The 144,179-nt window shown below is 30.6% G+C and overlaps 1 protein-coding gene across 1 annotated transcript; it reads left to right on the top strand.

Moving 5' to 3' along the window:
* Nucleotides 1-15,553: 15,553 nt before the first annotated feature.
* LOC135960291 (uncharacterized) lies at nt 15,554-113,076 on the top strand. The gene is made up of 8 exons (XM_065511543.1): nt 15,554-16,034; nt 21,761-21,873; nt 55,269-55,946; nt 92,843-93,148; nt 93,224-93,404; nt 93,608-93,711; nt 112,638-112,715; nt 112,927-113,076. The coding sequence occupies exons 3-8, from the start codon at nt 55,575-55,577 to the stop codon at nt 113,053-113,055; spliced, it is 1,170 nt and encodes a 389-aa protein (XP_065367615.1). The 5' UTR covers nt 15,554-16,034; nt 21,761-21,873; nt 55,269-55,574; the 3' UTR covers nt 113,056-113,076.
* Nucleotides 113,077-144,179: the final 31,103 nt, after the last annotated feature.

Here is a 144,179-nt window from a genome sequence, read left to right on the forward strand (position 1 = left end):
TTTAAGAACATATAACAATTTTTCGTTTTTCTGTAAGGTATTTACGGAGAACATTTTGGTATAAGAAACACGTCCTATTTTTCGAATATTTCGCCCCTGCACCTTTCGGAATTTGACCTATTTTTTTATCAAAACTTAAATTTTAGGCCACATGTTCTAAAATTCCAAAGCTGGGATCAGAAAACGGAATGCAGCCTTGGAAACCTTTATGTGTTCCCTATTTACGCCCAAAGTATTTTCCCAGTCCCGAAGGAAATGTGAACCCTATAAGCAAAATTGTGAAAAAGAATGACAAATTTAAAAAACGTTGAAAATTGCATTGAATTTTGTTATTAAATAAAGATTGTATTACATATTTATTGAGTTTTAAAAACTAAAATTTGTATGAAAAAACTATTAAAATAGGATTGCAAATATTAGAAACAATTTGATCCACATTTATTGCGAACTAATTTTTTTTGTACAGATAAATTAACTTTTGGTCATACAAAAAAAATTTCAAGTCAATATCTCAACTTTAAAACTCCGTCCTTCAAAAATATTGAACTTCGGTCTAAAATTTGTATTATTTTTATTTTTATAAAAGCGAACCAAACCAAGGTATGGCAAAATTTTAGAATTTCAATTTTGAAATGCCTAAAACTCGGAAATTATATGAGATAAATAGCTCAGACATGCATGCTTTCCAAAAATATAAAAATTTTTGAAATCGGATTGGAAACAAAACAAGTAAGAAAGTATGGTCGGTCAAGCCCGACACTAAATAAAAGAGCAAAAAAAAATTTACTTTTAAAATTTCAATAATTTATATTTTTGAGTGATTTTTGGAAGTGGGCCTTATATGGGGGCTATGACCAATTATGGACCGATCACCATGAAATTAGGTCGTGTGATTTATGTCTATATTAAAGTTAACTATGTTGAATTTTGTGTGTTTACTAACACTTTTAAGCGATTTATGCACGTTAAAGTGATTTTCGGAAGCGGGTCTATATGGGAGCTATGACTAATTATGGACCGATCGTAACAAAATTTGGTGACATGAATTTTGTGTATATATTTGGTACTTATTTGGAGCGGAATTTGTGTAGATACATATATAAATTAAACATTTATGACCGATTAAGTCCAATTTCGGGAGGACATTTGTATGGGGGCTAGGTGAAATAATGGACCGATTTCAGCCAGTTTCAATAGGCTTGGTCCGGAAAAAATAATATGTACCAAATTTGATCGAAATATCTTCAAAATTGCAACCTGTACTCTGCGCACAAGGTTTACATGGACAGCCAGCCAGCCAGCCAGCTGACCAGACTATGGTGGCGTAGGGTATAAAAATGTCACGTGTTTGAAATTTGTGTCTGTCGAAAGAGCCCCCATAGCACCACCCTTGGAGAATTTGTTGGGTCTATTTTAATAACTTAAACTCGAATACTCCTTGTTTACGCCCAAGTCAAATTTTATCTCGATCGGACTAGCCGTTTAGAAATGCCAGATTTATTTCCAAACAATTTTGATTCTGGTGGAATAATAACAAGTAAGAGAGCTATATTCGGCTGTGCTGAATCTTATATACCCTTCACCAAATTATACTTTAAAATAAAAATTTTAAATATTTTTAGGTAAACAAAATTTACATTTTTTTCCAGTTGTTTTTTCGACATTGTTTTTTTTTAAAAAAAAATTATAAAATTTTTTAAAAAAATTTTATAATTTTTTTTTAATTGTAAAAAAAATTTTTTTTTAGTTTTTATTTTTTTTTTTTTAATATGAAAAACAAAAATTCGGGTTAAAAAATATCCCAACTTACTATGGTCTTATATACGTCGTTGCACAGGTCTTTGAAATATCTATCATTAGATATCCATATTGTCTATAATAATGATTTAGTAATCCAGATATGGGTCAAAAATAGGTAAAAAATCGAGGTTGTCTGGTTTTTTCCTTATATCTCAGCCATTTGTGGACCGAATTTCTCGATTTTAAATAGCAACCGAGCCGGAAGAATTTCTGAGATATTGATGTATCATTCGTGTATGTAAGTTATTTGGGGGCTTCAGAAAGTTGATTTCAACACACAGACGGACATGGCTATATCGACTCCGCTATCTATAACGATTCAGAATATACAGTGGTGGCCAGGAATTTAAGAAAAATTGTTTCCACGTGATTGTCAATTATTTTTACAAATATTTAAACAAATATGTGTGCATGAGGACTTTTTTAACACACAAGTGTGTTTTATTCGACTGGGTCAATTCATACATAATCACCACGAACACATCAAATTTTTCTACAACTTGACCAAAAAAATTAGTTTTTAAATAAACATATTTTCTCACATTTATTTCATTATATTTTTATTATTATAAAATATTCGGACCAAATTTCGTATTTTTAGTTCCATTAGTTTCGGTCATATCAGCGGATGTTCGCTGAGGTGGGTCAACGTATTTCCACATATCTTTGTCCATATATGTTTTACCGATTTTTCCAAACATTTTTCAGAAACTAGAAACATTAATAATAAATTTCATACCCTTAGAGGTCCTTTTATTTTGGCTCTATCGCACTTAAAATTCAGTTGATGAAAAAAATTTTAAGTATTTGTCTTAAATTGGTGGACACCACTGTATATACTTTGTAGGGTCGCAAATGCAAAAAGGTAGAAATTTCAAACGGAATGACAAACTTATATATACCCTTGCCACTCATGATGAAGGGTATAAAAAAGGCTACAAAGAGTCGTAGTTTATAAAAATTAGTGTCATGGGTTAGAAAATAGACTATGGAGAGTCATATCGAAAGACTTGATTTATAAAAAAAAGTGTTGGGATTAGTTAGAAATAAGTCTAGGTCAAGACTATAGGAAGCCGTCATGTACATTGTTCAATTTTGATAAAATAGGCACATTTATAAATCCTTAATTATTCTAAATGAAACTATTTGGAAACTTATTTCCAAATATTTACTCTTTGGACAACTTTTGTTAGCTTCATTGCAACTCAGACAGCCCTCCTCGAGGACTTAGTTATATATACGACAAGTTTCTGTGTATGCATCTAAGTTTAGATTTATATATATATCTGTTTTAGTTTGTATAAGTGTTTGTGAAAAGTTTGTCTGAACCCCTTTAACCAGGTCTGGCCCGACCGACCACTCGTCATGTTTCCTTGTTATTGTCATTAATTGTTTTCTTGTTTACTTGAGTACAGGAGGGGTTTTAAGCCAAATTCTTTGGTTTAATTTTTCATCTATTTTGTAGTTTCTTCTGGCATGTACAAATGTACACGTTGCATAGTTTAATTTAGTTTTAGATACACAGGGTGCAGCAACAAATAAATAAACAGATACATAGTTTTGTAGTAATGGAAAATTTTACAACTTACGTATCTTGCTGAAAAACTGATAAAGAAACGAGAACATAATATAATTCGTTTTTAGAGCTTGAAATAAAATGTTGCAGCTTTGAATGCAGCATCCTGTTTTGAAGTTGAAATAAGCGAGCTTGTGTTGTACGTGTGTGTGTGTGTGTATGTTTATCTGTGCAACATACAACATATTTGTGGTTTTGTTTAGTCTTAATTCTTGTGCATGTTGTGTAATTTGAAACCAATTCGGGATTGATTGACTTGCTTACATGCATGAGTATGTGATACTTCTTTTCCATATTTGTTGTACTCATTTGCTTGTAGTTTTTTTTTTTGTTGGCTTTTTTGGTTTTTGTATTGTTGTTGTAAGATTTCTTTAGATCCAGAGATTATGGATAAAGTATTAGGGCAGTATTGTTTTTATTTTCTTTTGTTTGCGACCATTTTTTCTCTTTCTTGTTTTCTTTTTTTATTTTTATTGTAGGGTTTTTGTGTACATTCCTTTGTTTGGTGTATTGATAAGATTAACAAACTTTCTCTGAAAGTATTTATATGGCTGTATGCATGTGTTTGTATCCTCAGTTGCATAATTAGTTTTATCCTTGTACACACCCCATGTCATTTCAATATTGTTAATTTGTAAGTAAAACAAGCTATAGTTGTTTAATAATGTTTTACTGAACTTTAGACCCTGCAGTCGTTCAATTCGAATCTCAATCAATTTAAAAACACATTTTATGAAATGTTGGGTATTGAGATGGAGATCATGCAAATGTCGGGTCATCAGTGGATGCCGAGATCGGGTAATAATGTAGAATTGAATGTGTTGCCTTATCTCTGGACCTCATATATGGTATCTACGACTATGGACCGATCAAGTAATATTTTACAAACCTCAGCACTATGGTGGTGTAGGGTATACAAATACAGATATATGTACATACAAATATTGCAGTAAAAAAAAGACAAGACTTTAAAAGGATCCAAAACATTTAATCATTGATAACATAGAAGACATATTATTTTCATGGAAAAGTTGCGCTCTATTGAAAATTCCCTAACTGAATTTGGATGAGTTCGAACGTATTTTGACATCGAACAATTTTTCCTATTAGAAGCTGAATGAAAAATATTTCAATCTGGCAGCTTATAATGTCTGGCCTATATTAAATTTGATAAATATTTATTATCATCCTTATGACTTTCTGATTCATTAAAATATAAAAGTTCATGGCGGGAAAATGAATTCCTTTTAGAAGGCATAACTGAATATCTGTCGGGTTTTCAACTCCAAACTTTGTGTTTAGTGCTGATATTTCTTTCTGCAATTTAATTCTAAAATCTTCAAAGCTAATCTTAATTATGTTTCGCCTTTTAATTGAATAATAAGAAACATTGATAAGCATCAGCTTCATGTTAAAAAAATGTCCATTTGGTTTCTGTATACATATTGATATGAAAACATATTCTTCCACGAACATTAGTCCAATAAATAGTCCATAATACTTTATATAACAATCATTATTCCAATGATTGCTTTCAACATATGTTCTCCTTTTAAATTTATAACTAAAATTGTTTTACCGTGCGATTAATTATTTTCAAGAGCGTTGCTCTCGAACGCATATCTTATGTATTGTCGAGTCAGTGTTCCGGAATAAAACGATGAAAAGATGATTTCAACCAATATACAAACAGACTCTATCGCTATAGCAACCTCCTTACATAACAGGATCTATAATATATTAAAGATGTTGCAGCAACATGTTTGAATTAAAAAGGTAAAGAAACAAGTTTAAAGTAAAAATGTTTATACTATAAATGTTTCAGCAACATGTTTACAGTAAAAATGTTGCAGCAACATGTTTCAATAAAAATGTTGCAGCAACATGTTTACAGTAAAAATGTTGCAGCAACATGTTTACAGTAAAAATGTTGCAGCAACATGTTTACAGTAAAAATGTTGCAGCAACATGTTTACAGTAAAAATGTTGCAGCAACATGTTTCAATAAAAATGTTGCAGCAACATGTTTACTGTAAAAATATTGCAGCAACATGTTTACTGTAAAAATATTGCAGCAACATGTTTACTGTAAAAATATTGCAGCAACATGTTGACTGTAAAAATGTTGCAGCAACATGTTTACTGTAAAAATGTTGCAGCAACATGTTTATAGTAAAAATGTTGCAGCAACATGTTTATAGTAAAAATGTTGCAGCAACATGTTTATAGTAAAAATGTTGCAGCAACATGTTTATAGTAAAAATGTTGCAGCAACATGTTCATAATAAAAATGTTGCAGCAACATGTTCATAGTAAAAATGTTGCAGCAACATGTTCATAGTAAAAATGTTGCAGCAACATGTTCATAGTAAAAATGTTGCAGCAACATGTTTAAAGTAAAAATGTTGCAGCAACATGTGTATAGTAAAAATGTTGCAGCAACATGTGTATAGTAAAAATGTTGCAGCAACATGTTTATAGTAAAAATCTTGCAGCAACATGTTTAAAGTAAAAATGTTGCAGCAACATGTGTATAGTAAAAATGTTGCAGCAACATGTGTATAGTAAAAATGTTGCAGCAACATGTTTATAGTAAAAATCTTGCAGCAACATGTTTATGGTAAAAATATTGCAGCAACATGTTTATGGTAAAAATATTGCAGCAACATGTTTATGGTAAAAATATTGCAGCAACATATTTATAGCAAAAATGTAGCAGCAACATGTTTTTAGTAAAAATATGAAATTTGGATGAACATGTTTATAGTATTAATGTTGCGGCAATATCTTTGTAGCAAAAACTGTAGAAACATGATGTTTACAACATGTGTTTAGTTAAAATGTTGCTGAAACATGTTTATAGCAAAAATGTTTCAAAAACATGATGTTTACAGCTAAATTATTGGAGAAACAAGCTTACAGTAAAATGTTTTAGCAACATATTTACATTTTGCTGTATCATGTTTATAGTAGAAATATTGGAGTAACATGTTGCAGCAACATGTATATATAAAAATGTTGTAGACACTCGTTTATTATAATAAAATTTTATTCTGCAACATTATTTATATAAAATTGAATGCAGCTAAATCTATTTAAACAAGTCTAAGACAAAATAGAACTTATAATTTTAAAGTAATCTTTAACATTTTCAAAAATGTATCACTCACTACCTTTTATCACTTGAAACACGTTTCAACAAAACTCACTTAATTCGTTTTATTTTTCTGCTGCCTACATTTTGTTGTAGGGTTTTGAAAGGACTACGAATACATCACTGGCCAACAGTACAAATATCACCTTGACCTCTTCAATCCAATTGAAAAATAAGAGCTTAAATTGCAAGTGACAGAAAATCATTCAAATGTGTATTAAACTAGATGGAGATTTATGTTGAACAATGTTTTTGAAAAATTTATCATGAAAAATTTACACAGTCACTCACACAAGTACATAAACACACATACTCTTTTCTTTCTTTTTTTTTTTTTGTTGAAACAACACAATGTATTGAGTATAAATGTTTGTACTCGTACGTATGAGCAGATGATACGAATACAAACACTGGTTTAATGGTTTTGACTTTTATTTGTGGTCTCGTTGCATACGTGTGGAGTTTTTTTTTTGGATTCTACTTTTATTTTTTGCATCTAGTCTTATTTTTCTCATCCTAGTGTTGTTATGCCCATATCTTTGTGTCTAGTTAGTAGTGCAACAAAAAAGAAAATAAAAAAAAAACAAATCATAACAACAAAGACCAACCAACCAACAGGAAAAAAACTAAAAAATCCTTAAACGGAACATCTTCATGGATTTTTGTATTTTTGTTTTGATACGTTCAGTTCAGTTCGGTTGAGCTGAGTTTTGTATGCCATCATCTCACAAATCCTGCCTGTGTATTGCTGTCTTAGTTGCAGTTGTTTTTGTTGCTGTTGCATTGTTAACTGAGCCTAAAAATAATTTTGCTTTATTTGTTGTTGTTGTTCTCTCCATAATCTCTATTTGCTGCTTGTTTCGAACAGCAACTCCAAGTGCATGTTGTTGAGCAACAACACGGCAAATACGACTACAACAAAAATAAATATTTTTGTGTTGCATATAGAGTGTTGGATTTGCTTAGTGAGCATCCACAATACCAACAACAACAATAACAGCAGCAGTAGCAGTAGCAAAGTGTGCATCTACAACATCGAAAAATGGAGTTTTTTTTCTCAAAAAAAAAAAATGAATGAATGGAGTTTATTCGTCTGTCAGTGATTTTTTTCAATTTTGCTCACAACTGAATACTTATGTGTAGGTGAGCTGAATGCAGCAGCCGCAGCAACGTTGCATATTTGTAAAAGCGAAAAAATTAAAAAAAAACAAATAGAAACAAATATAAAACGCTGACTGCAGACGTTATTTAAGGATGTTGCATACTCAAATATGTGCTGCATATAATAATAAAAACAACAACAACTAGAACTGCTAAAGCACAGATGATGTTGTTGTTGCTGGTGATGATGATGATGATGAGGACGACGATGATGATGATGGTCTATTTTTTGTTTTCGTGTTGTGTTAATGTTTTAATATTTTTTAATCGTTGTTTTTAGTCTGTTTTTTGTTGTTGTTTGTAACGTTATCCTTGTTATTTTATATGACTGTGTGTGTCTGTGATTTAGTGTATTTTTATTTACACTGCGGGAAATGTTTATATGATAAGCTTTTCATAATTATATTAATGTTTCTATTCAAATTATTAATGTAAAAAAATAAAATTTTTTTTAGATTTTACACCCTAACCATAACAGATGCTTTAAAGTTTATTTTTGTTAAAGTCGACTTTATTTTAAAATAGAACTTTTGTTTTTATTTAAAAAAAGCTTCAAAACTTTTTCCAACATACATTCAAATAATTGAAAAAATTTTCAAAAAATTAAAAAAACAAAATGTATATAAAAGTTCAAAACAAAAAGCTTTTTTTTTAAATAATAAAACAACATTTTAAATTATATTTAAAATTTGTTTTATGGTACGAAATTTAAAATAATAGTCAACTTTATGGACTTAAAATCGTCTTTAGGCTTTTGTAGTTAGGCTGTACATTTGTATTTTAAAATTGGCCAAGTTGGGATAGGTCTGGGGGAATCATGTCCGCTTAAGTGTTCCAAAGTTTACTTTACACGCTATTGAATTAAGTTCTCTTTCCGGATCATATAGAAATTGTATATAGTCCCGAAGAATATTTTTTTCTAAAAAGAAAAAAATATAGGGAATTTTTTGGGAAAAAACTAAAAAATACTGCCCTTTTACCTGTTCAAAATTTGGATGCGTGTAACTTTTTTTATGGACGAGACAACTGTTAGCAAGTCACGAGCAACGCCTCCGAGCCAAAGTTCTTGCTGCTCCTCGGGGCAGTAACGACTTCTCTCGATTTATATCGAGCTTTCTCAGAGATCGCACTATACGAGTTGTTGTAGATGGGATCTCATCAAATGAGTTCAAGTTTAATTCAGGGGTACCGCAAGGCTCTTTCTCCTACTCTATTCCTTATTTTTCTAAATGACTTTCTAAGTCAAACTTCCAACCCTATCTAATCTTTTGCAGATGACAGCAACATTTTCCATTCATATCCATTCAACTATAGGCCAAGCCTTTTGGAGATTGGGGCAATGAGGCAAAACATGAGTGATACACTTAACCAAGATCTTGTGACAATCTCCGAATTTGGTCATGCAAACAGAGTCGATTTTAATGCACGTAAGACTCAATGTTGTATGTTAACACACAAACGCACGACATATCATGTTGCTTCATCTGTTTCTATGGGTGGTGTAAATATTAAGGAATCAGAAGCTCTCGATATTCTAGCCATGAGAATTCAGTGTGATGTTCGCTGGACAAAACATATTTTTCAAGTGTCGAAAGAAGCATTCAAGTGTCTCGGTTTTCTAAGACGGTGTAAGAAATGCTTCGGCGCTTCGAAGTCTATTTTGGAGTTACTCGACCACGTACAGGAGAGGGCGAAGGTGCTTATCGGCGACAGTAGGGTATCCAGCTCTATTGATTCTCTAGAGCATCGTCGCAATGTGGGTTGTGTTTCACTGTTCCATCGATACTACAATGGAATGTGTTCTGATGGAATTAGGGAACTTGTTCTCGATACCCGTAGTTTCTTACGAAATACGCGTTCATCAGCGGGGGCTTATCCATTCGTAGTCGATTGGTCAGTGGATCGCACAACACACTACAGAGAAAATTCGTTTTTTAGCCGTACCGTCCGTATGTGGAATAAGCTTCCTGTCGAAGTCTTTCCTGTCCCTTTCAATGTAGGAAAATTCAAATCAAATGTCCACAAACACTACTCCCTCTATCCTCCTTCCCATAACCTATTTTCCTAGTTCCAACACAATGCATTGCATGAGTAGGGGTCATCCCCTGAGTGCTGGTCCAAGCAAAAAAAAAATGGATATTTGGCTTTTTAAATTCAGGCTGAGATATAAGGAAAAAACCGGGACAACATAGATTTTTGGCCTATTTTTGATCTATATCTGGATTACTAAAAGATTAATATAGACAATATGAATATCTTATGATAGATATTTCAAAGTTCATTGCAACGAAGTATATAAGGCTATAGTTAGTTGGACCTATAATGGGTCAAAATCGGGAAAAATATTTTTTAATCCGAATTTTTTTTTCATAAAAAAATTTTTTTGTCATAAATAATTTTTCCAAAAAAAATTTTTTTAAATTAAACAAATTTGGAAAAAACTGTTTTCAAAAAAATTAAAAAAACAATTCCGAAAAATACCTAAAAACATTTAAACAAATTTATTTTAAAGTATAAACTTTATACTATAAAGTTATAAGATTCGGCACAGCCGAATATAGATTTCTTACATGTTTTTTATTGTCTTTGATAATTGTACTAAAATTAGTCTTATGGTTGTGAAAGGGTTAAAGAATTGTTTTTTAGAGTGGAGGTTGTTTTGTTCATATAAATAAAGGAATTAGATATTCATAGTATTTGAGACTTTTTGGTAAAATTTCCGAGGATTGTGAAAACTAAAACAAGAATAAAGATTTGTAACTCAAAGGAAATAATACGTAAATATAATAAATTAATTTAAAAATAAATAATTTTAAATACAGGGTGTATAAGAATTGCTCAATTAAAATGTACCACATGACATGTTTTCTTGTAAAAGTAGTAATACAACTTCTATATTGATTAGCACAATACTTATGTATGAATATAAATTCATTGCATTTTTATTATTAAAGCTGCACTACCTTTATAATCATTTCACATGCTGTATGTTCATTCAAAAAAATAATGATGAGTACTTCATTTGCTGTAACTTTTTTTCTGCTTCTCTTGATATTTTTTTCTTTTTTTTTTTGAAGCTCATACTTTTTCTTGTGTTATTTGCCACTAGATCCTAAAAAACCAGTTGTGTGGCATGACTGACTGGTTGATTGCAAAAAAAAAAAAACAAAAATGAAAAAAACTTGTTAGTGACAGTGCCGTGCGAAGGTGAATACGTATGTATGTAGTTATTTCTTCTGTCTGTATGTCTGTCTATCATATTTGTAAGGATTCCCAAAATGTCTGTCCTTGCTATGAAAAAAAAAGAAGCAAATCCTCCTCTCTTACTGTCTCTCTTTCCAACTCTTTAAAATATGCATATATGTTTGTATAGTTGAGTTTTTTTTTTATAAAGTTTGCCTTGTAATATCTAAAATACTTAGACGGTTTTGTGTGTGGTTTATATGATTTGCTTAGGCTTATGTACGAGTAGTCAGTCATACGCTCTCCTCATATATTGGTTTAGGTTGGCTCTTCTTCATGTATTTGTTGGTGTTGTTGACGACAACGTTTCTTCTTTTTATGCAGTTGTTGTTGTTGTTGCTGTTGGTTTTGTATGCCACATAGTCTGTTTGTTGTAAGCCTTGTGGTATCATTTACACTTGCAGTTAGCTGCGTCGTAATCATTACTATACACCACCACCATTAAAATGCATGCATGAATGTTGTTAAAAGTAAAGTGTGTCCACAAGATAAGTTTTATAACTCTAATATAACACTTTATCATGTACTAAGTACAGAAAAAGTTTACTAAATTTGCACACTTTCAAAGTAAAAGAATCAAACAAACGAAAAAATGTTGCAGCAACATGTTTATTGTAAAAATGTTGCAGATACTTGTTTGTTTGAAAAAAGTCTCGGCAGCATGTTTAAATGTAGTACTCATTTTGTGGTAAGATGTTTGTGGCAAAAACATGTTTATAGGAAAATGTTTGTGCCATCACTTTTTTATTGTTTACATATTTATAGTAAAAATGTTGCGGTGTTTGATTACAGAAAAAGATGTTGCATCTAAATTTTTTATTGTAATCAATGCTGCACAACATGTTTATGGAAATCGATGTTGCTTTAATATGTTTATATTAAAAATGTTATGGTACCTTGATTATAGAAACATATATAACAGCAATATATTTATGGACATTGAACAACACGTTCAATCAATGCATTTAGGTCTGCCGAAACACTTTTTTTGGCCAAAACTAAAATATTCACTTATATACATGAATTCAAACAAAAGATACATTAATAACAAAAAAACATAAATTTTATTAAATTTTTAATAATTTAATTTTTTTCTTGTTTTTGACTTCTTGAAATTATGTAAGTTATATACTATTTTTTTTTATAAAAAGTTCAAATCACTGATTATTAGGTTATGAAAGTTTTTTATGTAATTTCTTATTACCATAATTTTTATTGAATATTTCTCTATTAAAAATTTAAATACTTACCATCGTCATTAATATCCATAACTAACTGATTTAAAAATTTTTATATTTTCGTGTAATATGTGACTAAAAGAAAACAAAAAATTACACCACGTGTTTCAGTTTACCACTGCACTTAAAACATTGAACTTTCTCACTTCATAGAATAACGGTTAATTGAAGTTTGCAAAAACAAATTATTTTTTTTGTTTATCTGAAGTGTTTGCTACAATATTAAAACAACAAATGTAGGAAAAAAAGTTTTGAGTTTTGGCCAAAAAAATGGGTCTGCAGACCTATGTGCAATGTTGCTATAACATATTTAAGAAATCGATGTTGCAGTAACAAATTTATATATAAATCGATGATTCATAATTATCTTAATCGAATTTGCAGCAACATATTTATATAACCTGATGTAGTATCAATCAACATGTTTTTATAAAAAATGTTTTCATCAACACGTTTGTAGAAACTGTAGCCTTTTCGAAATTAGCTTTAGTTTCATTTATATATAGGTTCAAAGTTTATATTTTTCAATAGATGTGAAGTAAAACTGTTAATCACTTTAGCAATAAAGCTATTGATCGTAGTTTTTAAAGTTTTTTCTATAAATCCGTTACTCATTAAAACAGGATATTATATAGAAAATCGTCCTTAAACAAAGTATAACTATAAAAAGCCATCATCCAAAGATTTTCCATAGATATATGCCATGTCACGATTAAAAACATATATAAAATTCTGAATGATAGCACGAGGATTTCTCGAGATAATTGAAATTAAGTTATATTTTTATTTAAAAATATGCAGCCAGACATGAAACCGTAATATTCAATCATGACAACGCTCAGCCACATGTTGCAATACTCGTTAAAAACTATGTAGAATAAAGTGGTTGGGTATTTTTGCCCCATACAAATGTCCTTCCGAAATTGGACTTTATCGGTCTTAAATGTTTAATTTATATATGTATCTTAGGGTGGCCCTTAATAAACGAAAGTTGGATTTTGGCCATTCTCACCCCGCAGTTTGGTGAACATTAGTAAAAAAATCATCCTGAAAAAATTTTAGGTAAATCGGTTGGGGTTAAGACGTGCCGCAAGCCATCTGAAGTTTTGAGATAACCCCAAGTGCCATTTAGGGGTTAATTTCCATTTTTGTTCTATTACTATAAATACTAGACTTCATGTTATATTTCTCTTAAGTTTCATCAAAATCGACCCAAAAATAAATAACATTCCGCTATCTTAAAATTAGAAATTCCAAATATTGAAAAATTTGACCTTTGACCTTTGACCTTCACGACTTATGGTTTAATGTTTTCCAAATTTTAATAAAACTTTCAGAGTCTATTTACAATTATTTGGGCTATAATATTCTGAATAGATTTTACTTAAAATTCATAACAGTAATGAAATAGAGCACATTCGCCAAAAAATGGTCATATAATTGGTTTTTCTAGAAAATTACAAAATTTAAGTCGCAGGTACGGCAAAACTATAAGAGATATTTTAATAATAAATCAATAAATCCCAATGAGATGATCAAAAAATTCTGAAATTTGTTTAACAAAATTTTTAAAAATTTGAAAATGGAGTTTTGAAATTGCCGTTTAAACATTTTTATTTTTTTGGCCAGATCTGCGAATAGTTAACGGTATCCTACGAAGATAAAAACTCATATACAAGTAAATATGTACATATTTTAAGTAAAAATGAGCTTTTATTTTAATATTTATCAAAATATGTTAACTTTGTTATTACATTTCTGGTTCTAGTTGCCTGAGACACGTTAATGGCGTGGCGAATTTTTAATAACTTTAACATTTTTTGACCAATTTCGGTTTTTTATATCTCATTAGAACGACAATTACTTACACATTTCTATTCTTTTAAATTAAATTGCAAAAGTAATTTTTTAATGGAAAATTTTTACAAAAACTGAAAAAATGCATTTTTTCCCCTTGTAGATGCATCTCAAAACTTCAGAGGGCTCTTAACCCCAACCGATTTACCTAAAATTTTTTCAGGATGATTTTTTTACCAATGTTCACCAAACTAGGGGGTGAGAATGGCCAAAATCCATTTTTCGTTTATTAAGGGCCACCCTAATGTATCTCCACAAATTCCGCTCCAAATTAGTTTTAATATATGGGGGATTTCATGTCAAGTGAACCAATTTTTAAAATCGATGTCTGATTTTAATAGTAATTCAATTTTTCAACAAAATCGGTCAAGAACTCTCGGAGTTAGAGGAGGTCAAAATTTGACATTTTGGCCAAACATGTGATTTTTCTCATCCATGTAACTTATTACCTATTGTTCTTAGCAAAATGTATCCCAAATAGTTTAGATAGCTATTTCTTCAATCTTTCGAAAAAAAATATTAAAAAAAAATAAAAAATTTTTAATATTTTTTTTCCGAAATCAAAAACTTTTTTTTTTCAAAATGGGGCCTTTTTTTAAATAAAGCTTAGATATTTTCCTTGAGGACCTATTTGGTCGCTTAGTGGGATGCGAGTTCGATATCTATTAAAAAAAATGTTTTGTAACTCAAAACATGCAATTTTTGACTTTTTTTGAAAAATCAAAAACTTTGTTGACTTTTTTTTTTTGCTCAACAGAAAGCTCAAATATTTTCCTTGAAGACCTATTTAGTCGCTTAGTGGGATGCGAATGGGATATCTATCAAAATAAATGTTTTGTAATTCAAAATATGCATTTTTTGCTCTTTTTTAATCCTTAAGAATCAGTGTACCAAGTTTTAGCAAATTTGGAACGGGTAAGGTCCGATGCCTTGTCGAAATTTTTTGTTTCCTCCCAGTAATAAAATGTTTTGAGCTATATGTTTACAATAAATATTTTCCATGTTTACAAAAAAAAAATGTTGTAGCAACATGTTTACGGATAATACATTTGTATAGCAACATGTTAATGATTCATACATCAGTCTTAACTACTCTATATTCTTTCTGGTGCATAAAACAGGCTTAAGAAATAGACACTGTCAGTCCAATGCTTATACTGTTAAGTAGTCTGTAGCTCATCTTCAGTTCTTTCCTGCAATTCTCGCTAATATATCGAAATGTAAGTAATTTATATTATGGTCACTTAATTTAATTGGAAAATCTTCTCCGTCACCATCCATTTTGCACGTCATATTCGTATGGTAGTAGTAGCCCTATAGAAGAGCTGTAAGTGATGTATATGATTGTATGGGTGATGTATTTTGTTCTTCATGGTGTTGGTGTGTGTGTGTCGGTGTTTTGGATATTTTTTTTCCTGGTTTTTGTTGTTGTTTTTTATGCTTCTCCTCAGCATTTTATGCATTTACAGCAGTAGGTTCGAGCTGGTGTTTGTCAGCCTGCTGCACAGTTTGCTGGCGTGCATTGCATACTTTGGTTGGGTTTTTTGGTTTGTGCGGAAAGTATTAACAATTCGTGTTTCAAGTTGTTCTTCTTGTTTGCTGTGTGTTTCGTTTTTTCTTTTTATGTTTGCTTCTTGCTAAATAAACGTGCTAAAAGTCTCGAAAAAACAAAACCGAAAACGCAAAAAAGTCCGGTATAAATACAATAACACAAACGTGCAAAAAATTAAAGGAAGAAGAATAGAAGGACTGTTTTTTGGTCGTTGTTGTTATAATAGTGTGTACACGTAGCCCCAGAAAAGGATAACAAGCGTATAACGGGCCGTGTAACCGTGCGACCAGGTTAGCAAGCCTGCCTTACCCTCACCGTAGAGTACCGTGCCGTGACGTGCCTTACCTATAGCCTGGCAGTTTGGTTGGACTATGCAATCAGGCTCTAAGTTGTCTTTGGAAAGAGTTTTGCATTATTTGTGGAGTCAGTCGTCGTGTGATTGCAGGTGAAACGGTTCGTTTGTTTGCCCACTTGTGGCCTAACATTTGTGCTCCAATTTCATTTTATACATTTTTTTTTTCGTTTTTTGTTCGTTGTTTGTTTTTACTCGTTTTATATTTAAGTGTGTTTGTGTGTGTGCATTAGATTTGAAAATTGTGTTCAAACATTAAGGGGCCGTTTAGTTTTGAAAAAAGTTCTATTTTAAATTTTTTTGGTTATATTTGTTCGTTTGTTTTCAATTGCTTAGTTCTGCCTCCCACCCAATGGCCATTGTTATAATCGAGTAAGAAGAGGTAATGGATGAGAGCAAAAAAGACTAGAGTAACAAATCAAATATTCAAATCTAACGTAAACTAGTTTTGTTTTTTGGCGCGTCGTGTGTACACTTCCGTTTCCGTTTGACACCTGAACTAAAAGTGTTTATCATGGTTTTTTTGTTTGTTTCTTTATATGTACAAGTAATCCATCAATTTTACCGCTAATAATGTCATGTGTGTGTTTCTAATTGTCTTTTTTTTTGCACACGGTTTGTAAATCAAAAGGATTAAATACGCATAATGATTTTTGGCGCACATTTTCTTCTATCCAGCCTTTTCTAATGAACTGTTGGATGTTGCTGCTGCTGCTGATTGTTGTTGTTACCAACACGCACCGGTTTTATTTTATTTAAGTAACTCAATAGTTGCGTGCTTTAGTTTCCAGTTTTATAAACTTCTTCTCACTCCTTTCATTGCCTTCTGCCTCTGCGCTTCATTGGGCTTTCCTAACTTCAAATGAGTTGTAATCCTTTTGGTATTATTTTTAGTAAAATAGTACTTGAAAGTTTTTATTAGTTAGAATTTGTTTTTCCTGGTTATTTGTTCGGGGAGCTTGAGTTTATGAGCATGTTTTATATGTTAAACAAACTGTAAAAAAAATAACAAGAACAACGCCAACAACAACTACAACATAAAACATCACCAACAGCAGCAGCAGCATCAGCAACATCAATAACTAATACATACAACTACTAAAACTACAATCGCCTATAAATATTTGTAACTAATAAACTATGTATGGTGGTGATGATGATTTTAAAATTCATATACAAAACCCTATATATGTATGTAAGTGGTCAAATTGTGAAGGTATTTAATTTGATGGATTGAAATGACAGTGAAATGTAATTGATTGTCAAATCCTTTTTGAACATTATCTATAAATTAGTCAGTGAAAAGATCAATACATTTTGAAGATCATCTATAAAGAAGCAATACGCTCAGTTGGATATACAGTAGGATATAAATGCCCGTAATTCACTTTAACGAAAATCCAACCGAAAACTTTTAACATTACCTACCTTATATAACGAATGTTTAAACGAAATTTGTGTTCGTTATAACGAATGTTGAGAAAACTAAATCAAAATCAAATGAAGGATTACAATTTTAACATTGCAAATTGTTATAGCTATCAAGAATGGCTTAAAAACTCGACAATCTCTAAGAATGAGAATTCAGTGATGTGTTGATTTCTCGGCCAGAAAAAAATATAAACCAGAGATATAAAAATACAAAAGGTGGATTTCATTGAGAGTGTGGTTATAATCCCAAGCTCAACTAGAGTAGCCCTCCCAAAAAAATTGGGAACAATTACAGCCCAGCAAAATCTAACTCCTGATGCTATTCTCCATGCGAATGAAACTGGCCTCTATTGGAAAATGCTACCAGATTAAACGTTTCATCATGATAGAGAAACTAGTGCTCCAGGAAGAAAGTTTTAGATGGACTAACAATATTAGTTTGCGCTTATGGATCTGAAAAAAGGAAGACTAAATATTTTTCTATTTGAAAAGGCAAATAAACGTAGCTATTTTCATAACAAAGTGTGGTTGTAAATTACATTTAATTCAAATAATGTACCGAAACCGAAATCCATTCCAATTAATGCTTTATTAATTATTGCCAAGCTAATCTCCCGAAAAACAATTAATATTGAACAAGTTTGGACGATAGTCAGCTTCCTAATGTCACACCGCCTAAAAATTATTCAAAAAATATTGTTTTTGTGATTTTAAAAATTCAGGGTCATTTTGACCCCAAGATCTCTCAAGGGTTATTTTCTATTTTTGTACTGTTATTGTATATACTAGACTTCATGTTATATTTTTCCTAAGTTTCATCAAAATCGGCCAAAAAATATATAACATTTTGTTATCTTTCCATTAGAAATTCCAAATATTGAAAAATTTGAACTTTGACCTTCACCGTTGATATTTGACTTTTTTGTGATTTTAAAAGTTCAAGGTCATTTTGTCCCCAAGTGCTCTTAAGGGTTAATTTCCATTTTTGTACTGTTATTCTTCATGTTATATTTTTCTTAAGTTTCATCAAAATCGGCCAAAAAATATATAGAAATTAGAAATTCCAAATATTTAAAAATTTGAACTTTGACTATCACGATTTAAGGGTTAACGTTTTCCGATTTTATATATATTTAAAATTATCTGGACTATAATATTCTGAACAGATTTTACAAAACAGTAAGGAAATTGGGCTCACTCGGCAAAATATGGCCAAAAAATTAGTTTTTATGGAAAATTACAAAATTTATATCGCAGGTACGAAAAAACTATAGGAGGTATTGACATATTTTTTTCACATTTTTATTCCCTATTATGTTGCAAATAAATCCCCATGTGATGATCAAAAAATTCTGAAATTTGTTTAACAACATTTTTAAAAAATTGAAAATGGAGTTTTGGAACTGCCGTTAAAAAAAATATTTTTTTATGATATTTTAACTGTATCCTATGAAGATAAAAACTGATATACAAGTGAATATGAATATATTTTAAGTAAGAATAAACTTTTGATTTAATATTTCTCAAAATATGTTAATTTTGTTCCTTCATTTCTTGTCCTAGTGGCCTGAGACACGTTAATGGTCTGTCGATTTTTTAATAACTTTAACATTTTTTAACCAATTTTTGTGTTTTATATCTTATAAGAAAGACAATTACGTACACATTTCGATTCTTTTAAATTAAATTTGCAAAAGTATTTACTTAATAGCTAAATTTTTTAAAAAACTGAAAAAATGCATTTTTTCCCTTGTAAATGCACCCCAAAACTAAATCGAAAGTCGGCACGGGTTGCCCTTCTTAGAACAGGCTAAACATTTTTTTGGTGGTATATTAGGTCATTACGAAAGTTTTCAGGGGGTACAGTTTCAACATTTCAAAAAATTTAATTCTAAGGAACACTCTAACATATACCCTTTTGTGCACCCCATTGTGAGTGAACGCGGCAGCCATCATGCAGAAAGCTTTTTTATACGCAAGTGGTAATTAAATTATAACTTGACATTGAGCCATGTGAGACGCATATGACTTTCACAATCTCTCGCACTTTCAACGTCTGATCGGACAACACCATATGGTGATTTCTTCCAATTGTTTCTGTTGTAGAGTTATCAAGTGGTGGCCCAGAACTTTGGTAATTCAGTAAACCACTTTTTACCATTGAAATTGGCGGTGTAGTATTTCAAACGTCAAAACGTACCTACATTTTCAGTTTTAAAATTCGTTATGAAGTATTTTTTCAAAACTGCCTAAAATCTACTTAAATTAACCGTTGATATGTTATCCTTTAATATACTTGCAAATTTGAAATAAATTTTTCCAAATAACATCTATTTAAGGATAATATTAAGTACATCATGATATCGATGTATTCTATTATCATATCTCTTGATATTTTTGTAGAATAATTTATAGAAAAATCGCAAGGATATTTCAGGATGGCATTTTTTAAGAAAATTTATTCCACTATTAGTTTCTAAAAGGTTAAATCAAATAATGATACCCAAATTAATTGGGTACCAAGTAAAATATTATAATGAAAGACAAAAGATTATAATGAAAGATATAAAAAATATTATGCCTGAAATTTTAAAGTCCTCTTAAAGTTCATGTGTTAAAAATGCCGTTGTACGGTGTTATCTTAGTTACACGCCCGATTAACAATTCAACCTAAAAAGTTCTAATCATTAACAAATACTGTTCCCAAATTAAATGGGATCAATAACAACTTCTATATTAATTAATTTACTTAATTTGTTATTATATTCAAGAACAATTATTTTTGATAACAAAGACTTAATAAACAAAATGTGTATAATATATTAAGCTAGATTTGTATTATAAAATCTAAAAAATTCGCAACGCAAAATCTCATGTAAACAATGCAATTTCAAGTTTGTTGGTTTCAATTGGGCATTTAAAAAATATTGCAAAATTATAACAACGCAAATCTATTTTTTTTAATGCGTTTTTTAATAAATATTTAAAAGCTGCTTAACAACATTGTAAATTGTACATGTACGACGAGTAATATATTCGTTCGTGGTTGATCATTTTAAATGAAATTATCATTATGATCATTTTCATTAGTTTGTAGTTTTCAAGTGGTGTTTAACCCTTCACAACTTTTTTGAAATTTTAGCAGTTTGGAAGACAGAGTATAAAAAATAGAGGGAAATAAGTCTGTAACTTCTAAACGCTTAGTCCAATTTGAATGAAATGAGCAAAAGGGAAGTCTTGTCGAGTTTAAGTTTTGAGTTCGCACCTCATGGACCCACCAGGGGATCCCAAAGTAGGTCACCTCGGGTATGTTAAATTATTAAAACGATTCTATTTCTTCGTTTCGATTCCGATTTAACAAAAAATTACATATAAAGAATCTCCTCGTCCATCACTATCAATTATATCTTATACCCAGGAGATATTCGTATTTGAAAATTAAATTTTCAACATTTTTACAGTATTTTTTTGTTTTGTTACCTCTTCTAAACTTTTGTAGCCACAACTGTGAAATTAGTTCACTGAGGTAGAATAATTCGATTGGTAACAAATTCGGTTGCTATTATGAAACTGTTTTCTCTGTGCATCAAGAACACTGATTGGGATTATATGTCCCAGGATAAAAAGACGATTTCAGGATTTCTGAGAATGCAGAATATAATATTTTTTCCACATCTTTTAGAATATTCAAAAATTGCTACCATATTTTATTTTATTCCCAAAATAAAATTCTTTGATATATTCTCAAAAATATTTAAATAAAGATGAAGCTAGGAGTTATTCATACACACAGAATTTTGAATTTTGTCGGTTGTTTGGAAACTCTACTGTCTACTTTCAAAACTACTTCAATATACATTGTTCTTCTCATTTCCGACGCGAACAACCTAATATTTATTAGCAAATAAATGTTTCCTTCCGGTGGTTGTACTATTAACTACAAATTTACTTATCAATTAACCCACAATGCACTAAAATATTTAATAGAGAAAAAAACACGAATCAAAAACAAATATAAACACACTAATAATAACAGCATGTGTACTAGTAAAATTGCAAACACACGGACACCCAAAATACAAGACCATTTAATACATTAGACCTGCCCTTAAAAAGTAGGTTTGATATGATTTGGAAGTTGTTATTTGGATGTGAAAAATTGCACTTTTTTTAATTTCTTAAAATATTTTTTTATTTAAAAAAACCTATTTGCTTCGAAATTTAATTTTTTTTTGAAGGGCAGATCTAATGTTCAAACAAACATAGAACTACATGCAAATATATTTTCTCATTCTGATTCTATCTCATTCTCTTTCACTTGCCCGTTGTTTTTACAAATCGCATTAGTTGTAATTAATACTGCATGTTGTTTGTTGTTCTTCTCATTTGTTATTAGAGTGTTTCAATAATTTATACAATAATTTACGCATGCCATCGCATACTATAACGGATTACGACCGAAAGGATTGTCTACCAAACGGATTAAAACACAAATTACCATTTTATACGGTATGTATTCTATGTATTGTATTTATATAAGTATGTATGTATGTTTGTATCTATGTTTGGGTGCGTATGAGTGTAAATGGATATTTTCCATCGAGAAAACGATGTAGTAAGCAGGCCTTTCTAAAGGCCTTATTCGTTTAGATCGTTTAAATTTTACACGGCGCACAGTAGGTTCCAAATTGGTACCCAAAGTGGCGATTAATTCATAGTAGCGGTAGTTTTAAAAAATAATATTTGTTTATTGATAAGTTATTATAAGAACATAAAAACACAGCATTTTAGAAAAAAAATTAACAAAAAAATTTAGTTTTACCCTTTATTATTGTTTTTTTTTTTTTAAAAAAAAAAGACTTTTGTTCACAATTTATTCTGTAACTTTGGAATGGAAAGCGATTTATATTGGAGAATAGTTTGTTTAAAAGAAATTGGACTGAGGTCAATTTTCATCTGTACATGTTAACATAACTATGTAACTGGAATCAAAGACAATCTCATTATAAGGTGATAGGATAGGTGAAATCACTAGTTTGGGACTGCTGGAGTTGTTAGAACTTATTTTGCAATGTAATTTTGTATGGGTATGACATTTTTTGGAAGCGCATTGCTTCGCCTTTCTAGAACATCTTCAGCGAGAAGACAAAGTATAATTGGTAAACATGTCTTTTAGAAGGCCTACAAAGTGAAGACCTAGCATTTTATGCCGCTCGACTTAGCCGGCTGGGGTCCTTGTTGCTGTTTATGTTTTTATAACTGTATTGATGTTTATTTTATAGAAAGTTATGTTTGTTGTTATTTGCAGACATGTGTTTTAAACTCACTTTTATTGTTTTTGTTGCTGCTTTACGGTCAGCATTCATTTTTGTATTTGGGTTTGAGTAATTGTATTTTTGTTTCGGAGATTTTGTATATTTTTTTTTGTTTTGTAAATTTTTTTTTAAACATTTATAACGACATTGTAAGTTGGCAATATACAAACTCATTTATTATCTATAGCATTTTATTATTTGCATACATATATTGACCTCCAACTAAGTTTTAACATTTTTTTTGGGTTTAAAATTGATTGATTTGCTGTTATTTTTGCAACATTTATAGAGATTTGTTTAATAAAATAAACATTTATTTATTTAAGAGAGATTTTAAAGTTAAAATAAATATTTATGCATATTAAATGGCAAATTATTTATAGAGATTTATATGTTAATTTTAAATTAAACAAAAATTTTAATTAAACCAAATTTCTCACGGTTATTAAAATATATAGATATTTGTTAAATATGTATATTACAATATATTTAATGAAAGTTATGTTAAATTTATTGGAAATAGAAACTGAATTTTATAAATTTTAAAACTGGACATTTTTATGAACACAATTTTTGTTATATTTGTACAATATAACGCACTGGTTCCTCTAAAGAGAGTCAACTCAAAATTTAAAAATTTTCAGTAGAGGCAAAAAACTGTTTTTTTAATAAATTACAATGGAAGTTGAAGACGGATACAACTGTATTTTTTTGGTGAAAAAAAAACTGTAGAGGAACCAGTGCGATATATTGTGTGTGCAAACTTTGGCTATAGTTTCTTTTAAATTATAATCTAGATGGCAGGAGTATGCGACTAACAAAATGTTAATGGCAACGCTCACTAAGTAGCTCGTTTCAAGAGATGGTAATGTTTGTGAGTCTCCTGAGGGGTAGATTTGGAATTATTATTAAAGAAACAATTTTCCATAAAAACCTGAAATTCTATGATTTTGGAATTTTTAGTGAAGAAAAATTTTAAATTCGATATTGTAAAATTCGAACGGATTAAGTTATCGGAATAAAATTTGGAATATATATTGATCAAAAGATCTTTAAGTCAAAATATTCATAATTTTTGCCATTATTTTCAATTAAATACTGAAATTCGGTGGAATTATGATACAAGAATATAGTTTTTTCATAAACCAGTCCGCTCTGCCTTTAAAAAATATGCCCTATTTTGCGTGTATCTTTTTATAATGACCATATAACTGTATGCAACTTTTTGCTATAGAGTGTATGACTTAAAATTGCGGTATTTAAAAAAGATATCGTATCTTTAGAACGAGGTTTTTAATCTGTCATTTATTCTCACTTAGTTTGTTCGCCAAAGCTTATGGTGAATATGTTCCATCGGTTTCAAAGAGCAAGAGATTTTTTTTTCGGTTCAGAAGTGGTGATTTTCACATGTAAAATATTGATCGCAAAGGCCAGTCAAAAAGGTATGAAGACCAAGAATTGGTGGCATTACTCTATTAAGATTGCTGTCAAACTCAAAAAGAGCATACAAAATCATTAGGAACTACTAACTTTCAAAACGTTTGCGAGCAACAGGACTCATCCAAAAGCAGGGAAATTTAAATACGATTTAGCATAAAAGACCGTATGTGAAGCCCGGTTAATCAGCCAAATATTCATGGCGCTAAGTTAATGTTCTTTCCTATCTATTCCATCACAGGGACATTGGTTGGGAAGTTTTGCCTTACCCGCTTCATAGTCCAGATCTTGTCCCGTCTGACTAATATTTGTTCGACCAAAGAACGCTCACTCTCCGATAGGTTTCACTTTGTAACAGAGTATCCGATTTGTTTATGACCTTAAAAGATGAGCAGTTCTTTTGGTTCGGAATCCATATGCTGCCAGAAATATGGGAAATGGTCGTAGCTTACAATGACCAATAGTTTGAATAAATTTCAGAGACCGTAAATAACTGTTATCCAGAAAACGTGAAATCAAAAATCACTATGTTATAGTCAACGGATTATCAATAGATTCGTATTGACGTGCTCTTTCAGAATCTATGGTGATATTAAAAAAATTATCTCAACTGCACAGTTGACAGTTATTTTTCAATGTAAACTAAAAAGTTCGCTTGGAACTCTTAAAAAAAGAGTTTTAAATAGTCCGTCCGTCTGTCTGGTCGGCTGGCTGGCTGTCCATGTAAACCTTGTGCGCAGAGTACAGGTCGCAATTTCTAAGATATTTCGATGAAATTTGGTACATATTATTTTTTCGGCTCAGGGACTGGCTGAAATCGGTCCATTATTTCACCTAGCCCCCATACAAATGTCCTCCCGAAATTGGACTTTATCGGTCATAAATGTTTAATTTATATACGTATCTACACAAATTCCGCTCCAAATAAGTTTTATATACACAAAATTCATGTCACCAAATTTTGTTACGATCGGTCCATAATTAGTCATAGCTCCCATATAGACCCGCTTTCGAAAATCACTATAACGTGCATAAATCGCTTAAAAATGTTGGTATACACACAAAATTCAACATAGTTAACTTTAATATAGACATAAATCACACGACCTAATTACATGGTGATCGGTCCATAATTGGTCATAGACCCCATATAAGGCCCACTTCCGAAAATCACTAAAAAATTTAAATTATTGAAATTTTAAAAGAAAAATTTTTTTGCTCTTTTACTTAGTGTAGGGTATTATATAGTCGGGCTTGACCGACCATACTTCCTTACTTGTTTTAATTACAATTTATTCAATTGCAATGCAAGGTGCTTAACACATTGTAATGATCTGATCAGCGACAAGCTTTAGGTGTCAATTTACATAAAATGACCTTTATTTTCTGACGGGAAAAATAAAACTGCTCAAATGACATTTATGACAAAAAAAAAATAAAACTCCTCAAATGAGTTTTTTTATGGCGGGAAAAATAAAACTCCTCAAATGAGTTTTTTTTTATGACGGCCATTTTAAACTTTTTCTTTAAGAGTTTAATACGAACTTTTATTTTTACGTTGATTAATAACTATTTTAGATGGATTTTTATTTTTAATGTCACAAAATAACTGTTATAAAATAACTTTTTCATCACATATAACCGTTACGGCTCTGATAAATTTACATTGTACAAATGTTTCAAAACAAAAGCTAAATATTTAAAAAAAAATCTCGCATTTGTAATTCATACACCCAATAATTATTTCAAGAGTTTCAAGCTCATTTTAAGTATCCTGATGCATTGTAATGCAACTATTCGGTCCTACTCTATTAATATTTAATACACAAAAAATAACATGCATTGTCTCGCTTGTAAATACTGATATCACAAATATGTCAGATGTTTTATTTCCTCCTTTTATTTCAATCGCAAGCAACAACATCATTTTCCAAAGTGATGCCAACTTTTTATTTTGTTTTTATCAAATGTCTTTTAACTCTGTCATTTAAAAATGAAATGGCCTTAAAAATCTGCATGTCAAAAGTATGAGTAAAATGCTTTCTAGCAAAATATGTATATGCACAAGTGTAAGTGCGTGTTCATCATGCTTTCCAGAACATAAATATTATGCAATTTTATCAAAAAAAAAAAAAAACACAAAGGAAAAACATTAAAAATATTATCAACATTTCTTGTGACAAATTAACAATGCATCTGTTTTGCTGCTTCTCATTTTGCTTTTCATAAGAATCATACTAATTTAAACACACAAAATTAGTATTTTACTTTTTCTTTTTAACATTAAAAAAGTTTGAAATAGAAACAACATCAAAAAGCTTTTTGCCGCAATGCTTTTTGAAGCAAAAAAAAAAGAAATAAAAATATAAAATGAAACAAATTATTAAATAATAAATTAAATTATTTCTTTAATTAAAAACTCTATTAATTTTAATGCAACTCTTAAGTACAAAAAACTTTAATGTAAATGACATTCAATGAATGACAGACATACAGACAGACAGCCAGCCAGGCAACCTTGGCCAAAAGGAATTGTGTGTAGGAATGTGTGCAAGTGTATGCGTCTGTAAGGAGCAAATGTCTGAATGGTTGTGAATGTGCTGGTAAGTGTGTGTTAGTTAAATGTGAAATGTCTCAACAAGTACGAATGAGTACTTTGTACTTGTTATTTAATGTTGTTGTTTCCATTTGTAACGGTAATGACGTTACAAAAGCAACTACTGACGACGACGACGATGTCGACATTGGAAATGCGTGCCGATGGCAAATCGTCGTCATAATAACAACGACTTGCAATAGTTGTAGAGCGTAGTCGTAGAGTCATAGTCTGTTTTAGTTAACAAATACAAATAAAACTATGTACGAACACATTAACGAGCTGATATACACACTCTCGCATGAACTCAAACATACACAAATAAAGTTAAATATTGTATTCTTTGCTAAGGAATCTGATTGACTGGGTGAATGTCTGCTTTTTCCAGAGATGGAAAATTAGATTTGAGAAAACTAAATGTCTTAAATTAAAGTTCTTTTTTTATAAAATTTTTATTTATCACATTGCTGAGTAAAGTTAAAGTTACTTACGGTCGTTCATGCACGAAATATTTATAACAAACGTTCTTGACGCCCATTTGAAGTCTCTACACCATATCGTAGAAAAAACTACGAAATGGTTTTGGTCGATCAGAGATTGAAAGTGCGAGAGATTGTGGAAGCCATGGTAATCTTACATGGATCAGTTGTTTAAATGATCGCTTGGATATGAGAAAGCTTTCTGCAATATGGCTGATCCCTCTTCCGCCCTATTCTCCGTATTTAGCACCGAGTAACTATTTCTTGTTTCCAAACCTGAAACAAGTAAGAAAGTATGGTCGGTCAAGCCCGACCATATAATACCCTAAACTAAGTAAATGTTTTTCCAAAAAAATGTTTCTTTAAAATATCAATAATTTATATTCGTGACTGATTTTCGGAAGTGGGCCTTATATGGGAGCTATGATCAGTTATGGACCGATCTCCATGAAATTAGGTCGTGTGATTTATGTCTATATGAAAGTTATTTATGTTGAATTCTGTGTGTATACCAACATTTTTTAAAGATATTTATGCCCGTTAAAGTGATTTTCGGAAGCGGGTCTATATGGGAGCTATGACTAATTATGGACCGATCGTAACAAAATTTGGTGACATGAATTTCGTATATATAAAACTTATTTGGAGCGAAATTTGTGTAGATTCCTATATAAATTACACATTTATGACCGATAAAGTCCAATTTCGGGAGGACATTTGTATTGGGGCTAGGTGAAATAACGGTTAGATTTCAGCCATTTTCAATAGGCTTGTTCCTTTAGCCGAAAAAATTATATGTACCAAATTTTATCGAAATATCTTCAAAATTGCAAACTGTAAATTTCGCACAATGTTTACATGGACAGACGGACGGACGTACATCGTTTAATCGAATCATAAAGAGATTACAAGTCGACCGGTATACTTTAAGGATTTATATTTTTGGGCGTTACAAACATCTGCACAAACGCATTATACCCTCCCCACTATGGTGGTGTAGGGTATAAAAATGTCTGTTCAAAAAGAGATTTGAATCCAACGATGAAATCATTTCACAAACAAATCTCTATTTTGATGGCCTCCTTTGGAGGAATAAACAAAAATTTGGAGGAACGTTGGACAAAGTGTAAGGAGCTCAAAGAAGACTAATTTATAAAATAAATAAAAATTTCCGAGCCTATAGGTGCAAAAACAGATTTATTTTCAAAGCAATGAAACCGATTTTTTACCACAAATTTCATCGTATAGATTTAGAGTTGCATGAATGAATTAATAAGCTGATATAGACTGGCAATATTGCAATATACTTTATTGTTCAATCACCATCCGGTAAAAAGTAATAAGATAATAAATTTTGATGAACTAGATCAATTTGTAATAGTTTTTTGAACAAGATATGTTAGTCCCTTAACAAATTCAGACGCAAATTTCATGGTTTAAGAATGATATAATTGTTCTTCGTTTACGGCTTCTGCTACCGATGTACGTCATTAACAACAGAGTTTAACCGTTTTAAAAACTGATAGAATTTTTGTGAATTAAAAAAAAAAGTTTTTCACACATGACTATATAGAAAAAACTATTCTATTGCGGAAATTGTGATGAAATCAAGGTATTTTGATTTTAATTCTTAAAACTAACGTTTTATCCTAAAATATCACAGAATTAATTAACACCAATTAAAAAAAAATTGACTCTAATTTGTGTTTCTGATAATTCTGTAATCTTGTAGATGGGGACATCGAATAATAGATGTTCATCAGTTCATGGGTTGGCTGAAATAGGCTTTATGAAGCACCTAGATAACACACCAACATGATCACAATATTTTAGGCATAAAAATAATTTTATCTTCATAAAAATTTTTTTTTTAAAACAAAAAATTTATCTAAAAAAAGATTTTTTTTCAACAAAAACTCTTTTTTTACTTTTTTCGAGCAAAAAAAAAACAGTTTTGACCTTCAACAAAAAACTGTTTTCCCAAAAAGCTATTTTCAGCAAAAAAAAAAATTTTTTTTATTAAAAAAGCTTTTTTCAGAAAAAATTTTTTTTTTACTAAAAAAGCTCTTTTCAGACAAACATTTTTTTTAACAAAAACGTTTTTTCTTCTTTCTTTAAAAAAACATTTTGCACCAAAAATATTGTTCAACAAAAACCTTTTTTTCGGCAGAAAACATCTCTTGACAATTTTTTAAAATATTGAAAAAAACGATTTAACTTTTTATCAAAAAGCTTTTTTCAACAAAAAGCATTTTTCAGCAAACAAAAATGTTTCCACTAAAAAAGGTTTTTGATTAGAAAATCAATATTATAAAATTTTGTTGAAAAATATGTCTTGATCAATAAAAACACGAGTTTATAGATCGCTCCTGAATATTTATTTCTCAGCCACAATACAAACTGTTACCAAATGCGAATTCAATCCTCCTATCACCAACATCTCCAATAAATATCTATAGTCTGTATTGTTTGTCATCGCTTTTAGCAGTACAAAGGCCTTTGGATAATAAGAACAGAGTAATGAAATCCTTTTGGGTCGTATCAGTGGTATTCTAATTCTAAGAATGGAATATACATATATTTCATATTAGTGTTTGTATTTAAATGTTCCTTGATTTAATCCACAAAACCTTCAACAAAATTGCTGTAAATTGTGTATTGTTTTCACTACAGAGAAAATATTTACTATAGAATTGTCAGTCTAAGTGCTGGAGGGGGTTTGGTGGTAGCGTTGGTGGCACTGCTGCTTTGCATTGTGTGCATATAAAATGCACTTTGTATGGCACTTGCATTAAACAGCCCGACCGACAGACGGACGGACGGACGATATTGGAGCAGCAGGCAACAAGCAAAACGAGTCAGCAGGAAGGTAATTCACAACATATTCAAATGTCTTTGTTTTCATTTTATGATGATGACGACAAAAGCAACAACAACAGCAGCAAATATAAAATTCAGAAAGCACTAAGGCTCTACTCTCTTTCCATCGCTCTCAGTCTCTTACTGAGTGTAATGATATTCTTCATGTTGTTGTTGAATATTATGACGACATAATGCCTGCAAAGCATTCCTTCTGTCTCAGGCACCATGTGCAATTGTAACAGTTGTTATTTATGCAAAACTACAGTCAAACGTCAATAATTGCAATTTGCGTTTATGACGAACAAATGCCACTGGGAAGACATATTGTTCTAGAACTAGGCTGTGATAAATCAAAATTTGAAACATTTGTTAGTTGCTGGAACATTTTTGATTTATGAGTGCTAAGTACCTAGGGTTGCCAGTTTTATTTTGACAAAAAGCGGAACAATTTTCAAAATTGCCAAACTACATTTTTTACACTCCGTGTCAATGATTTTTTTTAATTTGTAGCTTTTGTTTTGAAACATTTGTACAATATAAATTTATTCAAAGTATTGGCCATTATCAGCTATGATCTTTTCCCATCTTTCTGAGGCCAAGAACGAATCAAGCCAATATCGGATACTCTTTTTATAATTGAAGCTTATCCCAGAGTGAGCGTTCTGTATCGATCGAAACAAATAGTTGTCGGACGGGGCATGGTCTGGATTATAAAGCGGGTGAGGCAAAACTTCCCAACCACTTCATTCTAAATACTTTTTAACAGGTATTGCGTTGTCATGATGGAATATTACGGTTTCATGTCTGGCCGCATATTCTAACTAACAATATGGCATATAACTTACTAACAGCAAAAACCGCGTTTAAAAGATACGCCATCCATTGTAGATCCCACAGTTTTAAGTTATACGCCCAATAAAATACTCTATTCGTTATGTTTATTGTAATTTTTAAAACACAATTTCTACATTTCATCATTATTATTAATTCCATTTAAAACCATCAAAGTGACTGGTGCATTCACAGCATGTTCCACTGTAGCTGAATCGTAAAGGGTTGCACTTGGTTTCATTGCCGTTTGTGAAAAACAACAACAACAAGAACAATAACATCAACTACAGCTACAATGGCAGCAGCAACAAAAACAAGCTGCTGCAACAAACATGGTCGCCTAAAAATACAAAGTTAATTGAAAATACTAAATTTTCCATGTCTAGACAGAAAATTATGTGACAATTGTTTTTGTTTCGAAATTTTTCATTAATTTTTTTTATAATTAATTACTCTCGTAGCTCTCGTTGTTGTTTTAAAATGAGTTTTTTTTTTATTAAAAATTAATTAACTCTAATAGAGTTAATCTTTGTATGCGGTTTGTTGGATTAAACATATATACATATATAAATGAAGTGCTGCACATTTTTATATTTTTTTTTCGTTATTGTCATTTAATGTTTGCTCTTGCAACATGAGTTATCGCACGGCAACACTCTTACTCTCACAAATGCATTTGTGCAATAAAATAAAACCCAGGTACTTATCAAATTGCAACAGCAAATAAAAACATTTATTATTATCAATTTAATTATACTTATTTGTGTAATACGAGTGTATAGTACTTACAGAGTTAAGTGGCACAGTGTGATGGGGGATTGTTTGAAAAAATAATTTTTTTCATTCCGTGTTGAGAAAAAGAAACAGGTGGAAAATGTTCTCCCTGAAGCTCAATTCAGATTTGCGGGAGTTTAAACCAATATTAAAAATTCTTAACAAGTTGGAATTTCGATGCATATATTAAAGTTGATCCATAAATACTCACTTGATGTTGGGTTGCTATATCTTTAAATAGAATCCACTTCATTTCATAATGTGTATGCTCTTTACCACGTCTAAGTTGTTATAGAAAAACTATCATTGGAATTCCAAATAGTAATTTTCACATAACATTTATAATTCAATCTATTTTGTGTAAAAACGTTTTCGAGATATCCAGGGATAAAGGACAATTTGCAATTTTTAAGGTTCTTTATTACAATACAATATTTATTCAGAATCCTTTCAAAAGATATCACCATTGTTAGAATCGTATGATACGTTCCAAAATGGCTGTAGCACAGCGATTGCTCACTGAAACTTATGGTGCGAGAGATGGTTTGTTCGGTTTAGAAGTAATGATTTTGAGACGCAAGACAAAAATTGCACAGGGATACAAAAAATTTCAAGTCCATGAATTGGAGGCATTACTCCATGAAGATTATTGTAAAACTCTACAAGAGCTTGTAAAATGAGTGGGAGCGACTCAATTAGCAATTTCAAAACGTGTGCAAGCAGCAGGATTCATCCAAAAGCGGGTATATTTGAAGGGCGAATATGTAAGTCGACAATGCTGCGTGAACGCTATAAAAAAATCAGTTTTGCACCGAATCATTACTTGCGATGAAAAATGGATCCACTACAATAGCCAAAAGCGTAAGAGATCATATGTGAAACCCGACAAACCAGTCGAATCGACACCAAGGCCAAATATCCATGGCGCTAAGTATTTTGTGCGACCAAAAGGGTCCTATCTATTATGAGCACAGGGAACTTGTACGGAACGCCAATGATTCGTTTGAAGCGAGCATTTGCCGATAAACGTCCAGAATATGCGGCCAGACATGAAACCATTTAGAGTGAAGTGGTTGGGAAGTTTAGCCACACTCGCTTTATAGTCCAGACCGTTCCCCGTCCGACTACTATTTGTTTTGTTCGATGCAGAACACTCTTTTCCACTCCAATTTTTACAGGAGAATGTTTCTTTTAAATATTTTTTTTTGCTTGGACCAGCACTCAGGGGATGACCCCTATTCATGCAATGCATTGTGTTGGAACTAGGAAAATAGGTTATGGGAAGGAGGATAGTGGGAGTAGTGTTTGTGCACATTTGATTTGATTTTTCCTATATTGAAAGGGACAGGAAATACTTCGACAGGAAGCTTATTCCACATACGGACAGTACGGCTAAAAAACGAATTTTCTCTTTAGTGTGTTGTGCCATCCACTGACCAATCGACCACGAATGGATGAGCCCCCGCTGATGAACACGTATTTCGTAAGAAACTACGGGTATCGGGAACAAGTTCCCTAATTTCATCAGAACACATTCCATTGTAGTATCGATAGAACAGTGAAACATAACCCACATTACGACGATGCTCAATAGAGCTGGATACCCTACTGTCGCCGTTAAACACCTTCGCCCTCTCCTCTACTCGGTCGAGTAACTCCAAAATTGTCACTGTTACTTTTTAACTATACATTGCATTTATTTTATTTCATATATTTCCAAGATAACGGGTATTTATGTCGCTTACGTCCTTTTTGCTGGCAGTTACACCCTTCCAATTTTATTGAAAACAAAACTTAATGTTTAAATTTTTTTATTTTGTTCAAATTATAGTCGTGTACAAAAATTCAAATTAACGTTCTTAACCTTAAAAGACTAATATTAATTATGTACAAAAAACAATAAATTGTACAAGGTGGCGCAAAAGTAATCCTCCTATCAGAAAATGCTATAAATTTTGCGATTGGCCCCTAATGTCAGTTCTGTTTTGACATTTGTGTAGTAAACACATGCGAAATACACATTAATAAACAATGTTACGTTACACTGCTCCAGAACGCGGAATATTGCTGACTATTTATTTGACCAATAATCGGTCGGTGACTTTGGCACAACGTGAATTTCGTCGCAGATGAGTGATGAGGTCCATTTCCATCTTAGCGGCTACGTAAATAAGCAAAATTTACGCTTCTGGGGCACTGAAAATCCGCGTTTAACCCACGAAGAGCCATTACACCCGCTCAAAGTCACTGTATGGTCTGCTGTTTTCGCTGGACGGGCCAAACGGTTACTGTGAATGGTAAGCGCTACAGAGCAATGATTAACGAGTTCTTTTTGCCGCAACTTGATGAATTGGGATTGGAAAACATGTGGTTCCAACAGGACGGTGCAACGGCGCACACTGCACGTGCCACAACCGATATGCTGAAGGATACATTTCCCGGGCGCATAATCTCACGTTTTGGCGATTTGCACTATCCAGCAAGATCGCCTGATTTGACCGCTCCAGACTTCTTTTTGTGGGGCTTTTTGAAGTCGCGGGTTTATGTCAACAAGCCTCAGACTCTTGCAGCTCTTAAAGACAATATCCGTCAAGAATGTGAGGACCCATCGCCGGAAGTTTTGGCCAAAGTGATGGAAAATGTCATAAAAAAGGCTCAAATGACAATCAACTATGGCGGCGGCCATTTACATGACATCATTATCGACTTGATGTAAAAAAAATTAAAAGACCAAATAAAAATAATCCACAAGAAGAATCAAAGTTTTTCATTTTTTTTTTTAATTACAGCCAAAAAACATCGGAAGTTTACTTTTGCGCCACCTTGTGCATACGTCTAAATTTTTTTGCTGTAAAATCATAACGGTACATTATACAGCGATGGTATTTTGCGAGATGATGCGGATGATCGAGAACTATCGATGTTTATCAAAAAACGATAAACCTTTTTTGCAAAATTCTTTTATGATGAATTTTTGAATGAATTTTGGTTGAGGCAAAGTTGTAGCCCTTGTCATAAAGAACAAAAATTGTGAACATAGATAATCAAAAAAACTTCAACTTCAAGATCAAAATCGAAAAAAACTTTAAAAAATACGAATTAAATTTAGAAATAATTTTTTTAAGTTGCCTAAAAGTATGCTTTAGTTAATAATAATTTAATAGTTTATGGCCCAAAACACTATTCCTTTTTTTCTTACTAACTTATATCGACCTACTAAAAGGTGTTAAAGATCATTTATAGGAAGTTCATATGTTCTAGAAAAATGTTTATTGAGATCGTGGGAAATTTTTTGTAGCTGATTACTTCTTTCAGTTTTGAACGGTTTGCTACCAATGGACTTAAACAGGGGAAAAATCGATATGAGCCTGAGAAAATGAACACTTTTTTGTAAAAATTACACCGAAGTCCCAAATTTTTGGTCTCCGTATATGGTTATTTTTTCGTGTTGCACTGTGTAGTATAGTAGAGTATAAATAACAAACTAACTAAATTTATATTTTTTAAAATACGCAACCAACTTATATTCATTTAAATGTGCAACTTTTCTGTAAACTGTTTATTTATTTGTCGGAAAACTTCTTTTTTAAACTTACTTCAAAAGAAGTCGGAAAATGTAAAGAATAATGTTGGCCTAGAAAAGAATTGTTGAGAAATGCTACAAAAGGCGCCGGAAAATAATAAAGCAAATACTTGGCCCAGAAAAACAGAAGCAACAACATTTAATAAGGCCAAAAAAACAAGCAGAAAAGAACAGCAGCAGCAGTCTGCCAAAAAAAAAAACCAGCCATCACTCTTGAGAAAAATATCTCATATAGATAGACATAATACTAAATATAACAACTACTATTTTTTATAAAGCCAGCCAGCAGTATTTCTTAAGTAAAAATAATGATTTTCAAACTTTAATAAGAAGCCTTAATTTAGTTTATACTTAAAGAGTAATGCACAACATTTTCAACATTTAAATACAATCTATTTAAATTATTATTACATTTTATTACAATGCTATTTAAATAAATTATTTAAATTCTCCTTATTATGCATATCAAATGTAATTACAGTCCTTTAACCAAATATTTACATTTTATAGTTTCATTTATTTATCACGGTATTCATACTTTCATATTTACATTTTATAAGATGGTTTTATAAGTAGTACTTAGTTAGTTATATGAGGTTTTTACTTATATTACACTCTTACATGTTTAAACTATGCTAAATGTTTTATTATTTCCATTATAAATCTCTTAAATATGTCCAGGTTAAAATATGAAGAATAATATTCAACAATCCCTTGTTACTTTTGTCTTTTCACAAATCTGAGGAATTCAAATTAGTTTTTAAACTTTGCCTAATGTGGCATAAAACCTCAAAAAAACATTAGGCATAAATGTATACAAACACACACATATAACCATACTCTTATACATATATTCATATTTAAACTCATACATATTTAAATACTTACATTTACATGCATACGAGTACAAACATAAATACTAACAGTTGTATGTACAGTTAAAGGTAAAAGTGTTCTAACACAAGGAATATTTATATTGGGTGGTTTTCGTGATAGTTCACTACGTTCGAACAATCAAGTAGAGTCGAAGGTACCCCGTGTTGATAAGACTACACCACTCGTCAGATGTAATGTCGTTTGCATCGCAATGTAACTAAAATGTGCACAAAAAAGAAAGAAAGAAAGAGTCGTGCTCAGTAGGTCATTGAGTTTAGACCTGGCTGCCTCCCCAAGGTTGGTCAATGTATAGTTGCCCATGAATTTAAGTCTCTTGACACTCAGGTCTGGGCATTCGCAGAGAAGGTGAAAAATCGTTTCCTATTTTTCCCTATCTTTACAACTACGACAATTGTCGTTAAAAGGGAGTTCCAGGCGATTTGCGTGCTTGCCTAATGCCCAGTGTCCCGTTAATACTGTCAGCAACCTTGATATATCCCTTCTATTCCGGGTTATCAGTTGCATAGTACGTTTCTCGTTAAAAGATGGCCACATCAACTATTCTCAATCTTTGTAAGAAAATGTCTGAGGATGATACCTTTATTAATTAAAAGTTCCGCCTGGAAAACACTACACTCATTCGGAAGACGATACGGTTATACAAATGCAGGCTGATCTCTGGACTTTGTATAGTTGGTCTACGACATACTTCCTTCTAGTAGCAGTCCACCATATAAGAGATCCGTAAGTAAGGATAGGCCACCGTTGCATTTTTTACTATGTGTTGAGTATTTAGCTTCCATTATAATTTAGAGTCCAGTATAATACCTAGATATTTTGCATTATTTGAAAGGGGGATTTCGCAGTTTTTCAACCGTGGAAGTTTGAAGCTTGGAATCTTGGTCTTTGTTGTGAAAAGTAAAAGTTCCGTTTTGCTTGAATTAACCCCTAAGACCACTTTCCGTGGCCCAGTTGTCGAGCAACCCTAAAGCAACCCTAAAGTAATATCACTTATCATGTCCGGAAGCAGACCTGATACGAGTATCACCACATCGTCCTCATAAGCGACAACTTTTATCCCATTTCTGTCTAGATCAATGAGAATCGAGTTAATAACCATAAGCCACAGTAGTGGAGAGATTACCCCACCCTGTGGTGTGCCTCTGCCAACTTGCTTGGACATAACGCTATTACCAAGATGTGCTGTAACTATTCTTGATTTCAGCATGGTTACTAACCAATTATTGATATATTCTTCAATGTCTAGGTTAGTAAGAGCTTGCTGAATTGCAAGAGTAGTTACATTATTGAAAGCTCCCTCTATATCCAGAAAGCTGCCATTGTATATTGTTTAAATTCGAGAGATCTCTCTATAACTCATAGGACCTCATGCAGAGCTGTCTCTGTAGAGCGACCCTTGAGGCAGGCATGCTGACTATTAGAGATCCGTGCCGTACCCTCTAGGCGATGCCTAATGTGAGCGTCAATGAGTCATTCCAACGTTTTAAGCTGGAAAGATGAAAGACTAATTGGACAAAAGTCCTTCGCCTTCTCATGACTTCTTTTGCCAATTTTGGGAATAAGAACGAACTTAACTCTCCTCCAGTTAACCGGAACATGGTTGAGGGAGAGACAGAGCGTAACAATCACTCAGAACCATATAAATGTTGGGTGTATGACTGCGGGATTTACAATAGATGGCGTATCGTTTGCTTCAAAATGTCTTATTTTGTACCAACAAAACCTCACAAGCGGGAAGTTTTGCTATACTTCTTTAATTTGAAAAAAAAGTGGAGCTGACGCAATCCGATTGCACATCAAAGCTTATGGTGAATGCGTTTCAGTGGTTTCAACATGAGAGATGGTTTGTGCGGTTCAGAAATGGTGATTTTAATACGGATGACAAAGATAGTCCAGGCCATGCTTAAAAATGATACTTGAACGCTATAAACGAAAATAATTTTTGCTCCGAATCATTACATGCGATTAAAGATCGAAATCAAATCCATATTTTAGTATACAAAATGTCAGAACCATTGACTTTTTGTTGAATAAGAAAATTTATTAAACAAATTAAAAGTGGCATATTTTCAATAGAGATATTTACTTGGAATTTTTTTGTAAGACCAAAAATTAACATACCTAAACAAAAAAAAAATAGTTCGGAATAAATGTGGATCAAATTGGTCCTAATATTTGTAATCCTATTCAAATTTTGATAGAAATTTTAGGTTTATGAACTCGATAAATATGTAATATGTATTAGATTTTATTACATATTATGCAATAAAAATCTATATTTATTAAGAAAACTCAATGAAATTTTCAAAGTTTTTTAAATTTGTCATTCTTAAAAAATCCCGCAGGTAATCCCGCAATTAATAAAAATTGGAGCGAAAATCCCAAAAATTGTATTTGTTACAATTTTGCTCATACGATCCAGATTTCCTACAGGCCTGGGAAAATACTTTGGGGATAAATAGGCAACACATTCTTTCATCCTAAAATAATACTATTCTGTATGTTATGTTTATTGCTAAACCACGGTTAAGCCGAGCCGCCAGGTCGTGATATATTAGGACATTATGACAATATGACTGAATGACAATATTATGGAAATTTATGGGGATAATTTTTGTGGAAGATCTTAACCCTCTAGCTTCTGTCTTTAGGGATCAATTAGACCCTTTGTTCGAGAACATCAAAAATGTCCTTTCAAAAAGGACATTTAAGGATTAATTTCAGTGGGGATCACCAAAGTTTTAAATAAAGCTTTTTATGCTTAATTAGCAACATTAAACCGCACATCGGGTCTCACATTTTTTAAAAAAATCACCAAAAATCCTAGTATGATCCAAATGAGCTGAAAGATCTACAAAAACATGCATATATACATATGTAATTTTTTTTTAGTTCAAAAGATATTCAGGTTTATTTATTTATTTATTTAATAAATTTTAAAATCAGATATATTTTTCAGCAAACATTTTCGTGGAATATTTTAATCCTTAAATGTTCTTTTTTAAAGGATTTTTTTATTTTCTCGAAAGAGGGTCAAATTGACCTCTAAAGAGAGGAGCTAGAGGCTTAAGATATTCCATAAAAATAAGCCCCACAAAATTCCGCAATATAACTCTGACAATAAGAATTCTCTCAGACATTAACATACAACATTTTTTTCATATAGTACAGTGCTCCCTTCGACCAAAAAATTAAAACACTGTAAAACAAAAATTCAGACCAGCTGAACTATAAGTTTATTCTATAAAAATTATCTACTCAACAACCCCTTTCAGAATTATAGGGTCGCTATTATGTTCCATAAAAGCTGTTGGACAGTGTAATTGAACATTTTGCTGTTTCATTATATTTAAATCATTAAAAAATTCATATTCATTGTAAGAATACTTTTCTCCTCTACTGTTTATTTTTCTAATATGCCTACATATTTGTTATTTAATGTCTATTAACCGTATAAACATACACTCGCTCACAAACATATGTACATAGAAACAAATGTTTTTAGTATAATTTACATAATATTTCAAAACCTTAAATACATACTAAATCTTTTATAATGTTTACAAGCTAAAATTGTTTACTCCTTAAGAATGTTTGTGTATGAGTACATCAATACATACATTTACATAACATTTACAACTACATACAACAAATTGAGTTCATACACATACGTACATACATATGTTTATATATAGAATTTGTTGGTCTAATGTCATTTGGTTTTTGCTGTTTATATATTTTTTTTTTGTTCTTGTGATTATTTGTAATTTTGTGTCTTAAAAGTGTTTAAGAATTTCTTTGACCTCAGTAAGTCAATTTTAGTTAAATTTACATGGATGTATGTAATGTAACTATGCTCATGTAAATACTGAAATACATATATAATGTATATGTGTACAATAGGATGGCCCTTATTTCATAATTTTCGACATTCCTAAAGTCTAAAATTGTTCGCAATTTGAAAACCAAAAACTTATAAACTTTCATGCAAAACCCAAATTTTAAACTTTTTTAAACGATATTTTAAAAAATTAAAAAAAATTGTATTTGATTTAACAACCACTATATGAGGATTCAAAATGCAAAATTTAACAGGTTAGCATAGGGACTGATTTGAATATGGGAGATTTGGAGGAAATTTTGTTTCAAAAGTACCATTGGAAGAATGTAAAAGTAACATTAGTTCCCCCTTTGTTTAATTCTAATTTCACTCGGAAGCACATCAGCTAACCTTTATGTCCGTAAATTTTATTAATTCATAATATTAAAACAAGTAAGAAAGTATGGTCGGTCAAGCCCGACCATATAATACCCTACACCAAGTAAATGAGTAAAAATATTTTTCTTTTAAAATATCAATAATTTATATTCGTGAGTGATGTTCGGAAGTGGGCCTTATATGGGAGCTATGACCAATTATGGACCGATCACCATAAAATTAGGTGGTGTTATTTATGTCTATATTAATGTTAAGTATGTTGAATTTTGTGTGTATACCAACATTTTTAAGCGATTTATGCACGTTAAAGTGATTTTCGGAAGCGGGTCTATATGGGAGCTATGACTAATTATGGACCGATCGTAACAAAATTTGGTGACATGAATTTTGTATATATAAAACTTATTTGAAGCGAAATTTGTGTAGTTACATAGATAGATTAAACATTTATGACCGATAAAGTCCAATTTCGGGGGACATTTGTATGGGGGCTAGGTGAAATAATGGACCGATTTCAGCCAGTTTCAATAGGCTTGGTCCTTGAGCCGAAAAAATAATATGTACCAAATTTCATCGAAATATCTTTAAAATTGCGACCTGTACTCTGCGCACAAGGTTTACATGGACAGCCAGCCAGCCAGCCAGCCAGCCAGCCAACCAGACGGACGGACGGACGGACATCGTTTAATCGACTCAGAAAGTGATTCTAAGTCGATCGGTATACTTTAAGGTGGGTGTTAGACTAATATTTTTGGGCGTTAAAAACATCTGCACAAACGCATAATACCCTCCCCACTATGGTGGTGTAGGGTATAAAAATACCATTAGGAGTAAAAGTACCAATTTCAATTTTCAAATTACTTCATTTCGCAAACATTTTTATACCCTACACCAGCATAGCGGGGAGGGTATAATGCGTTTGCACAGATGTTTGTAACGCCCAAAAATATTGGTCTAACACCCACCTTAAAGTATACCGATCGACTCAGAATCACTTTTCGAGTCCATTAAACGATGTCCGTCCGTCCGTCTGGCTGGTTGTCTGTCCATGTAAACCTTGTGCGCAAAGTACAGATCGCAATTTTGAAGATATTTCGATCAAATTTGGTAAATCTAATTTTTTCTGCCAAAGGACCAAGCCTATTGAAACTGGCTGAAATCGGTCCATTATTTCACCTAGCCCCCATACAAGTGTCCTCTCGAAATTGGTTTTTATCGGTCATAAATGTTTAAGTTATATATGTATCTACACAAATTTCGCTCCAAATAAGTTTTATATATACAAAATTCACGTCACCAAATCTTGTTACGATCTGTCCATAATTAGATATAGCTCCCATATAGACCCGCTTTCACAAATCACTTTAACGTGCATAAATCTCTTAAAAATGTTGATATACACACAATATTCACCATAAATAACTTATATATAGACATAAATCACACGATTTAATTTAATGGTGATCTGTCCACAATTGGTCATAGCTTCCATATAAGGAACTTTTCCGAAAATCACTCAAGAATAAGATTATTGAAATTTTTTAAAAAGAAAAATGTTTTTGCTCATTTACTTGGTGTAGGGTATTATATGGTCGGGCTTGAACGACCATACTTTCTTACTTGTTTTGTAATGTAGATATGTTTCCAACGATTCAAATCTGTATGCTTACTTTAAAAAAGTACCAAACTGTTTGCCCGGATTTTTCTATTTTAATTTTGTTTGTATAAAATATGAGTATTTTCCTTAAAATCGCAGTATTTACGAAGTTATAAATGATTTAAGATATTTGAGTTTTTTATACTACAAATCGATGTGTAGAATATGAGTGATTACAGATTAAGCTCATTTTCCCTAAGATCGCAGTATTTACGGAGTTATTAACGAATTGAGTTTTTTTTAGTAAAAATTGATTTTTGGTATAAAATATGAGCGATCCTTCACATTTTAATTAGAAATAGCAACCTGATTGGTAATTTTTGAAACATTTTTTTTTTTATTTTTTCAAAATTGGTTCGATAATTTCATATAAAATGTTCCAATAGTTCCAATATTGGTTGATATTTTATATATATATATATATATATATAATTTGGGCATCATTTATTATTATTAACATTGACATTGTATCTGAAATTTTAACCTCAGAATCAATTTTGTGTTTTATGGTACATATTTAAAAGCACACTTTGCTTAAACTTTCAACTTCAGATGACCCTCGTCTAATATTTGTTGATAAGTGTCTTCAAAAACATTCTATAAAATTCTTTGAGATCAAAATGTGTAAAAATTATTAAAATTCCCATAAAAACATTTAACCTTCTGGAGTCTGTTAAGTGCTGTTTTTTTTGGTTAGAATGGAGAAAACAACAAACCAACAAACAACAACTACGCCCTTTTAAAAACAACAGCAACTATAATAAGAATGAAAAAATCATATTGTTTTACATAATAGTCGCAAGTATTTACTATCTGTTTTCGACTTGAGATTCCCCACCCCCATTTTGACTTAAATGACCACAAAAATTTATAAAATGTTGTCCACACAAACACAAGTCATGTCGGCTAAATAGTTGTTTGTTTCTGTGTATGTAATAGTGAGTTGTAAATTGGTATTATAGTATCTGGGTATGTGTGTGTGATTGCCAAATATCGTATATCTATATATGAGCATTAGGGTGGCCATTATTTAACGTTACAATTTAGAGATTGCACATTTTATTTAAAGTTTCGTGATGTGGATCAAAGCTTAAAAAATTAAAAAGGTAAATATTGAAAAAAATCTAATTTAAAAAAGTAGTTTTTGTGGCACTACGGACTAACTTCCGAAAATGAATTAACGCCAAAGTTGGAGAAATCCTTTGCGCGGAAATACACATACAGCCCAATTATGAATAAAAATTTCCGCGGGAGTTTGTTCCCCGGGAGTTTTTTCCCATTGAATTTGAATAGGAAAAATGAGAAAAGGGAAAAAACTCCCGGGGAATTTTTATTCATAATTGGGCTGATAATATATGCTGAGCGAAACTGTTTTTTAATAAGCTTTCCTATAACTGGAAATAGTGAACATTATTATCTCAGCCACCTTCCAAAGTCTGGGCATGTACTCCGCCAGTTTCACACCAAACCCAAAAATATTTTAGAATCGAAGAGAAAAACTTGATACATTCTTTAAAATTTTGTTTAAAAAAATGATATCTAAAAATGTAAAATTTGAGATATAAGATATAAGATATAAGATATAAGATATAAGATATAAGATATAAGATATAAGATATAAGATATAAGATATAAGATATAAGATATAAGATATAAGATATAAGATATAAGATATAAGATATAAGATATAAGATATAAGATATAAGATATAAGATATAAGATATAAGATATAAGATATAAGATATAAGATATAAGATATAAGATATAAGATATAAGATATAAGATATAAGATATAAGATATAAGATATAAGATATAAGATATAAGATATAAGATATAAGATATAAGATATAAGATATAAGATATAAGATATAAGATATAAGATATAAGATATAAGATATAAGATATAAGATATAAGATATAAGATATAAGATATAAGATATAAGATATAAGATATAAGATATAAGATATAAGATATAAGATATAAGATATAAGATATAAGATATAAGATATAAGATATAAGATATAAGATATAAGATATAAGATATAAGATATAAGATATAAGATATAAGATATAAGATATAAGATATAAGATATAAGATATAAGATATAAGATATAAGATATAAGATATAAGATATAAGATATAAGATATAAGATATAAGATATAAGATATAAGATATAAGATATAAGATATAAGATATAAGATATAAGATATAAGATATAAGATATAAGATATAAGATATAAGATATAAGATATAAGATATAAGATATAAGATATAAGATATAAGATATAAGATATAAGATATAAGATATAAGATATAAGATATAAGATATAAGATATAAGATATAAGATATAAGATATAAGATATAAGATATAAGATATAAGATATAAGATATAAGATATAAGATATAAGATATAAGATATAAGATATAAGATATAAGATATAAGATATAAGATATAAGATATAAGATATAAGATATAAGATATAAGATATAAGATATAAGATATAAGATATAAGATATAAGATATAAGATATAAGATATAAGATATAAGATATAAGATATAAGATATAAGATATAAGATATAAGATTTATTAAGTTTTTGTACTTTGTGCAGTACTGGTCTTAAAAAAGGATGGTACGCCAAATTATAATCAGTATATTAATCACTTAAATGTTTGGCTTTGTAGCATTGCTGGTTTGACGAAATTAAAACAAAATGGTTTTTAACTCGAAGCATAGATCCACAATACGTTTAACGGCTATTGACAGCCATCGAGTATCACAAGCCTTCAAGAGTTTTGTGGGGCTCTTGTCCATTATATAGCGATGAATATAATGTGTAATAACAATTTTGTCTTGAAAGAGAATTTGCTAGACATTTTAGCTTTCAGATATAAAATATTCTCGAAATTTTTATTTTAGCCTTTTTTAATTTTAAAAAATGCTATTTTGAAATTTAAAAAAGGCTAGAGAAAAGCCACGAAGCTAAAACCAAAATTTCGAGGCTAAAGAGTGAATAAAAAGGCTAAATTTGGCCTCAAAATGCTAAACTGGCAAAACTGGTTAGTTTTATTGGATAGTAATTCAGATACAATTTTTCAACAAGATCGGTCGTGAACTCTCTGAGTTAGAGGGCCAAATTTGACATTTTGGCCAAATCATTGTTTTGTAACTCAAAATTGGAAAAAATTCGATTTTGCAAAAAAAAGTCTTGAGTTACAAAATATTTATTTTTATAGTTATCCCACTCGCATCCCTCTAAGCCACCAAAAGGGTCTTCAAGTAAAATATCTATGCTTTCTTTTGAGCAAAAAATAAAAAAAGGCACCATTTTGAAAAAAAAGTCCAAACATTTTTTGATTTTGCAAAAAAAGTCAAAAATTTTATGTTTTGAGTTCCAAAACATTTATTTCGATAGATATCTAACTTATATCCTACTAAGCGATCAAAGAGGTCTTCCAGGAAAATATCTAAGCTTTCTTTTTAGGAAAAAGGGCCCAGTTAAAAAAAAAAAAAAAAAATTTTTCAAAAATGTTTAATTTTTTTCGAAAGATTGAAGAAATAGCTATTTAAACTATTTAGGAAACTTTTAGCTAAGAACAATAGGTAATAAGTTACATGGATGAGAAAAAACAACTGCTTGGCCAAAATGTCAAATTTTGACCTGCTCTAAGTCACAGAGTTCTCGACCGATCTTGTTGACGTGAAATGACCCATATTATAAAACAAAAAATTACCTATATTCGTTATGGACTCTAAAACCACCATTCAACCCGGATTCATTATAAAGGCAAATTTTTGAAGATGGGTTTAGACACATAAAACACTGCATTAGGTTCATCCGGTCCATTCGTGAAGTCGATTTTCGAATTTTTACATACAAACATTTTTCCCAATTTTGAAATTTGTATGTCTTGAAATTTTGTATGTTTTTGGAAATTGTCTAAGGTCTACCCTAATGAGCATGTAATGTTTTTTGTTTTATATACGTATATATTGTATGCTACCAAATTTCAGCCAGCATGTGTATGTATGTAGGTCGATTTAACAGCTTACACTAATACAATGGAATTTATTTGGATGCTTGTTTGTTTGTCTACCGGCCAGCTAGCCAGCCAGCCATAGAGCCAACCGGCCTGGCAAGCCTGCCTTGCCTGCCCCTTTGAACATTTGGGCATTAGTCGTCTGTATTTGTAAGAGTTCGACTACTTAGTTGAGATTTTAAGTCTGGCATGGATCATCAGGAAAACATTTTGTAATAACACATTCATTTCATTTTCATTCTTTTGTTGTTTGTTTCGTTTGACCCAAAGTACATCTGTCACTTAAAGTAGTCATTTGTTTTTGTTTCTTCGTTTGTTGTTACCAACATATACTGACCGAACTGAATACAGTGGGTTAATTGAAAAGTTCAACGAATGTCACCAACATCTTTTAAGTTATCATAACAAACATGTTAAGGTTAACAGGTTAAGACACATAATAAGAAGAAAAGGGAGTGTATCGTAAGTAATGATTGGAAGGGGGTGAATTCAAGTGGGGTGATAATAGCAGATGATGATGTTTTGTAGACATTAATTGTTTTAATTAAAAAGTTTCGAACCTTATCAATAAGATAAATGCAAATGTTCCTTTTAATTTTGATTTAAATATTTCCATTGTATGCTTCATCAATAAATTTCAATTAAGTAATAACATAATTTCCCTTTTCCTGTAGTTTTAGAGAATGCACAATTGTTCTACTTTCAAGCTTATCCAGCATATGTTCTGTGTATGCTAAAAATATTGCACATATTTTTCTAATGTTTCAAATTGAGATTTGGAAACAAAGAAAAAAACATTAGAAATAGACAATTACAAATACGATTATAACTTCCTTACAAAACATATTGACTTCATAAAAATTGCACACAGTCATACCTAAAACGTATTAATTATAATTTCAACTTCAGCTCTTCTAAATTCTTCTTATACAAATAAATATATGGGTGGCTCCAATAAGGTTTATTTTCATAACTACTAAATAATCTGAAATTATTTTAAGTTACCATTTCTTAAAAAGCTATTTGTAGTTTTAATAGTTAGTAAGTGAGTTGGATTAAAAGACAAAATGTTCAAGAAAGTATTTTTAATTATTCACATACTTGTTCAAAAACATCCAAATGCATACTGTCCTATTCAATCCTGAATATAACTTTTATCAAAAATTTACGGAATTATTTCAAGTTATTATGCCTTTCAAAGGTATCAAAGTATGAGAAACATCATGAGAGCAAACATTTTTATAAATGTTATCTGAGTAAATTTGAATTTTAGTTGTGAGACAATGGCAATTATTTTAGCCCCCCTTTAAACGGGACCACCCTAATGTAAATACTACATACTGATAACTCGGTTGCATAATTTTGTCATTAATAAGTTCATTGTCATGTTTATTACTCATTCATACAATATTCATTTATATTACTCCAGAGGAGATTAGTGCGTGGCGGGTTTTTAAAGAACTTACAACAAAAATCAATTTCAATCTAATGGCTAATAAAGTGCAGAAGAATTTCATTTTATATCCTTTTAACTTTTAATACAATTGATAACAACACGGTGCTGCGATTGGAAAATGACCCAGCGTGGGTTATATGGCTTGCTGAGTACATTACAAATTGTGTCAAAAAATTTCAGAAAAACCCTCAAATTCAGAAGTTATTCTGAAAAAACCGTTTTCAGTGATGTTCGTCAACTTATCGATCTGTAACTCAGTCAGTTTTTGTCCGACTTTAAATTTGTTAACGGGTTGGGAAAGAAAACTGATTACGCTTTAAAATGACCTGCATTTTTTGATATCTAAAAAAAAACAAAATTTATCAACTTTTTTGATTTTAGTCGCTTTTCATTGCTTATTTTGATATGGAAGCTTATAAAGATTTAATATATAAAGAAAATTTAGTTCTCAACAAAACATGGTTTTAATTATTCAATTCAAAATTGTAAAAGTTATTCAATTTTTCATTAACACCTTTTTTAGTATTTTCTCTCCCAGCCCATATGAATAAAAAAAAAACAAAAAACTATACAAAAAACAAATATTTGTACAATTTTTAATTTACAGCTAATGTCTCGTTTTTGTCTACATAAAATTGTCTTTAAAACAATGTGCAAAAACAAATAGGGTTTCATAGAAAAAATTAAAATAACTGTTGTTGAATTTGAAAAATAACGACAAAAATAAAAAAAAAAAACTTACAGAATTTCGTAGAATATAATTCCTTGCATACATTTTATGAAAGCATAATTCTTTACCTATCCATAATTGTTTGAAATTTTGAAATCGGTATAAAAATGTGTGAATTAATGATATAAAAGTACTAGGACCTACCTTAAAATAGTTTTTTCAAAATAACTCAAAATCTTTGAAAACGGGTTTAGTATGTCCTCACCTAGGCCTACAACCACCATTAGGTCGCTTTTCAAGTTCTGACAAAAAGTGTCATTTTGTAGCAGAGTGTAATATTACCAAAAGTTTATGTAGTATAACGTAAGCAGCATATTCGAAATTGTCTTTGTGTTTAAGTGCTACTCCGGAAATAAATTTGTATGGAGCTAGGAGAATCCATGAACTGATCTCGATCATTTTCGATTATGCCGAAATTTCATCGATACATTTGCTATCCTTTAAGGTATTGAAAGGTATTTCATTAAGCGTTTTCTATCTTTTAATTTGACCGATGACATGTGTTATGTTGGCTTTGAGGGCCGCTGACTTAAGAAAACCCCACAAGAAAAAGCCTAAAGGAGTCAAATCGTACAATATCCGTATCTAGTTAGCATGTACTCCACCTGAGATGATAATGCCCTCAAATCGCTTGTGCAGAATATCCAATGAATATCCTGTGTGGCACGTAGCGCAGTCCTTTTTAATCGACATGTCGTTTGTGTTCATACCATAACATTTATGTCAAAAGAAGTTGGTAATCGTCGACCTATAGCGCTCGCCGCTGATGGTGGAGACCTTGCCAACATGGTCCGATGACGCCGCCATCCCAAATTCCACACCAAATTATGACTTTTTCGGGATGCATTGGACACTCTTTTAGCTCCTATGGATTGGTAACGTCGAAAATTCAACAAATTTCTTTGTTGACGTACCCCTTCATCAGGAAATGTGTCTCAGCTTTAAATGGGCAAAGCGCTCTGATCGTTGAGCGAATAGAACACCCATTTTGATAAAACAATTTTATCATTTTCATATGTTGTTGAAGGCTATATCCGTCCATTTGGCAAAACAAACTGAATAACAGACAGATGCAGCCTCAACAAGATAGCCGCAGTTAAAGTAAGGAAGTCACTATTGGAAGTTCATTTTTATAAGCTAGATCGTTATAGATAGCGGAGTCGATATATCCACATCCGTTTATCTCTTGAAATAAACTTTCCGAATAACATCAATATTTAGATACGGTTGTTGTTTATAATCGGAATAATCGGATCACAAAAGTGTCTGAGATATAAACAATAAACCACGACTAATCTTTGGAATTATATCTCGATCACTATGTCATTTACATTGACAATATGGGTCAAAATTGTGAGAATACAATCAGGAACAGGTTATAATACAATGAAAGACCGGGCTTTTAGTTTTGCTTTTATCTGGAATTGAAAAAAATTACTTGTATGTTAGTATTTTATGTAAAAACAGAGAGGCAGCCGTGAGTTTTTGTTTATATCTTCCTGATTTAAGTGCCATTCATTTTAATAGGAAAATTCTTCCAAAGACATATAAGATTTTGAGACTAATTGCTTCGTAGATTATCTGGATTCTTCGGAAGACGCATTTCAAACAAAATACGAACAAACTCGTATATATACAATTGAAACTTGTGATTAAAGGTATAACATGAGAGACACATAAGTATTTCTATTTATAATCAATCAGAATGCATGATTTTTTAACAGTCTTGAACAGAAATGAAGAGCATCAAGCTAAAAACAAAGTTTCAAGAAACAATATAGCCAATTCACAATCTTGTGCAAATGCATTTTTACTTTACACTGCATAAATTTGCAATACAAATGCACAAGCTTGTTAATTGGACTTATGTTTTCTCTTCTCTATTTTTAATGTAACATTAAAATTTAAAATTTGTCATACAACTCTCGCATCTTGTTAAGTATTTGTATATACATACGTTTGTAATTTACTCTTTTTTTAAAATATTTCTTAGGTCGTTTATTATGTTTTATAACATGTAGTTGTATATGTTAACAATATTATTTAATACATACATACATAAACATGTACACATAAACATATTCACCATAAAGTGCGTTCAAGTATGTGTGTGTTTATTTGTAAATACTTAGACATTTATCTTGCACAAAGTGCAAATGTATGTTTATTTATGTATAAGATCTTAGGTACAATTGTATTAGTTAATTCAGCAGCAACAACAACAGCAAAAACATAAGTAACTACAGCAACAACTTCATTATACAAAATATTATTGTCATTAAATGTTTGTATGTGTGATAAACATTAGGATGGCACACAAAAAACACAAGTTACAAAACTATTTAGATTGAAGTAATTGGGAAGTTTTGCTTAACCCGTCTTATAGTTCAGACCTTGCACCGTCCGAATACTATTTGTTTCGATCGATGCAGAACGCTCAGTATGGATTCTGTTCATAGAACGATTGGAATCTTTGAATAAATTTAAAAAAACCATTTTTGAGTCGTACACCCAATAGAGGAGATATCTTTGTAACGAAAATGCATTTAATATATCTCCACATTTGTACGAGCTCTACAAAGCTTTGCAAAATTATCAGGGTTTTTGGACCTGCATATGATAAGAGATTATAAGTAGTTGGAGTGAGATAAATGAAAATATTTGCCAAAACTGTGAATTTCAAATTTTTTGTACCAATTTTAATGAAACTATTTAGTATTTTATTTCTTAATAAATATATTTTAAGGCGAAGAATAGGCCCATATATGTTTATCATTATTAACAAAAATTCAATCTGCGCTTAATTCACTTAAACCATAATCCAGAATCAAATAATGACAGCCATTCATTCCATAAAACTGACTGCAACCTGCTGCCACTATTTACATACACAGTGTCATCTTCCAGCAGTTTCATGAAGTATCTTAAAGGACAAAACTAGAATGTTCTACTTCTAGAGCAGATTGAAGAAATAGAATTTTTTACTGATGGAAAGATTTGTAAATAAGTTGAATGTTGCAAGCATGTTGAATGTTGAATAAAATTTGGTAACAATATTACCAAAATTTTATTCAGTGAATCCAACGATAAATGAATTATATTTAAATAAAAGAGTAAAGGCCTTATTCATAATAAATTTTGTTTTATAAATCTGCAATAAATTGAAAAATTGATTATGAATAAGGACTTTAGGCTTTTATTTAATTCGAATTTATTTATCATTGAATTAATTCACAACAGAATTCAATCAACCATTGAATGATTAAATGTTTATTAATGCAATTCTTGGTAAAATAGCTTTAAAATATTTTTCTGCAGTCAGTATTGTTTTTATCATTTACAAAAGGAATTCAAACAAATTCATGTATGCCTATTTGTAATATATTTTAATTAAAGAAAAATTTAATCACATTTTATTCAGTCATATTGTAATGGATTTAAATTAAAGAAAACTTGAATGATGATTAAAATGGAATTAATTCTAAAATGAATGAATTCATAAAGGAATGAATTCAGTATATTTGGAGTACTAGGAATTAAGGCAATTAGTTGTCTATTCGTTTCTGAATTCTTTTATGGAATAGTTAAGATATTAGCTTTGTTCAATAACTAAAAGTTGTTACTAGTTAGTAATAATTGTTACTGGAAAAGCGTTCATTAACTCATGAAACTTGCAAGTAGAGAAAAAATCAAGAGCGTATAAATTTTGGAGAGTGTTATCTCGTTGCAAACTATTACAAGTCCTATTTTGAACTCGTAATAGTTAGCAGCTTATATTTCATATGTTTTGTGTTATTGTTTATTTATTTACAATTTTATTTTTATGGTCAAAAAATGTAAAAAAAAAATTTTCAATAAAATTGAAGAAAATGTGAGTATTTATACATTTTAAAAGGAATAAAATAAGAAAATTGTGTGTATAAAACAATTGTTACTGAAAAAGCGTTCATTTACTTTTTACTATTTTTGAGAATTTAAGAGAGTAATTTTGTAAATTTTGATTTTATTCTCTCGTTGCAAGTATTTACTGGGAAAGTAAATGAATAGACCTATTGTACTTAGTTTGATTTGGAAAACTGAATTAAGGATTAATTCTTTCGCACCTTTATTTCAGACTAAAATGAAAATTAAGTTTATTTTAAAATACAGTTTATAGCTGATTTAGACGACAAGACTTTATGTACGACTTTTGGAACAGTAACCAAAATAATATCCAATACGCTTGCAGATTGGATTTTTGGAATTCTTCAAAAAAAATTAAGAGAGTCATCCATACCTCATATAATTAGAAAACATTGCTATCTTGCTTTGTTAAAGCTGTATCTTAAAATGTTATCGTTTAAAGAGGCTTTTACAAATGTTTTGTTCCGGATTTGTCCCATATTTGTTCGAAAGAAACGTTTGGTTGGCAATACGTTTATTTTTTTCGGGTCAACTCTAATAAACATATGTATTTATACAGTGTATTACACAAATAGTGTTAAACTATAATATTACAATTATTTGCTCTGCTTATTTATTTCGTAAGTACTAGTAGATTTGTACTCGACATATTATTTACATGCATGTATCCTCAAGTATGTGTGTATTCACGTGAATGTGTTAGAGTATCCTGAGGATATACTTGATTTAAATAATAAATAAATTATGTACTTTTATGAAACGTACATATGCACAATTTGAATACACTTACATATTTAAATTATGATCTTAAATTGATTTCCTTTTTCCCCCAATTATTTGTCACGCATACTTACTTACATACTTACTTATACTAACATAGATACATGTGTTTTTGTGTATATAAGTGGAAGTGTAGGTTAGGTTAGGTTAGGTTACGTGGGTTGCTCGCAAGTTAGCGAGTTCACTCGGAGGCCTTGCGGCCCATTGTGGTACCCTTAGAAGTACTATTCCCTTATGCTGAAAATGTCACACATAAAGTGAGAATAGTTTCCCTCCCTAGTTTCGTCCATTATGTGATTTCTGTGGTCCCTATGGGAACCAGCCGGTACTTCTAATAAACCCAATCATATTCACTAGTGACACATCCCTGAGACAGTCCAGATCATGGAAAAGAGCTCTACCAAGATGTAGTAGTCTATGCTCTTGTAAGGCTGGGCATTCACATAGAAGGTGCTGTACCGATTCCTCCTCCTCTTCATCTAAACAACTTCTACAATAGCCATAACGTGGGTAACCCATACGTTCAGACATATGTCCAATCATGCAGTGCCCAGTAATTATACCCGTGAGAAGTCTAATCGAATTCCTACTAAGAGACAAAAGAGTCTTAGTGGAAGTGTATGTTTGCATACATCCCAGCAGTTCTAGGAGACAATCCTGAACTTCAGGATGGGAACTAGTTACTTCAATAGCTACGTGACTAGTTATTTTAACACGTGCATGTCCTAAGCATGGGGCGAATTGACAGTTGGTCCAAAGTAGCCAAAGAATTACTAACTACCTAAATGGTAACATCAGCTACATAGCTAGTTATTATAACATGGACGGGTGCTAATTGACCTCAAATAGTTAGCTAAAAAGACATATCATAGACAGTCCAATAAACGATTGCTTGTAAACATACCTCTCTCCGACAACTCTACAATAGATTGTTTCTGGTGGGTAAAATAACTACTTTCTTAAGTGCAGTACAAAATGAAGTGACTTCACTATAGATTACTAAGAGACACTTAAGTGACTATTGACTTCAAGCTATGTTACATGGGATATCAGTATACTTAAGCAAAAATACAAATAAATTGTATTGACTGTATGAGAATTATATCAAAACAATTTGTTTAAAGTGACTACACTCAAGATTACTTAGAGACACTTAAGTGACAATTATCGTCACGTTAGATTACCTGGGATGTATAGGGTAACCAATTTATTCTCTCTGCACTACAAAGAGAACATAAGTGTCAAATGATTCTAAATATATTAATTATAGTCTGCCAAATAGTCAGACATTAGTGACAATTACTACTACATACATTGACTACTTGCTTAACTGCTGGGATATGTATGTATGTATTTATACTAGATATTATATGGAAAGTAGTGTCTTTAAATAAATATCTTAAGGGCTTTTTTGTCATAAATATATAAATAAATTCATTTCATAATTTCCTTAATTCATTTTCACATTTATTTGTAGTTGAAGGTAAATAATTTTAAAATGTTGATTTCTACTTTAAGAATTTTAATTATATATTATTGTGGAGATTTAACACATTAATGGACACTTATGTAGAATATGAATATTTTATTGCTTCTCTTGAAGCCGGGGGTTATTTTCTATAGGCCACAATGACAATTAAATGACAGAATATACCTGAGAAACTTTCTTTAACAAAAACATACATATTTATTGAGAATTATTAATTAAGTAATTTCATATTAGAAATGTTTGTAAGATAATAAAATAAAATAATAAAGTATGTGGGATGAAATGAAAAGAGGGATTCAATTTATTTTTAAAATGTAAATCTGAACATTATTATTTATTCAATTTGTTCACCATTCATATATAAAATTTGAACTTTGAACATCGATAAAAGACAAACCAAAGTGAATTTAAAATTTTGAAGCAACTTCAAATTATATATGACTATTAAGAAGCTGTGTAACAAGCTTTTAAAATTTAGTTTTAACTATAACTTGAAAATTTCATTATAATCTAACAACTATTTTGTGAGATTCTAATTAATTAAGAGACATAATACTTATAAATTTCAAAGTTAATCAATAAAATGTGACTGAGAGAATTAATAAGATGATTTTAATTTATTTTTAAAATGAAAATCTGAACATTTATACTTAAACACACCAGCTTTACTAATTCACTATTATTTATTCAATTTGTACTCGTTTCTAATGAACATTTTAAATTCTGTTTTTTTTTCCTTTCTTTGCACTTCAACTTTCTCTCTAATTCATTCAGTGTGTAAACATAACCCATAACATTTGCATTCATTCATTTTTATCTCTATTTTTTTTTGTTGGTCTCTTTCATTTCAGTTATTTCATTTTCCAATTACCACCTAAAACGAACTATCAATAATAGATGCTATGAAGGCAACAAACTGTCCAACAGCTCAAGTGGCCCATTCAGCAGCAAATGCTACGCCACTCATAAGCAACATCTCGGTTGCAGCATCGGCATCAATCAGTGTTGCGACGCCTACAAATTCAACTGCCTCATCGTCCACATCGTCGTCAGCGAACACAACAAGTACGAAATTAAAATCAGCTCTCAAAGTGCCAAAAGTTAGTTTTGCTCCGCTTGACTTTACACCGCCTCCTCATATTACGTGATACGAAAATATGCCACATAACAATATTGTTTGTGAGTGGTTAAGAGCTTTAGGTTTGCAACAGTACGCAGAAAGTTTCATGGAGAATGGCTACGATGAGTTGGAGATTTGCAAGCAAATCGGTGAAATCGATTTGGATGCGATTGGCGTTGACAATGCCCAGCATCGCAGTAAACTATTGAAGAGTGTGCGAACGTTGCGCGAGAAGGGCGCTGCCCTAGTGTATGTCATGATCAATGATCCGAAGGCATTGAGTAGTAGTAATGAAATTTTAGCGGCCGAATGTGATACGCCGACAACGATGAAAGAGTTAGAATCTGTGATTAAGAGACATTTAGAGGCGGATGGTATACGTTTGACGGCACATCCCTATTCGACGCCGGTGAGTAGAGATATCTATTTGTATTTGTTTATATTTAGTCAATTCACAGACATATTGTCAAAATAACACTGTGTAATTTTTTAAGTCATGGAAATATAACCATATACGGACGTGATAAAAGATAAAAAAAAGAAAGTGAGAAAGTGATTACTTTTTTGCAAAAATGACACCGATGCCCAAATCATTGGAGAACCATAAAAAAAGTACATGACTTTGGGCAAAACTGGGGGTCTTTTTTTCTTGGTATTTTATCACGCACTGGTGTCCGTATATGGTCGAGCCGCCGAGTCGTAATATATTAGGACATTATATCATGATAGGAGACCTTGTGAATTAACCAATTGTATTTCTATAAATTTTAAGATTCATTTTATTAAGCAAGTGTAAAAATGAATTAATCGATAAATATTTTTTAAGATTTTCTTGAAAAATCTCATAATATGTAAAAATTTTATCCAATAACATTAATGACACGGAATTTTGCATTTTGTTTAACGTTTAAATAAAATTTCAAAACTATTTTTCCAACCCCATACTGCCCTGAAGGACGGAGTTTTAATGTGGCATATTTTTGAATATAATTAAGATATTGAATTTAAATTGTAAGACCAAAATTTAATTAACTTATCTGAACAAAAAAAAATAGTTCGGAATAAATGTGGATCAAACTATTCATAATATTTGCAATCCTATTAAAATTTGGATACAAATTTTAGATTTAGAAACTCAATAAATATGTAATCTTCTATATAAATAAAAATCAAATGTCGTTCGTTGGCAATTGCATCAGTAGAGAATGGCCGGACCGATTTAGACAATTTTTTTTAAGATATAGCCCAACTTCGGTCTTTACGGAACGAAAAATTGACCACGCCCATTTTTTTTCGATTTATCTAAAATCGGAAAACGGCTACATCGATTTGTCTAATTTTTTGTTTAAATGATCATAGTAATCCAATTTAAGTTTTTAGAAAAATTGACCACGCCTATTTTTTTTCGATATATCTAAAATCACAGGACGCCTGGACCGATTTAACTATTTTTTTTAATGTTCGCAATACATAGTCCGCAAAAGTTTTTACATAAATAAAAATTGTCCACGTCCACTAATACGCCCACTTATTAAATACATTTGCAAAATACATCGGTCTGTGATCAATCATATTTCAGAACAAAATTCGATAACTTATATAAAAATATCTAAATTCGCTAATAACTTGGTTAATAAGCGTTTAATCAAGAAAAGGAGTTCGATCTGTGATCACCAATATTTCTGACCAAAATTCGAGTTTTTATATAAAAACTCAAAATATCTAAATTCGCTAATAACTTGGCCAAGAACCGTTTAATCAAGATAAGAAGCTCGATCTGTGATCTCCAATATTTCTGACCAAAAATCGTTTTTTTATGTAAAAACTCAAAATATCTAAATTCGCTAATAACTTGACCAATAAGCGTTTAATCAAGAAAAGGAGCTCGATCTGTGATCACTCATATTTCTGACCAAAATTCGATTTTTTATATAAAAACTCAAAATATCTAAATTTGCTAATAACTTGGCCAATAAGCGTTTAATCAAGAAAAGGAGCTCGATATGTGATCACTCATATTTCAGACCAAAAATCAATTTTTTGTATAAAAACTCAAAATATCTAAATTCGCTAATAACTTAGCCAATAACCATTTAATCAAGATAAGCGTTTAATCAAGAAAAGGGGCTCGATCTGTGATCACCAATATTTCTGACCAAAAATCAATTTTTTGTATAAAAACTCAAAATATCTAAATTCGCTAATAACTTGGCCAATAACCGTTTAATCAAGAAAGAGAGATCGATCTGTGATCACCAATATTTCTGACCAAAATTCGATTTTTTATGTAAAAACTCAAAATATGTAAATTCGCTAATAACTTGGCCAATAACCGTTTAATCTAGAAAAGGATCTCGATTTGTGATCACCAATATTTTTGACCAAAAATCGATTTTTTATGTAAAAACTCAAAATATGTAAATTCGCTAATAACTTGGCCAATAACCGTTTAATCTAGAAAAGGATCTCGATTTGTGATCACCAATATTTTTGACCAAAAATCGATTTTTTATGTAAAAACTCAAAATATGTAAATTCGCTAATAACTTTGCCAATAAGCGTTTAATCAAGAAAAGGAGCTCGATCTGTGATCACCAATATTTCTGACCAAAATTCGATTTTTTATGTAAAAACTCAAAATATGTAAATTCGCTAATAACTTGGCCAATAAGCGTTTAATCAAGAAAAGGAGCTCGATCTGTGATCACCAAAATTTCTGACCAAAAATCTATTTTTTGTATAAAAACTCAAAATATCTAAATTCGCTAATAACTTAATCAAGAAAAGGAGCTCGATCTGTGATCACCAATATTTTTGACCAAAACTCGATTTTTTATATAAAAACTCAAAATATCTAAATTCGCTAATAACTTGGCCAATAAGCGTTTAATCAAGAAAAGGAGCTCGATCTGTGATCACTCATATTTCTGACCAAAATTCGATTTTTTATATAAAAACTCAAAATATCTAAATTTGCTAATAACTTGGCCAATAAGCGTTTAATCAAGAAAAGGAGCTCGATATGTGATCACTCATATTTCAGACCAAAAATCAATTTTTTGTATAAAAACTCAAAATATCTAAATTCGCTAATAACTTAGCCAATAACCGTTTAATCAAGATAAGAAGCTCGATCTGTGATCTCCAATATTTCTGACCAAAATATCTAAATTCGCTAATAACTTTGCCAATAAGCGTTTAATCAAGAAAAGGGGCTCGATCTGTGATCACCAATATTTCTGACCAAAAATCAATTTTTTGTATAAAAACTCAAAATATCTAAATTCGCTAATAACTTGGCCAATAACCGTTTAATAAAGAAAGAGAGATCGATCTGTGATCACCAATATTTCTGACCAAAATTCGATTTTTTATGTAAAAACTCAAAATATGTAAATTCGCTAATAACTTGGCCAATAACCGTTTAATCTAGAAAAGGATCTCGATTTGTGATCACCAATATTTTTGACCAAAAATCGATTTTTTATGTAAAAACTCAAAATATGTAAATTCGCTAATAACTTGGCCAATAAGCGTTTAATCAAGAAAAGGAGCTCGATCTGTGATCACCAAAATTTTTGACCAAAAATCGATTTTTTATATAAAAACTCAAAATATCTAAATTCGCTAATAACTTAATCAAGAAAAGGAGCTCGATCTGTGATCACCAATATTTTTGACCAAAATTCGATTTTTTATATAAAAACTCAAAATATCTAAATTCGCTAATAACTTTGCCAATAAGCGTTTAATCAAGAAAAGGAGCTCGATCTGTGATCACCAATATTTCTGACCAAAATTCGATTTTTTATGTAAAAACTCAAAATATGTAAATTCGCTAATAACTTGGCCAATAAGCGTTTAATCAAGAAAAGGAGCTCGATCTGTGATCACCAAAATTTCTAACCAAAAATCTATTTTTTGTATAAAAACTCAAAATATCTAAATTCGCTAATAACTTGGCCAATAAGCGCTTAATCAAGAAAAGGAGCTCGATCTGTGATCACCAATATTTTTGACCAAAATTCGATTTTTTATATAAAAACTCAAAATATCTAAATTCGCTAATAACTTGGCCAATAACCGTTTAATCAAGAAAAGGAGCTCGATCTGTGATCACCAATATTTTTGACCAAAAATCTATTTTTTATGTAAAAACTCAAAATATCTAAATTCGCTAATAACTTGGCCAATAAGCGTTTAATCAAGAAAAGGAGCTCGATCTGTGATCACCATGATTTTTGACAAAAATTTATTTTTTATATAAAAACTCAAAATATCTAAATTCGCTAATAACTTGGCCAATAACCGTTTAATCAAGAAAAAGAGCTCGGTCTGTGATCAATCATATTTCAGACCAAAACTCGATAACTTATATAAAAATATCTAAATTCGCTAATAACTTGGCCAATAATCAAGAAAAGGAGCTCGATCTGTGATCACTTATATTTCTGACCAAAAATAGATTTTTTGTGTAAAAACTCAAAATATCTAAATTCGCTAATAACTTGGCCAATAAGCGTTTAATCAAGAAAAGGTGCTCGATCTGTGATCACCAATATTTCAGACCGAAAATCGATTTTTTTATATAAAAACTCAAAATATCTAAATTCGCTAATATCTTGGCCAATAACCGTTTAATAAAGAAAAGGAGCTCGATCTGTGATCACTCATATTTCTGACCAAAATTCGGTTTTTTATATAAAAACTCAAAATATCTAAATTCGCTAACAACTTTGCCAATAAGCGTTTAATCAAGAAAATGAGCTCGATCTGTGATCACCAGGGAAACCAAAATATGCAAATGCATGTTTTTTCTGGTGAGTCTAATGAGCACATGGATAAGATATTTACACGTTTCAGAACTATTTAAGAATTTTGGCATCGATTTGTTAGTGCATATTTTTGCATTTTTTACCCTTAAATACATATTTTTGCATATATTTGTTTTAAGAGCATATTTATGTCATATTTTGCGTTTTTAGAGCATATTTTACTCTTTAATAGCATATTTTGAGTTTATCAAAAACAAATTTTGTGTTACTTATTTTTCGCTGTTGTGTTATAGGTTTTTGCTTCCTTTGTTTAAAATTCAAAATTGAAAAATAGATGGCTTTTCACCAAAAAAAAAATTTAAAAAACAGAATTTTTTTTTTTTTAAATTTAAAATAACAATTCGAAAAATTTTTTTATCCAAAAAATGAAAAAACTGAAAAAAAATGTTCACCTAAAAAAAAAAAAAATTTTTTCCAAAAAATTAAAAAACTGAAGAAAAATTTTTGTTCACCTAAAAAAATTTAAATTTTTTATTTTGAAGTATAATTAGGTGAAGGGTATATAAGATTCGGCACAGCCGAATATAGCTCTCTTACTTGTTTTAATATAAAATAAGCACTATTTTCATAATAGCTCCATCTAAATATCAAATTTTAGTTCTAATTCAAACTTAACCGTTCTAAGTGTTAAAGAAATATTGTCTTTTAAATTTGCTCCTGTAACATCAGTTGATGTCGAAAGAACATTTTCTATGTATAAAAATGTTTTCAGATCCAATAGACAACGATTTTTATTTGAAAATTTAAGTAAATTTTTTTTGGTTAAAAATTATGTAAAAGTTTGTTTTTTTAAGAGCATATTTTTTAAATTTTAAGAGCATATTTTAAAGTTTTTACTGCATATTTTAAGCGCCTAAAACGCTTTTTTTAGAGCATATTTCCGGTTTCCCTGGTGATCACCAATATTTCTGACCAAAAATCGATTTTTTATGTAAAAACTCAAAATATTTAAATTCGCTAATAACTTGGCCAATAACCGTTTAATCAAGAAAAGGAGCTCGATCTGTGATCACCAATATTTCTGACCAAAAATCTATTTTTTGTATAAAAACTCAAAATATCTAAATAATTTCCAACGTTTTTTTTAAATTTGTTATTCTAAATAACAAAGTGTAAAAAACTTTTAAAAATGTCAAAGGGAATCCGGAAATTGTAGCGAAAATCCCAAAAATTTTGTTTTTTACAATTTCACTCATATAGTCCACATTTCCTTCGGAGCTGGGAAAATACTGTGGCCAAAAATAGGGAACACATCAAGGTTACCAAAGCTGTTTTTTGTTTTCTAATCCTAGCTTTGGGATTTTAGAACAATTTTGATAAAAAAAATATGTCAAATTCCGAAGGGCCGATATATTAGACATGTTTTTTATAGCAAAATGTTCTCCGCAAAGATGCCTTACAGAAAAACTAAAATTAAAGAATGTTTTTTTTAATAAAAAGAGTTAAGTCACATTTTCGCCCAATAAACTGCAAAACATTACTATTTTTTGAATTTTTAAATTGAAAATCGTTTATTTTTGGATCCATAATTGATATTGCTCTGAAATATTTTGTATATTATTGGTAATTTTGTTGTCTAAAAGAAAAAAACTTGAATCCATTCGGGATAAAAGTATGGCCTATATTTTAAAATTTCAATTTTGAAATGCCTATAACTCGGAAATTATAATAGATAAATAGCACACATAAGCATGTTTTTTTCAAGACCTAGTCGAAAGCTTTCCAAAAATAATCTTTGAAATAGGACAGGAAACAAATAAATGACACATTTTTACAAATTTTACATGTCGAAGGTACCCTACTTTGAGCTCCCATAGCGCCGCCCCTGGATCATTTGTAGAGCCCATTTTTATAACTTAAACTCGAATACACTTTGGCTACGACTGCGATAAATTATAGAAACGTTTAGAAATGTCAGATTTATTTCCACAAATTTTGTATTCTGCCCCACAGTGGATCGCAGTATGACAGTTCTTTCGTAAAATCTATCCGACTTAAAAAAATCATAAAATTCTGATAAAAAAACTATATGAATGCTATAAATTTTAAATTTAAGCTAACAAAAGTTGATCACAGTATATCAACATCTCTGCGTTGCCTACAATTAAATGAAATCCCTTAGAGTATTAAAATGTGACCAAACATTAAAACAAAATGAGAGATGAAGTTAAGAGAAACCAAATAAACTTTTAAGTTAAATGTTCGTACAACAACTCTTTTCCGTTTGGTAACTTATTATTCAAGTTTTTTTTCTTTTCTTATTTTCGGGTTTAGTTAATAATAATGCAATAAATTTTCACTTAAACCCCTTTTGGCATACAAAGTTTGTTCTTCTGTGCTTTTTATTTATTTCATACAGTCTTTTACGTACTCGTGTGACAACGTGATCGTGCCATGTGTCGCTTCCTCTATAAATTCCCTCTAGATTATTTTCGTTATATATACTTAAGGAGTGAGATCGAAAAATTCTTAACACACGTTTTTCATTACATTTTTTAACCCAAGTATTATTTGAATTTTTTTTTGATCAAGTTACCTTTGAAAAACATGTCAGTTATTATGTGTAATGTCAATTATATTAATTTTTTTGTTAATCTGATTAAAATGAGTGACCAGAAAAAAGTGCGTACTGAAATTATTAAATATTTTCAACAAAACCCAACTTGGTCTTACAAAAAGTTGGCCAAGCATACAAAGGTCTGCCGTCAAACTGTTTCCAATGTTATTAAACAGTACCGGGAGAACTTGTCAGTTGATAGAAAACCTGGTTCAGGTAGAAGGAATGGTCCACATGATGTTTCTAAAGCCAAAAAAATAGAACGCATTTTCAAAAGAGCTCCCAACACATCCGGTAGGAAAGCAGCCCGGTTAGCTCAGTGCTCGGACTATTTGGTACGAAAAGTTAAAGCTAATGCAGGTTTAAAAACATACAAGGCTCAAAAAGTTCCTGACAGGAACGCTACTAAAAATTTAGAGGCCAAAAACAGAGCACGGAAATTGAAGTCAAGTTTTATAAAAAAATATTCTTGCTGCATAATGGATGACGAAACGTATGTTCTGGCAGATTTTTCGCAACTTCCAGGTCAAAAACTTTATGTTGCTGATGCTCGAGGGAATGTTGAAGAAAAGTTTAGGACCCAAAAGCAGACAAAATTTCCCAGAAAGTTCTTGGTATGGCAAGCAATATGCAGTTGCGGCAAAAGAAGCCACTCATTTGTTACAACGGGCTCTATAAATACCGAAATTTACATCAAGGAATGTTTACAAAAAAGGCTGCTTCCATTCATAAGACTTCATAATGTGTCCACTTATTTTTGGCCTGACTTGGCATCCTGTCACTATGGCAAACAAGCCCTTGAGTGGTACAAGAACAATAATGTGGTATTTGTACCAAGAGAGGCAAATCCTCCAAACTGCCCGGAGCTAAGGCCAGTGGAGAGATATTGGGCTCTTGTTAAAAGAGAATTGAAGAGTACAAAAAAGGTGTCCAAAAGTGTGGTAGATTTTAAACGGAGATGGACTACATGTTCGAGCAAAGTGACAGAAAGCACTATAAAAACGTTAATGGAAGGGTTTCCGAAAAAGGTTCAAAATTTCATCACTAGTGATTAAAACTATAAAAATAATTTTTTTTGTAAATTGTAATAATAATTTCAATCAAATAAAAAAAAAATTAAAGCTGTAAGTTTAGTGGTTTCTTTTTTATAAACATATATGTATGTTAAGAATTTTTCGATCTCACTCCTTATATACAGCTATTTCTTCTTAAATTTTTTGTTTTACTCTTTTCACTTTTTCGAAAATTTTGGTTCACATTTTATTATTTTCAGTTATTTTTTTTTGGGTATTTTTTGTATAGTTTAAGTTTGAGTGTGATAAATTTATTGCGCTGTGTATGCCAAGTGACCAAAAGCAACTAACCAACCAGTAACACAGGAGCAGCTAACCAATAGTACATCACTGTACAACATTTCGTTTATGTTGGTGTAACTATGTACGCTTTGGTTTGGTCCAAAAATTTATAAATATGTACTTCCATTACTGTACTTTAGGGTAATGGGGTTGCAAAAGTGTAAACGATAATCTTTTTCGATAGTTTACGTAAGAGCAACAACAAAAAATTTAATGTGCTTCCAGAGTTTATGTTGCAAGTTGCAATATACACTCTTATAAACATGCATTGACTAAAATACTGGCCGTAAATGTGTTTATGGACTTCGTATTGTAAAATTACGTCAATACTCGTTGGGATTTGTGGATTTGTGGTAAAAATACGTGCAACATATAACAATATACAACAATATAAGTAAGAATATATTTAATATGCATATTTGTATTTAATGACACTTACTAAATATACACACATATAATATGTTACAGTGAGTAAGACTAAACGAATTTAAAATATTCACTTCAATGTATTCCTGATCCTCATGTAATGATTTGTTTTATTTGTATAATTTGTTACATAATTTGAGTTGATATAAAGTTGTTCAGCTCACTAGTGGTAATGGGGGCTAGTGCGTGGCCCCTCAAAGTTGGTCACCTCACATTTTTTAAAAAAAATCGCCAAAAATCCACTTATGATCCGATGGAGCTGAAATTTAAAATAAAATACGCTTACATATCGCACTGGTTCCTCTAAAGAGAGTCAACTCAAAATTTAAAAATGTTCAGTAGAAGCAAAAAACTATTTTTTTTCAATACATTACTATGAAACAACTGTACGGATACAACTGTATTTTTTGTCGAAAGAGTAAAGAAAATGATAGCAGATTTTTGCATTGGATAGATAGGGTGGCCCTTAATAAACGAAAGTTGGATTTTGGCCATTCTCACCCCCATTTTGGTGAACATTAGTAAAAAAATCATCCTGAAAAAATTTTAGGTAAATTGGTTGGGGTTAAGACGTGCCGCAAGTCCTCTGAAGTTTTGAGATGCATTTATAAGGTGAACAAATGAATTTTTTTCAGTTTTTGTAAAAATTTTTCCATTAAAAAATTAGTTTTGCAATTTAATATAAAAGAATTGAAATGTGTTCGTAATTATCGTTCTAATGAGACATAAAAAACAGAAATTGGTCAGAATTGATTAAAGTTATTAAAAATTTGCCAGGCCATTAACGTGCCTCAGGCAACTAGAACAAGAAATGTAGGAACAAAATTAACATATTTTGATAAATATTAAAACAAAAGCTAATTTTTACTTCAAATATATCCATATTTACTTGTACAGGCAAATCCCGGTATAACGAACGATATGTTGTCAGGCCCATTCGTTAAATTGAAAAATTCGTAATACGGAGATGTTTTTTTTTTTAATTTTGGACAACTTTTTCTGTATTGGAATTTAACTAAACGTATGGCATTTTGATCCCTAGGTTGGATGAGCTGTGTGAAATTAGGAGGAATGAATATCGTCCAAATCAAGGAATGAATATCCTATTAATCGTGGATAATGGCTTGGTGCATTATCCATTGTAAGTGATTTCGATTCTGAAAATGATTCAACCTGTAGAAAATTAAAATGTTAATCGCTCATTTAAAAAAAAATTATTTTGAAGATTCGACTTAATTTGTGTGAAGATAATTTACAGGAAACATGTAGTCACGATAAAATGTTTGTTTTATTTTTTTCAAAATGTTGATAACTTTGTTTTTTCATATTTCATTCATTTTTTTAAATTTTTTACTTTTTCTTTCAATGATATTCTTCTAAGGTTCCCCATATTTAATTCACATGAATACCTGCACAATTATTGCCTGTTTCACAATATTGAATGAAAGATTTCGTTCGCATTCTAAGCTAAAGAAAGCTGATTTTGGATTCCCTGCCTTCATGTTTATGTAAACGAATCAGGTTTCTTTCGCTTAGAATGCGAACGAAATCTTTCATTCGATATTGTGAAACAAGCACTTAAAACCACTATAGAAAAAATTACAGCACCTATTTTTAAAGAGAGTAACCATTGAAAACGGTACTGTAACGACTTATTTTCTTATTTTTACATTCTTTATACTTTTGTTTTTTATACAATATTCGAAATGTTCGCTATATAAGGTTATCAATGTTAAAAATTTAGTTGTTTGTTCGATTTTGTTTGTTTTTTCTCACCATTCGTATCGAGCATACTATTTTTGAAACGCTCGTTATATAAGGTAGTCAATGTTACGAATTTGACCGTGCGTTAAATCGGATTTTCGTTAAAGTGAGATTCGTTATAACGGGATTTGCATGTATATGAGTATTTGTCTTCGTAGGATATCGTTAACCTAGGTATGACCAAAAAAATATTTTTTTTTAACTAAACTCCAGTTTAATAACATCCTTACTGTTATTAACTTTAAGTAAAAGCTGTTCAGAATTTTATAGTTCAGGAAGTTTTGAATATAGTCTGAAAGTTTTCCTAACATCGGAAAATGTTAACCCTTAAATCGTGAAGGTCAAAGGTCAAATTTTTCAATATTTGGAATTTCTAATGGATAGATAGTGAAATGTTGTATATTTTTATGCCGATTTTGATGAAACTTAAAAAAAATATAACGTGTTATTTTCAATAACAGCACAAAAATGGAAATTAACCCTTAAGAGCACTTGGGGTTAAAATGACCCCAAACTTATAAAACCATAATTTTTTTATGGTTTTAGAAGTTTGGGGTAATTTTAACCCCAAGTGATATAAAGGGTTAATTTTAATTTTTCTGCTGTTTTTGTAAATACTAGGCTTTGCGCTATATTTTTGTTAAGTTTCATCAAAATCGGCCCAAAAATATACAACATTTCGCAATCTTTCAAATAGAAATTCCAAATATTGAAAAGTTTGACATTTGACCTTCACGATTTAAGGTTTAACGTTTTCCAATTTTAGTAAAACTTTCAGAGTATATTTAGAATTACATACTTAAAATTCATAACGTTAAGGAAATAGATAGAGCCCATTCGCCAAAAAATTGCCAAATAATTGGTTTTTCTCGAAAATTTCAAAATTTAAATCTCAGGTACGGAAAAACTATAAGAGATATTTTCATAATTTTTTCACATTTTTATTCCCTTATATTCTCAATAAATCCCAATGAGATGATCAAAAAATTCTGAAATTTGTTTAACAAAATTATTAAAAATTTAAAATTTTTAAATCGAACTTTCGTTTATTAAGGGCCACCCTAGGGTAGATATGACCACTGCACATCGATTTCTTGTAAAAAGTGAAAATTGAAAAAGTGAAAAATGTATTGAAAAAATTTAAAAATTTTTAGTTGACGCTTTTTAGAGGAACCAGTGCTACATATATGTAGGTTATCGTTTTTAGTTGAAGAGATATTTAGGTTTATATATTTTTTTTTTTTCAATTTTTTTAAAAAAAAATTATTTTTTAAAAATTCGGCTACGGAAAGTAGATTTCAACATACGGACAGACAGACATGGCTATATTGACTTCGCTATCTAATGATTCCAATCGAATGATTCGGTTTTCGTTTGAAGCAACCAAACTTTTATTACCCCTTCAAAAATTTTGTAGCCACAACTGTAAAATTCGGTCACTAAGATAGAATCATTCCTTTGGCAACAAATTCGGTTGCTATTACGAATCTGTTTTCTCTGTGTATACTTTGTGGGGTCGCAAATGAAAAATGTAGAAATTACAAACGGAATGACAAACTTATGCCACTCATGATGAAGGGTATACAAATTTGTATAACCCCCATATTTTATTTAAATACGTACAATGTCACATACTTAGTAAATTACGTCACAGTAGGCAGTTTTCTAAAAAAAAAACTCAGTTTTTGGAACATATTTTCCCCGTTTTAGGTATTTTGGTATTGGAAAATAAAAAATGGCAAAAATAATAATTCCATTAAGTTAGGAACTCTTGGATCTACATTAATTCCAGTTATTGATATGATATCTACAAGGTGGCGCAAAAGTAAACTTCCGATGTTTTTTGGCTGTAATTAAACAAAAATGAAAAACTTTGATTCTTCTTGTGGATTATTTTTATTTGGTCTTTTAATTTTTTTTACATCAAGTCGAGAATATGATGTCATGTAAATGGCCGCCGCCACAGTTGATTGTCATTTGAGCCCTTTTTATGGCATTTTCCATCACTTTGGCCAAAACTTCCGGCGATAGGTCCTCACATTCATGACGGATATTGTCTTTAAGAGCTGCAAGAGTCTGAGGCTTGTTGACATAAACCCGCGACTTCAAAAAGCCCCACAACAAGAAGTCTGGAGCAGTCAAATCAGGCGATCTTGCTGGCCAGTGCAAATCGCCAAAACGGGAGATTAGGCGCCCGGGAAATGCATCCTTCAGCATATCGGTTGTGGCACGTGCAGTGTGTGCCGTTACACCGTCCTGTTGGAACCACATGTTTTCCAATCCCAATTCATCAAGTTGCGGCAAAAAGAACTCGTTGATCAATGCTCTGTAGCGCTCACCATTCACAGTAACCGTTTGGCCCGCGACGTCTTCGAAGAAAAAAGGTCCGATGACTCCTCCAGCGAAAACAGCACACCATACAGTGACTTTGAGCGGGTGTAATGGCTCTTCGTGGGTTACACGCGGATTTTCAGTGCCCCAGAAGCGTAAATTTTGCTTATTTAAGTACCCGCTAAGATGGAAATGGACCTCATCACTCATGATTATTTTTGATGAAGTCACCGACCGATTATTGGTCAAATAAATAGTCAGCAATATTCCGCGTTCTGGAGCAGTGTAGCGTAACATTGTTTATTAACGTGTATTTCGCATGTGTTTACTACACAAATGTCAAAACAGAACTGACATTAGGGTCCAATCACAAAATTTATAGCATTTTCTGATAGGAGGATTACTTTTGCACCACCTTGTATAACCCTTAAAATTTAATATTTTTCTTCATGGAAAATCACTATATTATATATTTTTTTTTGGTTTTAAGGTAAATGACGTCCGAAAAAATTCATAAAATTATTCTATTTCAATAAGATATCATTCTTCAAGTCCTTAGGTCACCAATATCTATATAATAACAATAAAAAACTTTTCAGAAGCTCCACAAACCTCGCCCACTTTCAAAATTTTTTAAAGTTTTTTCATATATTCCATGCAAAATGTGATATACCAACCCAACTCGTTAGCCACAACTGATCTGGTTGATACAAGCAACAATTTCTTTATTGTAAATTTTTTTAAAATCCCTAAATTTTAAGCAATTTTTTGATAAAAATAAAATTTTACTTCAATTTTATTTTTATTACTCAAAGTATATAAAAACTTTGAATTTTATATTTTTTTCATATTTACGCAATAAAAAATGAAGAATAGTTTGGAAGACTCAGATTTATTATCAGTTTTTTTTCGATCGTCCTCTTTGTAGTCAAATACAAATCGTGAGATATGTTTGACCATGAGCATTTTTTTTGCGTTATTTAATCATCATCATTTACTAGTCATTTTACTAGCAATAGGTAGTGCAGCGGGTGGATTGTCTGCTGCAAGCAGCTAAAATTAAATTAGCCGGTAAATTTATTACATTTCTGCAATTAAATCCCTATAATCTATTTAAGTTTGTCTTATTTTCTCTCTCACTGTATTTTTTATCCTTCTACATACATAAATAAGTTCAGATTTAATAATGTGCAAGATAAAAATACAAAAACACATACTTAAATACATAGTTGCATTAATGTTACTGCATATCAATGTGAATATACATTAGAATGGCCCTTCAAAAATAGATGCCTTTAAATGGGTCTTAATTTGTTCAAACTGATGTAAAATTTGAGACCAAACTAATATTATCTAAATAACAATATGTTTAAATAAATCAAAAAAAGTTGAGTTTCCAAAAAACCGAAGAATATCAAAACCGCGGTTTCGGTTTCAAAAAATTGAAAACCGATCGGTTTCGGTCGGTTTTGTGATAATTTATGAAATATCAAGTGTTATAGAAACAAAATCAGTTTTTAATTTAAAATTTAAAATTCACAAAGGCTGACTTAATAGTACTATTTCTTTCTTCTAATTGGGGTCAGCACCGGGTCAGCCAGTACACCATACTTTTATTGGATATTTGAAAATAACTAAGTCTTTGTTAAAAACCACTTTGCATTCTTTTTTTAAATTACAAAAATAAACAGTCATTTGAATTTTAATTGTCAGTAAATACTTGGATGAATCTTTGGATGAAAAAGTTTGTTTTTCATTTCTAAATTTTTAATTGTTCTACTGAAAATAGATTAAAAGTAAAAACCGAAGAATAGTTGTCGGTTTGGGTTTTAGGCCTTGAAAAACTGCGGTTTCGGTTTCGATCACGAAACTCCAAAAAAAGTACTATTGTTAAACCAATTGTACAACCTTCAATCGATTTTCGGGACGGTTTCTTGTTATCCGCTTGGCCTCAAATTTCATCAGTTATTAGCTACTAAATAACAAAACAAGATCCTTTGAAAGCAAATCTGTTATTTAAGGGCAGGTCTAATAGGAATGCAAGTGTGTGTGTGTGTGCTTGCATGTGATTATTGCAACAATATTTTTGTAAGTTTATTACAAATTCATGGCAAAAGAAATGTGCAGTCAAGTCAGTCTATTCATATGAGTACAATTCTGTAAAATTGATAAATTTGTATTATGAATATTATAATATTCAAATTTATAGTAACTGTAACATTACATTTTCTCTCAAAACTGTGTTTCCTTGGAAGTAGGAAACTGAAAAAGCAAAAAAAAAAATATAATAAAATAATGCAATAAATTCTATACTTAGTACATTTAATCCTATTTTCAAGTTGACTTTTGAAATTCATAAAATTGTTTGAAATGTCTGTTTTAAAGCCTGCTTAAGAGGAGAGATTTGTTTTCAATTGACAAAATAATAATTGGTAAATAATAAAGTTTAATTGACATTGTTGGAAAAGAGATAAAGTGCAATATAACTGATTCAAAAGGAGTCTTAAGGAGACCCCACATTTCTGTCATCCTGTTGCAACCCGATTTACCAATTTACATTAAAAAAACCATTTAAATCATGGTTCTGCTTTGCTCTCCAGTCATAGTAATCATCTTACTCGATTTGGACCCGATGACACCTCCGGCGTAAATTGACGTTCGAAATTTTAAGTTATTTCACCAAAGCGAAGTGCTCGAGATTAACTTTAGTATTTTCATATTTTATGAGCTCCAACAAAACAGAATTTTGTATCACTGTGTAATTGAGGCTAGGGTTATTAAATGACTTATCTTAGGTCAAAGTTTATTTTATAACCGGTCGTTTTCAATATAGTCCTAAATATTTATTAAATTGTATTGAATAAGAATGCTGAATGGGAAATCCTGAATCACGGAAATTCTGTGAGATTGACATATCCCTCAAATTCGGGATTTTCGAAATTTCAAAATTCTGAGTGAAAGTATTTTGGAAATTATAAAAATGGGTCTCATGATAAATTTCTCGAACAGTTTTCTTGTTATGACAAATATTTCACAGAACACTTTTGTGGTTTCTTTGAGATCAATGAGAGCTGAACCCAGAAATTCTAAGGGATTTTATTCAAATACGACACAACGCCAATAAAACTTTCAACAAAGAATGCGAAATAAACCTAGATTGAATTCGGTAGTATTTTATAACCGGTCGTTTTCAATATAGTCCTAAATATTTATTAAATTGTATTGAATAAGAATGCTGAATGGGAAATCCTGAATCACGGAAATTCTGTGAGATTGACATATCCCTCAAATTCGGGATTTTCGAAATTTCAAAATTCTGAGTGAAAGTATTTTGGAAATTATAAAAATGGGTCTCATGATAAATTTCTCGAACAGTTTTCTTGTTATGACAAATATTTCACAGAACACTTTTGTGGTTTCTTTGAGATCAATGAGAGCTGAACCCAGAAATTCTAAGGGATTTTATTCAAATACGACACAACGCCAATAAAACTTTCAACAAAGAATGCGAAATAAACCTAGATTGAATTCGGTAGTAGGGTTGCTTTTAACAAAGCAGACTTATAACTTAAAAAATATATAATTTTTAATATAATTTTTAGCTTTTTTTGATACATTTGTACAATATACATTTATTGAAAGTATTGGCCACTGGCTATGAATTTATCCCATCTTTCTGAGCAAAAAGAACTGCTCATCTTTTGAGGCCCAGAACCAATCAAGCCAATATCGGATACTCTGTTCCAAAGTGAATCCCAGAGAGAACGTTCTGCATCGATCGAAACAAATAATAGTCGGATGGGGCACGGTCTGGACTATAAAGCGGGGGATTCAAAACATCCCAACCACTTCATTCTAAATATTATTAGCAGGTATTGCAACTTGAGGCCGAGCGTTGTCATGATGGAATATTAGGGTTTCATGTCTAGCAGTTTTTCAGTCAATGATCTCTTTAAACGAATCAGTTGCATTCGGTTCAGGTTCCCTGTGATGGTATGGTCAGATTTCAGCAGCTCATAATAGATAGAACCCTTTCGCTCCCACCAAATACTGAGCATCACCTTTGGTTTTTGTGTCGATTCGGCTGGATTGACGTAATGGATCCATTTTTCATAGCCGGTAATGATTCGCTACAGAAATGATGTTTTCTATAGCGTTCAAGTATTATTTCGGACATACTAAATTGTCTTTCAAGTTCTCTCGCTTCCAACGAATTAGTTGCTTTCGGTACTGGTTCCCTGTGATGGTCTGGCGAAATTTCAGCAGCTCATAATAAATAGGACCCTTTTGGTCCCACCAAATACAGAGCACTACCCTAGCGGCATGAATATTTGGCTTTTGTGTCGATTCGGCTGGTTCGACGGGCTTCACATACGATTTCTTACGCTTGGGGTTATCGCAATGGATTCATTTTTCATCGCGTTCAAGCAGCATTTCGAACTTCGTCTTCCAAGGTCTCTCGGCTTTAATTCGGTTGGTACCATATTTCCCAGCTTCAGGACGAATTCTGCTGCTTGCAAACGATGATTTTGCTAGCTTTTGTTAAGTTTAACAACAATCTGTATAGTGTAATGCCTCCAATTCTTGCTATTCAAACTTTGGCTCAACTGGGCGATCTTTGTTTTCCATGTCAAAATCACCACTTCTGAAACCATCTTTCACACGTTGAAACCGGTAGAACACATTCACTATAAGCTTTGGTGAGCAATCGGTGAATTTCAGCGGTACTTTTTTTCAAATTAAAAGAGTAAAGTATAAGACTTCCCGAATATGAAAATTCGACTTTTTCGAAGCAAGAAAAGCTTTGTTGTTTACACTATAATGTTCAATAACTAAGTGAGAATAAATGACAGATATGTTTCTTTCAAAATGACATATAAGTTATTAAAAACAAAAACCGTGATCAAAAGATAGGCCATCTATTGTAAATTACACATTTTTAAGTCATACACCCAATAAAATTAATACATTCTCATTTAGAGCATTTTTTTTTTTAACTAGACAAAATCATCCATTTTGGCTAGATGAAAATAAAATTTAATGTTAAATTGGCAACCTTGAACACAAAAATAGCTTGAATAACATTTTTGTGGACTTTTGACAAAACAATTTAAGTGTAATTTTCAAATTTTTCAGGAGTGCGCAAAAACAATTGAATTGACCTTAAAGAACTGTGAGATCTTTTTATAATTCTTTGAGCTAAATAAAAAATTTCTTCAAGGACAAATAATAAAAAAATGTCGATTAATTCAACAGTTTTTGCGCTCTACTCAAAAATTTTAAAATAACACTTAAATGGTTTTGTCAAAAAGCCACAGATTTAAAAATACCGTTACAATTTTAGAACAAAAGCTATTTTATATAATTGAATAACAAAAATGCTAGAAATCTAAAGATTCTCCTCCTAAAAAGTATATACGACTTAAGTATTTCTGGCGGTTAGTGCTTCGTATAAAAAAATGATTTCTTTTTTATCTCCTCGTGCAACAAGTTTTTTTGATAATTACAAAAGAAAATTTCACAAAAACACAAAAATCCATTTAAAATGTCTGTTCATTTATTAATCCACTTATATTTCTTTAAAAAATTGTATGCGGTTAATTCACTGACCTGCCAGCGACAGGACAAACGAAGCCAAAAATCTCCCGCGGTTAGATAAAAATGAAAATAAATTAATATAACTTTTGTTTTTCTTATTTTTACGCGGTTGTATGTTTCTTCGTGGCAACAAAGAAGAACACGTTGAATAAATTGAACAAAGAACAAATTATGAATGAATGAGTGCGAAAAAATAACATGAAATATATGTAAAACATCGTAGTATTAAACACCATGAGGTCAATATTGGCCTTATGATGACGAGGATGTCCATGATGTTGCAGAGACTGTAAATGAAGATGATTATGATGACAATGTTAATCTGACTCTTAATGTAAAATAAGTGTTGGCATTTCAAAGTGTTTTCTTTTTCTCTCTTCTTCGTATTCTATTTGTGCTTAACTATAATCCACTTCAGTCGAGAGGCATAAGTATGAGGCTGATAATGATGGGCGAAAACAAAAAAACAGTCTATCAAATAATTCCCAAATCAAAAGGCGTGTTATCGGTTTGTCCCATCGCATCGCATCACATCACATTCTCCATTAAATCACACTAATCTGAGCAATTTGAAGTGTGTAATGATTTAGGTTAGACAAATATTGTACGAAAAAATAAGGAAAAGAAAACATCTTTTCTTCGACAACATGTCAATGACCGATATAGATTATAATGACGAAAAGGAAACTATAAATTTACACACATCCAAAGATACTTGTTTGTATATGAATGTAAACTAAAAAAAACTTTTTCTCACCATTAAGAACAGAGACGTTTTTGCAAACTGTAATCCTTTCGAACTTACATTCATTGTTTGTCTGTATGAGTCTGCATGCATATAAATTTAGGTATATGTGTTTGTGTGCATCTGTGTGTATGATAAATGTCTATGAATATGGAAGTAAGTATTTTTTGCGATTTTGTTTTTATATGTGTGTTAAGTAGATTCAATTAAAATGTGTTTGTTAGTTTTTATAACTAAAAAATAAAACTGTTTACAAATACACTGAAAGTAAATTAAAACAAATAGATTTATGATGATTGAATATCGCTAACTTATCTAGTTTCAGCTATAAGATTTGCAATTGATAAGTACCCAATTTGCTTGCAAAAAGAACTATTGGATTTTTTAACAACTTTATAAGAAACTAAACAGTTAATTTTGTATACTAATGAAAGCCATAGCAATTCGTACATGATAATTTTTTAATTAATACATATTCATGTAAATATCCCATATTAATCGTAGGTAACTTTTCTCCTACTATAATTAGCGTTAAGATATTGGGTGTAAGTCTTTTTTGCTTCGAAAATGTCGAATTTTGTGCGAAAAAAGTGTCATATAGGTACGGGAAGTTTTGCTTTACTTCTTTAATTTGCAAAAAAGTGACGCTAAGTACACCGATTGCTCACCGAAGCTTATGGTGAATATGCTTTATCGGTTTCAACGTGCGATAGATGGTTTGTGCGGTTCAGATGTGATGATTTTGATACGGAGGATAAAGATCGCTCAGTCCAGGCAAAAACGTTTGAAGACAAAGAATTACAGGCATTACTTCATGATGATTGTTGCAAAACTCAACAAGAGCTTGCAAAATTATTGAGAGCTACTCCAGCAGCAATTCAAAAACGTTGGGAGCAACAGCGAAATTGGGTGCCATAAGTAATAATGATTGAACGCTATAAAAGAAAATCAGTTTTGTACCGAATCATTACTTGCGATGAAAAATGGATCCATTACGATAACCCGAATCGTAAGATATCGTATTTGAAACCCAGTCAACCAGCCGAATCGACACCAAAACCAAATATCCATAGCGCTAAGGTAATTGGGATAAAATCCTACTTTAGGCTACTTAAATTCTATACTGCTTATCGGGCGGAAATTACTGCCATTAAACATGCATTCAATTGGCTGAGTTATTATCTACGCATCTAGGTTAAGCAAGGAATGCCGAGTATCCATATAACGTGTATCGTGGGTCCCTGGTCACGATATTAATCAGGTTAATTAATTTTATAGCAAATGAACTGTCAAGAGTGGTGCGATGATGAATGAATAACTTTTCTGGTATTTCCCTTGTTAAATGCAAGATGGCTTTACAGCTGAAACTATATGAGACTGCATAACACAGGTGGACCAATGAACCTTCCTACTACGGGCCAGCAGGGTGAATCTACTTATGCAATTCAGTCGTGCGCAAATAAGGCTAATTGTATATTTTATTACGGGACACTGTATAATTGGGACAAATGCTAGAAGAGTTGGCCTACAGTAAAACAACTACTGTAGAAGCTGACATAATGAAGAAGAGGATTAGACTGCTATTGCCCAGTTCTGACAAACGTCAAGGAAAGTATCCTCGGACTCTCATTCCAATCATGCTTGGATGAGCTATCAAGTATGAATCTTAAACGTATCTACTCCTTCATTTGGTTGGTTTAACGCGGAGACAATGGTAGTTTTATAAATATCCTGCTGTTTAGCACTTGGGTGAGCTGCTTGGTGAGTTGCTGCCCATGGAACCTATCCTGTATTTGGTGGGAACAAAAGGGTCCTATCTATCATAAACTGCTGAAATCTGGCCAGAACATCACAGGAAACCAGTACCAGAAGTGACTAGAGTATGCGGCCAGACCTGAAACCATAATAATTCATCATGACAACACTCGGCCACATGTCGCAATACCTGATAAAAAGTACACAGAGAAAACTGATTCGTGATAGCAACCGAATTTGTTGCCAATCGAATGATTCTATCTTAGTGACCGAATTTTACAGTTGTGGCTACAAAATTTTGGAAGGGGTAACTAAAGCTTGGTTGCCTCAACTGACTTTCTGTTGTTAGAACTGAAAAATTCTATGTGTGCAACCGAATCATTCGATTGGCAACAAATTCGGTTGCTATCACGAATCTGTTTTCTCTGTGTATTTGGAATGCAGTGGTTGGGACTACTACATTTTGTTTCGATCGATAGTTAACGCTCTCTTTGGGATACGCTTCACTTTAGAACAGAGTATCCGATATTGGCTTGATTCGTTCTTGGCATCGAAATATTAGTAATTTATTTAATAATTAAAAAATCTACATCAAAACTTCAATATTTACTTTTTTAGAAAATTAAACTTATTCGAAAAATTCGATTAATTTTCAATATGTGATTGAGTTATTCGAACAAATTAAAATCTCTTATTCGTTTTATTAGAACAAGAGAAAAACTGAATAATTTGAATACCCTACTTGCTATACAAAATTATCGTATGTGAAGCCCATCCAACCAGCTGAATCGACACTAAAGCCAAATATCCATGATGCTGATGACGAGCTGCTGAAATCTGGCTAGACCATCACAGGGATCCTGCATCGAACGCAACTGATTCATTTGAAGCGAGCATTGGCCGAAAAATCTCCAGGATAAGCGGCCAAACAAGAAACCGTAATACCACAACACCTGTTAAAAACTATTTAGAATGAAGTGTTTGGGAAGTTTTGCCGTTTTATGTTCCAGACCATGCACGTTCCAACTAAGTACTATTTGTTTCGATCGATACACAATGCTCTCTCCAGGATACGCTACACTTTAGAACAGAGTATCCGATATTGTCTTGATTCGTTCTTGGTGACCAGTTATTTTGGATCGGAATCCATATGTTGCCAGAAGGATGGAAGAGGTCATTCCTAACAATGGTCAATACAACTTTGAATAAATTAATATTGTACAAATGTTTAAAAATAAAATCTAAAAATTGGAAAAAAAAAAAATCCGGATTTTTTATATCATACACCCAATAATACATTATCACCACTTATGTTTCTGACAACTGAGTTAGATCTTCGACAGGAGAGTTTCCGATCAACGTGTGTGCTTGTAACTTCTACAAATGAAATCCGAATTGACTAACATTGAATTTTATCAACTAGATTTTTAATAAATTTTTTAAGCTTATGCAATATTCAAGAAATATTATTTGTTGGATCAAAAAGTCTATGATGACATTTAAAGGGTCAAATAAAAGGTGAAAATATTTCCCTCCATTTACAAAATTGTAACAGCTTATGTAACTAGCATTCCTGCACTTCTTGTACATGATGCGTGTGTGTAAAAGTTTCATAGAATCCTTGCAATTAGATTTCTATCAGTGTATATAGTCATATTCCTTCCTGTATATGTATCATAATTTCCTGTGTCTCTATATATGTGGTAGTACGCAGTACGCACACATGCAAGCAGTCTTAAAGTTTGTATTTCATGTTTCATTTTTCTACCAAACAAACTCACAAACGTAAGGAAACAATATAATTATTTTTCAAGTTGTCGAACGTGCGTGATTATCTCGTATAACTACGCGCGTTTGTCTTTAAATTCGCTCTCTTTGCACCACCTCGTCCCGGACTAATCTATTAGTTGCTGCCACACCGCATATTTTTACCAACATAAATTAATATTTTGTTAGAGTGTGTGAGTGTGTGAGTGTGTGAGTGAGTATGTGTGCTGTATAATATTTTTGCGTTGCATTGCGTTCGTTGTCTTAAGATGTTCTTAAGTCAGCTAAAACAATATTTACAAAAGACAAAAGTTTAAAGTGCATTATGGTATAATGTGTACGTTGCAACAACTCGTTGGAATACAAAACGCAAAAATACAACAAAAAAGTAAAAAAAAAAACTGTGAAAAAATGAACAAGAACACACAGTAAACTTTTTTAAACTAAGAAATTAATAATAAAATATCTCTTAAAGGAATTTTGTGGCTTCAACAAGATGAAGAAGATAAAAATACAACGACGAACAAAAAAAAAAATATAACAATTTTGTTAAAACTTTATTTCTGTCTTTAATTTTGTTGTTGCAAGTTAAAAAGAAGTATTAAGTAGTTAAAAGAAAGAAACCGATTTACATAAAGCAGATTTTAGTGATCTTTAAAATAATGAAAATAAAAAATTCTAAAGATATGCGTTAAGAAATCATGTCTCGAATTACAACTAATTGGTGTATTTTGTTTAAATTAATGACCTTAAGACAACTAAAATAATAATACTCTTATGGAACAAACATTATTTTGAATCATATGTATTTGTAGGAAAGCAGAATTAAATCTGGGTAAATTTTCTTCAATATTCATCATTTACGTATGGAATCTTTACAATTAGGACCCCAAGTATGTCGATGTAAATCGACAGTGACAGTTATTACAACTCATAGTTGAAAGACATATGTAAATTTCTTTATTATTCTACTAAATAATAACTCCAGCTATATTTGTGAAAATTTAGTAAAAAAAAATGTCTATGAATTATCCTTCTGTTGTACTTTCTTAATTTTCAATGCTCCCAAGGTGCATAATTTATCTCCAGCATCGAAAAACCAAATGCTGAAAATTTTAGCACAAGCGGGTAACACTTCGAGATTGCACATTGTATTTGAAGTTTGAAGTATATAAATATAAATAAAATATACAAATTTAATGTCATCATTATAACTTAATAAAAAAAATCCTAAAATCAAATCGCAAATTATACATACATTTTCCAAATTTTTTTTAAGAAAATTTCAAAAATTATAAAAAAAAAGTTTTCGATTTTAAGAAACAGTAAATGGTGATTAAATATGTATATTTTAACTGTTGTTCTTAGTATGGGCTAGCGTGGACACCGACTTGAAATTGGAAAATTTCGAAGAAATGTGATTTTTGGACACAAAATTGTTAACATTATTTCTAAAAAATATTGGGAGTATGACTTAATAATAAGGGATTTATAAGAGATGGTGTATCTATTGAATGCGGTTTTTGTTTTTCATAACTTCAATGACATTTTGTAGGATACATATCTGTCATTTATTATCAATATAATATAAACATGAAGGTTTTTTCTTTTCCGAAAAATTTAAAATTTTGTACCAACAAAGCGTTATATGCGAGAAGTTTTGCTTTACTTCTCTAATTTGAAAAAAAAGACCGCTGCGGTTCAGTAGCTGTGATTTTGACACGGACAAAAAATATTGCTCAGGCCATCCAAAAATGTTTGATGACCAAGAATTGGAGGCATTACTTCATGAAGATTGTTATCAAATTCAACAAGAGTTTGCCAAATCACTGGGTGCTACTCAATCAGCAATTTAAAAATGTTAGCAAGTAGAATTTATCCAATAGCATGGAAATTTGGCACCATACGAATTGAAGCCGTGAGACCTTAAAAAAACGATTTTGTATGTCTGAAATGCTGCTTGAAAGCTATAAAAGAAAATATTTTTTGCACCGAATCATTACTTGCGAATTGATCCATTACGATAAACCGAAGCGTAAGAGATAATATTTGAAGCCCGTCAAACGCCAACCAACCAAATCGTCACCAAAGCCAAATATCCATTGCGCTAAGGTAATTCTCTGTATTTGGTGGGATCAAAAGGGTCCTAACTATTATGAGCTGCTGAAATCTGATCAGACCATCACAGGAAACCTGTACCGAACTGATTTGTCTTAAGCGAGTATTGGCCGAAAAACGCCCAAAATATGTGGCCAGACATGAAACCAGAACTGGTTGGGAAGTTTTGCCTCACGTCTAGGGTTTTTATCCCGGGAATTTTGCCAATTTTTAACTACGCGATTCCCGGGATTTTTGGTAGGGATTCCCGGGAATTAAAAAATGACGAAACTACAAAGAAAACAAGTTAGAACTCTTTTTTTTTAAAAAAAAAGTGAGAAGTTTTTTTTACAGTTTTTCGTCTATGCAATAATAGACTGCTTATTATTATTATTTATCTGGGGTTTTTCGAATGAACATTTACAAAAGCATATGGAAAATTACACGAATATGGAGAAAACACTAGTAGAACAAAGTCCCCTAGTTTTGATAGAATTGATTTTGGCCTTGAAAGGTAACACAGCAATAGTCCTTGGAAACAATGACAGCTTTATAATGAATGTGTTTTGCAGATGTTGTATTATAAAAATTCACCTTTCAATCCAATAATTTGGAAATTTTCGAGATCAACATAAATTTTATCTCTTAACTATTCAGTTTTTTCAGAAATTTTTTTTAATTCATTTTGAAAATGATTAAAAGCTAAATAAAACTGAATGAAGAAAAAACATTTTAACGCAATTTGTAGTAGATTTGAATCAACAAAAATTTAATCATTCAAAGTTTGAATAAATTCTATTAATTAACTTCAAAATTAATACAATTTAAATGAAGTTTTTGTAGGAAGCTAAATAATTAGATATTGGGTATGGATTTATGAAATGAAAGGCAGACATTTTTTAATTGCGGATTAAGATTTTAGCGAATTAAGCTCAAATTGAATTAATCAATACGAAGCTCTATATATAATGATTATAACACTAACTTTTTATATGAAATTTTTCTATAATATTCATAATTTACAGTATTATTATATATTTCGGGAATAGCCGGGTACCCGTTAATGTAGAGAAAAATTTTACCGATTCCCGGGATTCAAAAGAGGTCGGGAAATTAAAAACCCTACTACTGCCTTATAGGCTAGACCACGCCACTTGGATTTTTGCCAGTCTCACCCCCCCGTTTGGTGAAGTGCCATTAATGGTTAATTTCCATTTTGTGCTGTTATTATAAATACTAGATTTCGTGTTATAATTTTCTTTATGTTATATTTTTCAAAATCGGCCCAAAAATATACAACATTTCGCTATCATTCCATGAGAAATTCCAAATATTGAAAAATTTTACATTTGACCTTTGCGTTTTAAGGGTTAGCGTTCTCGGATTTCAGTAAAACTTTCAGACTATATTTAGAATTACATGGACTATAATATTCTGAATATGTTTTACTTTAAATTCACAACAGTAAGGAAAGCCAAATTTCCTTTCGTCAAAATATGGCCAAAAGATTAGTTTTTCCGAAAATTGCAAAATTTGAATCGCAGATATGGAAAAACTATAGGTGGTATTGTCATACTTTTTTCATATTTTTATTCCCTATTATATGCTCAAGAAATCCCAATGTGATGATAAAAAAATCTGAAATTTTTTTCTTGTTCAAGTGGCCTGGGGAATTTTTAATAACTTTAAAATTATTTAACCAATATTTGTCTTTTATGTCTCATTACAACGACAATTACGTACACATTTCTATTCTTTTAAAGTAAATTGCAAAATACATTTTTTAATGGCAAAATTTTTACAAAACCTAAAAATTGCATTCTTATCCTTGTAAATGCAACTCTAAACTTCAGATTTTTTTTATAAAACTTCACCAAACTGGGTGGTGAGTCTTTTGCAACTTTAGCTTTAGTGACCCAAATTTTTCTTTACACGCTTTTGCATTAAGTTATCTTTCTGGATCATATAAAAATTCTATATAGTCCCGAAGAAATTTTTTTTCTACAAAAGAAAAAATATATGTGCTTTTTTGGGAAAAAACGTAAAAAATACGGCCCATTTTACAAGTTCCAAATTTGGTTAGCAAGTTTTTTTTTATTTTATTTAGAATTTTATGGCCAATATAGCTGATATTTTAAAAATAAATTTCGACCCGCCCGCCATATTTGAAAAACCATAAAAGATCGAGCAAAATTAAAAAAAAAAATCAATAAACCTAATAGAGATAACCTTAACTTGTACGTATTTTTTGTAGATCTTCTCAAGGACTATATATAGAGTAACTTCGGGTATTGTGGACTATGCGTCTAATGTGGACCAGTGTCTTTTTTCAGAAACTATTGAAGGTATGATAAAACTGATTTGTCGTACATTTTACAATTTGTTTGAAACGACAATTGCACATTTGCTTTCATGAGTAATTGATATGTTGGCTATTTATTCTTGTATTGAAATTAATGCGCGTGCTCAACATTTTTTTCTGCTCAAGTAAGAAACAAAATTTGGTACAGTTACTTTGTAGAATTTAATGTTTGGTTGTTTTATATAGTTAAAGTGGACACGTAGTTTTGCATATATTTGATAAGAATTTAAGCACATTTAGATTATTAGGTAAAAATATTTGTTTACCACTGTAACCCAAGTTCGTGTAATGTGGACTACTTAAATTACTTGATTATGTACTACTGGTCCATATTACCCGACAATAACTATGTACTTTGTAAGCAATCTATCTAAGCCAAGAACGCGACTTTTTAGTTTGTATTAATAAAAATATATTGAAATTAAATTTTTTAATCATTCATGATTAGCTGGTTCATGAATTTTATGTATTAAATACTAGTCCACATTACCCTCATATAGTGGTCCATATTACCCTCCAATTTTTTTAATGCTGGTTTTTGGGTTCCTTACAATATTTTCACATAATTTTTTTATCCTTTGACGGAAAAAATTTTCAACTGCAAAAACAATTAGGGAATATATTAGCTAATATATTGCTTCACAACTTTTTTAATATCCATATATATTGTGGCCAAAATTTAGAAGAAATAAAACGGTAGTCCACATTACCCGAAGTTACTCTATTAAAAATTCCGGCTCATTCGGATCATAAATGGATTTTTGGCGGGTTACGTATTTTGAGGGGTTACGTACTTGCCCCCATTAGCGCTAGGAAGCTGAACAAACGCAAATCAACTCAAAAACACCTCGGTTCAAACCATGTAAAATTTCATAATAATATCTCCAATAGTTCACAAGATACCGAATTATTTCCAAAAAAAGTTTTTAAACCAATGGCCAATAATTTGAATAAATTTGCTTATTTATGATTTGGAACAAAAATTATTAAATGTATAAAATAGATGACAAAACTAAATTTTCTTTAAATCCTGCCATTTTAAACCAAGTTTGTTTTGTGCATTTGGTTTTTAGATGACAAAGAACATTTTAAGAAATACCAAGAAGTGCAAAAGTTGGGGCTGCCCTAATGAACAAGCAGTGTTTTCTATTGTAAATCTAAGTAATTGTAATATCTTCTAAGTGCATATATGTTAATAACCAATTTTCAGTTCTATTCATCATTCATAACATTCACTACAGCTGTGTCAGCCGTCAAATTGTAGCTCTATTAGTCACAGCAGTCACGTTGCTGATGGTGGTGACGACGAGTGCGATAACAATTGTATGTCCCTGAACTAGTGACATATTTTACATTCACACACACACATTCCAATAGTTCTTCTAGCTTGACTTTTATTTAGTATGTGTTGAAAAACACACAAACAAAACATAACGAAAGAAAGAAAGAATTCCTCAAAAAAAAAAAAAATACAAATAAATTTGCAAGTAAACAAATACCAATACATAGTAATTTATATACACAACTACACTTGTATATACTAAGTATGTGTAGAAATGTGTGAATATTGTCGGTGTATGAAAAATAATCTCTTCATAATACGCATTCATCATAATTTCAACTCAGGCTTCAAGCAACAGCATCGTCGTTGTCATCGACATATGATGAACCTCATCCATTCAACCAACTTTCTATCCATTCAGCCATCCATCCAACCAACCATTCATTCATCCATCCAACCATCCATCTCTCTTTTTTGTTTCTAAAATTGGTAGTATATTTAAATTTGTGCTCATATGCCTGAGAAATTGTAGGTTATGACGACGTTAGTTGTAGTTGTTGTCGTTCGTAGTCGACAAAGTCACCATTTCATAAAATGAAAAGTAAATAAATTTTAATTTCCATTTACATGACGATGATGATGACGACTGTGTTTCTGTTTTTTTTTTTTTTTGATTTTAAAGCACACAATATTTGTACGTTTTAACGCACAATACTTGGAGGAACAAATTCATGAAACATCTATTAAAAATTCAGAGCAAGCTATAATAAAATGTTGGATGAGGGTAATTGAATTTTTACAAAAAATGCGTCAATGCAGTTTATAATAAAAATAACATAGAAATTAGACCATACTATAAAAACTAAATTAATTTGTGTAAATCCTTGAAAATGTGAAGTATAAGATGCATTGCTTGAAATTTGGGAGAAAAAGCTAAGGATAGAAGTTAGTTGTCCTTAGGTTTTTCTATCAAATTCAGGTACAAAATTCTCTTTATTTGTCCTTAAACTGATGATCCAAATGTTTTTAGAAGCCTCTGATAAGATGTGAATTATTAACCCATGTATTATTAATGGACATTTTCGGTGGCGGTTGGCTATTGGTTTGGGTTGCGGTTGGCTCAAGTAGAACCATAACGATGTAGTTTCCTTCAAGTAGTAAAAATAGCAGAGACCGAAAATAACGGGTTCACTTTCATTTCAATGGTAAATTTTCATTCGCAGCCATTTAAAAATATTTTTTTGTGATATATCACTGAGAAAGTGATTTATTCGAGAACATTTTAGGTTTGGGGTTGATAGAAACAGAAAAGAAACAAACACAAATAATCTGGATGAGTGATTTATAATTAATTTTTTTTGTAAAAGTCAGCTTGTGACTTTTATTTGCGAACATGAAAAAAAAATGTCAAAAATGCATTTGATGCAAATCAACGCTTAAATATATAAAATTTATCAAAAGATTAATAACAATTTAAAAAAATTCTCATTTCTGTTACTCAGACTTCATTACTTCACACTTATCATATTATTTCCATAATTTGTTAAAAATTACTAATATTTTATTTTTTTATTTATTTATTAATTTATTATAATTAAAATTACAACAAATCTTAAAGCTAAAGCACTAGCAACTAAGGCTTTAATTACTAATAATATCTTACTGTATGTAAATAAAAGAGAAGAGAATAAAATAGACAGTTATTAAGAACAAGAACAAATGAATTGTTTATCTCTCACCAAATCATTAAAAAACAACAAAAACGAATAAAGGTCATACCATACCATTTAAATAAAAATCATTTTATAACTGTTATTTTCAGTGATTTATTTTTATCACAAAAATATAAATCACAATTTGAGTTTTTTGGTATATGAACGAGTTATTTTCGATCTCTGAAAAATAGTTGAGAAGTTCGTCGCGAAAAAAAAAGAATTATCAACAAGACCTACATGTTTCCAGATCAAATTTGACCCGATTTGAGCAACATAGATTGACTGATATGGATTCTTCTTCACTCTCATAATGTTGTGGACAACATATGGGGTCTGCTGGTGCTGCAAATTTATGAAATACATTAGTATAATTTTGAATGATTGGTGAGATATAAAAATGTATATAAAAATTCTCAATGTATCAATCGGAAAAAAAACAAGCAAGAAAGTATGGTCGGTCAAGCCCGACCACACATTGAAAAAAAAACGCCCAAAAATATTAGTCTAACACCCACCTTAAAGTATACCGATCGACTTAGAATCACTTTATGAGTCGATTAAACGATGTCAGTCCGTCCGTCTGGCTGGCTAATCGGCTGGCTGTCCATGTAAACCTTGTGCGCAGAGTACAGGTCTCAATTTTGAAGATATTTCGATGAAATTTGGTACATATTATTTTTTCGGCCCAAGGACCAAGCCTATTGAAACTGGCTAAAATCGGAACATTATTTCACCTAGCCCCCATACAAATGTCCTTCCGAAATTGGACTTTATCGGTCATAAATGTTTAATTTATATATCTATATCCACAAATTCCGCTACAAATAAGTTTTATATATACAAAATTCATGTCACCAACGATCGGTCCATAATTAGTCGTAGCTCCCATATAGACCCGCTTCCGAAAATCACTTTAATGTGCATAAATCGCTTAAAAATGTTGGTATACACACAAAATTCAACATAAATAACTTTCATATAGACATAAATCACACGACCTAATTTCATGGATGTTGGTATACACGCAAATTTCATCATATAGACAAAATCACACCACCCAATATCATACAGATCTCCCATATAGCTCTCATATAGGACCCACTTCCGAAAATCACTCAAAAAAATATATTATTCAAATTTTAAAAGAAAAATGTTTTTGCACTTTTACTTACTTTCTTACCCCCATTAACACGAAGTCTGGTTATGCCTTAACTAACAGTTATAAACTCGGTTAAAATTATTTTTGTATTAAAAATGTCAGTATATCTATTAGTTAAAACATAACCAGACTTCGTGTTACTGGGGGTTACAGGTTTAATTAAACATTTTGTTTTATACACTGAAAATTTAAGCTCTAACGATCGATTAGGAAAATTTTTCAGTTTTTTCGGATTTTTAGGAAATATTATTTGAAATACGAATAACCCTTACCCAATATCAATATATGTAGTTGCATTAATATATGTATATGTGTATATTTAGTTAAAATGTGTGCATATGTGTGTATTTTAGCTACCAGCTTTACTTACCTGTGATTTAAATTCGAACAACTTTATTACCATTCATTCATTTACTCACTCATTTATTCGTGCATCATCCAAGCATCTGACTGACATCACTTCTGTTTTATCCACACATACATACATACATCCATATGTGCCCAGCAGTTGGCTGACCCCAGTTTATATATTTTGGGTCATTTGACACGTATGTACTCTTTGTAGTGCAGAGAGAAGACAATTGGTTACATTATATATCCCAAGTAATCTAGCGTGAAAACAATTATCACTTAAGTGTCTCTAAGTAATCTAGAGTGTATTCACTTTAAACGTTTTGTGAGTAATTCACACAAACTGGTTTTATACAAATTGTGTTGATATAATTCTCATACAGATTATTTTTATTTTTGCTTAAGTATGCTGATATCCCATGTAACATAGCTTGAAGTCAATAGTCATAAAGAAAATATACATAGAGCGAAAACTCTTCTATCAAAGACCTAACTCTGTTGTCAATAACCTAACTGCTGAGAATGTATTAGTAAGAAAATCTATGTGAAAACAAAAACAACATTCGTATGTGTAACTTATTTGAGTAAATTTTTTGTTAGAGTTTTTTTCGAGTTTCCGTTCTATGTCAATAGTCCCCTAACTTTCTCTTAGTAATCTATAGTGAAGTCACTTTAAACGTCAATTTTGTACTGTGATTTAGAAAGTAGCTATTTTAGCCACCAAAAGCAATCTATTGAAGAGTTGTCGGAGGCAGGTTTGTTTACAAGCAATCGTTTATTGGACTGTCTAGGATATGTCTTTTTAGATGACTATTTGTTAAAATAGTTAACTAGTTCTGTAGCTGATCAAGTTACCAATTTGGTAGCTAGTAAGGTAATTGACGCTATATAACCAGTATGCGAATCCAATGCGTTGATTACCTTGGACAGCTATCGGACAGTCTCATTGTAATCAAAAAGGGTCAATGCTTAGGCCATGCACGTGTTAAAATAACTAGTCACGCAGCTATTGAAGTAACTAGTTCCCACCCCAAATGATGGTTAAAATCACTAGTTCGGGATTGTCTCCTAGAACTGATGGGTATGTTTACAAATCCACACATAAATTACACTACACAGAGAATAACAGAGAATGTGTATGAGAGTTTGTGTTTTTGTGTGAATTGTAAATCGTCAACAAATTTTACGCCATACTCATAAAACAAATATCAAACATTGAACTTTTTTTTTGTATATTTATGTAGAGTACGAATTTGTCTTGTATTTACATACCTCATCACCAGTTCTGAAATTGCTGTTTGTTTGTATGTTTGTGTGACAGAATGTAAATAAATGTGTGTGTGTTTAAGTTTGTATTTATTTTACTTTACTTTCATTTCGTTTCATTTTTGTTGCGTCGTTATATTTTTTTTCATTTTCAACTTTTAGCCTATTTACTTTGAAGGTAAAGATACACTCACGCAAACATTCGTACCTACATACAAACGAACTCGTAAATATACAAGCAATTTGACTATAAGGATGTGTGCTTAAAATCACATGTGTGTGTATGGATAGGTATGTATGTGTGTGTGTATGTATGGATGTATTGAACTCAGATGTACATATATGTAGATATTTAGTTGAAGTCTATGAGTGTTACATGTTCAAGCATTTGCTGTTTTGCCAATGTGTGTCTGCAACAAAAGTTCAGAGGTACATATTAAATGATTGTAGATGTCGTGATGTACCAGGGATTAACTGGTGGGGATTTCGGATGTTCCAGAATGTCAGTTCGAAGTTGGTATGTTTCTTTTATACTTTGCATTGTGGTTGCTGGTCGCCCTGCAAAAAACGAGTGTAAGCTGTTGTCCAAAAAAGCAACAAAGAAAACGACAAAAAAAAATGTATGCACAGAGTAACACACAAACACGCATACGAACATACAGTAAACCACAACCACATTTTTAAAAAGTGTGTGACTGGAATACATGAAGACACCGACGTCGTACAAAGTAGAGCAACGTGTAATAGGTTTACGTTATTTTCTACACCAAAATCCACAGTTGCTCACACATTTTCCCCTAGACACTCACAATTTCCATTTACTTTATTTGAATTTTTTGTGTTTTTTCATTTGTATTTTTGTTTTTTTTTGTTGCCCTTATGTATGTATTTACTGTTGTCAATATTGTTTGTTATATTATGTATGTGGGGGTTTGTTGGGGAAGACCCCATGAGTAGGCCTCAAAATAAATACATAATGTATATATAAAGGGGGCCCAAAAAATCAAATTCCAATTCATCCTAATTTTTTTACTTCAGTTGATAGTGGTAAAGTACTGAAATGTTGATGCCCTAGAAGGCAGTGCTCAACGTTTCCAGAGTTTTACAAATTTGGATATTTTCCTACTTTTTAAATATTCAGCCTAAGTCAAAAGCTTTTATGTCGATTTTAAATCCATAAAGTTGATTATTATTTTAAATTTCGTACCATAACATAAATTTCAAATATAACAATATGCGACAAATAGTAGGGTCAGTGATTGGCGGGGGTTCTGCTATATTTTTTCTCTGAGTATAGTATTAAATGATTTTAATTGAGTTTTGTAAGATAACTAACGAAAAAGATAACGAAAAACTGATTTTCTAGGCTTCCACTCAATGAAAACCAAAAATACCACTTTTCTTTACTGACTATGTTGTAGCCGACGTTGAGCTTAATAACTTTACTGAACATGACTTTACAATATTCGGACATTTAGATGGTCAGAATGCATGAAAAAGGCAAAACAAATACAATTTTTCCTATACGATACATACTAATTTCAAATCGATATATATCGATTCCTAGACCTGATCCAGCGAAACGTCGGGACATGTACAACTTTTTTTTACCAATCTAACAATTCCCATTGGGCAGAACCCCCGCCGATCAATGACCCTACTATTTGTCGCATAGTGTAATTTAAAATGTAATTTTATTATTGTAAAAAAGCTTTTTGTTAGAAACTTTTATGTTTCAAATAAAATGCATTTGATTTTTAGATGACGCTGATTAATTTTTGTCCTTGGGAGCATTGAGAATCGAAAAATCATAAAAAGTGCTACCTTAATGTTAATAGTATATATGATGAATCTATAGATTTTCTTAGAAAAATTCAACCTCATCATCATCAACCTCACCCTCATCTTCTTTAGCATTTATAATCTTCATTTGAAGCAGTAACATTAGCAGTATTTAACTTTCTTTTCGGCAATTTACTTTTATTACCCACAATTTTACACAATAAATAAATCCAAACATTTATTTTTTGTAGGAAATAAAAGAGGCATAGAAAGTGATTTTTCTTTATGCAAATAACAGCCATATTGTTTCCTTAAGGTTTGCTATTGAATGAAATTGAAATGTTGACAAATATCATGTGTGTATTCGTAGGGGAAATGTTGATTAGAATTTATTTTAATAAATTTGTTTAAATTTCGCTTAGGTTGTTATTGAAGGGAAATCGATTTTGTTTAATTTAAAATGAAATATTTATATGTAGATGTATGTAGATGTGTGTTGGTTATAATCAGTAAATTCAGGTATTGTGTAAAGATTCAAATCATTTGTTTACTCAATTGCCAATTTTGTTTTAACTGTTTTCATTTGTGAAATATGCTGCCATAGACAGATGATTGTGATGATGATAGGAATGAATTTTATGCACAAAAAAATTAAGTATAATAGAACAAATGTTGTCTAGATAAATAAAACCAATCTATATATCCCGGGAATGAATCGAATGATTCTACCTTAGTGACCGAATTTTACAGTTGTAGCTACAAAATTTTGGAAGAGATAACAAATGTTTGGTTGCTTCAACCCAAATTCTTCTTTATCAACTGATTTTCTGTTGATAGAACCGAAAAATTGTATGTATGCAACCGAATCATTCAATTGGCAACAAATTCGGTTGCTATCACGAATCTGCTTTCTCTGTGCATCATTCTGGCAACATATATTTTGGGGCCAAGAAAGAATCAAGCCAATTTCGAATACTCTATTTTAAGGTGAAGCGTATCCCAGAGAGAGCGTTATGCTTCGGTCGAAGCAAATGGGGCAAAGTCTGGCGCTTCGGGTTATCGTAATGTATCCATTATTCATTGCAAGTAATGATTCGGAGCAAAGCTGATTTTCTTTTATAGCGTTGAAGCAGCATTTCAGACATATAAAATCGTCTTTCAAGGTCTCTCAGCTTCAATTCGTATGGTACCCAATTTCACGGCTTGCAAACGTTTTGAAATTGCTGACTGAGTAGCTCCCAATGATTATGCAAGCTCTTGTTGAGTTTGGCAACTATTTTCATGGAGTAATGCCTCAAATTCTTGGTCTTCAAGCTTTTTTAGCTGGCCTGGGCGACATTTGTCTTCCGTGTCAAAATCAGCACTACTGAACCACAAAAACTATCTCTAGCACGTTGCAACTGTTGAAATACATTCGCCACAAACTTCAGTAAGCAATCGATGTATTTGAGAGGCTCTTTTTTCAAATTAAAGAAGTAAAGCAAAACTTCCCGCATTGTTGGCACATTCTCTACAATTTCGAAGCAAAAAAACGTTATTGTTTACACTATAATGTTCAATAACTAAATGAGAATAAATGACAGATATTTACCCTTCAAAATGACATATAACTTATTAAAAACAAAAGCAATAGAGAATAGACATAGAGCGGAAAGTCTCCTGTCAAAGACCTAACTCAGTTGTCAGAAACCTAAGTGGTGATAATGTATTAGTAGAAAAAAATATGTGAAAACAAAACCAACACTCGTATGTGTGATTATTTTGAGTAATTTTTGTCTTTGAGTTTTTTTGTAGTTTCCGCTCTATGTTTCTCTATGAAAAAAGCCACGTTCAGAACATACGCATTTTTAAAACATTTTCCCAATAAATTAAGCCAAAAACCAGTAATCTTTTTTTAGATATGAGATCAATATTGTAAAAATTACAGTACAGTATGAACTTTGAACCTTTAAAGTAGATACTGAAGAGAATTTAAAAATTTTGTATGACCACAAAGAACTTGTGGTCAAATTTAGAATGGGTAAGGTCCAATGGCTTGTAGAACATTTTTGTTTACCCCCAAAGAGGTTAAATTTTTGCTATCTTAAGTCTTATTGTTCTTTTCAATTACCAGAAAAGGTATTAATAAAAGTCTAAATTTCAATATTCCTAATTACAGGAAGGCAAGCGTGGCTATTTGGAGGGTCTGGCCGCTCATTACAGCAAAGAAGTCAGCATGCCTTTTGAAGATGTTTTGGATGCCATTGAATTTGCTCGCAGTGCGAAATGGAAGGAACGTCATATGAGAATGGCCACTAGTGGCACAGTAAATACAGGGACACTAAGAAGAGGCAACTTTGGTACTGGTGGAGCAAGTTGCAGCTTTGGTATGGGTGTTAGTGCCATGATAACAGGCAACATAGCCAATCAAGCCATTTTACCCTCAAGTCATAGTCAACCATTATATGTGCCTGGAAAGTATTCAGTAAGTAATGATCTCTAAATAAAATAAGATAAACAAAACATTCTAATATTTCTCATTTCATTTAACCATCAACAGCCCTCTAGTTGTTTGTCGAATCGTGAGGAAAACGAAATCTATAGTTATGCCCAAAATGAATTGGCCCAGCGTATGGCGCGCAGTGTTATCGATTCAAAATCATCAGTTAATTTAAGTAGCGGTATGCAGCACAGTTATCCAGGAGCACGGTCTAATTTCTTTTATGAATTTGCAGCAACAGGTAAACTCTATATAAAGACCTAACAGAAAAACAACCAACAGATACTCAAATAGCCATATAAAACTTATTTAGCTATTTAAATTGTATTTGTGTTGTTAAGTTTATTGTTTTTCTTGTCAGTTTATACTATTTTTAGTATTTTAAGGCATTTAGTGATTGTGTTCTTTGTTTTTCATTGTCTATAAATGTTGTTTGTCTTACAGAAGGCCGTAACAAGCATAAAAGACGTACGGTATTTGCTCGTTTTATTAACGGTTTACGACAAACTGACGATGAACTAAATCCAACTGAAGGCATGCAACTAAAGGTAAGATACAACAGCAACAGCAACAAAAACTCATAGAGTTTATAGCAAAGTACTTATTTGTGCTAAACATAGAACTTTAAGTAGAGGAGTATAGAGAGCTAGATAGAGAGAGAAAGAGATACACTGAACATTTTTTATAAAGGATTAAAATAGGTTAATTTCAGGATTACACTAAACATACACTTTACAGTAACATTTATTATATAACAGTTGTAATCGTAGTAGTTGTGGCACTGCCACCATATAAAATGAATGTAACTAAAAGGTAAATAAATTGTATTTGTAAATTGTCTTACTTTGGAGGGCTGAACAGGACTAAAAACCAAATGAGCGAGTGGGATGTTGTTTGCTTGTTTGTTGAATGTAATTGGGTTTTATTTCATTTAGTTTATTTTTCTAGTTATACGTGTATTTTCTGGATTTTAAAGAGCTTAATTGTTATGTTGTTTTTTTTTTCGTATTTGCCTTTAATTGTAATAGAATTTTTAGACTGCAATGAATTGAGTGAAGGAGTGAAAAACAACTTAGTTTAGTATGTATGCGATGCACTAAAAGGGGCACATATTTAAAACGAATACCTACTTATTTTAAAATCAATTGAAAATCACGTGCTAAATAAAGTTTTAGTTAAAGTTTCACATTCAGGGAGTTGTATAATACAGCCTATTAGTGGTTTAATTAATAGGTTGTTGTGAGCGTAATTTAAGTAATTAGTATGTAATAGCTTAATTAGATATATTTAGTTCCACATATAAATGCAGTAAATTGTTTAACTCAGTTAAACGTCCCTGTTGAATTTTCCACCTATATTTAAATCCTAATAGAATGAGTTTTTCACACATTTAGCAGCTTTTTTAGAAAATGTTATTAATACAAACATTTTATCATTAATTGATAATATGGCGCCCGTCAAAATTATAAGTTCACATACTTTGCGTTGTGTTTACTCAAAGCAGAGCAGAGAATTACTTAATTAATTCAATTTGAGCTTTATTCAATAAAATATTAAATCGGAATTAAAAACATTAACCAATCATTCTAAAAGATACATTCCCAACATCTAATTATTTAGCTTCATTTAGAAGCCTTTATTTAAATAGATTTCAGTCATCATTGACTTATTTCATAACAAATTAATTCATAATGGAATTATTTGATAACACTGTCAAACAGCATTTTTGGAACAGACTAGCGACCCTATAATACTGAAAGGGCATGTTGAGTAGATAATTTTTGTAGAATAAACTTATAGTCCAGCTGATCTGATATTTTTTTACAGTGGTTCAAAGTTTTAATTTTTTGATCGAAGGTAGCATTATACTAACTGAAAAAATGTTGTAAGTTAATATCAGAGAGAATTCTTATTGTCAGAGATATATTGTGGAATTTGTTGGGGATCATTTTTGTGGAAGATCTTAAACCCATATCTCCTCTCTTTAGGGGTCAAATTGACCCCTTTTTTCGAGAAAATCGAAAAAAGTCCTTTCAAAAAGGATATTTTACGATTAAAATATTCTACGAAATTTTTTGCGGTAAAATTTCATTGGGGGTCACCAAAGACACAAAACTACTTAACATGCCCTTTCAGAATTATCGGGTCGCTGTTCTGTTCCAATCAAAAAGTCTCAATTTGTTGGACAGTGTAATTTGAATGATTAAGTTTTTGTTAGTTCAAATCGAATACAAATTGAATTAAAATCTATTTTCTTCATTTAGTTTTGTTTTTACAAAATGAGTTAAAAAAATACCTTAAGCCATGATACAGTAATAAAAAAGATAGAAAAATTATGGACAGTTTTCAATATTTACCCCAATTTAATACGTAAATTTGTTATCTTGTTTTCACAATATTTGATATATTTAATAAAAAAATTTAAAATAATTTTGTTTAACAAAAATTCTGAAATACAATTAGAAAGTACTGAAATATAAATGGAAACTTCTGAAGTATGATTTGAAAATTCTGAAATTCAATTGTCTGAAATTCAAAATGTCTGATATGCAATTGGAAATGGTTTAGAAATTATTTATTAAGTGTCTACACTTAATTGATTAATTGAGAATGTGTTTTCTAATGAGTCTACCTTATATTGTTGTACCATAAGTTAAGGCTCTTTATAATTTGAACTGAAGAACATTTCAATAAATTAATACATTTTGTAATGCATTAGAATTCAAGAAAATTTTAGTGATAAAATTAGGCATTAATTCAATAAAGAATGAATTCTCTGAGAAATGAATTCAATACATTTGAAGTACAAATAATTAAACCTATTAATTCATATATAATGAATTCACTAATAGTTAAGATATTAAAGCTCTTCAACCGAATTTTACTGATGGTTTTCAGAATGAACTTGCATAACAATCCGTCCCCATATGTTCTCCATAGTATTAAGATCTGGTGAACGTACTTGCGATTGCATAACATATAAATCATGTTGTACATATCATGTTTTAGTTGATCTGGAAACATTGATAGTGCGGTTGTCTTTCCGACAATCAAATATTGTTTTCGCGATGTTCTTCCGAAATGACTTGAGAGCACTAGAATGCCAAATTATTCATGTTAGTTTAAAGAAACTATATTTTTATGATTTCACTAGAGCTAAAAGCAACTCAACAAGTTGAACAGATTTTTGTATCTTTATTTCTATCCGAGTTTGCCTATTCAGTACCAAATTTATTATGGATCCCAATATTATACACATTTATGTATCATAGAGCCATATTCAAGGAAGATATTTTAATGGTTGCTAGGAGAAATCATGAGCTTATTTTTTGAGTAAAATTGGCACTGACTTCATAATTTTGACGTACTTTAGCTAATTTTTGATATTTTGGTTTATAAACAGAACTAACAGTATTCAACAGTATTAATGAGAGCAAATGATTCTTATCAGAACAACATTTGAGATACAAATTTGTATTCTTTATTAAAATAATTCTTACCAATATGCTAAATTTTGAATAAAATTAAATTCATTTGCAAGAAAGGTTTGAAACTATTGTAAAATGGTTATTAAATCTTGTATAACTCAATCAAACAATTTTTAAATTTTATAAAAATTTTTATGAGTTTTATGATAATAATACCATATTGATTAAATTGTATAAAATGAATATTGTTCTCTATATCGTATTAATACTGACTAAATAATCTTTTATCTTTATATATATAATTCTTATGTACGTGTGTTAGTAACTGAACTCCTCCTTAACGGCTGGGCCGATTTCGATGAAATTTTTTGTGTGTGTTTGAGTGGGTCCCTGGATGGTTTAGTTTCACAATTGACCATTATAGGAACAATGGGCATGGCACCTCCCATACAAAGTAAAAATTTATTATTGTATATCTAAAGCATTATTATAGTGGGAGTCTTCAAACTTTGTGTGAGCTATGGCAGAACACGTTTGTGGGGACAGCTAGTTAAATATAAATTTTCGTCAGTTAAATTCTTTATTCAGATATATTTAATATTTTTTTAAATGAAACAAGAAATTTTTAATATTGCATAATATGTTAAAATATGTCTTACATTTCTAAATGTTTCTTTTAATAAAATAAAGATAAAGCCTTTTGTTAAATTTTGATATGCAGTACAAATTTAGATATTTTAATTGCAAATAAATAAGAGCAGGCAGTGTGGATTGGTGAAACTTGAAGAACTAACATTAGTAAATGCTACCGGGCGAAGCCGGGGGCGGTCAACTAGTTTATAATATAAATCCATTTTACAGTAAATCTGTTACAGTATTTTTGATTATTTTGGTAAAAAAATTTTAACGAAAATTTTAATTCCAATTGCAGTAGCTAAATCAATTTTTATACCCAATACCAAAAAGTTGGCGGGTACATTGTTTTTTTCATTCCGTTTGTAACATTTTGCAATATTCCATAGAAGACTCACAAAAGTACACATGTATATAATTTTGTATATACATATGTACTGGGTCCTCTTAAGATTAGTATGGCTGTATCCTTCCTTCTGTCTATTGAAAGCACGATAGGGTCTACAGGGAAGAACTTAAGATGAAATTTGTCTCAACTATTTGTTGTGGATGGGCACAATTGGTCAAGTACAACCAGAGTTATGCACCTAAATGTGAGACAACCTTCAAAAAAGTTGATATTTTTAAAAACGTTTTTGCAATTTTCTTTAATTATAATGTATATATAATGATTTTTCCTAGCTCCCATAAAAATATCTTATGGAATATGACTCTATGATACATAGAAGTGGTATCCATACCAAATTTTATATTGAAAATAGCCAAAATCTAATAAGAAATAAATATTTTTTATACAAAATAATATATATTGGTGGTGGGTATATCCAGGGCACACTTAGAAAGGTGACTGCGATGAAACAGCTGATTATTTTTTTTATTCAGTTTGAATTGTCAATTCGCTTGTGGTTGTTGTGGCGAAAAATACAACAAACCCAAAAGCAAAAACAACAACAGGCAACTTTGACAGTTCACCTACTTTTTAACAAAAACAAAGTACCTGTTGTTTTTGTATTCTTGTAGTGATGCAGTCACCTTTCTAAGTGTGTCCTGGGTATATCTTACTTAATTATTTCAAATCTGAGTATACATTATTTTAAATTCTTATCTGTAGCTACTTACAAAATATTCCATATATACATTAATTTAATTTTGCTCCTGAATTGGATATGCAATTTTGGTAGATGCAAAATTGCTGACTGCTTCAAACCAATTGGAAATATAGGAAACCGATATTATTATTTAAATTGTATTATGCATACATACAATTATATTAGATCAATAGAAATGTGATGAAAATTTCCTTTTATTTATTTGCGTAAAACAAAGTTTTGTTTTGTACTTTATATTAGCTCTCGTCATGAGCAATTTTCAATTATACTACCTTATCAGAAAGTTATGTTCTCAAATACGATTTCATTTTATACCATAGTTAACAAATTATTAGCTTTAGCTTAGGTATATTTAATTATTTTTTCATATTGTCAATCATTGACATTTAAAGACATATTAACATGTTCAGCTTTTTTAGTATTTTCTCCCCCAGCGCATATGAATAAAAAAAAACAAAAAAAATATTTCGGACTTTTTTCGAAAAAGTTTAATAACTTTTTTACAAAAACTTACACAATGTTTTGTTTATGTATACATTTTATAAAGGCTTAATTCTTTATCTATCCATAATTGTTAATTTTTGAAATCGGTCTAAAAATGTGGGAGTTAGAGTACTACGACCTTTCCTAAAATAGTTTTTAAAAAATAACTCAAAATTTTTAGGGTGTTTCAAAATCTTTGAAAGCGGTTACAGCAATTAGGTCGCTTTTCAAGTTTTGACAAAAAGTTTAAACTGAAATTTCAATCATATGATTCCATAAGCAACATTTGAAATGGTTTAAGGGGAGTATTAACGCTTATTTGGATTTGTTTTCTTTAAAGATATTATAGTCGAAGTGAAAAATATGCCTGTTTGTGCAAGGTTGAGCTAAAAAAAATAATTTTTTCTACTTGTGCAATATGCAAAAGCGTATCTTTCAAGTAAAACCTTTGAAAAACTCAACAAACTTAGTTACTGAGTAGAAGGAAAATTATTTGTTGTAAATATAATGAAATATATGTATTAGGGTGAGTCGCTTTTTCGTAAAAAAGAAAATACTAAAAAAGCTGAATATGTTAATATGCCTTTAAATGTCAATGATTGACAACATGAAAAAATAATTAAATATACCTAAGCTAAAGCTAATAATTTGTTAATTTTATTCCTGGAATAATCGATTGTTATGAAACAAATTCTACAACATAAAATATTTTAAACCAATTTAGAATGATCTTAATATGAAATATTCTATGTATACGATTCTAAATTCACTTCAATATTATTGATAATACTATCGACCCGACAACAATTTTACAATAATTGAAAATATTAAAAGCTAACCATTATTTCTCAAATATAAATTTGTCTATTTGAAAATTTGAGAGCCTAATTGTATTGCCATATAAAACTACTAGGGCGTGACAAGGAAAATCGTACTCTAGGGATCAAAATAAGAAACATTGCCCAAGGAACCATATCTCTAAAATAAATTCTGATGTTCCTTATGTAACATCTAAAAGGACTATGAATCTAAGGATTTCATATAAAAGATAAAGTATTATTTTATTCACCTGAGAAGTTGTTAAAAAAAAACCCAGACTAAACCATAATTTGTAATATAATTTTCATTAATTTTCATGTAATTTTTATCAACAAAGTGAACACTGCGTCGTATGATTAATATTTATATTCTTATATTAAACAAGCATACGATATGTGAGATTATATTATGCAAATATATATGTGCAATGCACATTGTGCATTTATTAAAATCTATAAGCAAATTAATGTTAAACTTAAGTAAATTTTTATAAAATTTTGTTTAAATATTAATTCACCCAAACTGCACAGAAAAAAGAAATTCATAATTGGAATGAATTTTGTAATAAATATTATTAATCGAACTTGACTTTTTTTTCCCAAACTTTTTTCATTCAGTTTAAGAACATGTTCATAAATATTATAAAATTGTTCATGACGAAAATTTTTGCTTTTTTTCATAAATTTAATAATATTTTATAATAAATTGCATTATAATTGGATTATCTAATGAATTAATGTAAAAATATTTGTTTAGTAGCCATATATTGGCCAATATTTTAAGATGAATCAACAATATCTGAAACTTAAAAAATATCATTGAACATAATAAAATATCTATAAACATTAAGCATATCATCCCCTTAAAAAAAAATAATCAATTTCGCGCATATTTGCTCATTTTGTGGCTGAAAATCATAAAAATAAATAAAATATTTTCCAAGGAACATTTTAAACATTTTTGAAAAACAAAAAAATATAAATGAAAATGAAATTATATTTTTCAAGCCTTCTAGATTTAATTTGAAAACATAAAATATGAAAAAATCTTAATATTTAACAAAATATTTATAAATGTTATGAATTGAAATCAATGAAATCAAATCATACTATTTATGTTGAAACTTTTTTCTGTGTATATTATTGTATAAAAATAGTTTTATTTTTAAACATTATAAAACAGTTTTTACTATGATATTACACGCACAATTAAACACACACTAATCCATACATACATACAATCAAATACAAATATTTCAACATCTTTACGAATAAAGTGTTAATAAGAATAATATTTTTGGACAAAAAGCAGCAGCAGTAGAAGAAGTGCAAAAGAAACTAATGAAAAAAAAACATAAAGTTGGCAAAGTGAAAAAAAATATAGATTATTATAACACTTTTGATATTATAATCTAAGAAAAATGAAAGAAAACTACAAAAGATCAGACATACAAAACTAATAACCCGGCCACAGCACTTACTCTCCTCAACAATACATGTACATATAGTATCTCTTACTGCTATTGCTACTGGTGTGGATGCTGCTGCTTCTGCTGTTTTGTTGGAAACAAAACGAAATCAAATAAACGATGCATGAACAACTGAACACACAAATTGTGCTTAAATAATAAATGTAGATGAAAAAATACAAAAAGAACCAACAAAAAAAAAGAAACAACAATGCAAGAACAAGAACAGAACGAGCAACAGCAGTAACAGCAGCATATTAGCACATATGCATACGATGGCAATCTAAAAATCGTTTCGGAAAGTAAGAGTTTGGCATTTTTCAGATACGATGGTTTTAATAAGAACATCATTTAAAACTGAAGAACCATATTTGGCCTTCTTCGAGGAATAATCGTAACTATTCTGCTATTTTCACATAAAAAAAAATGTTTGCTTCAATTTGTTATTATATATGAAAAAATGTGTACATAGAATGGGAAAAACGTTTTCAAAAATCAATCAATCGAAAGAAGAACATTAAGTACTCAATTTTATGTTTATCAAACAAAAAACTAAAATTTTATGAAAATGAGCGAATCACTTCGAAAATAATTAATAAATTTTTATGATCGATATCCTATTTTGTTGCTATTACATGTGGCTTTGCGATAAGCCAACAATTTGAACAATTTCCGACGTTTTCGATTTTTCATAAGTTTTCTAAAACAAAAAAAATTGCTATTTTCAAGTAAAAAATATATTTTTTCTTCAATTTGTTATTACAACTACGGAACGGAACGACATGTTCAATTGCTAGATAGCGTTTCAAAACGAGTTATACCAGAAAATGTAGATACTGTTGTGGCGAAAAGTTTTCAAACAATATTTTGTTTAGTTTCTTTTCTATTATCAAGTTATATTAAAAAAATTAAACTCCAAAACAAAACAAACATAGCCATTTCATATAAAGTGCCAAAAATTGTAATTTTTTTGAATGGGGACCCCCCGTGAGGGTTCCCACTTGCATGGGTGGGTCGGCCCTCTAAAGTTAGTAAAGGTCGGTCATACACTTAGACTCGACTTGGGTCAGAACAAGGAACATCAGAATTCATTTTAGAAGTACATAGTTCCTTGGGCAAAGTTTCTTATTTTGATCCCTGGAATACGATTTTCCTTGTTACTTGTTACTCTTAGCAAGAAAGACAGTTAATATTAAACTTTTTAAACTGCTTCCGTACATTCACATGGAAGCAAAGCAAACAGAAAAAAACATTAATTACAAAAATAGTCTGTCTTTGGATACATTAACACACATGCAGATATACAGACGGACAGACAGACATACTTACGCACACGTACGTTATAGACATATACGAACAAACAGTTTAATGTACTTCTTGTACTTGTCCATGTACTGGCATTGTAGTTGTTCTGTTGTTTTATACATGTTTAAAAGACCACAATGTCCATATTTAACTGTGTGTATGTGTTATTGTATAGAATACTGAATAGATGCGCGTTAAATCAACACAGACACACTCGCACACATACACATGTATGCCCCAAAAAAGGACACATACAAACACATTTGTCCATCCAACACAACAACAATAATAAAACAGCAGGAGCAAAAAACGAGAGTAGAAAGGAACAAAACACAAAAAACACTTGTAAACAAAAGTGTACTTGAGTAGCAGCAAATGTTTCCTCTACAATATCCTGAATGGAACTGGACAAAAACACATTTACACACTAAATTGCAGGGCAGTAAAGGACATCATCATCAGTGGCAGCAGTAGCAGCATCATCAGCTAAAACACCTTCGACAATGTACATTCGCAACAAAAGGAAGAACAAAACCAAATTCTGACAGTTGTTTTTGTGTTGTTGCCTGTTTTTTCTACATTTGCTGGCTTTATTTTCGGTTTTATGGTAAAAAAAACAACAAAAATAAGTGTAACAAAAAAAAAAAACGGCAGGATATAAATAAAGCTGCAACAACAGCAAAAAAATTTGTTATAAATTTAACGAAAAAAAGGGTACAGGTGATGATCATAAAATACTCGTCAAGTAAGTCATCAACTAAGTGAACAACACAGCAACAAAAACCAAAACAGCAACATAAATAATACAAAATGTATTCATTCCTAAATTTTTCTCTTAATCTCACTCTTTTCTTTTATGTGGTTTTTCTTCTTTTTTTTGGGTTAAACATTGACCGTTAAGGTTAAAGCTAAGGAAATGCTTTTGGATTTGGTAGCAATAATATAGGAAGGAAAATAAGTTGTAATTAAGATGAAAAAAAAGATAATAATAGAAAAACAAAAACCAAACAATTGCCCTAAAACTATGCAATACTTAAAGAAGTGATTAAATATAACAGTATACATTTAAGGGTAAAATAATTATAACACGACTACTATTTGGGCATTATAAAGGCACATTTCTGTCAATGGAATTTTCTAAAGAACCAACACAAATATTAATTAAATTGTCATAAATTTCAAATACGGAAAATCTCGAATTACACTATGGCTACAACAAAATAGCAATTATGTTTAATTAGAGTTAGGAGTTTGGAAATAATTACAGTTTTTCCTAATCATCGTTTAGTACTTTTTTATTAGCAGATGTAGTGAATTAACGATATTCATTAAGTTACAACTTAAAAAAATCGTAAGTAAGTTTGTTGTCTTACTGTACAAAAAATTAAAATCGATTGGAAAATGGCTGTTCTACGTTCATTTAAGTTTCAAAAATGCACTGTTTTAACCAATTTTCATGTTGAAGTTGAATTTTTGCGATACCATGTTTTTCGACTTTATTACTTTTATCAGACAATTGCTTGCGTGTTCCTTTTACAAACAGAAACATAGCTGGCAGTATTTGGCTTTAATTGGGGAACTTCCTGACTTTAAACTACTGAAACTCAGCCATTTTCCAACCGATTTTTATAAATCTGTTTATGAAAAATTTATTCGATTTAACAAGTTCTCCATAGCTTCCTAAAGATCAAAATAAATTGCGATTGGGCGGTAGTTATTCAGGAATGTTATATACCTTGCCATAAAGAACAAAAATTGTGAACATATCAAAAAAACTTCATCTTCAATATTCAATTAAAGTCAACGAGCAAAAATTTACACACATAACATTTACATTGCGTAGGGAATCATGCCCCCCTATTCATATCAATAACCAAACAATAATTCAACAATCGGAAGTGAAATACCTCGGAATACATCTCGATCGTCTTACATGGAAAAGTCATATAGATGCAAAGTTGACACAAATGAAATTGAAATCAATTCAAATTAATTGGCAGAAACTCCACGCTTAGTTTAGATTGTAAACTTCTACTTTATAACATGATCATAAAACCGATATGGTGTTATGGCATACAGTTATGGGGCACGGCCTCAGCGTCAAATGTAGAAAAGATCCAAAGACGCCAAAACAAGTTTCTACGAATGATCACAGTTGCCCCCTGGTATATAAAAAATGCGAATATACACAAAGATCTAAACGTGCCCCTTGTAAAAACTGAGATCACTAAGAATGCAGAAAAATATTTAAAAAAGCTTGAAATTCACCCAAACCCATTGGCCCGCAACATATTAGTTAACCGTGGCCACACTCGATTAAGAAGGAGGGACACAGCAGACCTAATCTAGAAGGAAGAATGCCAATATAACCGAAACAACCATGAATACAAAATTGTTCGTCCGGCACTGGCTGGACTTATTAAATAATAATTATTAGATATAAGATTTATACCACTTATTGTTAGTTCATTAAATAATGAAGATACAATAAATAAATGAAAATGAAAAAAAAAAAATCTTCAACATCAAAATCGCAAAAAAACTTTAAAAAAATTATATTTTTTTCCTGTTCAGGCCCATAGGAAGCAAATTGTTCAAAATTCAAGGAAACAATCAACTACAAAAATGTACCTAAGATCTCAATATACAACTTGCTAGAACATATGAACTTCCTAGGAATGATTCTTAACACCCTTTAGGTAGGTCAATGTGAGTTAAAAACTAAAGGATTTAAGTGTTTTGGGCCATAAACTATAAAAGTATTATAAACTAAAGCATACTTTAAGGCAGCTTTAAAAAAATTATTTCTAAAGTTATTTCGATTTTTATTAAGTTTTTTTCGATTTGATCTTGAAGATGAAGTTTTTTTGATTTTATATTTTCACAATTTTTGTTCTCTATGACAAGGGCTTAAACTTTGTCTCTGAGAGTAAATTAAAATTCCGAACTGTTTACAATACACTCGATCAGATGATTAGAACCACTGGAATTTCCGTTTTTAGTAGGCCATATCTTTTTAAATATTTTGTCGACAACTAAAATTTCACTACCATCGCAAAGGACACTTTCTTAAGATTACAAAAATAACAAAAACACCATTAAAGTTTAAGGCAACAGTAGTTTAAAAGTCCTTTTCCAAAAAAAATACAAAATAAACTTAAATTTTTTCCGTTCATATGATTAGAACCATTAAATTAATTTTAATTAAAAATGGACTATTTCATAATTTAATAATAAGAACCATTAATATTAAGATTATTGACAATATTTTAGACATTTTAATAGTGGGTGCTACATCAATTGTTTAAAATAACTTCAAATAAACGGTTTTTTATTGAATCATAGAGTGACTTCAAAAAATATGATTGCAGGAGTCCTTTATGGCTTGAATTTATGAGTCCTTATCGTCGAATTGTCTTCCTCTTTCATAAACTTTGCGCGAAAACCAACCCCCACATTTTCAATTATGTTTAGGTCGGGAGAATATGGTGGACAATTATTAACATTGTGGTTTCTTTTCTTCTTTTACAACTCTGGCATTATGAATAGGTGCATTATTTTGTTGCAGAATCCATGGAATCGGTCCAAAAATACCTTTTAATTTAGGGAAAGCTGATTGAAACAGACTCTTGTAGGATTCTCCAGTCATTTTTGTACTTTGAAATTCTAAATCAATTGTGCCGTAATACGTTATCGCACCCTCGACTATAACCCCACCCTCTCTGCTGTGATGCCGATTTAAAAATATCTCCTCTTGTCTCGTATCGTGAAAATAATAATTTTAGCCATATGGCTCATTCATACTAAATTTAATTTCGTCACTAAAAACCACAATATGCCAATCATTAACATGTTCTCTTATTTTAATGCCCCATGTCATATGCTCTCTAGCTAATTGTAGTCGATTTTCTTTGCGTACATTATTCAGCGGAGGTTTTTTCTTCAGTTTTTTTAATATCAGGTATTCGCACCTTGCAATGCCTCTTTTTACCGTTGAGATACTTGCCTGGGTACCGGCTTGAGACCTGATTTTTGGTGCTGAAAGAGACGAGTTTGATGCAATCCTCAAGATTATTTTCTTTTCTGTTGGAGTTAAAGCGATTGGTATCCTCCCTTTGTAATTCTTGCCATAATTTTCAATATCTTTTAAATATCCCATCACAGTTTTGTCACTTCTCCCAATTTCCCGCGCAATTGCCCGAAAGGAATATCCTTGCGAATGGCAAACATCGATTTTGGCCCTTTCCGCTATGATTCCGAACATAGCGGAAAGGGCCAAAATCTTTTCTTGGATATTTTTCACTAGTGTTTATTAGAAAGTAATATTTTTCTTCTAAAAATAGTTAAATGCATAAATCAAAGACGATTACTTGCAAAAAATTTAAAAATTCAAAGTGGTTCTAATCATATGAACGGAAAAAAATTAATTTTATTTTGTCTTTTTTGGAAAAGGACTTTTAAATTACTGTTGCATAAAACTTTAATGATGCATAAAACTTTAATGTGAAAGTGGACTTGACGATGGTAGCGAAATTTTTGTTGTCGAAAAAATATTTAAAAAGATATTGCCTACTGAAAACAGAAATTCCAGTGGTTCTAATCATCTGATCGAGAGTGTATATGAGCCTAATAAAATAATCACTTTTTTGCAAAAACTAAACCGAGGTCCCCTAAAAAAAGTTCATGACTTTGGGCAAAACTGGGAGACGCAGGTCTTATTTTTTGTCTTTTATCATGTACTGGAGTCCGTATATGGTTATATTTACAGGACTTAAAAAATTACACACAATGATACTGAATTTTATGGGAGTTGCTTGCACATTTTTAAAAATCCAATAATAAGGATGTATTTCCGTTTTCTATGGCCTCTAAAGAAACATAATTGCTACATATTTTTTAGAATTAGTCTATTTTGGGAGATAGTTGTTTTTTTTTTTCTTTTTAAAAAAAAATTTAATTTTTTTTCCCAAAAAAACCATTTTAAAAAAATCTACAAATAAATTATAACTCTTTAAGTGGGAGGGAACAAGTTGTAGTGAAAAAACTATATCTTGTTGAAAAAAAATGTTCTGGTGAATATATCTAATACACATTTCAATCATTTATAGAACCATTTGCCAAATTCTCCATATTGATAATTCCAAAAATATTGTATGTGCTGGCTATAATCTATTTTAAATATAACTGAATAATATTACCCTCTAATTCTCAGAAAAGGAATTACAAATCAACATTTTAAATAAAACTGAAGCCAGCAGATAGTTTATAAATAATTAGTTGTCTATGAAGTCAAATAATTATCTACGATAAAGTCAACTCTAATTATTTCTCTTTGTCAATTGTAAAGCTAAACTGCATGCAAATTAGGATAGCACCAACAAATAATGTTCATATTCCTAACTAAATATATTTATTCTTGCTTTAGCCGCTGCACAGTGGGGCAGAATCCAGAATACCATTTCTAACTGGCTGATTTGATTGGCATGAACATACCCACCCATAGGCGTTGCAGAGGAGTATTCGTAGGTAGTTAATTGATAAAAATTAAAAAAAATATTGTACGATATGGATCCCATTATTTCCAAAAATTAATAACAAAAATCCAAAAATGAAATTTTTAGAACTTCTACCCATTGTGTCCTCATTTGGTATGAGGCTTATACCTTTAATTTGAAGTAAAATGATTTGATTTGAGCTGTACTAAAAGTATTTAACTTAGAGATAGTATCCAATATAAATTAGAGTCACTAGATCTTACACAGAGAAAACAGATTCGTGATAGCTACCGAATTTGTTGCCAATCGAATGATTCGGTTGCACACATAGAATTTTTCAGTTCTAACAACAGAAAGTCAGTTGATAAAGAAGAATTTCAGTTGAGGCAACCAAACTTTATTTAAAATACTTCCAGTTAGGGTTTTTAAATTCCCGACCTTTTTTGATTTCCGGGAATCGGGAAATTTTTTTCTACATTCCCGGGTACCCGGCTATTCCCGAAATATATAATGATACTGTAAATTATAGCCAAATTTCATATAAAAACTTAGTGTTATTATTATTAAATATCAGAGCTTCGAATTAATTAATAAAATTTGGGCTTAATTCACTAAAATCTTAAGAAAAATGTCAGCCTTTCATTGCATAAATCCATTCCTAATATTTAATTTTTTAGATTCACCCAAAGCCTTTGTTTAAACTGAATTAAATTTAAAGTTAATTAATAACAGAATTGATTTAAACTTTGAATGATTAAATTTTTGTTAAATCAAATCATTTACAAAATTAATTGAAAAAATTGTCTTGAGCTTTTTTGTACTAGATTTGAATTGAAAAAAAATTTAATCATTAATAAATTTATGAAGCTATTTTGTTATCGATTTAAAGCAGAAATTTAATAATAGTAAGCGGTCTATTATTGTCGAGATATAAGCAAAAAACTATAAAAAAAACCTTTTACTGTTTTTGGATGAAAAAACTGGAGTTCTTACTTGTTTTCTATGTATTTTAGTCAGTTTTTAATTCCCGAGGTTCCCGACTAAAAATCCCGGGAATCGGGTAGTGAAAAATTGGCAAAATTCCCGGGAAATTTGTACCGGGAATTCCCGGGATAAAAACCCTAGTTCCAATATATATATCGAATTCAGAAGAGTAAATTTTTTCTTTTCGTCCCAAAGCTTATAAACCATTTCGGAAGAATTGCCCCTTTTTTGCCTTGATACAAATGCTGCCACCCTAACAAACATACGATCTAATATTTAAACAAATAACACGTTTTAACAAATATGTAGTTATATAAACATTGAAATACACAAACGTATGTATGAATACATTTACTAAGCCAAACACTCTCATAGAAATAAACATGCATCAAACATTTGCTGACTTAACATGTATTCCATTCCAATTAATGATTAATTATGAAAACAATTGCCATTGAAAGTACTTAGATGACTTTAAATTAGACACTTCAAAGTTGACAGTAAACTTGGGAAAATTATAATTGAAAATTTACAATGGAAAAGATTGTGAGCTGACCTGATTACTATTAAGTTCTGTTGATATTACAAAACCAAAGAATAAAATTAAATTGCCAACTTGCCACATGTTGCGTATGATTAACATAGTTATGTCTGTGGAAATGAAATTACTTATATGTCAGGTTGGATTGCAAATAACACAGGTCAACAACAAAAAAATTGCTTGACATTATATAGATTGGATGCACCATTGTCAAATTTGTCAATTCTACGGAGAGATTCTTTTATTAAATTTTTAAGTAAAAATTAAATTTTTTTAGACGTTTCTCCATAATTTATAATTTGTGATAACTCAAAAACGGTTAGTCCGATATTATTAAAATAATCTTAGAAAAATTGAAATTTGTTATTGTAACAAAAAGAAAACACATGTAAAATTTCCACTGTTAGCCACTGTTTTGTGAAAATGAGCAAATTCACTTAATTGTGAATAATTTCGAAAAAAATTCCATAGATTTTTATGACCGATTTTTTTGTTCCTATTAGATGTGGCTTCGCGATAAAGAAATAAATCTGAACAATTTCTGTCGTTTTCGATTTTTCATGATTTTTTTTAAACAAAAAAAATTAACTATTTTCACGTAAAAAAAATAGTTTTTCCTTTAATTTGTTATTATAACTCCGAAACTACTAAGCCGATTGAAATGCAATATATATGTGAAAATTGGTACATGGCATGGGGAAAATGTTTTCAAAATTCTTTCAATCGAAAGAAGAACATTAACTACACAATTTTATGTATATCAAACTAAAAACTAAAATTTTGTGAAAATGAGCGAATTCACTTTATTGTGAATAAATTCTAAAAGAATCCATCGATTTTTATGATCGATATCTCATTTTATTGCTATTACATATGGCTTTGCGATAAAGCAATAAACTTATATCAAACAATAAACTAAAATTTTGTGAAAATGAGCGAATTCACCTAATTGTGAATAAATTCTAAAAGAATCCAATAATATGTATTATGGACATCTCATTTTGTTCATATTACATGTAGCTTTGCGTTAAGATAATAAATCTGAACAATTTATGTTGTTTTCGATTTTTCATGATTTTCTTAAAACAAAAAATTGCTATTTTCACGTAAAAAATATATTTTTTGCTTGAATTTGTTCTTATAACTCCAAAACTACTAAGCCGATTGAAACGCAATATATATGTGAAAATTTGTACATAGCATAAGGAAAATATTTGCAAAATTTATTCAATCGAAAGAAGAATATTAACTACTCAATTTTATGTATATCAAACAAAAAACAAAAATTTTGTGAAAATTAGCGAATTCACTTAATTGTGAATAAATTCGAAAAGCATCCATCGCTTTTTATGTTCGATATCTCATTTTATTGCTATTATAAGTGGCTTTGGAATAAAGCAATAAATCTGAACAATTTCTGTCGTTTTCGATTTTTCATAATTTTTTTAAAACAAAAAAATTGATATTTTTATGTAAAAAATATATTTTTTGTTTAAATTTGCTATTATAACTCAGAAACTACTAATCCGATTGAAACGCAATATATATGTAAAAATTAGAACATAGCATAAGGAAAATGCTTGCAAAATTCATTCAATCGAAAGAAGAACATTAACAACTCAATTTTGTGTATATCAAACGAAAAACTAAAATTTTGTGAAAATGAGCGAATTCACTTTATTGTGAATAAATTCTAAAAGAATCCATCGATTTTTATGATCGATATCTCATTTTATTGCTATTACATATGGCTTTGCGATAAAGCAATAAACTTATATCAAACAATAAACTAAAATTTTGTGAAAATGAGCGAATTCACCTAATTGTAAATAAATTCTAAAAGAATCCAATAATATGTATTATGGACATCTCATTTTGTTCATATTACATGTAGCTTTGCGTTAAGATAATAAATCTGAACAATTTATGTTGTTTTCGATTTTTCATGATTTTCTTAAAACAAAAAATTGCTATTTTCACGTAAAAAATATATTTTTTGCTTGAATTTGTTCTTATAACTCCAAAACTACTAAGCCGATTGAAACGCAATATATATGTGAAAATTTGTACATAGCATAAGGAAAATATTTGCAAAATTTATTCAATCGAAAGAAGAATATTAACTACTCAATTTTATGTATATCAAACAAAAAACAAAAATTTTGTGAAAATTAGCGAATTCACTTAATTGTGAATAAATTCGAAAAGCATCCATCGCTTTTTATGTTCGATATCTCATTTTATTGCTATTATAAGTGGCTTTGGAATAAAGCAATAAATCTGAACAATTTCTGTCGTTTTCGATTTTTCATAATTTTTTTAAAACAAAAAAATTGATATTTTTATGTAAAAAATATATTTTTTGTTTAAATTTGCTATTATAACTCAGAAACTACTAATCCGATTGAAACGTAATATATACGTTAAAATTTGTACATAGCATGGGGAAAACGTTTTCAAAATTCATTCAATCCAAAGAAGAACATTAACTACAAAATTTTTAGTATATCAAACAAAAAATTAAAATTTTGCGAATTCACTTAATTGTGAATGAAATCGAAAAGAATCCATCGACTTTTATGATCGATTTCTCATTTTATTGCTATTATATGTGGCTTTGCGAGGCAATAAATCTGAACCATTTCTGCCGTTTTCGATTTTTCGTGATTTTTTAAAAACAAAAAAAAACTGCTGTTTTCACGTAAAAAATATATTTTTTGCTCAAATTTGTTATTATAATTCCGAAACTACTAGGCCGATTAAAGCCAAATATATAAGGCTATTTAAATTTTAATTTTTCTAAATTTATTTTAATAATATCGGACTAACTGTTTATGAGTTATCATTGATTATGTTGAGAAACATCTAAAAAAAATTTTACTTAAATTTTTTTTTTTTTAAAACCTCTTTATAGAACTTAAAATTTGGAGCATATTTGTACTACTGGAACCACAATACATCAAAATTGTGTATTGATTTAAAAAGCCTCTAAAATGTTTTCCATTTTGTTGCCCTGTGTAATAGAATATTATAGATTTAAATAAACTATTAGATAAAATGATTTAAATTAGTTTTAGAATACACATGTTAATGCTATTGTTTACTTTTAACTTATTAAGACAAATTTAAGTAGTTTTAAAACCATTTAATTTATTGTTAATTCATTTTATTTGCTTAATTTGTTTTCTCTTGCTTTATATTCATTGCAGACTTCGGAAAAGATAAAAAGCTGTGGTACAATGAAACGTGTAGAACCTCATCAAAATTTTGAAGAAACAATACAACGGGTAAACATGACCTAAAATACTGATAATTTGTTTTTACGCCTCTTTTTTCTTTTATGGTTTTTAAGGGTTATTGTTCTTAACATTTTTGTTTTTTCTTTATTTTTTCATTTTATAACCCTTTAATCTTCTATTAGTATTATACTGTTCTACATTTCATTGTGATTTTTTTTTGTTTCCACTTTCTTTTCTCTGTTCTGGTGGCATTTTCCAGTTAAAAAATCAAAAGGCCAGAAATAGGATACAGCATGATAAAGGCATACATGACCGCAACAAGGATATTACATCACATGCAATGACAACAAATGACATGTCTTTAAATAACTATACAAAACATCCATAGCAACAAGCAAATTAAACAAGACAAAAAACTGCAAAAACTACAAAACTTTTAATAAAAACGCCATCCATCACACTCTCCCACATACACATTTGCAACATGCAGTAATATACATAGAAACGGATATGAAAACTTTAAGAGCTGCAGCATTTGCCACAAATTTTTAAAGACCTTGACTAAATATGTATGCGGGCGTGTGTGTTAAAGAGTGCGTACACACACATGGATTGTGTATTCATTATATGATGACTCCAGACTCCATCTCGTCAGCATCACTGCAACATGATACACAATATTAAAGTGTTTTACTGTTTTTATTTATTATTTTTGTTGTTGCACGATGGCATGCAGTAAGTAAACAGCAAGAAATGAAAACACTTTTTTAAATGCACTTTATGCATACAATCAAACATTCCACAACACACATTGCAACGTACATACTTAAACACTTAAATATACAAAGCAAAAAATATACAGGAAAAACACATGCAAATATGAAGCAATACAATGCACTGGACAGGACAGTACAGGCAATATGTAATGAAAGAGAGTGAGAGAGTTAAACGTTTATTTACTAACAACCATCATCTGTATCAGTATCATCAATAACAACAGTAGCAGCAACAACAGCAGCAATTTCAGAAAAAGTAGTTAAAGTAAGTGTAACAGTCAGTGTAGCAGCAATATTGTAGGCACATCAAAACTTGCTACAAGCTGCATATCATCTACAACATCTTCATTATCATCAACCTAGTATGTATTTTTATATGTCTGTATGTATGCATTAATGTATATGTGATATGCGATGTGTGTGTATAAGAGTGTAAACTAAAGCTGTCTCAGTATTAGCATTAACTTTATCGATCGATACGAGATAGATGGTTGGTTGGTTGGTTGCTTGGCTGGCTGAATGGATAGACGGATGGATAGATAGATAGATGAATGAATGTACAGATGGATGGATGCACTGATGATTATATCTACTTGCTTACATACGTGTACTATCGTGTACTATCGTGTACAGGGTTTATAGAGTAAAGATACATTGGATTTGGTCAGGATATCCTTCATAGTTTGTATATTTTATCCTTCACCTTACATATGTATGTTCGTCCAAACATAATGTTTTTTTAATACACGCATCAATCGAATCAACATGTCTGTCTGAATTTCATACGTACCGTGGTACTGTGGTTTGTCTGGGTAAAAATGGTATGCATGTTGATAAAAACTATTTGTGTTTAATTAACTTACTCTTGAAGTTAATGTTTTGATATATCTTTGGTATATGCAGTGTATTAATAGGCAGAGCAAAATGCGAAAGTAGAATCCATATTGTCAAGCTCTCCATAGCTTAGTAGTTATTCGGTTAGAGATGTAGCAGTTTGTGGGATTTGGTTGGACATTTGTAACAATGTTCAATAAAATGATTGCCCCACAATATTAATTTAATAACATGAACATTCATTAAAAGCTTGGATCACACTCAATAATTTATATTTCAATAAAACAAATCTGTTCGACAAGACTTCGGACCTTACCCTAATAATTAAAACCTTATATTTTGCACACATGATATTCAGCCAAAAATGTTTCTTTAACCAAAGGATTACTCAAAAATGGTATCTTCCGTTTTCTAAAAATTGGCATTTCATGTGAAGTTAACCAACTTTTGAAATCGATGTCTTCCGATCGGGATGAAATTTGCACCAAGGTTAATTCTATTGGATAGTAACTCAGACACAATTTTTAACACGATCGGTAGAGAGCTCTCTGAGTTAGACAATTTGACATTTTGGCCAAGCGGGTGTTTTTTCTTATCCATTTATCTTATTACCTATTGTTCTTAGCAAAATGTGTCCCAAATAGTTTAAATAGCCCTTTCTTCAATATTTCGAAAATAAATATTTTAAAAAAAATAAAAAAAATGTTTAATATTTTTTTTCCGAAATCAAAAACTTATTTGACTTTTTTTATAAAATGGGCCTTTTTTTTCTTAAAATAAAGCTTAGGTATTTTTCTTGAAGACCTATTTGGTCGCTTAGTGGGATGCGAGTGGGATATCTATCAAAATAAATATTTTGTAACTCAAAACATACAATTTTGGACTTTTTTGGCAAAACCAAAAACATTGTTGTTTTTTTTCAAAATGGACCCTTTTTTAAATTTATTTTTTTAGCTCAAAAAAAAGCTTGGGTCTATTCCTTTAGAACCTATTTGGTGGCTTAGTGGGATGCAAGTGAGATATCTATCAAAATAAATATTTTGTAACTCAAGACATACAATTTTGACTTATTTTTGCAAATTCGAACTTTTTTTTCAAAAATTTTTTTTTGCTCAAGAGTCCATTCCTTTAATATATTTTTGGTCGCTTAGTGGAATGCGAGTGGAATATCTGTCAAAATAAATATTTTGTATCGCAAAAGATGCAATTTTTTAAATTTTTTGGCAAAAAAAAAACTAACTCAGAGAGTTCTCGACGGATCTTGTTGAAAAATTGTGTCCCGATCGGAAGACTTCGATTTCAGAAGTTGGTTCAATTGACATGAAATGCCCCATGATTCATATTAACAACTTATAAAAATTCAGATAGGGGATTTCAAAACATATAATAAAATTGTCATTTCACTAAAAGCGAAATTTTGACTTGTTGTGGAGGCTGTATTACTGATCTACATTTATTTAAAATCAACAATAGATAGCGTATCTTTTGAAAGCCGTTTTTGTTTTTAGTAACTTATATGTCATAGTGAAGAGAACATATCTGTCATTTATTGTCAGTTTTTTGTTTTTGCTTCGAAAATGTCGAATCTTGTGCCAACAAATCATCATATGCGGGAAGTTTTGCTTTACTTCCTTAATTTGAACAAAAGTGCTGCTGAAGCACACCTATTGCTCACCAAAACTTATAGTGGATGTGTTCCATCGGTTTCAACGTGCGAGTTATGGTTTGTTTGGTAGAGAAGTGGTGATTTTGAAAAAGATCGCCCAGGCCAGCCATAAACGTTTGAAGACCAAGAATTGGAGGCATTAATCTATGAAGATTATTGTCAAACTCAATAAAGCCTGCAAAATCATTGGGAGTTTTTCAAGCAGCAATTTTAGAAGCAGGGAAATTAGGTACTATACGAAATAATTTTTGCACCGAATCATTGCGGTGAAAAAGTGGATCTATTATAACCCAAAGCGTAACAGATCGTATGTGAAGACCCGCCAACCAACCGAATCGACAGCAAAGCTAAATATATACGTGGTGGTAATTGGTAATTCTTTATATTTGGTGGGAGCATAGTGTCCTACATATGAGCTGATGAAATCTGAATTGTACCGAACGCAACTGATTCGTTGATATTGCAATACCATTTAAAAATTATTGAGAATGAAGTGATTGGGAAGTTTTCAATCACCCTCTTTATAGTCCAGACCCTGCCCCGTCCCACTCCTATTTTTTTTCGATCATGCAGAATGCTCTCTCTGGGATATACCTCACTTTGGAACAGAGTATTCGTTATTGGCTTGATTTGTTCTTGGCCTCAAAAGATGAGCAGTTCTTTTGGATCGGAATTCTTATGTTGCCAAAAAGATGAATGCATTTATATTATACAAATATTTCAGAATAGAAGCTAAAATTCCATTTCCAATTTTGGCATCAACATTATAAAATAACTCAATTTCTTACGTCAAATACAAAACCGGACAAAGTAAAATAGGTATTCAAAAGTGGGCGATAAATATTTAGTTGCATATCCTTTGTTGTCTCGAATGACCTGTAATCGCTTTTGAATCGATTTTACCAAGTTTTGGCATACCTCTGGCTCTTTTGAGGTCCATGCCTCCAGTAAGGACTCTTTTTAAAATGTTGATAAGTTACCCGGCCTAAGTTTATTCAAATTGGACAATTTGTTATACAAATGTACACAAAAACGTAAATACAGTAAGCATTTGCTTATTTTACAAGATTTTAGAAAAAAAAGCATTTTTTGCTAAAGTGTGCTTATTTCGCAAGTAGACTAGATCCCACAACATATATACATACATACATATGTATGTTATGTGTTTTTAATACGATCCAGCTATGTCCGTAAGTTTTTCTGTCTTGAAAGGAACAATTATTTTTGTCATGAATTTTTTTTTACAAAATTAAATTTTTGGCGTTTTATGTAACAAATAAAGATAATTATATTTTTGAACGTTGAGAAATAATTTGTTGTTCTTTGTATAGAAGTGTTTATTACATTAAAATTATTAGTTTTGATTTTTCCTGTTCATATACATATGTACATCCTTTTTTCTGCATATTTTCTTAATTTTTTGGACTTATTTTAAATTTTTTTGTGCATATTTAAACTGACCATGATCATAAAGAATCTATGGCCCTAATTTTGTAAATCACGTCACCAAAGTGATACTTATGTGGAAAGCAAATACAAAATTTCATATATTTTAATGTTTTTGTTTTATGTACAAAATTTTCAAATTATGAAATTCAAATCAACGCTTGAATTTTGGTGCGTTTGTTCTGTCAGAATTTTTATATAAAACAAAAACAAATTTTTATTATTTTTTTTATATTTTGTTTTTGCTTTCCACACAAATATCTTTTTGGTGACGTGATTTACAAAATTAGGGCCTATATCTTTTCCTTAATACTGAACCTATCCTCAATTTTGAGAAACTTAAAATGTTTAAATATTTTTTGTCCTATTAAAGCCTACTGTGCACATGGGAAGTGTCAATGACTGGCTGTTTATGCTTCTCCGGCTTATTCCGTATTTGTGCATTAATATTCCTGTATGTATGTGTGAGTGTGTGTGTGTCCGTGTGCATGTGTGAGTGTGCATAATAATTTTATCTCAATGCATAATCGTATCTAGGAAAATTGAATGTCTATGCTTGGTATTTATCGACTTAACTGTCTGTTTATAAATGTATAATATTGTATGTTTCTATAATTGTGTCTGTGGAAATATGTATTTTTGTATAAATTTTGCTCTCGCTAAAGCTTACGCTCTCTCGTTGTAGCTCCCACAATTTTCTATGCTAAACCTCAAAATATAATGAAATGATTGCCAGTTATAGAGGCATACATATATGCACACATACCATCACATAGAAACTCATCTGCATACACAGACAACGCTTTCTAATACCACTACATACTTACTACCAACAACATTATAAATGTGTGGGTATATACATATGAGGTTAATATTACCAATGCCAAAATATAGACCAACATTTTGCCACAGCTATTTTTACTCCACGTTTTCGGTTTTTTTCTTTCTTTTTTTGTTGTTGATGCTGTAGTACCAAAAATTGTTTGTAATGTAGATATGTATGGATGTAGGAGTGTAAGAGTACAAGTCCTTATTATATACATAGGTATGTGTATGTTAATTTCGTTTATGTGGCGGTTTTACGTAATCGTGTTTAAACTTATACCAACATACATTTTAACATATACAAAAGCCACATATTTACTATATATAGAACAGACATGAACAGACATGCACATGCACATGTATGTTTGTTAAAAAGCAGTAGTGCAAAATAATGTGGGAACAACAACAAGAACAAAAAACACGTACCAACAATAGCAACAACATTAGCAATTGCATCTAAAACTAAACTCAACTATTCTAGTTTAGTTTGCAATTTTAATTGCATCATTGTATGCTTATATGCATGTCTGAGTGTTTGTGTGTGTGTGTGTGCATCTGTGTGTTTACATGCATATATAATGCATAATAATGTACTACAGATACATGATTATACACACACATACAACTGCATAGTATATATGAGGGAAATCAAATAATATGGGGAATCGTTGAAACTGAATTCAGATAGATGGCTGGTATTTTTTGGCTTTCGTAATGAAAAAAATCAGTGATATATAGGGATTTTAACTTTTATAATAATTGCCCAGCAGAAACTTAACTTACCTAGTAAGCCAGCAAGTATAATTGGAGCAAAGCGATAACTACTTATTATTTGACTGAAACACTACTTACCGTTGTTCGAGATTTTTAAAAAATTCAGGGGTCAAGCTTACAAATGTACTTACAATCAGTTAAGAAATAAGTAGTAAATTCACAACAAGAATATGTAGCTAAAAAAAACACAAAAAATACAAAAGTTTTACTAATAAATCTTACTAAATCAAGCCATCATATTCCACATTGGGGCAGAATCAAAATTGTTGTAAATAAATCTCGCATTTTAAAACTCAGTCCTTCAAAAATATTGCACTTTTACATATTTTAGTAAAAAATGTGACTAAATCAGAACCATTGACATGTTGTTAAATAAAATATTAAGAAATTTTATAATAAAAAATTCAATATTTTTGAAGGCCTGAGTTTTAAAAAAAAATAACTTTCCTAAACAAAAACAAGAGATATATTCGGCTGTGCTGAATGTTATATACTCTTCACCAAATTATACTTTAAAGTACAAATTTTAAATATTTTTTAGTAAACAAAATATAAAGTTTTTTTTCGAAATATTTTTTAATTATTTTTAAATTTTTTGTTTTTAAATTTATAAGTGAAAAAAATTTATGACAAAAAATTTCCCGATTTTGACCCATTATAGGTCAAACTTACTATAGGCTTATATGGACTTTGAAATACCTATCATTAGATATCAATATTGTCTATATTAATAACTTAGTAATCCAGATATAGATAACAAAAATAGGCCAAAAATCAAGGTTGTCCCGGTTTTTTCCTTATATCCGATTTTCTCGATTTTAAATAGCAACCGAGTCGGAAGAATTCCCGATATATTGATATATCAATCATATTTGTAAGTTATTTGGGGGTTACGGAAAGTTGATTTCAACGATCCAGTATATATATATTTGTGGGGTCGCAAATGAAAAATGTAAAAATTACAAACGGAATGATAAATTTATATATACCCTTGCCACTCACTCATGGTAAAGGATATAAAACTTAGTTCGGAATAAATGTGGATCAAATTGTTCCTAATATTTGCAATCACATTAAAATTTTGATACAGATTTTAGTTTTAGGAACTCAATAAATATGTAATAAAATCTTTATTTATTAATAAAACTCAATGAAATTTTCAACGTTTTTTTAGATTTGTCATTCTAAATAATAAATTGTTCAAAAGATCAAAGGGAATCCCTCAATTCCCAAAAATTGGAGCGAAAATCCCAAAAATGAAACTTTTTACAATTTTGCCCATAGAGTCCACATTTCTTACGGGGCAAGGAAAATACTTTGGCAATAAAGGGCGAACACATCAAGGTTTCTAAAGCGGTTTTCGTTTTCTGATCCTGGCTTTGGGATTTTAGAATATTGTTGCTCAAATTTGAAATTTTGATAAAAATAATAGTTCAAATTCTGAAGGGCGGCATATTCTAAAAATATGATATGCTCTTTATACCAAAATCTTCTCCATATAGATAACTTACAGAAAAACATAAAATTTTACATGTTCTTAAAAAGAAAGTTTTTTTTTTCGCCGAAAAAAACAGCAAAAATCTTCTATTTTTTTAATTTTTATATTGATTTTTGGATCCATAATTGATGTTGCTCTCAAATCATTTGTATATTAATGGTACATTAGTTGTCTAACTTACATTTTATTCGGTCCAAAAGTACGACCTATATTTTTATAAAATATATATATATTTATAAAAATCTTTGAAATCAGATGGGAAACAAAAAAAGGTTACATGTCGAAGTTAACCTACTCTTTTATAACTTAAACTCTAATACTCCTTAGCTACGTCTACGTTAAATTTTATCCCGATCGGACCAGCCGTTTAGAAATGCCAGATTTATTTCCAAAAACTGTTGATTCTGCTCCACTATGCATTTATTTTAAAGATGATAAAGATGTAAAAAATTTAAATAAATCAAAATATTGATTATCGTGTAGCTGAACGAGAAAAAGTTCGATTTTTTTAAGAAGTCGTTCGAAGGGAATACAATTTTTCAATTAAATGATTCAATTCTATTCATATATTTTTTCGATACAAGTAAAAATTAAGGGCCCAATTTTATAAAACGCAACAACAAACGTTAAAAACTTATAAAATGAAGCCCTAAGTCAGTTTACCATAACAGAAACTTAAATGGTTGTCACAAACACATACTTTTTTACTGCAATCATATATATGATTGCTACAATCATGGGAATCGGAACTTTACCATATTATGGTTACTGCAATCATATACATAATTACGGTGATCATAATATTGTTCAAGAACTTATAAAACTGTTTAAATGGTTACACTAAACATAGACAACAATAATTTTTCTCTGCATGCAAAATGAAAGCTTTCGTTTGCTTGATACCAAATCCTGAGTACACTTAAATATTTTAAGGAATTCTTAACATTTTGTAAACCAAAATATTTGTATATTTATAACCTCGAAAAATATCTTTAAATATTTCACATTTTACAAACATTTTTAAACATTAAACATTTCTTGTTATTGACGAATTCTTCAATATTTTTCATTTCAATGTACTGCAATAATTATTGATATAATTATAATTATTTAATATGTATGAACTATTTTGACATACGCTGATAATTCCGAGGCAGTTCAATGAATTGACATCATTTTAATTTCAACTTTAAACCAACCTAACTTTTGCGCGCAATCAGAAAAATGATTAAAGCGAACAGTTTAAACATGTTTAAGTATCGGTATACAACTACCAAATGCTCATAAGAAAAAAAAACAGTGTTGTAAAATATTTTTACTCAAATTCTAGAATATTTTTGATTTTCCTCATATGTATTTTCTTGTTCATTGTATGTGTGCCTGTCTAGTAGTGTTGTCTACAAGATGCATTTAGAGATTAAAACATTAGCACAATAATGTTCTGCATGTTGTTTTTCTTTTTTCTTTTTCTCTTCTGTTTTGTTGCCGTTCGTTCCTCTCCACTTTAAATGCTTGTGTATTAAGCAAAAAGGCAGTCTTTTTGTGAAATAATTAACTTAATTACAAATAGATTAAATGATTGTTGAATCTAATTTCAATATTCAGTATTTTTACTAAATTTATCTAAAAACTTTGGCAACATTTTACTGAAAATTGGCTGGCGTTGATTGTGATAGTTTCTTTTTGCTCTGCTAACTGTGACTAGAATCTTAAAAGCTTAAAGCTGTTGGCATTTGTAGGGCTGTTAAGTTAAGTGTATTGTGGTAATGTGTTGTGGCATTTAAGCAAATAAATATAAGTATTATATATTTAAAAGAAAATTTGGCTTCCCATGAACTTTAGTGTAGATTAAGACTCTTAATTAACATATTTGGAGGCAATTGTATAAGTGTTCGGTAGAAAAAAAAAGAATATGAAAAACCTAGTTTCTAAATTTAAGACTCTATCAGGTGTATATCGTCACCTAAAATTCCAAATAACGTAGCATCACATTTCATAAGTTTATAGGAGAAGCAACGAACGATATAAAATGAAAACTACTTGAGATATTGAAACAATATTTTTAAATCTGAATTACAAAAAAAAAAATATTTCAACAAATTTATTAAAAAATTAAATGAAACAGCCTAAAATAAGGTAAAATACTATTTATTTATTAATTAGTTACTCAAACCTTATACATTATTTTGTTTAAGATTGTAGTGCACATGAATTTTTTGATGATACCTTGTTTTGCATTTTAGGTGACGATATATTTAAAAATAAAAAACTACATTAAAACTAATTTAAATATCTTCGACGAGGTGCCTTTCGATCGGACTATTTCTCGAGATTACGCTTTTACTCTACACAAACAAGTTCAGGACTCCGACTAATATCTATCATTTATTCTCACTTAGTTATCGAAAATTATAGTGTAAACAACAACGTTTTTTTTCATCGAAAATGTCGATTTTTTTACCAACAAAGCGTCATAGGCGGGAAGTTTTACTTTAAATTAATTACGAAATTCCGATTTAACGCACGGTAAAATTCGTAACATTGACGAATGGTGAGAAAAAACAAACAAAATCAAACAAACAACCAAATTTTTAACATTGATAACCTTATATAGCGAACTTTTCGAATATTGTACGCTCAATATAACGAACAGAAAGTATAAAAAACAGAAGTATAAAGAATGTAAATATAAGAAAATAAGTCGTTACTGTACCGTTTTCAATGGTTACTCTCTTTAAAAATAGTTGCTGTAATTTTTTCTATAGTGGTTTTAATTGCTTGTTTCACAATATCGAATGAAAGATTTCGTTCGCATTCTAAGCGAAAGAAAACTGATTTGTTCACATAAACATGAAGATAGTGAATCCAAAATCAGATTTCTTTCGCTTAGAATGCGAACGAAATCTTTCATTCGATATTGTGAAACAGGCAATAATTGTTCAAGTGATCATGTGAATTAAATATGGAAACCTTAGAAGAATTTCATTGAAAGAAAAAGTAAAAATTTAAATGAATGTATGAAATATGGTATAACAAAGTTCTCAACATTTTGAAGAAAATAACACAAACATTTTATCGTGACTAAGTGTTTCCTGTAAACTATCTTCACACAAATTAAGTCGAATCTTAAAAATTAGTTTTTTTTTAAAATGTTTATCCCTCAGTTTAATTTTCAACAGGTTGAATCATTTTCAGAATCGAAATCCCTTACAATGAAGGCTTTATTAATCGTGAATAATGCACCAAGCCATTATCCACGATTAATACGATATTTATTCCTCGATTTGGACGATATTCATTCCTCCTAATGTCACATAGCTCATCCAACCTAGGGATCAAAACGCCATACGTTTAGTTAAATTCCAATACAGAAAAAGTTGTCCATAATTAAAAAAAAACATCTCGATATTACGAATTTTTCAATTTAACGAATGGGCTTGACAACATATCGTTCGTTATACCGGGATTTGCCTGTACTCATTTGAAATTACTCGGTTTCAACGTGCCAGAGATGGTTTGTGATTTTAACATGGAAGACAAACATCGGCCAGGCCAATCAAAATAGTTTGAAGACCATGACTTGGAGCCATTACTCCATGAAAATTGTTGTCAAACTCAACAAGAGCTAGCAAAATCATTGCGAACTATTCAGCAGCAATTTCAAAACGTTTTGGAGCGGCAAGATTCATCCAAAAGCAGAGAAATTGGGTACCATACACTTTATGGTGTTCAAACATGCAAAATCGATGAATCGTTGTGATTCGTTTCAAGCGGACGTTTGCCGGAAAAAAAACCCAGAATATGCGGCCAGACATAAAACCGTAATATTCCAGCATCACAACGCTCGGCGTCATTATGCAATCCCTGTTAAAAAGTATTTAGAATGGAGTGGTTGGGAAGTTTTGCCTCACCCCTGTTATAGTCCAGACCTTGCCCCGTCAGACTATCTCTAGGATAAAAGCTACAAATTTGAAAATTCCCACATTTTTAAGTCAAACACAATAATTCTAATTCAAAATCCGAACTTTGATTTTGATAATTTTTTATAATTTCAGAAATTTCTAATTATTTTTCAGAAAATTCTAATTAAATTTCAGAAATTTTCACTTATATTTCAGAAATTTCTAATTGTATTTCAGAAGTTTTATTTTTTAAACTCAAAAAGTTTTCAGAATTTTCTATTTGTATTACAGAAATTTCCAAATAAAATTGCCAGACATAAAACCGTAATATTCCAGCATCACAACGCTCGGCGTCATTATGCAATCCCTGTTAAAAAGTATTTAGAATGGAGTGGTTGGGAAGTTTTGCCTCACCCCTGTTATAGTCCAGACCTTGCCCCGTCAGACTATCTCTAGGATAAAAGCTACAAATTTGAAAATTCCCACATTTTTAAGTCAAACACAATAATTCTAATTCAAAATCCGAACTTTGATTTTGATAATTTTTTATAATTTCAGAAATTTCTAATTATTTTTCAGAAAATTCTAATTAAATTTCAGAAATTTTCACTTATATTTCAGAAATTTCTAATTGTATTTCAGAAGTTTTATTTTTTAAACTCAAAAAGTTTTCAGAATTTTCTATTTGTATTACAGAAATTTCCAAATAAAATTGAAAAATTTGGAAATTTCTGAAATGCAATTAGAAATTTATAGAATACAATTGGAAATTTCTGAAATATAAGTGAAAATTTCGGAAATTCAATAGAAATTTTTTGAAAAATAATTAGAAATTTCTGAAATATAATTGGAAATGGTGTAGTTATCCATATTTACATTTTCTTTTCAATCTTGTTCGTATTTAACCCTCCGTTAGTCGCAACTGATTTATTTTTTGATGCAAATATATTTTTACTGGAATTTTATTTTTATTTTAAATACTTTGAATTTAATATTGTTTTTATGTTTTCGAAATAAAAAGTGAAGAGTTTATTTTCAAACGCGCCTTTCTTTTATTGATATCTATTTGATATATTGCGATTAGTCTCGATAAAAAATGTTTGAGACTAACGGATGGTTGAAAACAAACAAAATTAATATTAAAATACAAACAAAATCATAAACACTGTTTTAAAAATTTTGACTTAACTAAAATACACACACAATTTTTCACTCATCGTGCATTTGTTTTGCAACTTATTTTACAAATTATTTGAAATAATCACATTGATAATCACAATAAAATTTCGCACTTGCACGAATTTGGGAAAAATTTTAATTTTGAAAATTTAAATGCCCCAAGGAACACAATTATTTTATATTTTTCAAAATTACATACATAGTTCTATAATTTCGATTTAATTTCACTGACATGCAAAAATAACACGAAAAAAATAACTGTGAAAAATTGAAAACGAAAACCAAACTACTCATTTTAAATGTCACACACTCGGTTGCCATCATTATTTGCATTTAGTTTTTCGAAATAATCATTAATGAGTTTAGCATCCGTTTTTGTTTCCAACAAATTATAATAGTTTTATTTTTATTTTATTTTTTTGTTCACAGCAACTCCATATTTGCCATTTTATTTTAGTTTGGTTGTATTTTGGGGTTGCTGCCTGCCTTTTGTTTTCTTTTAACCATATTCACATATTAATCTTCCACATATGTCCGTTTGGATTGTGGTTGCATTTCGGTTACATTTCTCATATGAAATGGTATAGTAATGGTAGAGTGGAAAAAATAATGCACACTCGCAGACACAGCTAAACAAAATAATAAAATGTTTTAAAATGTGCACAATAAAGCAGGGCATGGAATTTTTTAAATTTTAGAAATTTGTTTGTGAAGCAATTGCTGAATGGAGTTTTTTAATTATTTAGTAAAAGTTGGTGACCTCTAGAAAACTTAAATTTATTGACCAAAAAGTCTCCTTTAAAAAGTGTTGTAAAAATGTCTTATATCCATAGAATCATAGTGAAATAGTTCAACACTATGACACGATTTACCAGAAGTTTGTCAAATATTAAATTTTTAATTATATTCTTTTTCCATTCGAAAGCCTATAAATGCTATTATATATGGAATATATTGTAACATCATGCAAATGGCCAACGCGACTTCTCTGGGTGGCGCGCATGCTAAATGTCCAATTTTCCAACACTCTGGCGCATAAATCAGGCTGAATTTGTTTTGTGGCTTATTTAGATTGACTTAAAAAACGACTTAAAAAAATCCCACAAGAAGAAGTCGATTTGCGATTTGACGCACGGTCTTGGTGGCCAGTTCATATCACCTCTGCGTGAGATGACCATGCCCTTAAATAGCTCGCGCAGAGTGTCCAATGAGGGATGAACTGTGATGTACGTAGCGTCGTTGGTATCCATATCATTCAAAAGCTTAAAAAAGTTGATAATCATCGACCTGTAGTGCTCGATTCAAAGAAATATGTGTGGAGGACGAATCAGCCCAAATCCATACCAAACAGTGCTTTTTCGGGATGAATTGGACGCTCTTGGATCTTATGTGAATTTTTGGTGGTTCCAAATTTACAATTTTGTTAGTTGACGTAGCCATTCATTCAGAAACACCCATTTCGATATAACACTTTGATCATTTTCAAGTGTTGTTGAATGCTATATCCATCCATAACACAAGGGGCCATGATCTCATCATAGGATGTGATGCTAATGCCCATCATACTCTGTGGGGGAGCTCGGATATAAATGACAGGGGTGAGTGTTTACTTCAATACCTTCTATCTACTAACCTAAGTGTTTGCAATAGGGGTAATATACCAACGTTCTTCAATAGGATCAGGGAGCAGGTCATTGATATTACTTTGGTAGGGAACACTGACTCAGTTAGAATTCTTGATTGGAGAGTTTCACTCGAGTGCTCATTCTCCGATCACCACAGGATAGTGTTTACGATACAGCTTACACTGGATAGGGAAAAACCCTTTAGAAATCCTAGGAAAACCGACTGGGTCAAATTCTGTAATCTTAGTGACACCATACCACATCCAGCAATGGATAGATTAAATGGTACACGGGACTTGGACGACTCGGTGGATTTTCTATCCAGGTCATTAAGGGAAGCCTACTATGCTTCGTGTAGGGAGCGGCAGGGACCTAGGAAATTCCGGCAACCATGGTGGAATCCTAGACTAATGCAGCTAAGAAAGGAATGTAGAAAACTTTTTAATAAGGCGAAGAGGGACCAAGACTTGTTAAGCTGGGACGATTATCGTCAAAGCTTCAACACTTTCAAGAGGGAAACCAGACGGGCAAAGAGGGAATCTTGGGAGCGTTTCTGTGGGGAACTGGAGAATACCACGGAGGCATCGCGTCTACGAAAGGTACTATCCAAGGATCCTGGTACGCCTGGATTCCTGATGAAACCGGATGGTAACTTTACTGAAAGTAGTATCGAAACTTTGGAACTGCTAATGGAGACACACTTTCCGGGTTGCAGGGATGATGAAAATGAGGTATCCGCTTCGGAGCATCTTGCAGCTTCTCAAATCCACATAAGTGAATTAGTTAGATCCATTGTTAGCGTGGAGAAAATCTCGTGGGCGGTGTCATCTTTCAAGCCCTATAAATCACCAGGGCCAGATGGCATATTCCCAGCGTTACTCCAAAAATCGATTTCAACCATCATGCCATGGCTTATAATGATATTTAGGTACAGCCTGGAAACAGGATACATCCCTAAAGAATGGAGAGAGGTTACAGTGGTTTTTATCCCCAAAGCGGGAAAGGTAAACCACAGTACCGCAAAGGACTATAGACCGATCAGTCTGTCATCGTTTTTATTGAAAACACTGGAAAGATTGGTCGATATCCACGTCAGGAACATCCTCTCCCCTGATAATTTCTGTAGGGCACAGCACGCATACCTTAAAGGCAGGTCGGTGGAGACAGCCTTGCATGACGTTGTCGGAACTATAGAGGGGACACTTGACAAGAAGGAATATGTTATGGCATCTTTCTTGGATATAGAGGGTGCGTTTAATAATGTGAACATATCCGCAATAGTTGATGCACTGGGTGACTTATGTGTTGATCAGCGGATAAGGAATTGGACAGAAAATATGCTTAGGAGCAGGGCCATTAACTCTAATATGGGTATTGGTAGGACAAGGAAAGTTGTGACAAGAGGCACACCACAAGGTGGGGTCATCTCTCCACTTCTGTGGAATCTTGTCGTAAATAAAATCCTTTTCAGGCTCAGTAGGATAGGTACCAAAGTAGTCGCATATGCTGACGACGTTGTGCTTCTTATTCAAGGGAAGTTTCTTCCCACAATAAGTGAACTCATGGAATCAGCGCTCAGCGTTCTGCTATCATGGGCCAAGGAAAACGGTTTGGGTGTTAACCCTGCCAAAACCGAACTGGTTCTTTTCACCAGGAGATATAAAACTCCAGAATTTAAACCTCCACGACTGGATGGTACTTTTCTGAAGTTTTCAAGCGAAGCCAAATATCTTGGCGTAATTTTGGACTCTAAGCTCTCGTGGAAACGTAATGCTGAGAGTCGAATGAAGAAGGCATTATGTGCCTTCTATATATGCAAGAAAACCTTTGGGAAGAGATGGGGTCTTAAACCATACATTGTACACTGGATGTACACCGCGGTCATAAGACCTATTTTGACCTATGGGGCTCTTGTTTGGTGGAGAGTGGTGGACACTAAGACTCACCTCTCTATTCTAAACAAGGTACAAAGATTAGCATGTCTTGCAATTACTGGCTCTATGAATTCCACACCTCAGGCCAGTCTAGAGACGATGCTAAATATAACTCCCCTTGATATATATATCAAATGCATTTCTGCTAAGTCTGCTCTACGACTCAAACAGTCGAGCGGACTGAAGCACGATCGTATTGGTCATGGCACCATCCTACAAAAGATAGGCAGGCCAATCATAGGGAGGGAAACGGATTATATAATACCCTCACCGAATTTTGATAGAACATTTAGGATCAGAATACCGACAAGGGATGATTGGGCCGCGAACTCTGTCCTAAGAGATGACGTGATCTCAATCTATACTGATGGTTCAAAGACAGAAAGAGGCACGGGCTCGGGAATCTTCTCAGATGAGCTGGACCTTTTGATGTCTCTTCGATTACCCGATACCTGCACGGTTTTCCAGGCAGAGATTTATGCTATTGATACAGCCGCGAGAAGAATCCGGGAACTGAATCTCGAAAATTCGACCATACATATCTACTTGGACAGCCTGGCATCAAATCACTGGCACAACTGACACAACATCACGTGGAGTTGATATGGGTTCCAGGACATGCGGGCATCCGGGGAAATGAAGTATCTGATGAGTGCGCAACCAACGGGTCGTCCCTGGACGTATCTCTTGCGCAAAGGGATATTCACACTCCCTTGGTGACAGTATCAAAATTGATAGATGAATGGGCTTTGAGCGAGACGGAACTCAGGTGGTCAAATATCATCACTTGTAGAATATCCAGAATGCTCTGGCCCAATCTGACAGAGGATAGAACTAAGACTCTTTTGTCTCTTAGTAGGAATTCGATTAGACTTCTCACGGGTATAATTACTGGGCACTGCATGATTGGACATATGTCGGAACGTATGGGTTACCCACGTTATGGCTATTGTAGAAGTTGTTTAGATGAAGAGGAGGAGGAATCGGTACAGCACCTTCTATGTGAATGCCCAGCCTTACAAGAGCATAGACTACTACATCTTGGTAGAGCTCTTTTCCACGATCTGGACTGTCTCAGGGATGTGTCACTAGTGAATATGATTGGGTTTATTAGAAGTACCGGCTGGTTCCCATAGGGACCACAGAAATCACATAATAGACGAAACTAGGGAGGGAAACTATTCTCACTTTATGTGTGACATTTTCAGCATAAGGGAATAGTACTTCTAAGGGTACCACAATGGGCCGCAAGGCCTCCGAGTGAACTCGCTAACTTGCGAGCAACCCACGTAACCTAACCTAACCTATATCCATCCATTGTGCTTTGGCTAAACAAACTGAATAAATGACAGTCAATTTGACAAATGTAGCTTCAACAATACGACTGCTATCAACTGTCAACGTTCGAAAGTCCCTATTGGAATACCCTTTATATTTCTCCCAATTATATCAAACCCCTACCACATTGCAGCTGAAATTAAAAGTTAACATGATTCTGTGAAATTCAAGTTCAATTCCTAAACCTGACACATATGTTTGTTGGTCGTAATTTCTACTAAATGTTCAAACAAAGTTTTCTACAAAAAACGCATTCACTATCATATTTAACATTTATTTTGTGGAGTTACAAGGGAATTGCATACAAACGAACATATATGTACATTTGTTTAGCATAAAGATTCTAAACTCCAATTAGAAAATAATGTGACGCGACCCAGTAAAACACAAATACCACAATTCGCAACTTTTGTACAGAGTGTGGCGGCATGAGTTTGTGTGCAAAAATAAATACAAAAAACCAACTACGACGACAACTACTACTAAATGCAAACCAAATATGCATACAAACATCCATTCATTTAAATATGCATTAAATAACAATACAACTAAATATTTATATATTTTATACCAACACACGCACGAATACTTTAATAAATACAAGGCGGCATTTACGGTTGCTTTAAATGTACATATACGTTTATATATGCAAGGATGCAAATGTGTGCTCATTAGGGTGGTCCTTTTATTTCACTTTCTGGATTATCGATGATTCTACTTCATCTACTACTTCATCTAAATACAATTAAATGTTGAAAAATAACTCCAATTAAAAATGAATTTTGTGTTTCATTTACCCATAGATATTTAAACATAAACACTTACTAACTTGGATAAACCATTTAATTTTGATACGAAACCCTAAATCATAAAATATTGTGCATATCTCAAATTGTACATTTTGGCATTTCCACGTTCCCCAACTAGCTGGTTAAAGGTTTGTTTGGTATTGAAATTGTGCACTATCGTACCTCCCCGAATAACTCCTATATCATCTATTTTATTGTCAATAAATAATTTATATATGGGAAATTTTCATGTCAAGTGAACCAACTTTTAAAATCGATGTCTTCCGATCTTGATGAACCAAGGTTAAACCTATTGCATAGTAAATCAGATACAATTTTTCAACAAGATCGGCCAATCGGACAACATTTTGGCCAAACATGTTTTTTCTCATCCATGTAAGTTATTACCTATTGTTCTTAGCAAAATGTGTCCCAAATATGTAGTTTTGATAGCTAGATACATAGCTATTTAAAAAAAACAAGTAAGAAAGTATGGTCGGTCAAGCCCGACCATATAATACCCTACACTAAGTAAAAGAGCAAAAACATTTTTCTTTTAAAATTTCAATAATTTATATTTTTGAGTGATTTTCGGAAGTGGGCCTTATATGGCGACTATGACCAATTATGGACCGATCACCATGAAATTAGGTCTTGTGATTTATGTCTATATTAAAGTTAACTATGTTGAATTTTGTGTGTATACCAACATTTTTAAGCGATTTATGCACGTTAAAGTGATTTTCGGAAGCGGGTCTATATGGGAGCATTGACTAATTATGGACCGATCGTAACACAATTTGGTGACATGAATTTTGTGTATATGAAACTTATTTGGAGCTGAATTTGTGGAGATACATATATAAATTTAACATTTATGACCGTTAAAGTCCAATTTCGGGAGGACATTTGTATGGGGGCTAGGTGAAATAATGGACCGATTCCAGCCAGTTTAAATAAGCTTGGTCCTTGAGCCGAAAAAATAATATGTATCAAATTTCATCGAAATATCTTCAAAACTGCGACCTGTACTCTGAGCACAAGGTTTACATGGACAGCCAGCCAGCCAGCCGACCAGACGGACGGACGGACATCGTCAGAAAGTGATTTTAAGTCGATCGGTATACATTAAGCTGGGCGTTAGACTAATATTTTTGGGCGTTACCAACATCTGCACAAACGCAATATACCCTCCCCACTATGGTGGTGTAGGGTACAATAAAAAAAATTTAATATTTTTTTCCGAAATTAAAAAAAGAAAAGACATTTTCCTTTAAGTCCTTTAAGTCTCTTAAAATTATTTTATTTTTGATTTTCCATGGAGAAAAAAAATGTAGCCTCACTTTCCCTCAAGCTGTTTCTTTAATGAAATGAAAGTTGGGAGTGTCTTGTTTCGATTAAAAGAAAAAATAGTTTTCGGAACAGGATGAAAAATTAAAATTTCTTGTCGAATAATAAACGATATATCATAAAAATTCTTATCTATGTATGGGTTTCGTGTGCGGTGGGCATGGCCGATTTTATTGAAACTCGGCATGCGTTCTTCTTTTGTTTCAAAAAATATAGACTTTTACTTGGATATGAAAAATTTTATGCGAAAAACTCTATTTGGATTGTATGGGCAGTGGGCGTTGGGCGTGGTCGATTTTGATAAAATTTTTCTTTTTTCAGCGCTCTACGACCACTCCTTATAATTTTTGCCAAAAAATGTATGAAGCCATCCCTCTGTGAGCGACATTGGAACACTAACGAAATCAAATGACACATTTAGCGTTAATCGACTCTCCGTTTAGTTATAAAATTTTAGAATTTTTGTTTAGAAAAATCATTAGTTTATGAACATTTCAAATTTCAAATAAAATGTGCAACCAATTTTGCTCTATTTTTCAGCATTTGCTTTCTAGATGACGAAGAACCTTTTCAGATCTTGGCACCATTGAAAATCCCAAAATTACAAAAAACGTGTCACCCTAGTGTTCATGTGAATGATTGTAAATTTGTACCGTAGCTACTCCTACTCTTTCTCTCAGTATTGTTGTATTTCTTTACTATTTCCTGTATTTAACTATTCCGTGTTTATGTGTTGGTGTGGTTAACCAAGTTTTAGCACTCATTATATATGGCAGCATGTTGTTGTCTTCGTATTACAGCTACCAGTACAAATCCAACTACAAAGTAGTTTTTCCATAATAAAGAACAACATAGTGAAAGTTCGAGCAGTTAATTGGAGTCAGTAATGGAAAGGTTATGTTTTATTGGAGATTCTTGTAGATAGAGAAAACAGTTTAACCTTTGCTACTCTATGGACCGATGTGTTGTATCTCTATATTAAATATGCTTTCGGGAATTTTGCTATTTGAAATCTGAAAATGCTGTCCATATATATAAGATAAGTAAAGTTGCAATATCATAGATTTTACGCCACCAAATTGCATACTGTTCTAGATAATTACTATTCAGTAAACCTTATTTAATTTTTAAATTTCGACTGAATTGAATCAGCATTTTTGCAAATGCCTAGTGTATAGTATTTTTTAAATACCACTTTTCCTTCCCTAGTTATATTAAATACATATTAAAATTGAAATTAATTTCTCCCTATTTGTTTTATTTAAACAATTTTACCAGGTTTTTATTAACAAATTTAAAAAAAATGAGATATTTATAATCCAATACATATAAATTCTGCTACATATTTATTGCTAGGTAATTGCTTTAATAAAAATTATTCTATTTGCGTAGAAAACAAAAAACAAAAAAACAAATCTCAAACCGGAAATGTAAAAATTGATTTAATTAAAAACGTATAAATTGCATTTCATAAGTAAATCAAGTAAATAATTAATGAACAAACAAATGTTTTTAAATGTAAATTTGTACTTTTGAAAAAAAAGAGGGGAATAATTTACATGAAAACTCAAATAATTGTCTTGTATTATACTTTTAATACTCAAGAGTATTGACAAATTACTTAATTTATATGCATAATAATTTACATATATTACATATTTTTGTAAAATAAAAGGAAATAAAACAATAATTTAACAAGTCATATTTTTCAGAAAATAATTAAAGTTTTTTAAGAGATATTCAATAAATATTTGCAAGCAATTGCCATAATAAATATTTGATCAATATTATTGTTTATAATCATTAAATTAAACATTAAAAGACCATTAAACTAAACAAAAACCCACATATTAGCCTTTTTTATAGCAATTCTTTAAATCAAATAAAAATCAAAAGTCACTGCACTTGAAATAATAAAATTGTTTTAAAAATTGCACAGATTTGCGTTTTATATATATTTTTTTTTTGCATTAATTTTTGATCAATTAAATGTAACGTATTTAAATTGTAAACAATTAAATTATGGTACACACAGTCATAATAAAACAATAATATCAATAAAAGCAATAACAATTATATTACGGAATGAATTCATAAATACAGCCATACATACATACATATTTATAAATGTATAAGTTGGATGAAAAAGTATTTTATGCCTAGAATAAGCACATAGAATGGAAGAAGAGAGAAATATCAATGGAAAAAATTATTCTCTTTTCACATATACGGGTGATACAATAACAAAATACAGGCAATGCATTTTCAATAATTAGATTTTTGACAACAGACGTAGTCTTTTGGGTCTCAGTTACCTATCTAGGTGTCATCTACGATTTTATGGCTCCTTGAATGTATTCCCAACATATCAGCTGGCATTTGAAGGGGATTAAATATTGTGATCCCGTTTGTATGAAATCGAAAATTACGATGTTCCCAACTAAAATTAAAGTTTAGAGTTTTATAAAAATGTTTAAAATTTTATTTTGTATGAATTACACAGTGCAACAGTGCAAAAAATACACGATCATGACTGTATAGGTTCGACTCTACTACCAAAGGGTAGTAAAACCCTATACTCAGTTTGTCCATTTTGGTGACCAATTTTTCAGTGGGCCCTCAAAAAATGGTGTTATCAGTTTTTAGGCCAACAGCCTATGCAGACTTGGTGATACCGCTTAACTTTATATGGCAAAACTATAGCTAAGAGTTCGCCAAACAATTTTTGTTAATATCTTTTTCCAAAAAATAGGTTTTTCGTGTACTTTTTTTGAAAAAATATAGGAAGACATTTTTTTTTACTTCCGGGGACTCCTAGTTTTTCACTAACAATATTTAGCAAAGTTGTAGTTACGTTATAGTTGAACAACTCTAGTCATATTCTGAACGTTTCTAGGCACTCTAAATAGCTCACAAAAATAACTCTGTACCTTAACAATCTTCGTTTTTATTTTTGTTAAAATAATATGATCAAGTCCACACTCTGCTGAGATGTTTTCGAATTGATTTACAGTTGTTCAGCTTCGTAGGCGGAACACATTTAAAAAAAACATATATAGCCAAAAATACATTTATGATCCGAATAAGGTGAAATTTAAAATATAAATTTTAAATAGACAGTCCCTGAGAAGGTCTATAAAAATATGCAACGTATCGGTATGTTGTCTCTTTTTGTTCAAGAGATATTTAGACTTAATTTTTTTTTTTAAATATTGCTCGATCTTTTTTCGTATTTTTTTTTAAATATGACGTATATTTGCGATACAATTCTAAGGAAAATAAAACAAACCTGATTATTTCATATATTTTAATTTTTTCTTTATTGATCTGGAAAGAGATTTTAATGCAAAAACGTACAAAGTAAAATTTGACTCACTTCAGCGGACATTGTCTCCTCCAGATATATCCAAACATGATCAATTTTGAAACAAAATTTTAGGTTTGAGTAAAAAATGCTTAAAAGGCAAAGCACCGATCCTCAAAACGGTTTTTACTATCACGCTGTAAATAACATCAAAGTGGTCACTTTTCTAAAAAAGCTAAGTTTTTGGAACACATTTTCCCTGTTAGGAATTTCGGTGTTTGAAAACAAAGAATGGCAATAGAGATGCCATTGACGTAACAGCGTTTAGATCTATGTATATTAATTCAAAGTTTTAAGTTTTCTTGATTGAAAATCACCATATTAAAATCTTTTTAGTTTTTTAGGTAAATGATGTCCAAAAAAAAACACAAAATTATTAAATTTTACTAAAATGTCTATCTTCAAATCCTAAGGTTTCCACCAATATCAAAAACTTATATAAAAAGCTTATATTTACTCTTCAGAAGCTCCACAAACCTTGCCCACTTTCAGAAATTTCAACGTTTTCTCATATCTTGCAAGACCGGCTTGCATGATCAAGATTGGGTAACGTGATGGGCACGGATCATACCGGTAATGATTTGCGCCTTCTTCGTTATTGCAGCACAATAGAAAATTATACACTGAACATACTTTTTTAACAAAAAAACTTTGGTTTAGGGTCAGTAAAAATCGAAAATTTTTAAGGTATTTAGAGTGAGTAGTAGGGTATTCAACCGATTAACCGATTAATTTTGGATTTCAATTCAAATACAAATTTCAAATTAAAAATAGATATTTTTTGAACATCCAATAAACATAATTAGTGAGTATGTATAACAACTGACATATTTAATTAACATGTATTTGAAACTTTGTTTGTATTTACATGGTATAGACGAAACTTTTTTTTGAAATGAGTTTTTTATCATAAATAAACGAAACTATTAAATTAATCAAACTCTAAAACATTCCAAAAAGGAATATTCTTTATCATGCCTTTGATTTCTCCAACATATACAATCAGCAAGAGAGTTTTTTTCCAAGAAAAGTTTTATTAAATCTAAAGAAAAAAATTGTTTAAATTATATTCTTTTTATAAAAGATTATTTCAGAAGATCTCACTAAAACCCTAAAAAACTCACACATTGCTGAATTGCTGCAACAAGGTCATAATTCAAAAAAAAGTCTTTTCGAGAAAATCGTCTTTGAATATTTTATGACATTTTACTATTTCTTAAATAAATTTTCAACAAATCATGCGATTTCAGAAATATAAATAGTAGATGTTAACAAATATACGAGAAAATATGAATTTTAATTTTGATATTTATAACAAAAAACACTTTCACACAAAAAATAATTGACTTTTTTGAAAACTGATGAAACTATATGAAAGATTATAGAACAGCGTATATTTTGTATTACTCAGTTCATAAAACACGGATTTTGAGTTATGACGTTGTTGCAGCAAATAGGCGATATGTTTACAAAAATGATCTCAAATACCTTATTTGCTGTTTTTTATGTTTTTGTACTCAAAATTTGTTGTTGTATTTTCCATTTAAAATGAAAATAAAAATTATTCGGTTAATTGCATAATTTTAAATTAACCGATTATTAACCAAATAAATCTAAACCTCGATTAATTATTTGCTCGATTAACCGATTAAACCAGAAACCCGATTAATTGAATACCCTAGTGCCTAGACACTTTAAGAATGCATTGATATGTTCACTAGAGTTGTTCAGCTTTACCGTAGCTAAAATTTTTATAAATATTGTTAGTGAAAAATTACGTCCATTTTTTTCCTTTTTTTTTGATTAATGCAAATGTAACACCATTTTAATTTTTTAGACAAGTGAGACATGATATCAAGCATTTTTATTTTCGTAACTATTTCTTAAGTCAAAGATCATAATTCGCTGTTTCCCAAGGATTCTAAATTCATAATTTTAACACTTAAAACCATATTTATAGTCCAACTATATAAATTTTTTGTCAACCCAATAAACATTAAATGTACATATATTTAAAAGCTAATAACAAGGCTAAATAATATACATGCATGCTTATTTAAAAATATTTATGTATGTGCATAACTATAGTCGTAAAAATATAAATACTTACATATATATGTATATACACGTTTAAATTATATACGAGTATGTATTTGAGTGTAAAAAAGTGATATGACAATAATCATTACAATTGTAAAATTGTCATTATCATGCAGATGCATTAAATATATTTAAATACATATGTTTTACATACAAAACTTACAAACAGACACTTACATAAACACAGATATAAATAAAAATGTATGTACCACAACCAGCACGTAGATACATAAATACGTATCCCAGCTGTTCTAGGATACTGTGCCGAACTAGTGATTTGACTTAACATTTAGGATGACAACAAGTTGCATAACTAGCTACGAGACTGTCTGATAACTGGTCCAAAATAGTCAACGCATTGGATTCACATACCGGTTACATAGAGTCAGTTACCTTACTAGCTACCAAACTGGTTACTTGATATTAGCTTCATAGCTACTTACTCTAACATATACGGGTGCTAAAGGAGTACTTTTTCGTTCTTAAGAATGGTACTATATGAATTTTCTATAATATTGAACATAGAATCAGGAAATTACTTTAAAATTTTACTTAGAAGGAACGCTAGAATTCACATATGAGAATTAATAGTATTTTTTGTTACTTCTAATTGGGTTGGCGAAGCGAACCGTGTCAGCTACTCCATACTTTTATTGGATATTTGAAAAAAACTAAGACTTTGTTATTAAAATGTTGCATTATTTTTTTAAAAAATTAAATGAACACTCGTATAAATTTTAATTGCCAGGAAATAATCGTATGACCGATATTTTGAATTGTGTTTGTGTCATTCTTTATTAAAAGGTTTCCTTGCCAGTCTGCAACATCATCAGAATCAATTATTGTAATACTATTTAAAACATCTAATGTTGTTTCTACATGGATTTATTTTTAGAGAAATGGGATGAATCGTCTGAATATAAAATTATGTTATTCACTGTTTTTTCTATACAATGATATCAAACTTTGAACAGCTTTATGTTGTTCCCTAAGATCACTTGATTAAGCAAATATTCGGTAACGTTTGAGCTTGAGGGTATAATACAATTTGTTATAAATAATTTAGTCTGCTTTTACACACAGCAAGTTTACTTGAAGCAAGGCTCTTCGATTCCCTTTTAAACTTGCTCGACTGTTTACACACAGCAAGTCTGTGTTCAATTTTGTATGTCAAAACCTAATAGACGCCATAGTGAAAATGAGAAAACAAAAGAGAATTGAAGAGACTTGCCAGTACAAGCAAGTGTGTACCCCTCTTCTTTCTTCTTGCCTCTCTCTCCTATAAACTCTAGACTTGCGCAAGAAAACTTGCCCTGTGTAAAAGCAGACTTAGAAAAGTGAATAATTAATTTACTAAAGAATTAGTTACTTATTTTAATATCCGAATTAATGAATGAAATAAAAAAGTTCTTAATACGTTTATATTATACTTTAATTCAGGATCATGTCCAACTAGGTAAAATTGTTTAAATCATAGCTCAAAAAAGGAAACTAAAGAGTTTGCTAGTCAATTGTTTTGTAGATTGTTCGGGAGTTAATCTGATCAGAATATTTCTGATGAAAATTTAATGATGGACTTTATTTTCGAATGTTTTTTAACATTATCAACACTTTAATTGTTAAGTTAGAAGTTATATTTTGTTTTTCTTTAACAATAAAATATTAAAAAACCTACATCAAAACTTCATTCTTTACCTTTTTAAAAAAATTGTAATTATTCGATTAATTTTAAACATGTTGATCGAATTATTCGAACAAGTTAAACTATCTCTTATTCGAATTATACGTTTTATTCGAACAAGAGAAAAATCGATTAATTTGAATACCCCAGGAAAAAACCGAAGAAACCTAAACACGAAACTCCAATATAAACGTTTAAAGTGACTTCACTCTAGATTACACACTACAATTGCTTCCATGCTTGATTACAAGAGATTTATAATGTAACCAATTGACTTCTCGCTGCTATACAAACAGTACATACGTGTCGAATGACCCAAAATATATAAATTGAAGTCAGCTAAGTGATCAGACATTAGTGACAATTACTGTCTATAAGGGATACATTGACTACATGCATAACTTCTGGGAAACTACATACGAATTATATCTATTCAATTTGTATAAAACCAGTTTATACGAATTACTCACAATATTAACGTTTAAAGTGGCTACACTAAAGATTACTTAGAGATACTTCAGTGGCAATTGTCTTCACGATAGGTTACATGGAATGTATAAAGTAACCAATATACTCATTTTAGTACTACAAAGAGCACATACGTGTCGAGTGAACCAAAATATATAAATTGGAGTCAGCCAAGTGATCAGACATTAGTGAAAAATAAGGGATACATTAACTACTTGCTTCACTGCTGGGTAGAAGAACATGTTTCATATGTATGTATATTTAAATATATACACTTGCATAAATGGTACAAGTGTTCATGTATTTATATACTACTTAATACATAAATGCTTACATGCAGTTGCTGTTTTTTTTATTATTTTTTTATTTTTTTGATGACAACAAATAATATAGTAACAGCAATAACAAACACTGCAATATATTCTATTTAAGGTTTATGAAAAAAATAACTATTTAAATAATTGTTTAAAAATTAATAGAATTTAATATCTCTATATATTTATAAATACGAGTATACAAACACTCTTGCATATATATTAAAAGATATTTACAACGATAATATTTGTTACTCCAACAACAAAATATTGAAATATTTATAACGATATTAAATTTATAACAAAAAAATACGTTTTTTCGACAAAAAAAAAATATTATATTATAAATAAATTAAAATTTACAAAAAAAAAAGAGTTTAAAAACTCATATATACGTATTTAAAATTAAATGAATTTAAACATATACCAGCAAAATAACAAACTTATACACACGTAAACATATTTAACTACACACACAAATAACGTTTTTTTTGGGAAAGTTAAAAAATGTTTAAAAAAAATATTTATAAAATTTTTTTTAAATAAACATAATATAATTAAATATAGATGAACAAATTTTTAAACTAAACCAAAAAAAAAACAAGATAACAAGAAAATGAAAATGAATTAAAATATAACAAGTATAAAATATATGAAATTTATTAAATATTTTTAATATTTATTGCCTAAAAAAAATTACAACAAATGACATTTTTAAAGCCAATTTTTGTTGGACCAGGAATTTTTTCTATATATTTATACACCCATAATTATGTACTTACAAAGAAACAAACAAACTTAAATACATTAATATTTTAATACAATAAATAAATAAATACTTAAACATAGTTATAGACACATTTATTTATATTTAATAAATATTTATTAATAACAAATTAAAACGAAATTATTATAAACAATTGTACAATCATGATGATATTTATAAACAAAATAACAAACACTTTAAAAGAATTTAACACTTGTTACCCCTTATTAAATAATATTAATTAAAATCTTAAGTCTAAATAAATAATGATAAATTTACACACAATAAAATAAAGAATATAAAGCTAAATTAATACATTTTAACAATAAAATAATACGTTATATATACATATTAATAACCAATTTAAATGGGCCAAATATTATATATTAATTTATGTATAAAACAATTTTAATTTAAACTCAATACACAGTGGATTGAAATGGTGAGAAAGATAATTAGAAATTATTATAAGTGATCATTAGAAATTTGAATCAAATTTGTATTTAAAACATTTTTTTCTTTAGTCCTGACGGAATTTGTTTCAATTGTTTACAAATGACATTGGAAAGTGTCAACTAGTTTTCAATACATTAAATTAATAACCAAATTTGTAAAAGAAATATTATAAATTGTCTGGCCTTAATATTAGTTTATCACATAGTGTGTAGGGCAACTATATGTTTAAGTGATAGCTCTTGTACATATCATAAGTAATCAAGGGGCCAGTTCAATATCATTTAACGTAATAGTTTCTCAGTAAGTACTTCACATTATCCTGACCACCAAGTAATTGCAATATTTGAAACAAAAACAAATTCCGTAGGATTCTAAGTTAGATCTAAAATAGAAAAACATATATTCGCGTAACTCAAAAACGGTTTAGTTTCTTGGATAAGCTGAAAAAACCGAAATTCCGCAGTAAATTTACCTTAGTCGGGCTTAGCTTATTTTTAATCTTCGCAGTCGTTTTAGAAATTTAAATTATTTTTTGGCAAAGAAATATAATTTTTATAAAATTTTCGAAATTTTTGGTTTTTAAAACAAGTCCTACATAATTAAAATCTGTCCACAACTTTTAATTTTATTCACAAAATATAAGATACATAACTCGTAGTAATTAGCTACATCGTGCAGCAATCTTCTATGTTTAGTTTACAATAGTCGGCAATGCAGTGCCGTTTTTACAAAACGGCACAATTCTGTAAATTTTCAGTTTGTGACTGATTTTGAATCCAGAAATTTGACTAGTGGAAAATATGAGATACATATCAACGTATAGGAAATTGTGTCTTCTTTTCAAAAATGTATACAGCTTTTAAGAATTCAAACATTTATAGAAGACTATGGGAAAAATTTTAAAGTGTTATTAGGGGATATTTGCTTTATCTTTTATTTATAAAATCAAAACTTGTGGACCGATTTTAATCGTTTAGAGCTTGTTTTGTTTGGAACCTTCTTTTCTATTAAAAATTAACAGCGTTCATTTTTCATGCCGTTTTTCAGCCATTTTCGAAATAACGGTATATCTCGAAAATACGAGCTAACCTAAAAACGGTTAGCACCACTGAATTTAGCGTACCAAAATTAGTTTAAACCGCTGGGTGCCCCGCTTGACAGATTTTTCAACTAGCACAGTGTAATTAATCCTGAATTACATAAGCCATCACAAACAAAAACATCATTATTATCATTATTAGTATCATAAAATATAATATTATGATTAAATGTAGTCGGAATATCATTGTCATATATGATCATAATATTGTTACGTTTTTACCTTTTAAAAACGGTGGTGTATTTCCTTTAAATAAACCGGATTATTTTAATTGCAAATAAAATGTGTAACAACTCTTTATTTATTAAATTATACACGACAGTTCAAATAGTGACTCTCTTCTAATACACTCACTAAAAACACTCATCAAAAACACACTGGTAATACGGTTGGTGTTAACTGTAACAGCGCCTCCCTGCAAATAATACGACTAGTCCATACACGCATGTAAAATATTCTCAAACGATATTTCGTGGGAACATTCATATAGGGTCGAGGTAAAAACATGGACCGATTTTGCCCATTTACAATTCCAAACACACCCTATCCACAGCGATAATTTCAGCCAGCTAGCTCTTTGCGTTTGGGACCTATCGTGTATTCAACATACATACAGGCAGACGGACGAACATAACTAGATCATCTTAGAACTTCACAAGGACCCAGAATATATATATTGTTACGTTTTAACCTTTTCAAAATGTTAGTTTATTTCCTTTAAATAAACCGGATACTTTTGATTGCAAATAAAAGCCGTGTAGTAGTTTGAAAAGTGTAACAACTATTTATTTAAATGTACAAGAACAACAGAATTAAATAGTCACTCAATGTTTTTTTTTATACACGTTTATAAATTCTCAGAAATACAGACACTTTATAATGTATACGAATTCACTTGAAAAATACAGCACACTTTAAGGCACTCAGTTGATGTTTATTCAAATAGCGTCTCTGATAAACTGACTCACGACTGCAACCTCTGCCACTATTTATAACACTGCCATCTGCACTCCAGATTGTTCTTTAACCGTCAAAATTCGAATATTCTAGATCTTACTAATACATACGCCATCTGTGGTATACTTTCTAAAATGTTTTTTAACTGAATATTCGAATTCGAATACAGCGTTGCCAACTTACGATCAAATCAACTGAAAGCTTTTATTTAATAATGCCCACAGATATGTTACAGTTTGCTATTACAGCACTGTTATTTGAAAGCATTATGCTACTTTTAAATCAGCCCTTAAAATCGTTATATTTGAATTCAAGTACAATTTCGTAAGAATATGAATATTCCGATGTGCTACAAATGAAATGACAAAATCA

The sequence above is a fragment of the Calliphora vicina genome, chromosome 1 (genome assembly GCF_958450345.1).
Source record: "Calliphora vicina chromosome 1, idCalVici1.1, whole genome shotgun sequence".
Taxonomy (NCBI): domain Eukaryota; kingdom Metazoa; phylum Arthropoda; class Insecta; order Diptera; family Calliphoridae; genus Calliphora; species Calliphora vicina.

Excerpts from the sequence above, each read along its gene's own strand:
- LOC135960291 (XM_065511543.1), top strand. The coding sequence starts at position 55,575 with ATGCCACATAACAATATTGTTTGTGAGTGGTTAAGAGCTTTAGGTTTG. Across the intron at positions 55,947-92,842 it reads CACATCCCTATTCGACGCCG|GAAGGCAAGCGTGGCTATTT; the intron begins GTGAGTAGAGAT and ends TCCTAATTACAG. Across the intron at positions 93,712-112,637 it reads CTGAAGGCATGCAACTAAAG|ACTTCGGAAAAGATAAAAAG; the intron begins GTAAGATACAAC and ends TATTCATTGCAG.